Source organism: Papio anubis, chromosome 8 (genome assembly GCF_008728515.1).
Source record: "Papio anubis isolate 15944 chromosome 8, Panubis1.0, whole genome shotgun sequence".
NCBI classification, from domain to species: Eukaryota; Metazoa; Chordata; class Mammalia; order Primates; family Cercopithecidae; genus Papio; species Papio anubis.
Genome location: NC_044983.1, coordinates 31,792,942 through 31,934,898, shown reverse-complemented (window position 1 = coordinate 31,934,898; position 141,957 = coordinate 31,792,942). Strand labels below are relative to the sequence as shown.

The 141,957-nt window shown below is 45.4% G+C and overlaps 5 protein-coding genes, 1 non-coding gene and 1 pseudogene across 10 annotated transcripts; 3 read left to right on the top strand and 4 right to left on the bottom strand.

The window, feature by feature from the left end:
• Positions 1–26,461: 26,461 nt before the first annotated feature.
• Positions 26,462–34,876, top strand: DUSP26 (dual specificity phosphatase 26). 3 transcript variants are annotated; one of them, XM_003902633.3, is made up of 4 exons: positions 26,462–26,902; positions 28,966–29,259; positions 32,454–32,668; positions 33,991–34,876. In XM_003902633.3, exons 2-4 carry the CDS (start codon positions 29,039–29,041, stop codon positions 34,188–34,190), a joined length of 636 nt encoding a protein of 211 aa, XP_003902682.1. In that variant the 5' UTR covers positions 26,462–26,902; positions 28,966–29,038; the 3' UTR covers positions 34,191–34,876. The 3 variants fall into 3 exon arrangements, with proteins under 3 accessions (XP_003902682.1, XP_009211124.1, XP_009211125.1); XM_009212860.3 differs by having other exon boundaries at positions 26,531–26,902; positions 28,963–29,259; XM_009212861.3 differs by having other exon boundaries at positions 26,545–26,902; positions 28,877–29,259.
• Positions 34,877–56,962: 22,086 nt separating this feature from the next.
• Positions 56,963–76,556, top strand: RNF122 (ring finger protein 122). Its single transcript, XM_003902632.4, has 6 exons — positions 56,963–57,404; positions 65,250–65,406; positions 72,601–72,646; positions 72,907–72,948; positions 74,816–74,898; positions 75,454–76,556. The coding sequence occupies exons 1-6, from the start codon at positions 57,380–57,382 to the stop codon at positions 75,566–75,568; spliced, it is 468 nt and encodes a 155-aa protein (XP_003902681.1). The 5' UTR covers positions 56,963–57,379; the 3' UTR covers positions 75,569–76,556.
• A 7,048-nt stretch (positions 76,557–83,604) lies between these two features.
• LOC101020107 (60S ribosomal protein L10-like) lies at positions 83,605–84,546 on the bottom strand. The gene has a single exon (XM_003902635.5). It carries the CDS (start codon positions 84,161–84,163, stop codon positions 83,717–83,719), a length of 447 nt encoding a protein of 148 aa, XP_003902684.1. The 5' UTR covers positions 84,164–84,546; the 3' UTR covers positions 83,605–83,716.
• LOC116268738 lies at positions 84,082–84,202 on the bottom strand (annotated as a pseudogene).
• A 25,121-nt stretch (positions 84,547–109,667) lies between the features above and the next one.
• LOC116268761 lies at positions 109,668–109,771 on the bottom strand. The gene has a single exon (XR_004175927.1). It is a non-coding gene; the product is annotated as a small nucleolar RNA U13 (small nucleolar RNA).
• Positions 109,772–110,240: 469 nt separating this feature from the next.
• TTI2 (TELO2 interacting protein 2) lies at positions 110,241–137,516 on the top strand. 3 transcript variants are annotated; one of them, XM_017961929.3, is made up of 7 exons: positions 110,241–111,174; positions 113,533–113,719; positions 115,821–115,913; positions 118,617–118,804; positions 118,976–119,119; positions 122,082–122,244; positions 136,845–137,516. In XM_017961929.3, exons 1-7 carry the CDS (start codon positions 110,528–110,530, stop codon positions 136,884–136,886), a joined length of 1,464 nt encoding a protein of 487 aa, XP_017817418.2. In that variant the 5' UTR covers positions 110,241–110,527; the 3' UTR covers positions 136,887–137,516. The 3 variants fall into 3 exon arrangements, with proteins under 3 accessions (XP_017817418.2, XP_009211121.2, XP_009211122.2); XM_009212857.4 differs by lacking the exon at positions 136,845–137,516 and adding an exon at positions 123,589–123,915; XM_009212858.4 differs by lacking the exons at positions 115,821–115,913; positions 136,845–137,516 and adding an exon at positions 123,589–123,915.
• MAK16 (MAK16 homolog) lies at positions 123,992–138,046 on the bottom strand. Its single transcript, XM_003902630.5, has 10 exons — positions 137,581–138,046; positions 134,071–134,120; positions 133,869–133,978; positions 133,701–133,765; positions 133,348–133,499; positions 132,248–132,302; positions 127,147–127,221; positions 126,066–126,182; positions 125,510–125,575; positions 123,992–124,438 (listed from the first exon to the last, which is right to left on the bottom strand). The coding sequence occupies exons 1-10, from the start codon at positions 137,593–137,595 to the stop codon at positions 124,241–124,243; spliced, it is 903 nt and encodes a 300-aa protein (XP_003902679.1). The 5' UTR covers positions 137,596–138,046; the 3' UTR covers positions 123,992–124,240.
• Positions 138,047–141,957: the final 3,911 nt, after the last annotated feature.

Sequence of the window (141,957 nt, the reverse complement as noted above, 5' to 3'; positions counted from 1 at the left end):
GTAGATTCATTTGAGTTAACAGAAAACTAAATTATAGACTTCATGTGAAAAATTATAAGATTGTGCTGTCTTTTTGTTTTGCTTTCTTTTTTTATTTTTTTATTTTGCTTTGTTTTATTTTTATTTTCATTGTCTCCTACTTCAGTTGCTTTATTGAATCTTCTTTTGTAGACAAATAAGAATTTTATAATTGTGTGGATTTAAATGTTTTTTTCCAAATTGCTTAAGGGTACTAGAAAATAACTTCTTTCCTTGCAATTTTTAAAATGTCCCTTTCTAATTGGTTACATGATAATACATTCACACAACATAATATGCAACTGCTTAAAATGATTCATATTAAAAAATATTTAGTAAATGGAGCAATAGTCATGAAATACTCTTAAGCAGAAAAAAAGGAAGGTTACAAAATAGTTACATACACTATGATTCTAATTTTCATAAAAATATGTGTGCATCTGTGTATGCACAGGGACAAATGGAAAGCAAAACAGCAAAATATAATTATGTCTATCTCTAAGTGTTGGGATTTGGGATGATTTTTTAAAATTGTCTTATTGTGTTTTTATGCATTTGCTAAATTCAAAACAATGAATATTTAATATTCTAGAGTTTAAAAATTAATATGGTTTCCAAATGTTTTGTCTTATAAATTTATTCTATACCTCCAGTGTCAAACCTTAAAACTGAAAATAAATTCACCAAGTCAGCAGATGTTATCTTTGCCTTGTGGGAATAAGAGTAATATATATTCTTTATTTATTTTGTTCATTGTTTCCATAATAGAAAGGTTAATAATTAGAAACGCTTTTAGAAGGAAACGTTTTCGGATCTCATGGAAGATGCAAAAATAAAAAAGTAAATAGGAGGAAACATTTATTTCCTTCCTCTGTCCCATAAAAGTTCACTTTCAGGAAAGGGCCTGATGTTAGTCATTTGCACCTCCATGTGAATTTGACATCTCTTTCCCAGAGGTATTTACCTTCCTGTTATGCTCTCTAATTAGGAGGAAATCTGAGTTCTATAAAGTTCAGATGTCCTGTGGTTTAGCCCACCTACTTCCTCACCAGACTTTCAGAAATAACAGTTTAGTCCTCAAAGGAGATCCCTTCTTCATGATCCATCCATCCATCCTTCTCCTACCAGGGACTAATAGCTCTGACTCTATGGTTTCCTCTTTTGGTGATCACGTTTTCCTCATATTTGGGCTCTTTAGTGTTGTGTGTGAGATTTCCTGGCTAGTAAACTGCTATACAGAGCCACTTAATACGAAAAACCAGAGCAGCCTCCAGTGGCTGAGAGATGAATTCCTCCTGGGTCTCTTTTTCTTTCCCCCAACCCTTTTTCCTTCCTTCTTTTCTCTCTTTCTCTCTCTCTCTATCTCTCTTTCTCTATCTCTCTCCCCCATCCTTCCCTGCTTTCTTTCTTTCTTCCTGTTTATTCATCCCTCCAACAAGTCCCAGATTTTCTAAGTCAACCCAATTTCAAAGACCTTGTCTCATTATCTTCTTCTATACACTCATGCCTTTGTCAGATAACACATTCAGATTCTTAGTTCAGAAAATGTGGTCACCATAGATGACCTCTTCAAATTATTCCTAATACTTGCCTCACTTCCTTTATGTCAACTTAAATGAAAGGAGACTCAAGACATGATACACACCACACACAAAAAATAAAGGAGTGAATAAAGTTTTCATGAGGACAAGGTTAGTATATGCTTTACACACAGTGGGGTAATCAAAATAGTCATTTGTTGAGTGCTTATTATGAACCAGGTGCTGTGGTAATGCCAAAGGTGTTTGAACCAAAGGAACTCCATCTCGAATGGGACCTGGGTAAAAGTAAGGCTGAGACCTACTGGGCTGTATTCCCAGGATGTTAAGGCATCCTTAGTCACAGGATGAAATAGGAGGTCAGCACGAAATACAGGTCACAAAGACCTTGCTGATAAAACAGTTTGTAGTAAAGAAGCTGGCAAAAACCCACCAAAACCAAGATGATGACAAGAGTGACCTCTGGTCATCCTCACTGCTCATATGCTAATTATAGTACATTAGCATTCTAAAAGTACTATGCTATAGTACTAGCATATAGACTCTATATGGTCTAAAAGAGGGAGAAACCCTCAGTTCCGGGTATAGCCCACACCTTTCCCTGAAAACTCATGAATTATCCACTCCCTGTTAACATACAATCAAGACACAACTGTAAGTGTTCTTAGTCCACCAGCCCAAGCTGCTGCTCTGCCTATAGAGTAGTCATTCTTTTGTTCTTTTACTTTCTTAATAAACTTGCTTTCATTTAGTCTACAGACTTGCCCCGAAATCATTCTTGTGCAAGATCCAGGAACCCTCTCTTGGGGTCTGGATCCGGACCCCTTTCTGGTAACAATAAACGATTTACATATTTTATTTTATTTAATCATCACAAGAAGTCATATCACAGTCTAAATGAACAAACTGAAATTTAGAGACACTCAGGCAGACAGCCAGGATTCACACTCAGGTATCTGACTCCAAAGCACATGCTCATAATAAATATGCTTTACTGCCATTGTGGGGTAATTTTGGAAAAGCCTGGGACAGGCTTACTGAACCCCACCACTCACCTTCAAAATAACCACTTCAATTTGGGTTGTTTGTTTTTTGAGACAGGGTCTCACTCTGTCACCCAGGGTGGAGTGCAGCGGTGCAGTCTCGGCTCACTGCAACCTCCCCCTCCCAAGTTCAAGTGATTCTCCTGCCTCAGCCTCCCAAGTAGCTGGGATTATAGGTGCGTGCCACCACGCCTGCTAATTTTTGTATTTGTAGTACAGACAGGATTTCACCATGTTGGCAAGGCTGGTCTCGAACTCCTGACTTCAGGTGATCTGTCCACCTGGGCTTCCCAAAGTACTGGGATTACAGGCGTGAGCCACCACACCCAGCCATAACCCCTCAATTTGCATAGCACTTTAGGATGTGTGTGCATGCCTGCGTGTGCGTGTGTGTGATCCATGAGTCTCATAACAGCCCCGAGACATCAACAGGGTCTGGTGGAATATTAATTCTCCATTTATAGGACAGGAACTAAGGCCCAGTGAGATTAAGTGATTTGTCACAGGCAGTGAAAAAGGCCTGGAACTGATGTTCAAACACTGTGTTACTTTCTCGACTTCTGCTTTCCTATGCTCTGAGATTCCCTTTCCAGCAACAAAACCTTTCATTCCATTATTAAAAAGAAGTTATAGATGCCAGCTGAACTTTAAGGAAATGATTCACTGTGGATAGCTGAGACTTCTAGATAGCTAAGGACGTGCTTCTCTACCATCCATTTCCACTCTTTCCTTTATCCCCTTTTCTCACCTCTGTCTACCTCTGTTGCTGTGAAACCATTTGGAATTGTCTATTTATATGGCTACCTTCTATGGTGAGCCACGGCGCCCACCTTTATCCACATGGCTATTCTAGCTACTGGAGCTGGGCGTGGTGGCTCGCACCTGTAAACCCAACATTTTGGGAGGCCAAGGCACAAAGATCACTTAAGCCCAGGAGTTCTGGGCCAGCCTGGGAAACAGAGCAAGACCCTGGCTCTCAAAAAAAAACCAATTAGCTGGGCATGGTAGATGGTGGTGCATGCCTGTAGTCCCAGCTACTCAGGAGGCTGGGGCAGGAGGACTGCTTGAGCCCAGGAATTTGAGGCTGCAGTGAGCTACTGTACCACTCTACTCCAACCTGGGTGACAGAGAAAGACCCCGTCTCTAAAAAAAAAAAAAAAAAAAAAAAAAAAAAAAAAAAAAAAAAAAAAAATTAAACAAATAAAATTAAACACATAAATAAAAAAAGAAAAGAAAATATTCTAGCCACCGGGACAAGTTCCCAGCAGAACACACTCCATAAGCAATAGCAACTAAGACTGGGGGCAGGGAGGTGGAAAGCGGGGAACAGTGGGTCTGTGTTTCTCACGGGTACGTGGGAGGCACTGCGGTTTCATTATCTCCTTCAACAGTTCATCCAGCACAACATATTACACAGTTTATTGCCTTCTTAGAAATAAAAGAGCTGAATTTACCCTTTGGGTGACAACACAAAAATATCATAAACAAATAATAGCTAATATTTATTTTGTGCTTACCATATGCCAGATACTGTTCTAATTGCTTTACATATATAAATTAATCAGTATTAACTCATTCATTCGATTAGTTTGCAATGCTGTAAAACAGCAATGCCCCAGGAGATACTGAAGGATTTATAATTATTTCTACCATTTTTTAGTTCTTAGATCTCTCCCTTTTCCTGCAACTTCCATTTCTAATAGATTGCTAAATACCACCTCTCCAGATTTCTGATTTGCTTCCTTTAATCTCCTACATTTTTATTTTTCTTGAGACAGGGTCTTGCTGTCAGCTAGGCTGAAGTGCAATGGCACAATCACGGCTCACTGCAACCTATGCAATCCTCCAACCTCAGCCTACCGAAGAGCTGAAACTACAGGCATGCGCCACGACAGCTAATTTTTTTAAAATTTTTTGTAGAGGCAGGGTCTCCCTAAATTGCCAGGGCTGGTATCGAATTCCTGGCTTCAAGCTACCCTCCTGCCTCTACCTTCCAATGTGCGGGGATTACAGGCATGAGCCATTGCACCTAGCCCTAATCTCCTATAGACTTAAAAGGATAAACCAATAGTGTTGGAATTATATCCAGAAAAAGGTAACTATGTTTGTGTGTGTGTGTGCACGCCTGTGTGTGTTTTGAGATGGAATCTCACTCTGTCGCCCAGGCTGGAGTGCAATGGTGCAATCTCGGCTCACTCAACTTCTGCCTCTCAGGTTCAAGCGATTTTCCTCCCTCAGCCTCCTGAGTATTTTTAGTAGGCCCAGCTAATTTTTGTATTTTTAGTAGAGATGGGATTTCACCATGTTGGCCAGGCTGGTCTCAAACTCCCGACCTCAAGTGATCTACCCACCTTGGCCTCCCAAAGTGCTAAGATTACAGGCGTGAGCCACTGTGCCCAGCCAGAAAAAGGTAACTATGTTCTGATAAGAACATATAAATAAAATACATTAATAATAATATATGTGTGGTACCCAAATAGAAATATACAATATATGCAATATACTCAATGTATCTATTTCATTTATTTTGGGCACCAGAGTCTTTTTTTTTTTTTTTTTTTTAAGATAAGGTCTCCCTCTGTCACCTGGCTGGAGTGCAGTGTCACAATCACAGCTCACTGCAGCCTTGACTTCCCAGGCTCAAGCAATCCTCTCACCTCAGCCTCCTGAGTAGCTGGGACCACAGGCATGCACCACAATGCCCAGCTAATTTTTAATTTTTTTTTTGTAGAGATGGGGGTCTCACTTTGTTGCCCAGGCTGGCCTCGAATTTCTGAGCTCAAGTGATCCTCCTGCCTCTGCCTCCCAAAGTGCTAGGATTACAGGCATAAGTCCCCACACCCAACCTAGAGTCTTTATTTATCTATTTATTCAATCTCGGCTCACTGCAACCTCTACCTCCCGGGATCAAGCGATTCTGCTGCCTTAGCCTCCTGAGTAGCTGGGATTACAGGCACCCGCCACCACGCCCAGCTAATTTTTTATATTTTTAGTAGAGATGGCATTTCACTATGATGGCCAAGCTGGTCTTGAACTCCTGACCTCAGATGATCCACCCACCTCAACCTCCCAAAGTGCTGGGATTACAGGCATGAGCCACCGCACCCAGCAGTCTTTATTTTTAACGTTTTATGATGAAATAATTTCAAATTTGCAGAAAAATTGCAAAACTAGTACAAGGAACTTCCATATACATTTTACCAACCTTTCACTATCTCTAGCTAGAAGTATCCCAATGAGTTCATGAGATACAATTTCTCAAGATCCCTGGTAAAGAATGTGGCCATTATAAAGATCTTTAATCTGCTGTATATTTAATCCCAAACTTTTCCTCTCCCATGAATAATTAAAATTTAGCTAATTTAACTTTCGTGACCTATTTTGAATGTGGAATCACAAATATAGAAAAGCCCTAATGATATCACTGAGACTGCCAACCAGATGTATGATAGAAGTGAAACTATTACAGATTGATGAAAATTAATCATGGCTTGAAGCTGTACCATTTATCTATTAAGTAAAAATATAGGCCAAGCACAGTGACTCACTCCTGTAATCCCAGCACTTTGGGAGGCCAAGGCAGGCAGATCATCTGAGGTCAGGAGTTCAAGACTAGCCTGGCCAACATGGTGAAACTCCATCTCTACTAAAAATATAAAATTAGCCAGGTGTGGTGTTGCACGCCTGTAATCCCAGCCACTCTGGAGGCTAAGCAGGAGAATTGCTTTAACTGGGACAGTGGAAGTTGCAGTGCGCTGAAACCATGCCATTGCACTCCAGCCTGGATGACAAGAGCAAAACTGTGTCTCAAATATGTATGTGTGTATATATATACACACACACATACACACAGAGAGAGAGAGAGCGTGCTAGAAACATTTTGTAACAAACACTGCTTGAAGTCTTTTTTTTATCTATTGTTACACTTTAATAAGGAAGTATATCTGACTTCATCAAAGATAAAGACCACTATCATAAACTTTTTGTTTTTTTTTGAGACGGAGTCTCTCTCTGTTGATAGGCTGGAGTGCAGTGTTGCTGTCACGATCTCAGCTCACTGCAACCTCCACCCCCTGGGTTCAAGTGATTCTCCTGGCTTGGCCTCCCAAGTAGCTAGGACTACAGGTGTGCTCCACCACGCCCAGTTAATTTTTGTATTTTTAGTAGAGATGGGTTGGCCAGGATGGTCTCGATCTGACCTTGTGATCCACCCACCTTAGCCTCCCAAAGTGCTGGGATTACAGGCGTGAGCCATCACACCCGGCCTATCATAAACTTTTTTAAAATTCTTAATCTCTAAATTTCCCTCAAATATTTTCTTCTGTAGCCAAATTACAAATTATTTAAGCTCTTTTTCAGTGATCAGAGATTTTTCTAATCCTTGCAATCTGCATTATGAATAAAGAAGACTGGGGAGGGTAAGCAATAAAACATCACTAAAAGTCTACTACATGCAAAATACAATGCCTAAGCTAATGCCATATTATATAACAGGCTCTAATAAATGGAGATTTGAGACCCAAGCTCAAGGCCAGCCCCTGTGGCTCCAGGACACAAGCCTGCTCCTGTAGACCCAGCCCCCAGGCCCACCTCAGCACAGCCCTGTGGTCTCAGACTCCAGGGTGGCTACTGCAGACCCAGCCTCCTGGTCAGCCCCTGCAAACCCAGGCACCAGGCCAGCACCTGCAAACCTAGGCTCTACACTAGACCCTGCAGACCCAGGCTTTAGGCTGGCCTCCATGGATCCAAGACCTAGGTGTGCCCCCACAGGCTCAGACTCCAGAAACATCCTTATGGTTTTGGACACCAAGCCTATCCCAGTGCCTGGCCAGCCCTTACACACTAAGGCTCAAGACCCACTTTGGTGGCAAGTCAGCTTCTGTGGACTCAGACTTCAGGTCAGCACCCATGGATCCAGGATCCAGGCCTGTCCCTGCAGATCTAGGTTCCAGGCCCAACCTCAGAGAATCAGTTGACACAGCAGACCCAGGCTCCAGGCCCAACCCCACAGACCCAGGCATGATGCCCAGGTGGACCCAGATACCACACCAGCCTGGCTTAGGCCTCCAGCAGTAAGCCTGCCATGATGGCCCACCAAGAAACTCTGGACAGGCTGACTAGCAAAGGGCTTTTCCTAACAAAGTCAGCCTGTAAAGATCAAAATAGGTGGGTGAGCGTGGTGGCTCACGGCTGTAATCCCAGCACTTTGGGAGGCCAAGGCAGGTGGATCACTTGAGGCCAGAAGTTTGAGGCCAGCCTGGCCAAATGGCAAAACCCAATCTCTACTAGAAATACAAAAATTAGTCAGGCATGGTGGCACATGCCTGTAATTCCAGCCACCTGGGAGGCTGAGGCATGAGAATTGCTTGAACCCAGAAGGTGGAGGTTGCAGTGAGCCAAGATCACACCACTATACTCTAGCATGGGCAACAGAGCGAGACTCTGTCTCAAAAAAAAAGATCAGAGTAGGTGCCTGTTTCTTCAAATGTGCAGACACAAACACATGGCCATAGAAACTCAAATAATCAGAGAAACATGACACCACCAAATGTTCAAACTAAAGCACCAGTAACAAGAAATGGAAACCCACAAATGACCTGACAAAGACTTCAGTTTTGACATAACTCAGTTTACAGAAAACACAAGAGTAGAGAAGAAATGCAAATGACACTATGATGAAACAAACAAGACACGTATATGGGACATCCTTTAAGACAACAGGCCTCTTATATCTAATAAGTCAATGTAATGGAAGAGGAACATGGTAGAGAGATTATATTCTGAATTCAAAAGGGCCGGGCACAGTGGCTCATGCCTGTAATCCCTGCACTTTGGGAGACCAAGGCGGGCAGATCACTTGAGGACAGAAGTTTGAGACTGGCCTGGCCAACATGGTGAAACCTCGTCTGTACTAAAAATACAAAAAATTAGCTGGTCATGGTGGCACATGCCTGTAATTCCAGCTACTCAAGAGGCTTCCCTTCCCTTCCCTTCCCTCCCTTCCCCTCCCCTCCCCTCCCGTCCCCTCCCCTCCCCTCCCCTCCCCTTCCATCCCCTCCCCTCCTTCCTTCCTTCCTTCCTTCCTTCCTTCCTTCCTTCCTTCCTTCCTTTCTTTCTTTCTTTCTTTCTTTCTTTCTTTCTTTCTTTCTTTCAGGAGAATCACTTGAACTGGAAGACAGAGGTTGCAGTGAGCTGACATCGTGCCACTGCACTCCAGCCTAGGCGACAGAGAGAGACTCTGTCTCAAAAAGAAAAAAAAAAAAAGGACTGCATATTAAAAAAGATTAAGGAATTATTGTCAGTTTCCTTAGGGGTCATAGTGCCATTGTGGTTATATATGAGAATGTGGTTTTTTTTAGGAGATACATAATAGGGTATTTGGGATGAAAGTATTTTGGGCTGGGTGCTATGACACGTGCCTGTAGTCCCAGCTATTTGGGAGACTGAGGCAAGAGGAGTGCTTAAAACCAGGAGTTTGAGTTTGCAGTGAACTATATGGCTGCACCACTGCACTCCAGCCTGGGGGACAGAGTGAGACCCTGTCTCTAAAAAAAAACAAAAACAAAAAAACAGTTCTAATTAGCAATCATGACATTTAAAAAAGAATTAATGTGGCCAGGCATGGTGGCTTATTTTATAATCCTGGTTACTCAGAAGGTTGAAGCAGGAGTATCACTTGAGCCCAGGAGTTTAAGGCCAGCCTGGGCATCTCACAAGACCCCATCTTAAAAAAAAAAAAGAAAGAAAGAAAGTATTTTGGAATCTGCAAGTTAGTTTCAAAAATAAGTGTATATTTGCGAGCATATGTCTCGTAACAGAAGAAAATTAGAAATAAATCACATGTATTTACATAAATATATGTAAATCACATAAGTATATGTGATTTATATACATATAAACGTGTATATATACAGTCACCAACTTACAATGGTTCAACATAGGATTTTTCAATTTTACAATGGTGTGAAAGCAATACACATTCAGTAGAAACTATATTTTGAGTACCTATGCAACCATTCTGTTTTTCACTTTCTTTTTTTTTTTTTTTTTTTTTTTGAGATGGAGTCTCACTCTGGCGCCCAGGCTGGAGTGCAGTGGAGGCGGGCAGATCACCCATGGTCAGGAGTTTGAAACCATCCTGGCAAACATGGCGAAACCCCATCTCTACTGAAAATGCAAAAATTAGCTTGGCATGGTGGCGCCTGCCTGTAATCCCAGCTACTCAGGAGGTTGAGGCAAGAGAATTGCTTGAACTCAGAAGGCGGAGGTTGCAGTGAGCCGAGATCTCACCACTGTACTCCGGGAAAGAAAGAAAGAAAGAAAGAAAGAAAGAAAGAAAGAGAGAGAGAGAGAAGGAAGGAAGGAAGGAAGGAAGGAAGGAAGGAAGGAAGGAAGGAAGGAGAGGGAGGGAGGGAGGGAGGGAGGGAGGGAGGGAGGAAGGAGAAAGGAAGGGAGAGGAAGTGAAGGGAGAGGAGAGGAGGGGAGGGGAGGGGAGGGGAGGGGAGGGAAGGGAAAAATTCAAATTCCAAAATAGCTTCCTGAAGTGATTTCTTGGCCGGCCAAGAGGAAAAAATGAAAACTTAAAATGATCTTTCTCTTTAAATCACAACTCAAAACTGAAGAGTCTTTATGGTACTATTCCTTATCCTGCATCTTATGTTCTTTAAACTTCCCTCTGCCCCTATCTTTTTCTCTTATCTGTTCCCCTTTTTTTCCTCAGCTGGCCAACAACCCTCAAAACTCAATTGCCTCTTAAAATTAAACTTTTCTTTGAACACAAAAAAAGTTCTTATGGTTGATTTTAAGCTCTTATCTTGCTCTTAGTTGTGAGTCATTGTCAAAATCTTTAGAAAGCCTAGATGGGATAGAGAGAAATTGCAGAGAGGAAAGAAAAAATACTTGATACGGTCTTTCCAACCAGGGGAATTCTATCTTTCTAGTGATAGAGGTATTCATTTTACTGGGACAGTTATTAAAGAGCTTTACAGAGCCCTGACACATTCAGATACTTCACTGTCCATATCACTCCCAATATTCAGGAAAGATAGAAAGAAATAATGAAATTCTAAAACTCAAATTACCAAAATTCTTCAAGACTCTCCAACTTCTGTGGCCTAAGGTATTGCCATTGGCTTTATTGATAATGAGATCAACTGTTTCTGGGGTTTAGCAACTCTTTACCCGTGAGTTAGTAACAGGCTGGCTTGGGAGTCTAGAAAGTTTACCTCTAAATGTAGATATCACCCTGTTCCAAGAAGACATGGTCAACTATTTTAAGGGACTGGTACAATACACCCATTTTTATCATCAATAGGTAGGAGAAGCTGTTCTTCAACATTATCCTAAACAACCCTTGGATGACTTAAAATCTGGAGACCTGGGCTGGGCGTGGCGGCTCACACCTGTAATCCCAGCACTTTGGGAGGCTGAGGCAGGAGGATCACCAAAGGTGAGGAGTTTGAGACCAGCCTGGCCAACATGAAGAAACCTGATCTCTACTAAAAACACAAAAATTAGCCAGGCATGGTGGCGGGCGTCTGTAATCCCAGCTAATCGGGAGACTGAGGCAGAAGAATCGCTTGAACCCAGGAGGGAGGGGGAGGTTGCAGTGAGCCGAGATCGCATCACTGCTTTCCAACCTGGGTGACAGAACAAGACTCCATCTCAAAAAAATAAAATAAAATAAAAAAATCTGGAGACCTGGTTTTTTGGAACAGACTTCAGAGAAAAACAGCCCTTAAACCATGGTGGAAATGACCCTATCAGATGCTGTTAACAACTAGCACAGCAGCAAAACTGTAAGATGCTGATCCTCCATTTCATGTCTGAGCCACCCCCAAGATGACTACATCCTAAATCCAGAAATCTGTGAATTTGTTACTTTTTGTGAAAAGGGGGACTATGAAGATATAATTAAGCTTATATTATAATATTAATATAATATGTATTATATTAATATTATAAATATTAAGATTAATTACCTTGAGATAGATGATTTTGGATTTTCCAGGTGGAACCAATGTATTTACAAGCATCCTTATAAGAAGGAAACAGGAGTTTCACAAATAAAGAAAATGCAATGCGATGAGAGAAGCAGAAAAAGAGAAGTATTTGAAAATACCACATGGCTGGCTTTAAAATGAAGGAATGGATCATGAGCCAAGGAATACAGGTGGCCTCCAGAAGCCAGAACAGGCAAGCAAGCAGATTGCCTCCTAAGACCTCCAGAAGGAATGCATTCCCTGGACTGATTTTAGATTTCTGACCTCTAGAAATGTAGCAAAATAAACATGTATTATTTTAAGCCATAAGCTCATGAGAATTTGTTACAGCAGCAATAGAGAACTAAGAAGGCTGTCTCTCAACTAAAGAAACATAAACTATCCCTGAGTTCTTGGAAGACTGTCTTTATCAGAGACCTTAACCTGAGCATTCTTAGGAACCTGCAGAAACATACAGTCTTTAGGAAGAGATAACATTCAACCAGCAAGACAACTGTGGGGGATGTAGGCATTCCCACCTGAGGTCCATGCACTAAGACCACAGATTGCTACACTTTAATCTACATCTTTTGTTTTCTGTTTTCCTACCTTTCTTCTTTTCTCTGTTGCTGATTTGAGGCTGTTTTCACCTATTTATGCATTAGACCCCTATTTTTTTTTTTTTTTTTTTTTTGAGATAGAGTCTCGCTCTGTGGCCCAGGATGGAGTGCAATGCCATAATCTTGGCTCACTGCAACCTCTGCCTCCCAGGTTCAACTGATGCTCCCACCTGAGCCTCCTGAGTAGCTGGGATTACAGGCACCCGCCATCATGCCTGGCTAATTTTTGTATTTTTGTAGAGACAGAGTTTTACCATGTTGACCAAGCTGGTCTTGAACTGCTGACCTCAGGTGACCTGCCCACATCAGCCTCCCAAAGTACACGAATTACAGGCATAAGCCACCATGCCTGGCCAGACCCCTATTCTTAATATTGTTTTGTTTTGTTTTGTTTTGTTTTGAGACAGACCCGCTCTGTCACGCAGCCTAGAGTGCAGTGGTGTGATCTCAGTTCACCACAACCTCCATCTCTCAGATTCAAGCCAGGAATGCTGAAAAACACCCTACAATTCATAGGAGAGCCCCCTCACTCAGCATCAACTCCAAGTGAAGTTCTGCCATACAATTCTGACACTAATTACCCAGAGTTAATGAAGACATCGCAGGTTAGATTCAAAGTCCTCCATGAGACTGCTCTCACTTCAGACACGAGTTATCAGTATCTGGGGTCCCCAGGCTTCCTACTCTTCTGATTGTCTATAAATGTGGGGGCTTTCCTAACCTCCTCAAATTCAGGAATTCACTAGAATGAGTCACAGAACTCAGGAAAGTGGTATACTTACAATTACTTTCATTGTAAAGGATACACATAGGGCAAGACCTGGGAAGAAGTGACGACCTACCATGCCCTCCCCCCACAGCATAGAGTGCATTCCCCACCTTTGCATCCATGTGTCCACCAATCAGGAAGCTTCTCTGAGCTTCAGTGTCCAGAGTTTTTACTGGAGTTTCATTATGAAGGCATGATAGATTAAATCATTGACCACATGATCGAGCTCAATCTCCAACCCCTCTCTCCTTTACAGAGTTGTGTAACTGAAAGTCCCAATGCTGTGCCTATGTGTTTGGTCTTTCCAGTGACCAGATTGCATCCTGAAGCTTTCTTGGGTTCCACCCTGAGTCACTCCGTTAGCATAACAAAGATACACTTATCATTCTCAAATTTCAAGAATATCTCCTCTCAGAACCAGGGATAAAGGCCAGTCAAAGTTTTTATTACGGAACATCCACAACAAGAAATGACCAGGCCTAAAATGTCAATAATGCCAAGTTTGAGAAACTCTGCTTTAAAACTATCTAATGACCCTGGTACTACAGATTTCTTTGTCTGATGCCAAACTCTTCTTGATGAGCAGTGTCAGAATGTTACAAGCATTAGATAATCTTGTAGGGTTATTTTGGCCAAAAATAGATTATTAAGTGGCCTCCAATTACTATCTTGAATTTGTGGCACAAAGACCTAGTAACCATTTTCTTTAAGCTGGACAGAAACATATTCCCTTGATCAACCAATGCCTGCTTTCAGGAGAGACACTAATGTCACCTAGGATCCATTTTGGCTCAATTTCTTTTCTAGAAAAAGACAGATCATTAGATTATTTAATTCAAGTAGAAGAGAGACTAAGCATTGACTTTAACTTTTTAAATTAATTTATTTATTTTGAGATGGAGTCTTGCTCTGTTGCCCAGGAAGGAGTGCAGTGGCACAATCTCAGTTTACTCCAACCTCCGCCTCCCGGGTTCAAGCGATTCTCCTGACTCAGCCTCCTGAGTAGCCAGGATTACAGGCACACGCCACAATGCCTGGCTAATTTTTGTATTTTTAGCAGAGACGGCGTTTCACCATGTTGGTCAGTCTGTCCTCGAACTCCTGACCTCGTGATCTGCCCACCTTGGCCTCCCAAAGTGCTGGGATTGCAGGCATGAGCCACTGAGTCCGTCCATATTGACTTTATTTTTAAACCTAAATCCTACCCACTTAAGGAGAATTCTGGATTGTTTTCTTTCTTCTCCAAACCTCTTCACTTCTATTTCAGGACTATTGCATCACAATAGTTCTGAAAAGTAAGGTGAATCCTAGAGTGTGACAGGGAAGTTAGACAATGCCATCAAGGCTATGGGAGTACTCACCTGAGAAGTTCATGAAATTGGAGGTCAGGCATGGTGGCTCACACCTGTAAACCCAGCACTTTGGGAGGCCAAGGTTGGTAGATCACCTCCGGTCAGGAGTTCAAGACCAGCCTGGCAAACATGGTGAAACCCCGACTCTACTAAAAATATAAAAATTAACTGGGCATGGTGGCTCATGCCTGTAATCCCAGCTACTCAAAAGGCAGAGGCAGAAGAATCACTTGAACCTGGGAAGTGGAGGTTGCAGTGAGCCGATCCTGGGTGACACAGTGAGACTCTGCCTCAAGAAGAAAAAAAGAGAGAAATTGAACAGGCAGGGGTGCAAAATGAAGATGATTCAGATTTAACATTGACCTCTCATAAGAAATAGTTATTCTTTTAGGGGAAGAATGTTGTACTTACCTGTTGCAGGAAGTCAGGGACCCCCAAACGGAGGGACCGGCTGGAGCCATGGCAGAGGAACATAAATTGTGAAGATTTCATGGACATTTATCACTTCCCTGATAATACTCTTAAAATTTCTTACGCCTGTCTTACTTTAATCTCTTAATCCTGTTATCTTTGTAAGCTGAAGATGTATGTCACCTCAGGACCGCTGTGATAATTGTATCTAACTGTACAAATGGATTGTAAAACATGTGTGTTTGAACAATATGAAATCAGTGCACCTCGAAAAAGAACAGAATAACAGCAATTTTAGGGAACAAGGGAAGACAACCATAATGTCTGACTGCCTTCAGGGTTGGGCAAAAAGAGCCATATTTTTCTTCTTGCAGAGAGCCTATAAATGGATGTGCAAATAGGAGAGATATCACTAAATTATTTTCCTAGCAAGGAATATTAAGACCCTAGGAAAAGAATTGCATTCCTGGGGGAAGGTCTATAAACAGCTGCTCTGGGAGTGTCTGTCTTATGCGGTTGAGAAAAGGACTAAAATACTCCCTGGTCTCCTGCAGTACCCTCAGGCTTATTAGGGTGGGGAAAATACCCCACCCTGGTGAATTTGAGGTCAGACCAGTTCTCTGCTCTCGAACCCTGTTTTCTGTTGTTTAAGATGTTTATCAAGACAATATATGCACAGCTGAACATAGACTCTTATCAGGAATTTTTTATTTTACCCTTTGCCTTGTGATCTTTGTTCTCCTTTTTGCCCTGTGAAGCATGTGATCTTTGTGACCTACTCCCTGTTCATACACCCTCTCCCCTTTTGAAGTCCTTAATAAAAACCTGCCAGTTTTGTGGCTCTGGTGGGCATCACGGACCTACTGATATGTGATGTCACCCTGGCGGCCCAGCTGTAAAATTCCTCTCTTTGTACTCTTTCTCTTTATTTCTCAGACTGGCTGACACTTAGGGAAAATAGAAAGAACCTACGTTGAAATATTGGGGGCAGGTTCCCCCGATACTTACTGCCCTGCAGACCTCTGGAATCTTTCCTGTAATCAATATTTTCAGAAAACTTAGGTAATTTGGTAATAACACCAAATTTGATTTTGTGGGATCCTCAGACTAGGAATGTGATCTGTGGTCTTGATTTACTTTGGGCACACTTGGCTCCTGGATGAGAAGTAGAAGACAAACTCTGAACATGATCCTTTGTTTAGTACATTTGTCTGTGTTGCAATGTTCAGATGGTGATCTCTAGAGTCTTAAATGCTGAGGTGCAATAGCTGTCCCAACTAATAAGTCAACAAATAATCATCCAAAAAAACAGCAGGAAAACTTCATATTAATGAAGGTTGAAACATGTACCTTTGGAATATTGGAGATTGAACCAGTCATTCCCAGAAACTTAATACATAATTGTGATGCCTCAAATCAGCAAGGAACTGGATTGATCACACCCCAAATACTAACTGACTATCCTTCAGCTCAGAATGAAAAATAGTAAAAAGGAGAAAAATAAAAAACAAAACTGTCTACACCTACATAGTTTGCTGTCTGCTTTAACAGGACTTTACCATTCCATTGTCTTCATTTGTGTAACTTTGCTACCCCAAGAGACTTGTCCAAGAAGGTGAAAGTTGCAAATAACTTTCTCGTTCACTGTAAAAACTTATCGAAAGATCCAGCAACTCCAAAAAGCATCAATATACAGTTTACATCCCAAGACTCTTTGAGCTCCTCTTCTCAAAATTCTTACCTTGCTGTTTCTACACATTCTAAACTATTGTATGATGATAATTACTCAATTCTAATGAAGTCCATGCGTTGAAAGACCCACCTCAAACCAAACTTCAAAATATCAATAAATCAGATCTTGCAATTCCTTCTCAGAGTTGCTCTCTGCAAAGTTAGCATTCTCACTTACTGTGATAAACAATAAACTCAGCTTTGTGATATTAAAAGGTTATCCTGATGATATTTGGGAAGCCAGCGTTCTACAAGGACAATGAGAAAATTCTACAGCCAACATAAAGGGAAGGCAGATTACAACAAAGAAATGATAAGAACCCCAGAAGAAAATATTTCTCATCAGCAAAACTAAATGCTGGAAGACAATGAGGTAACATCTTTGATGTGCTGAAAAACATAATTGGGAGCCTAAATTTCCACACCAGCAAAATATCATTCACAAGTCAGAAAAAAATTAAAAATTATAGATATTCAAGCATTTAAGAATTTACTAACAATAGTCCTTTACAGAAAGAACTACTAAATAAGAAAAAATAAACCTACAAGGAATGAACAGTATAAAGATATATATAAAAATGCCAAAGAATTGTTTAAAAATGCGGGTAAATCTAAATAAATACTGAGTGGGAAAAAAGTTAGAATAGCCATCATTTTTTGTGTGTTTTCAAAAACCAGCTGGCTCTCCCAGTTAAAGATAGCATATTAAAAGCAAGCATTTAATTCTGTTTCTTCCTGAAACCTCATAAAAATGACAGTAGATTTTATATAGAGAGATATAAGTATCTATATATACATATATTATCCATATATATGTATCCATATATAAATGTATGTGAACATATATATTCCACGAGAATGAAAAGAACAGAAAAATCTTTTAATAGCAACAAAATTTTGGAGGCTGAAAAGCAAAAAGAAAGTCACTTGGGGAATATTGACAATCAACGTGATTTACACCACAGAAATATCCAAAAGGCTCAGGAATTGGCAACACTGTTACATCTGGAAGCACATATAAGGATAGACTAAAAGCCCAGACATATCTGCAAATCTGTTTAAATTAAACCCCCAGATCTCTAATCACTGCCCAGTCAGGCAACTGGTCCTGCCCTACCCCAACATACGATTGTAGGTTTATTCTCTGAAAAAGTAAAACAAAGGATCTCTTGATTAGGGAGATACTAGGCATTTTTGAGCATAATGTTATTCTAAAGCAGGAAACCCCAAAAGATAAATAAATAAAATCTTAAAAATAAAAACCAGAGAAGGCCCAGGAAACAGGACATTCAGAGGCAAAAAGAATTCCCAGCATGAGAGTAAAAGATTCTAATCTCCAGGGTGACCAAGCTTTATACTAGTGTAGACTGCAACCAGTCCAGATGAGGGTAAGTCACAAGGCTCCAGAAAGGACTTAATGAAAAAAAATGATATTAAGAAAACAACTATATTTACCAACAAAACATTTAAGCAATTGGGAAAGAATATGGGGACTGAATTACTGAGACATTCATTGAAAATTAAGCAAACAAACAAAAAATAATTATTTACTGATGGGAAGACAGAATATTATACAAGAGAAGAAATCATGGCATATGACATGATTCAACTGTGAATAACAATTGTTTTTTGTTTGTTTGTTTGTTCGTTTGTTTTTGAGATGGAGTCTCACTCTGTCACCCAGGCTGGAGTGCAGTGGTTCGATCTCGGCTCACTGCAAGCTCTGCCTCCCGGGTTCACACCATTCTCCGCTACCATGCCCAGCTAATTTTTTTGTATTTTTAGTGGAGACGGAGATGCTTCATCATTGGGGTTCAGAGAATGATACCCCAAAGCATGGTGCTTTGGCATGCTGAGTACCTTTGAATTAAAGGAAATAAGAAGGCCTCAGAAGCTGCCTCAGAACAAAGGACTTCCTAACCCTCTCTTATTGTCCCCCCAACCCACCCTCCAGCTACAGGAGAGAGTCTCGGTGGCAGAACATTTTGGCTTATGCCTGTAATAAGAATAATATCTTAGGCCAAAACAGGAGGATAGCAATTGAGTCTTAGGAGTTTGACCCCCTCCCTAAGAATCTCATCAAATAACCAGGAATGATTAACCAGAAGAGAAGAGACGAGAGAAGAAACAAGAATAAAAGTCATCACCATTCTCAGACAGACTTCTCATCTATTCTTCTAAGGGAGCTTTAAGAGATTACCTAAGAGATTTTACCTGCATAATAAGACAACCTTTGATCACAGTGCAGTTCCATCCCTCACCTTTCCATAACTTACCAGCCCCGTTTAGTTTATTAACCTAATCATTTTTAAACTATTGTCTGCTCTTTGGGCCCATTTTTTCCCCTGAAAATTATTTATTACTCTTCACAATTGCTCACATTTCCCCCACCTCCCTCTCCCCTATGAAGAGGGTATGTAAATTTCAATCAGCTGGGACTGGGTGAGGTGGCTCATGCCTGTAATCCCAGCACTTTGACTTTGGGAGGCTGAGGCAGGCAGATCACCTGAGGTCAGAAGTTTGAGACCAGCCTGGCCAACATGATGAAACCCCATCTCTACCAAAACTGCAAAAATTAGCCAGGTGTGGTGGTACCTGCCTGTAGTCCCAGCTACTCAGGAGGCTAAGGCAGGAGAATCACTTGAAACTGGGAGGCAGAGGTGGCAGTGAGCCAGGATCACACCATTGCACTCCAGCCTGCGCAACAGAGTGAGACTCTATCTCAAAACATAAAAAAAATAAAAATAAAGACTTATGTAGAAGGGAGATAAAGATAGAAATTTGCATCCCAAAACAGGAATTATATATTCTTTTCAAGCATGTATGGAACATTTACTAAAATTGGCCACATAAGAAGCCACTAAAAAAGTCTCAACTAATTTCATGAAACTGACATTTTAAAATTAATTCATGGCCAGGCACAGTGGCTCATGTCTGTAATCCCAGCACTTTGGGAGGCTGAGGCAGGTGGATCACGAGGTCAGGAGATCAAGACTATCCTGGCTAACACAGTGAAACCCTGCCTCTACTAAAAACACAAAAAATTAGCCAGGCATGGTGGTGGGTGCCTATAGTCCCAGCTACTTGGGAGGCTGAGGCAGAACAATGGCATGAACCTGGGTGGCGGAGCTTGCAGTGAGCCAAAATCGCACCACTGCACTCCAGCCTGGGTGACCGAGCGAGACTCCATCTCAAAAAAAAAAAAAAAAAATGTACTGATTGCAGAGAATTTGGGAAATACAGACAATTTAAAGGACAAGATTAAAAACGGTCTGAGGTGGGGTGTGGTGGCTCATGCCTGTAATTCCAGCACTTTGGAACGCCAAGGTGGGCAGATCCCTTGAGCTCAGAAGTTCGAGGCCAGCCTGGGCAACATGGCAAGACCCCCATCTCTACAAAAAAATATGAAATTTAGCTGGGCATGGTGGCATGCGCCTGTAATCCCAGCTGCTTAGGGGGCTGAGGCAGGAAGATCACTTGAGCCTGGGAGGTTGAGGCTGCAGTGAGCCAAGATTATGCCACTGCATTCCAACCTGAGTGACAAAGTAAGACCCTGTCTCAAAAAAGAAAAAAAAAATTATCTGAAATTTAGCCAAGCATGGTGGCTCCCACCTATAATCCCAGCAATTTGGGAGGCCAAGGTGGGAAGGTCACCTAACCCAGGAGTTCAAGACCAGCCTGGGCAACATAGAGAGACCCCATCTATACAAAAAAATAAATAACTGGGTGTGGTGGCACCTCCCTATAATCCCAACTATTTGGGAGGCTGAGGCAAGAGGACTCTTTGAGCCCAGGAGGTTGAGGCTGCAGTGGGCCATGATTGCACCACTGCACTCCAGCCTGGGTGACACAGCAAGTCTCTATCCGAAAACAAACAAAATTATCTGAAATCCTATTCTGGCTAGAGTTTACCTCTTTTAATATTTGACATACTTCTTTTCAGTCTTTCTCAAGATGTGTATTTAGGCTTTTTTTTTTCTATCTCCTTGTTGTTGTTGCTGTTGTTGTAATACTGAGATTTACTGTATATTCGTTTTACACCTGTTTCGCAAATAATAATTCAACTTTATTACCACTAGAGGAGTACTAGTCTCCCTTACAAAGTTATGCTAATGGAAAGAATTTCTGCTCCTTGCAACAGTGTGCGGTCCTTAGAAGAAAACTAATATTTAATATTAACAGTGTTAAAATGGTTTCACCCCCAGGTAAATCGGCAGGAAAAGGGAGCGGAATGCATTGGTGGGAAGGTGAAGGACAGAAGTGGAGTTGAAGCAAAACCAGATTCTCTACACAAAAGACCAGCGTGCCTGTCTCCCCAATTCAGAGCCAGCAAGAGCCCCACTAATACCCGCTTGGTGCCTGAAAGAACTGACACAAAGCACACGCAAGGACGTGGAGGAAAGCAGGAGTTAAACAGGCAACAATAAAAAGCTGAAGAAGGTTTGGGACTGGGAAGATGCTGATTTAGAAAAATAACATGAAAATGGGCACCCTTGAAGAACATTCTGTGCCCCTCCTCCCCTCACCTTATTTAGCCCATCGCCAGATAAAGTCACAGCGGTCGGTCCTCTGCTATCTGAAGCATTAGGTGAAAGTGCTGTTTCACCCACCAGCAGATTTCAGGGTGAGCCAGCCCAGGAGGGATGGACATGGCGGTACCTGGGGTGTGGTTGGGAGGAAGCGCTATCCTCTACTTAGGAGGAAGGATTACAGAGCAGCAGGGAGCTTCTCCAGAGATTGAAGAGGCTGCTGGTCCCAACCTTTATTTTCTTTTTTCTCTTTTTTTTTTTTTTTTTTTGAGAGGAGTCTTGCTCTGTCACCCAGGCTGGAGTGCAGTGGCACAATCTCGGCTCACTGCAAGCTCCGCCTGCTGGGTTCATGCTATTCTCCTGCTTCAGCCTCCCGAGTAGCTGGGACTACAGGCGCCCGCCACCACGCACGGCTAATTTTTTGTATTTTTAGTAGAGACAGGATTTCACTGTGTTAGCCAGGATGGTCTCGATCTCCTGACCTCGCGATCCGCCCGTCTCAGCCTCCCAAAGTGCTGGGATTACAGGCGTGAGCCACCGCGCCCGGCGGGTCCCAACCTTTTGTGCGCACCGCACTTCACAGATCCTGCCACAGGGAGCCACATCCCCGAAGGAACAAAGCCAGGAGAGTCACTTGAGAATGATTCATGCCATTTCTGTTAAATGCCTGGCACACAGCAGGGCTTAATACATTTTAACAACTACCTTTCTATTTTCTTCAAGTCTACTACAGTGGTTTGAGGCACAGGCTTTGGTTTAAAATAGTTCTAGGTTGAAATCCAAGCTCAAATTCCACTCATTAGCTCTCTGACCTCAGAGTGGATTTACCACCAGCGCTTTAAACCTGTTTCCTCAACTGTAAAATTGAATTAATTAAATCTATTTATGGGATTGAATTTGCTAATGTATATAAAGTCCAACCCATAATTAAATGGTAGAAGTTAGAATTGACCTTTAGTGTATGCCATATATTGATGGTCATTCTTGTTTTTTTTTGTTTTTTTTTTTTTCCGCATTCTATTTTTGAACGCCTCCCTGTCTGTATATTTATTTAATCACTTCTTTCAAGACTATTTTGAAATCTATTTTTATCTTTTTTTTTTGAGTCACCCAGGCTGGAGTGCAGTGGCACAATCATGACTCATGGCAGCCTCAAACTCCTGGGCTCCAGTGATCCTCCCACCTTACCCTCCCAAGTAGCTAGGACTACAGGTGTGTGCCACCATGGCCAGCTAATTCTTTATTTTTTGTAGAGACACCATCTCACTATGTTCCCTAGGCTGGTCTCAAACTCCTGGCTTCATGAAATCCTCCCACCTCGGTCCGCCAAAGTGTTGGGATTACAGGCACACGAGCTACAGTACCTGGCCCTATCTTTATCTTTCCATAGCCTTATTTTTCCATCTGTAATCTGTTCACCCCAGCATAGTGTATCCATTCATGCTTCTAGTATGGGCAATATGAATTTAAATAAGTATATAAATAAGTGAGACAAATATAGCTCATAGGTCCTTTGATGGAAGTGTATATGAGCACAAAGAAGGAAATGGACAAATAAGAGTGGATCCAGGCTGGCCACAGTGGCTCATGCCTGTAATCCCAGCACTTTGGGAGGCCAAGGCGGGCAGATCACTTGAGATCAGGAGTTTGAGACCAGCTTGGCCAAGATGGCGAAACCCTGTCTCTATTAAAAATACAAAATTTAGCCAGGCGCGGCGGCACACTCTTGTGTCCCAGCTACTTGGGAGGCTGATGCAGGAGAATTGCTTGAACCCAAGAGGTGGAGGTTGCAGTGTGCTGAGATTGAGCCACTCTTGCTTGAACTGGGGAAGCAGAGGTTGCAGTGACAGAGCGAGACTTGGTCTCCAAAAAAAAAAAAAAAGAGAGTGGATGCAGGCTGGGCGCAGCGGCTTACACCTATAATCCCAGCACTTTGGGAGGCTGAGGCAAGTGGATCACGAGGTCAGGAGCTCGAGACCAACCTGGTCAACATGGTGAAACCCCGCCTCTACTAAAAATCCAAAAAATTAGCTGGGCGTGGTAGTGCATGCCTATAATTCCAGCTGCTTGGGAGCATGAGGCAGGAGAATTGCTTGAACCCAGGAGGCAGAGGTTGCAGTGAGCCGAAACTGTGCCACTGCACTCCAGCCTGGGCAACAGAGCAAGACTCAGTCTCGAAAAAAAAAGAGTGAATCCAAAAAGGCTTTACAGAGGAAATGATTCTCCAGCCTAGTCTTGAAACAATGAAGCTTCAGATAAGATAGCCCTGGGTTTGAACCTATGTCCTGCCACACACTAGATGTGGATGAGTTAACTAATCTGACCAAATGTCAGTCTCTCTCAGGTATTCAATCAGAATGATGACACCAATTTAATACATGGGTGAGATTAAATGAGCTGATTGGCAAGGTATGGTGGCTCTGGCCTATAATTCCAGCACTTTGGGAGGCTGAGGCGGGCAGACCACCTGAGGTCAGGAGCTTGAGACCAGCCTGGCCAACATGGTGAAACCCCATCTCTACAAAAAATACAAAAATTAGCCAGGTGTGGTGGCATACACTTGCTATCCCAGCTACTCAGGAGACTGACACACAAGAATTGCTTGAACTGGGGAGGCAGAGGTTGCAGCGAGCCAAGATCGCACCACTGCACTCCAGCCTAGGAGACAGAGCAAGACTCTGCCTAAAAAAAAAAGAAAAAAAGAAAAAAAAAATGCCAGGCATTGTGGCAGGCACCTGTATAGTCCCAGCTACTTAGGAGGTTGAGGCAAGAGGATCATTTAAAAGACGATTATTTAAGCCCAGGAGGTTGAGGCTGCAGTGAGCTATGATTGTACCACTGCACTCCAGCCTGAGACCCTGCCTCCAAAAAAAAAAGAGAAAGAAAAGAAAAGAAATCAAGTGGGCTATAGATCAACTCATGAAAATGATCCTCATGGATATGTCAGTCCATGGGCAATTTCTTTCTTTTCTTTGTTTTTTTTGTTTGTTTGTTTGTTTTTGTTTTTTGAGACGGAGTCTCACTCTGTTGCCCAGGCTGGAGTGCAGTGGCGCACCTCAGCTCACTGCAAGCTCCATCTCCCGGGTTCATGCCATTCTTCTGCCTCAGCCTCCCGAGTAGCTGGGACTACAGGTGCCTGCCACCAAGCCTGGCTAATTTTTTTTGTATTTTTAGTAGAGACGGAGTTTCACCATTTTAGCCAGGATGATCTCGATCTCCCGACCTCGTGATCCATCTGCCTTGGCCTCCCAAAGTGCTGGGATTACAGGCGTGAGCCACCACACCCAGCCCATGGACAATTTCTATAGTTACCCATAAACAGCTGTGCACATTGTCTGTGGTGTACTTTAAACCATATTTTCCCAGCTTTTTGAAAAAAGTTCAATGCAGGGTTGAAACAGAAGTCTTGTCAAAGATTGAGATCAGCTTTACCTACAACATCCTCTCAACCTACCAATCTTGAAGACTTTTCACTTAAAATGACATTGATTTTCACCTGAGGTTGGGAGTTCGAGACCAGCCTGGCCAAAATGGAGAAACCCTGTCTCTACTAAAAAATACAAAATTAGCCAGTCATGGTGGCGCATGCCTGTAATCCCAACTACTCGAAAGGCTGAGGCAGGAGAATCTCTTGAACCTGGGAGGCGGAGGTTGCGGTGAGCTGACGTCGCGCCATTGCACTCCAGCCTGGGCAAAAAGAGCGAAACTCCGTCTCAAACAAACAAACAAAAAAAATGACATTGATCTTATAAGTGCTCTTTCACAATTCCTTTTGTGAAAATGTTTTAACTAGGTTTTCCTGGATGCACAAATTAAAATCTCAAATTTATCAGGTCAATTCCTTGGGGTTTTTTGTTTGTCTGATTATTTGTTTGTATTTGCTTTTGTTTGTTTGTTTGCTGAGATGGAGTCTTGCTCTGTTGCTCAGGCTAGAGTGTAGTGGCATGATCTCAGCTCATTACAACCTCCACCTCCCAGGTTCAAGCGATTCTCCCACCTCAGCTTCCCAAATAGCTGGGACTACAGGCGCCTGCCACCACGCCCAGCTAATTTTTGTTTTTTAGTGGAGACGGGGTTTCACCATGTTGGCCAGGCTGGTCTTGAACTCCTGACCTCAGGTGATCTGCCAGCCCTGGCCTCTCAAAGTGCTGGGATTACAGGCATGAGCCACCATGCCCTGCCTCTGTTTTAAATTAAAGGATTTCATTTCTTATTTAAACTGCTGTACCACAAAGGACAAGGAAAAGTGAAAAGAATTAAGTTTGTTTCTCTAGAGAAAAAAAAAAAAAAGGCTAGGAGGTACGTTAAACTTGGATGGCAGCCTGTCATGGAACCCGGGGTTTGTCACATTGGCCACTACTTTCTCTAATCCAGAGATTGAAACCTGATCTGCCACCACTGCTGGGAATGGAGTCAGTCCTGGTTTCAGATATAGCTGACACTGTCAGCTTCAGTCTGAGCCAATCTACTTCCTGCCTTTCTTCTAGGAGACAGCCAGAGTTCAAGCCAGCCTAGTTCTCAACAGCATCATCTGCTAACATTTATCATCTCCCCACTTCCCTCTCACACAATGAGGTAGGCACTGGGGAAGGTAGCACAGTCCCTGCCTTCAAAGTGCTTACAATCTTGGTACTTAGAATAAAAATGCAGATCAAGTGAATATGTCACTAGAAGGCAGCACATGAGAAATCAATATGAAGATGGCTGGGCACAGTGGCTCATGCCTGTAATCTCAGCACTTTGGGAGGAGAAGGTGGGCTTATCACTTGAGGTCAGGAGTTCAAGATCAGCCTGGTCAACATGGTGAAATCCTGTCTCCACTAAGAAATAAACAAACAAAACATATGTACAAAAAATTAGCGGGGCATGAAGGCAGGCACCTGTAATCCCAGCTACTTGGGAAGCTGAGGCAGGAGAATGGCTTGAACCTGGGAGGTGGGGTTGCAGTGAGCCAAGATTGCACCACTGCACTCCAGCCTGGGCGACAGAGTGGGACTGCATCTCAAAAAAGAAAGAAATTAATATGAAGATGAATGTTTTGAGAGTCTGGGGAAAGTGACGTTCACTATGAACTGAGCTGGTGGAAATGGCTTCCTGAATGAAGGAAATCCATGGTGCCTTCTCCATTTTGTGGGAGGCACTGGTTTAGAGAGTGGTTAAGGACATAGACTGCAAATCCAGGTTGCCATTGTTTGAACAAGCTCAGCTCTGCCAGTAACAAGCTGTGTGACCTGGGCAGAGTACTTAGCCTCTCTGTGCCTAGGTCGCCTCCTCCCTAAAATTAGGACCACAGTAATCATGCCTCCCTCATAGATTTGTGGGGAGGATAAAATGTCTTAAGCTACATGAAGTACATGGCATATAATGAAGGCTAATGGGGGCTACGGACCGTTGTTCTTTATGACACGGTTTCTTGAGACCGAGGCATGTATAAGCCAGTGCACAGAATCATGTCTATGTAATTAGTTAATTCTGTCTGAGAGGAGTGTGTGTGTTTAAGACACTGCCTGGGATGACTTATAATGTAATCTTTAGGCAAAACGCTTTGTAATTGGTGCAGCTCTGAAAACACACGCATGCATTCCAGGGGGTGCTGCTGGGGCTCGGCGGGGCGGTGTCTGGTCTGTAAGGAGCGCCGGCTCCTAGGGGGTTGCTGGGGAGCCCACGAGGCCGGCGACTCGGGCTACTGAATGTGAGACTGAGTCCCTGTATGTCACCAGTGCACACGCTGATTTGAACCCTGCTTCGACGTGCGTGTCATGGCTTAAAAATAGCTGCTAATCTGTCAACCTGTCTTGGGCAGAAACAGCGGCGGCGGCGGCGACAGCAGCGGGAGCGTCATGGCCGTGGCGCTGTCTGCGCCGGCGATCCGCCTTTCGGACTGAGGCCCAGCGCAACGCTTGCAAAGAGGTAGAGGGGCTACGGTGGGCCTTCGCCTTCCCAGCTGGCTCCCCAGGCCGGAGAGAGGCGCCCAGCTAGGGGAGACGGGAGAGGGAGGGGACCGGGAAGCAGGCACCCGAGCCCAGCGAGCCAGCCGCGCTCTCCCGGGCGACCTCCCTTCGCGCGCGGGGCCGGGCTGCCTGGTTGGCGAGGACTGGGGCGACAGCCATGGACCTGTTACAAAGGCGACCGCAGGCGGAGGGAGGGCGCGGCGGGCCACCTGGAGCCGACGGATGAGATTGGAGAATGCCCAGGGCTGTATCCTGGGACAGAAAGGGGCTTCTGCACCCCCTCCCCGGGAAAAACAGCCCCACGGAGCTCCTTCTTAGACCTGGGCTCCTTCGCGCTTCCCCCATCCCATTCATCATCTGGTAGACAGCAGACTCTCTAAGAGGAAAGGTTGTATTGTAATAAAGTAATGGGGTCTTTAGGCCTGAGTGCAAAGGTAGAAGATGATGATGGTGATGGTGATAGTGATGGTGGTGATGGTGGTAGGGATGATAGTGATGGTGGTGGGGATGATGGTGATGGTGATGGCTGTAGTGCTATATTTCTGTGCTCCTTCTGGACCCAGCCATTGAAAACTGTCTCTCTCCCTAAACACCCTAAGATCCAATCTTCCCTCACCAATCCTGGTCCTAAAACCCCTCTTCTAATGCCCTCTAAGTGCTTGGTTTCTCTTGGCACTGGGGCAAGGGAGAGCTGGGCCCTGGCTAGGGGTGTGAGATGGGGACAGAGCGTGGGCAGGGACAAAGATGGCCTCTCACTGCTGGTCATAGAGTTGAAGTTCCCCTGGCAGGAGGCCGGGAAGGGAGTGGGAGGGGATTCTGCAGGCTCCAGGACCTCCTGCTTTCAAACAGGCAGGACCACAGGTGTGAGAGGATGGGAAGGGAGGGGTCTTGCCATTGTTGCCTGGCTGCCTGAAGGTCCCAGGGCAAGCCTCAAACACTGGTCCTTCCCAGCTCTGCAGCTCAACAGGTCATCTGAGACACACCTGCTAAGCCCCTGGTTATTGACCTCATGTGTTTTGTAGAGTCACTTGACTCCAACAGCCATACACTTGGTAATTCTAAGCCTCTGAGCCCCTGGACCTGGCAGGATCCTTCATTTTTCCCTTTCCTTCCTGCTTTCTAGCCCCCCACCATCCACCTCTGTCCCCCTCCCCTCAAGACACACACAGACAAAACACTTCAACCCTGCGTCAGTTCCGCCACCATCCACCTCTGTCCCCCTCCCCTCAAGACACACACAGACAATTCTCACATTAGAGCTGAGATCTGATCAGTAATTTCTTAATGCTGATCCAAGGAGGGGAGTTTGCCTGTTGTGCACATAGATTGGTGCCTTCTTCCATAAGCTCGTGCATTCGGCAAGTATTTTTTTCCCAAACTTACTCTTCCTCTTTATTGCTATTCTCCACTCACCCCATCCCCCGCCCACCACACCCTTCCCATAGCAGGTTTATCTCTGAGGCAGTGGCAGGTCATGAAGGGGTTAAAGTCTAACTCTCTGGCACAGAGGTGGCAGGCCTGACATGTGTCGTGGCCTCAGCTGCTGTTGTCTCCCTCCTAATTGTCTCTGGATGAGTCTAAAGGTACCCCCAACCCCATCCCAGCTCCCTAGGCTCTCTGCCTATAGCCCCGGGCAGATGAGACCCAGATTCCAGTTGGCAAGATCCCCAGCAGTGGGGACAGCCACCCAAGTGCCAAGTGTGTGTGCGTGTGTGTGTGTGTGTGTGCACGCGTGCTGGCAGTGGGGGTGGGGTGACAGAGCAGAAACCCAGCAGCTGGGCAGCTCCCTCTCCCCGTAAACAAGGACATGTGACTCTCCCACCTCGTTGTGTGGCAGAGCCAAAGAGCTGAGCAAAAGGAGCTGCTGCAGCTTGAAGGAAAACCACCCCTGAAGGCTCCCGCCAGAGCCAGGCTTTACCTTCTCTCCCTCTAGAATCTTCTCCCGAAGGACCAGCCCAGGGAAGGGAAGAAGCTGCTCTGGACTCACTCAAGTGTGTCTCACACCCCTTCCTCTTCCAGCAGCAGCTACCTGGCGACAGAACCCATCATCACCGCAGCCACTCCTGCAGCTGCCACGGTTTCTGCCACCTCTAAGATGTGCCCTGGTAACTGGCTTTGGGCTTCCATGACTTTTATGGCCCGCTTCTCCCGGAGTAGCTCAAGGTCTCCTGTTCGAACTCGAGGGACCCTGGAGGAGATGCCAACCGTTCAACATCCTTTCCTCAATGTCTTTGAGTTGGAGCGGCTCCTCTACACAGGCAAGACAGCCTGTAACCATGCCGACGAGGTCTGGCCAGGCCTCTATCTCGGAGACCAGTATGTATCGGGCAGACTGGGCCCACAGCAAAGCGTGTGTGTGTTTGTGTGTGTAAGAAAGGAGAAGGGTGGCAGACAGGCATGGAGTGTTGTCATTGGTTCCTGGTTGAAGATTGAGGGGATAGGGCACATGGGCCGAGGGTAGAGTCTGCAGGTTTGGGAGAGTTTGGTCAGGATTATTGAAATGCCCAACTCTGGCCACAGTGTCTCTTGCCTGTAATCCCAGCACTTTGAGAGGCTGAAGCAGGAGTATCTAGAGTACAGGAGTTCTAGACCAGCCTCAGCAACAAAGCCAGACTCCATCTCTACTTATTATTTTAAAATAAAATAAATAAAATAAAAATACCCAACTCTGGACAGAAAGACTCTGTTCCAGTAATAATATCATTCATGTATCACATATTTATTATTATGTGCCAGCGCTACATACCAGGCACAATAGATGACTTCTCTGACCTTCCATCTATTGTGCAATGTCTCTGGGAAAAGGCAGTCAGTGGAAGCCAGGAGCAGTAGGTAGGAAGCTGCAGGGGTTTCTCTTGAGACCAAGCAAAGCGGCAGTGCCTACAGAGATTCTGCAATTTGAGGGCTAGGGGGGAAAAACATCAAAGGAAGAGCCATCCTCACTTCTCTCTCTCAAAGTTATACAAGGATTTTGTTTTTGTTTTTGTTTTGCTTCTTTGGTTTGTTTTGGTTTCTTTTTTTTTTTTTTTTTTAGTGTCACTCTGTCGCCCAGGCTGGAGTGCAGTGGCGCGATCTCGGCTCACTGCAACCTCCCCCTCCCGGGTTCAAGCGATTCTCCTGCCTCAGCCTCCAGAGTAGCTGGGACTACAGGCATATGCCATGTTGCCCAGCTAATTATTTGTTTGTATTTTAGTAGAGACAGGCCCAGGCTGGTCTTGAGCTCCTGAGCTCAGGCAATCCACCTATCTCGGTCTTCGAAGTGCTAGGATTACAGGTGTGAGCCACTGTGCCCAGCATTGCTGTTGTTTTTGAGACAGGGTCTCGCTCTGTTGCCCAGAATGTAGTACAGTGGCCCAATCTCAGCTCACGACAAACTCCGCCTCCCGGGTTCATTCTCCTGCCTCTGCCTCCCAAGTAGCTGGGATTATTGGTGCCCACAACCAAACCCAGCTGATTTTTGTATTTTCAGTAGAGACGGGGTTTAGCCATGTTGGCCAGGCTGATTTTGGACTCCTGGCCTCAAGCGATCCACCGGCTTCGGCCTCCCAAAGTGCTGGGATTACAAGCATGAGCCACCGTGCCTGGCCTACAAGGACTTTTTTCACACTCATTATCTCTCTTAATCTTCACAACAGCCCTGTGAGGTAGGTATCACTATCCCTGGGTTACAGATGAGGAGACTGAAGCTCAGAAAAGTTGTGACTGGCCCAAGGTCACACGGATTGTAAGTAGCAGAGCCAGGACTTGGAGGCTCAAGTTCAGTGCGCTTACTGCTTAAGGAGTTTGCCCTGGACAGGACATTCGCCCTGAGATATGACTGTGGTGCCCAGGGGCATCTGCCACCAAGCTGAGGGGTCTGGGCCAGATGAACACCTGAAGGCAACGTCATAAAACAGGGTAAATGTGGCCAGGCATGGTGGCTCACATCTGTAATCCCAGCACTTTGGGATACTGAGGCGGGTGGATCACGAGGTCAGGAGTTCAAGAGCAGTCTGGCCAAAATAGCAAAACCCCGTCTCTACTAAAAATACAAATATTAGCCTGGCGTGGTGGTGGGCGCCTCTAATCCCAGCTACTTGGGAGGCTGAGGCAGAGAATTGCTTGAACCCGGGAGGCAGAGGTGGCAGTGAGCCGAGATTGTGCCACTGCACTCCAGCACTCCAGCCTAGGTGACAGAGCAAGACACTATCTCAAAAAAAAAAAAAAAAAAGGTAAATGTGAGCCTTGGAATATCTGGCAAATACACAAGAGGGTTCTGGGTGTCAACAAGAGTAGAGACACAGGGGAGTTACGTGTGGAATGGATGTCAGAACCAAACTATCTCAGGGTGAGCAGGACCGATGAAATGAGCAGAGCAATCTGCCTGACATTCATTTCCCCTCTGCAGCATCCATGGCTGCACGGCCATCTCCTCTTTCTGCCTGAATACCCCAGGGACAGGAAAACCACTCTCTCCCAAGGTGCTCCACCCTTTCCTCAGCTAGACTCCACCATTAAAATGTACTTCCTTGTATGAAATTGAAATCAGCTGGCCAGGCGCAGTGGCTCATGCCTACAATCCCAGCACTTTGGGAGGCCTGGGTGGGTGGATCATGAGGTCAGGAGTTCGAGACCAGCCTGGCCAACATGGTGAAATCCCATCTCTACTAAAAATACAAAAATTAGCTGGGCATGGTGGTGGGCACCTGTAATCCCAGCTACTCAGTAGGCTGAGGCAGGAGATTTGTTTGAACCTGGGAGGCAGAGGTTGCAGTGAGCCGAGATTGCACCATTGCACTTCAGTCTGGGAGACGTAGCAAGACTCTGTCCCCCCTCTCCCCCTCAAAAAAATGAAATTTGCTTCCCTGGGGCTTTAATTCCTTGATCCTGATTCTCGCCTTGAGAACCCTACAGATCCAAGACAATCCCAATTCCAGAAAACACACTTTCAGTTCTATTATGGCTATTTTTACCCCATCCCCTTAGTCTTCTCTTCTCCAAGCAAAATATCCCCTATACCTTCAACCACGGCTCACAAGACAAGACTCCAAGTCATTGCCCATCTTGATTCCTCCCTTCTGGGTCACTAGTAAGTAAAATAGTGTGCTTAGGCCAATAGTAGGATCCAGGAGGCCAAGCATGATGGCTCACGCCTGTCATCCCAGCACTTTGGAAGGCTGAGGTGGGAGGATGACTTGAGGTTCAACTCCTTGAACTCAAGGAGTTCAAGACCAGCCTGGCCAACATGGTAAAACCCGATCTCTACCAAAGATACAAAAAGTATCTGGATGTAGTGGCATGTGCCTGTAATCCCAGCTACCCGAGAGGCTGAGGCAGGAGAATCGTTTGAACCCAGGAGATGGAGGCGGCAGTGAACACTATAGCCTAGGAAGCAGAATGAGACTCCATCTCAAACAAACAAACAAAAAAGAATCAACAATAGGATTCAGGAAATGAACAGGGTGTACTCAAGGGACTCTTCCCCAACAACCTGTCTTTCCTACTCTTCCTTTAACCTCTACTCAATGCAGGGATATGGCTAGCAACCGCCGGGAGCTTCGCCGCCTGGGCATTACGCACGTCCTCAATGCCTCACACAGCCGGTGGCGAGGCACGCCCGAAGCCTATGAGGGGCTGGGCATCCGCTACCTGGGTGTTGAGGCCCACGACTCGCCAGCCTTTGACATGAGCATCCACTTCCAGACGGCGGCTGACTTCATCCACCGGGCACTGAGCCAGCCAGGAGGTAGGAGGGGAATGCCAGGAGCAGGAAAGAACAGGGTACCTGGAATTTGGGGAAGTCCAAGGGTCTGAGAGTGGAGTGAGATTGTAGTGACATCACAAAACGCTCAGGATCTTGTTAAGAAAGAAAAAAATATCTCAACCATTTTTTTAAAGCAATACAGAAAAAGACAAGAAGGAAATTATCAAAAATGTTAAGAGTGTCAAGTTATACCTGGGTGGCATGATTATATGTGATCGGTGTTTTCTTTTTTGTTTTTTCGAGATGGAGTCTTGCTCTGTCGCCCAGGCTGGAGTGCAGTGACGTGATCTCGGCTCACTGCAACCTCCACCTCCCGGGTTCAAGTGATTCTCCTGCCTCAGCCTCCCGAGTAGCTGAGATTACAGGGGCGTGCCACCACATCCAGCTAATTTTGCATTTTTAATAGAGACGTGGTTTCACCATGTGTGCCAGGCTGGTCTCGAACTCCTGACCTCAGGTGATCCACCCGCCTCGGCCTCCCAAAGTGCTAGAATTACAGGCGTGAGCCACTGCACCCAGCCAGCAGGAGGATTTCTTGAGCCCAGGAATTAGAGGTTGTAGTGAGCTATGATTGTGCCACTACACTCAGCCTGAGAGGCAGAGCAAGACCCTGTCTCTAAATACATACATATATTCAATGGTTGAGAATAACAAGCTAGAATGGTGGGGAGATAGAGGAAGGGGCTGGTAACGACAGTGTTTTCAATTGATTCATTCACGCTACTCTATGCAAAGCTGGCTCTTACATCAGTGGTGGGTCTCCACCTTTGACCCCTTTCAGGTTTATGGACACTGAGCCACTGCATGTCACCTTTCTCTCATTCTGTCCAGGCCTCTCCCCTTTTGCCAGGGATCTGCATTCGTAACATCCACTCATCTGCACCCATTCCTGTCTTCACGCACCTGTACTTACCTGTCTTCCTTTTCCCTGTCCATATTTTTTGAGCTGGAGTTTCGCTTTTGTTGCCTGGGCTGGAGTGCAATGACACGATCTTGGTTCACTGCAGCCTCTGCCTCCTGCGTTCAAGCGATTCTGCTGCCTCAGCCTCCTGAGTAGTTGGGATTACAGGCATGTGCCACCACGCCCAGCTGATTTTTATATTTTTATTAGAGACGGGGTTTCACCATGTTGGCCAGGCCGGTCTCAAACTCCTGACCTCAGGCGATCTGCCCCCTTCGGCCTCCCAACGTGCTGGAATTACCGGCGTGAGCCACTGTGCCCAGCCCCATGTCACCCTTTCCCCAGCCTCCTCCAAGCTGCCACAAGCAGTCTCCAAGCTCTCTCTCTGTGTCTCTCCTCTCAGGGAAGATCCTGGTGCATTGTGCCGTGGGCGTGAGCCGATCTGCCACCCTGGTACTGGCCTACCTCATGCTGTACCACCACCTCACCCTTGTGGAGGCCATCAAGAAAGTCAAAGACCACCGAGGCATCATCCCCAACCGGGGCTTCCTGAGGCAGCTCCTGGCCCTGGACCGCAGGCTGCGGCAGGGTCTAGAAGCATGAGGGGAGGGGGAGAGAGGTCAGGCCAGGCCTGTGGGTGGGTCCCTGGCTCCCAGCTGGAGATAGGAGGCCCAGGTGGCGGGTAGCAGGAGGCCCAGATCACCCATCCTCCCCTGGGGTCAGGAGAGGCCGAGTCCCAGGCCACTGTCACTCTTTGTGGGAGGGGACGGGGAGTGAGGTTGGGCAGTGTGGTGGATGGGCACCCAGGAAGGGTTGACCAGGGAAGGAGGCAGCTAGGCTGTAGATGAAACATGGTCCTGGGATTCAAACACCGCTGGGATCTGGCCAGGGTGCTCCCCGGGATTCACAGTCCCTTCCCCTCTTTGTGCCCAAGTGTTCCCCTCTCTCCCTCACCAAAACAAAAGGGCCATCTCTGCCCTGCACTTGTGCAGAAAGTCAGGGATGCAGCAGGCATGAATGCAATGGTGTAGAGTTGTGTGAAACCCCTAGCATAGAGACAGACAGCAAAGAGATAGTGTCAAAAGCTTGCAGAACCAGAGAGAGAACCCCACAGACTTTCCACTACAAGCACAGGAGGAGGTAGCTAGCGTGTGAGGGTTGGCACTAGGCCCACGGCTGCTGCATGGGGCCAAAAATGTACAGAGGTGCATGGCTGGCAGTCTTGAGATGGTTACTCGCTTACTGGATCCAAGTGTCTCGAGGAAAAATAAAGATCATGAAAAAGAAGAGAGTTTCTTGAAGTCATTAACAGTTTGAAAGAGTTCTAGGCCTCTCTCCTGGGAACCCCAGCCTTGCTGGAGAAAAGGACAGTTCCTGACTCCCTCGTATCCTCCACCAGCCTTCAAACCTCTGCCAGTTCTTCTCATGCCCTTTCTCCCAAGTCCAATTTCATGCTCCTACAGCGATATCTTGGGCTGTTGTTTCCAGCTAGTCCACAAAGGGGCAGCAAAGGACCAGAAATTTCAGGTTTGCAACAAACTCTGTTGCTGTTCAGAGGGCACACCCTGTGCCTTTGGAGTTTAGAAGAGGTCTCTAGGCCGGGCGTAGGGGCTCACGCCTGTAATCCTAACACTTCGGAAGGCCGAGGCGGGTGGATCACCTGAGGTCAGGAGTTCAAGACCACCCTGGCCAACATGGCGAAACCCCATCTCTACTAAAACTACAAAAATTAGCCGGGCATGGTGGCGCACACCTGTAATCCCAGCCAGGAGGCTGAGGAAGGAGAATGGCTTGAACCCCAGAGGTGGAGGTTGCAGTGAGTCGAGGTTGCGCCACTACACTACAGCCTGCGTGATGGGAGTGAGACTCCATCTCAAAAAAAAAAAAAAAAAAATTGGTCTCTATTCACATACCTTGGTGTTAAGAAATATAACACCACCAGGCATGGTGGTTCATGCCTATAATTCTAGCACTTTGGGAAACCGAGGCGGGCCAATTGTTTCAGCCCAAGAGTTTGAGATCAGCCTGGGAAACATGGCAAGACCCTATCTCTATAAAAATTAAAAATTAGCCAGGTGGGGTAGAGCATGCCGGTAGTCCCAGCTACTTACGAGGCTGACTTGGGAGGATGGCTTGAGCCCAGGAGGTTGAGCCTACAGTAGCTGTGATGGCATCATGGCATTCCAGCCTGGGCAACAGACCAAGGCCATGTCTCGAAAAGAAATGAAAAGAAAGAAAAGAAAAGAAAAAGAAAAGAGGCTGGGTGTGGTGGCTCATACGTGTAATCCCAGCACTTTTGGAGGCCGAGGTGGGTGGATCACTTGAGATCAGAAGCTCAAGACCAGCATGGCCAACATGGTGAAACCCTGTCTCTACTAAAAATACAAAAATTAGCTGGGCATGGTGGTGCACACCTGTAATCCCAGCTACTTGGGGGGTTGAGGCAGGAAAATCACTTGAACCCAGGAGGTGGACATTGCAGTGAGCAGAGATCACGCCACGGCACTCCATCCTGGTAGACAAAGCTAGACTCCATCTCAAAAAGAAAGAAGAAAGAGAGAAAGAGAGAGAGAGAGAGGGAGGGAGGGAGGGAGGGAGGGAAGGAGGGAAGAAAGGAAGAAAGGAAAGAAAGAAAGAAAAGAGAAAAGAAAATACAGGGGACAAAAAAAAAATCACTTAATTTAGCTGTATGTCCAGTCCCAAAGTATAGAACTCAGAACCTTAAAGTTGGTAGGTGCCTTCATAGATTATCCATTTTCACTCTCCTCAGTCATGGTCTCGCTCTGTCGCCCAAGTTGGGTTGGGGTGATCTTGGCTCACTGCAACCTCTGCCTCCTAGGCTCAAGCAATTCTCCTGCCTTGGCCTCCTGAGTACCTGGGATTACAGGTGCCAACATGCCTGGCTAATTTTTGTATATTTAGTAGAGAAGGGGTTCCACCATGTTGGCCAGGCTGGTCTCGAACTCTTGACCTTAGGTGATCTGCCCACCTTGGCCTCCCAAAGTGCTGGGATTACAGGTGTGAGCCACTACACCTGGCCACTTATTCAGTATTTTTGACAACAGTCATCAAGCATTTGCTTGAACATCTTTGAGAAGAGGAAACCACTACATAATTTCCACACCATCCCACCAGCTCTAAATCTTAGAAAGCTCTGTCTTGCATGCACATAATGCAATCGTGTTATGGTGCTGCTGAGAGGAGGCCGAAAGATCTGACCAACTAGGATTCCCGGGCTGACTGTAGCACGCGCCAATTAGGGCAGGTGGGCGAGTCACTTTACTTCTTCCCCCTCTGTTTACTGGCAATTGTACAGCAGACTTCCATGGGATTGTTGTGATCATTTAATTAGATAAAGGGGCTGGGTGCACAATGACTCACACCTGTAATCCCAGCACTTTGGGAAGCTGAGGTGGGCAGATCACTAGAAGTGAGGAGTTCAAGACCAGCCTGGACGACATGGTGAAACCCTGTCTCTACCAAAAAAATACAAAAATTAGCTGGGCATGGTGGCAAACACCTGTAATCCCAGCTATTCAAGGGGCTGAGGCAGGAGAATTGCTTGAACCCAGGAGGCGGAGGTTGCAGTGAGCCGAGATGGCACCACTGCACTCTAGCCTGGGTGACAGAGTGAGACTCTGTCTCAAAAAAAAAAAAAAAAAAAAATTAGATAAGAGACATAAAGCCCAAACACATCAGTATTTAATAAGTGTTCTTTCTCTTCTTCCCTGCCTGTGACAGCCCTTCCCATGGTTTGAAGCCCGCTATCAGGGTTCTCCTGTGTCCTCCTACTTTTAGCCTAACAACGACGATTGTTTTCAATCGCTTGCATCTGTCATATTTTAAGTTGTCAACAGTGGCATTCTTTTCCAACTATGGCAACTGAAATTCCATATCTCACAAAATGGATAGGTCTCAATGCTCCAGGCTAGACCTATAAGATGGGAGGACAGCAAGATCTATTTACTGACTGTGATCTCAAAATGTAGTCACTGCTAAGGGACACATTTATCTAAGGGAGAGAGTGAGGCCTTCATTAGAAATGTTGACTCTAGGCCGGGCACGGTGGCTCATGCCTGTAATCCCAGCACTTTGGGAGGCTGAGATGGGTGGATCACTGGAGGTCAGGAGTTCGAGACCATCCTGGCCAACATAGTGAAACCCTGTCTCTACTAAAAATACAAAAATTAGCCAAGTGTGGTGGCACATGCCTGTAATCCTAGCTACTCAGGAGGCTGAGGCAGGAGAATCATTTGAATCAGAGAGGCAGAGGTTGCAGTCAGCTGAGATTGCACCACTGCACTCCAGCCTGGATGACAGAATGAAACTCTGTCTCAAAAAAAAAAAAAAAAGAGAGAGAGAGAAAAGAAGAAAGGAAGAAAAGGAAGGAAGGAAGGAAGGAAAGAAGGAAGGAAGGGAGGGAGGGAGGGAGGGAGGGGGAGGGGGAGGGGAGGGGAAGGGAGGGCAGGGGAGGGGGAGGGAGGGGAGGGAGGAGAATGTTGACTCTAATTAAATGCTTTCATTTGCTGTCAGACCATGGACCAAAGGACTTAAGTATAACTAAAAAGAGCCCTCAAATCACTCAGGCTCTTAGAAGGACTGACTGTAATTATGATCTCACCTCCTTTTTCTTATTGCTTTTTTTATTTTTTTAGAGATAGTCTTGCTCTGTCACCCTGGTTACAGTGTAGTGGTGCCATCATAGCTCACTGCAGCCATGAATTCCTGGGCTCAAGTGATCCTTCCACCAAAGCCTCCCAAAATGCCGGAATTACAGGTGTGAGCCACCATGCCCTGCCAGTTCTCTTCTAGAAAATATATACCTACTAATGTAACCTAACAGCCATAACAATATCTATCCAGTCTGAATGGTTTTAGACTCTTTGCATGTAGAATAATTTCAGAATTTAATTCTAACTTCTAGTAGGGAAGTATTGCTACTAAAGTATATTTGAGGCCTGACACAGTGGCTCACGCCTATAATCCCAGCATTTTAGGAGGTTGAGGCGGGCAGATCACCAGAGGTCAGGGGTTCAAGACCAGCCTGGCAACATGGCAAAACCCCGTCTCTACTGCAAATACAAAAACTAGCCAGCATGGTGGCACAAGTCTGTAATCCCAGCTACTCAGGAAGCTGAGTCACAAGAATTGCTTGGACCCAGAAGGTAGAGGTTCCAGTGAGCAGAGATCATGCCACTGCACTGTAGCCTGGGCAACAGAGCGAGACTCCATGGAAGGAAAGAAGGAAGGAAGGAAGGAAGGAAGGAAGGAAGGAAGGAAGGAAGGAAGGGGAAAGGAAGAAGAAAGGAAGAAGGAAGGAAGGAAGGGAGGAAGGGAGGAAGGAGTATATTTGACCAAAGAACAGCTTCCAGATTATCCTCATAAAAGAGTTTATACATTTGTATTATTTAATAAAGACATATTATGGCTATGCCCAGGCACTCTTCTGTCTTTATTATTATTATTATTATACTGTAAGTTCTAGGGTACATGTGCACAACATGCTGGTTTGTTACATATGTATACATGTGGCATGTTGGTGTGCTGCACCTATTAACTCCTCATTTACATTAGGTATATCTCCTAATGCTATCCCTCCCCCCTCCCCCCACCCCACAACAAGCCTCGGTGTGTGATGTTCCCCATCCTGTGTCCAAATGTTTTCATTGTTCAGTTCCCACCTATGAGTGAGAATATGCGGTGTTTAGTCATTAAAAAGTCAGGGAACAACAGCTGCTGGAAAGGATGTGGAGAAATAGGAACACTTTTACACTGTTGGTGGGACTGTAAACTAGTTCAACCATTGTGGAAAACAGTGTGGCGATTCCTCAAGGATCTAGAACTAGAAATACCATTTGACCCAGCAATCCCATTACTGGGCATACACCCAAAGGATTATAAATCATGCTGCTATAAAGACACATGCACACATATGTTTATTGCAGCACTATTCACAATAGCAAAGACTTGGAACCAACCCAAATGTCCATCAGTGACAGACTGGATTAAGCTAGAAACCATCATTCTGTGCAAACTGTCTTCTGTCTTTGTAGATACCAACTCATTTAATCCTCTGTGAAGGATTGCAATTGCTTAGGAATGGGCAGATTGAGGTTACCTAATTTGCCCAAGGACACACAAACAGTAAATAGAAAAGCCAGGATTTATACTTGCCAAGGAAACACAAGGACACACAAATGGTAAATAGAAAAGCTAAGATTTATACTTGGGTTCTGGCCTCCAGAATCTATCTATATAAAACATCATCCTACTGTGCTTTGCCTTCAACTCCGCCATCTCAAGTTGTATGTGGTGTGTGTGTGTGTGTGTGTGTGTGTGTGTGTATTGGGGGAGGGAGAAGAGGACTTGCTACTGAGACTTCAGACTGGGAAGCCCCACTCTTACTAGCTCCGAGAGTTTACAACTGGAGATATCAAGTGACTGAAGATTTCCCTATCTTTTCTAGAGATTGCCACTCTTCTAGAGGGATCTATATAGTTCAAGGGAGAGAACTGGGAGGCCACAGCCTGGGTGTCACGTAGGTAGAATCAGTCCTATCCTTCATGTGGGGCCAAGAGTGACACCTGTCACAAATGAATCTCACTCCCACCTCCAAAACCAATATTAAAAATCCAGTCAGCCTCCCCGATCCTGCTCTTGGGCAGTTAATCATTTGACCCCAAACAACGGACCAGAGCATTAATAGGAATAAATGTGCTCTTGTATTCAGCCTGTGCTTCCAGCCCATGGAGCCTTAACGCTCCGAAATTGAGATCAAAGTCAATCTTGTCATCCTATCCCTTTTTCCCTTATCACCTCCAGCCACCAACTCTGCAATGTTCACTCAAATCCTTGAGCAGACCCGTGGAGCCTTTGCTTTCTCTGGGGAGGTGGGGGATGTTTGCCCAGTCCTTCACCCCTGTAACTAATCCCAGCTGGGAAATTCCACAGGGATGCAGCTAAGGGAAAACTGATTCTGAGCCCCAGTGTGGCAGATGGAGCTGGAAATACACAGGTGGGCAGCTCAGAATTTTGCTGGCTATAGTGGATTCAGCATTGCTGCACACAAGGGCCCTGCTAGAAACAGATCCCTTAAAGCAAAGGAGGACTGAATAGAATAAGAATGGTCCAGGTTATAAGGAAAGATAAAGCCTGTTTATCATAAGTTTCTGTTCCTATTACTATTTTTTGGGTGGGATCAAGAGGCAAGAGATTCAAAAGTTTATGAGAAAGCCCTATACACACCCAAATTCCTAGAACTTGTGAATATGTCCCCTTACCTGACCACAGGGACTTTGCCTTTGATTAAAATGACAGCTTTAAGATGAGGATATTACCCTGGAGTATCTGAGTGGGCCCAATCACAGGCATCCTTAAAAACAGAGAACCAGCTGGGCGCAGTGGTTCACACCTGTAATCCTATCACTTTGGGAGGCCAAGGCACGAGGATAGCTTGAGGCCAGGAGTCTGAGACCAGCCCAGGCATCTCTACAAACAAACAAATAAAAATTTTAAAAATTAGCCAGGCATGGTTTTAAAAATTAGCTAGGTTAAAACCATGCCTGGCTAATTTTTAAAATTTTTATTTGTTTGTAGAGATGGGTCTTGCCTCCCAAGGCTGAGGTGGGAGGATCACTTGAGCCCAGGAATTCGAGACTGCTGTGATCTATGATCCTGCCACTGCACTCCAGCCTGGGCAACAGACCAAGACCCTGTCTCTATAAAAAATTAAAATTAAAATTAAAAAGTGGTGAACCTCTTCTGTGGTGAGAGGTTTGATATGAGAAGGACTGGACCCCCATTTGCTGGCTTTGATGAAGGAAATGGGCAGTAGATCACACACGTAATCCCAGCACCTAGGCTCCAACGATCTGTCTGCCTTGGCTTCCCAAAATGCTGGGATTACAGATGTGAGCCACCTAGGCTCACCTAGGCCCCATTTGCTGGCTTTGATGAAGAAGAGGGGCAGTAGCTCGCACACATAATCCCAGCACATTGGGAGCCTGAGGCGGGTGGATGGCTTGAGCCCAGGAGTTCAAGACCAGCCTGGGCAACATGGCGAGACCCTGTCTCTATGAAAAAAAGAAAATGTTGTGCAATGGAATACTATTCAGCAATTAAAAATGAATTATTTAATGAAAAAGAAGAGGGGCATAAACAAAGGAATGTGGGTGGCCTTTAGAAACTGGAAAAGGCAAGAAAGTGGATTCTTCCCTCAATCCTCCGGAAAGGAACATAGCTGAGGTCTAAACTCTGGCCTTTTTCCTCTCTTGCCCAAATTCCTTTCTTTTTTTTTTTGAGATGGAGTCTTGCTCTGTCACCCAGGCTATAGTGCAGTGGCACGATGTGGGCTCACTGCAAACTCCAGCTCCCGGATTCAAGTGATTATTGTACCTCAGCCACTTGAGTAGCTGGGACTACAGGCACGGGCCACCATGTACCACCATGCCCAGCTAATTTTTTGTATTTTTAGTAGAGACGGGGTTTCACTATGTTGGCCAGGCTGATCACGAACTCTTGACCTCAAGTGATCCACCTGCCTCAACTTTCCAAAGTGCTGAGATTACAGGCGTGAGCCACCACACCCAGCCCCAAATTCCTTTCTAAGGGGCCGCAGGATGCACCTTCTACAAATGGTAAAATCTCATCAGATGGGTTTTATTTAACCCTATATAACGTGGCTTACTTCCCAACCTGACTCTGGCACAACATTATATGAAAGGCAAAGAAGGAAATAGCCAGGTGCGGAGGCTCACATCTGTAATCCCAGCACTTTGGGAGGCCAAGGCAGGCAGATCGTTTGAGCCTAGGAGTTCGAGACCGGCCTGGGCAGTATAGGAAGACAAAAAATACAAAAATTAGCCAGGCATGATGGTGCATACCTGTAGTCCCAGGTAGTTGGGAGGCTGAGGTGGGAGGATTGCTTGAACCTGGGAGGCAGAGGTTGCAGTGAGCCAAAATTGTGCCACTACACTCCAGCCTGGTCAACTGAGTGAGGTGAGGTCTCAAAAGAATAATTAATAATAATAATAATAATAATAATCTGTATTAACTAGATCTTTCCTCTTCCAGACCCTCCCAGTCCTGAAGAGATTAGCTGGAGTGTAGCATCTTTTAAAGGTCTAAATAGGAAACATTTGCCATTTATTATCTCTAAGGGCAGCCACCTATGAGACTTCATCTACATAATAACTCTCATCTCTGCACACCCTTACCTATACTCAGACACCACTTTCTATTGATTCCAGGTCTTTAGGTAATAACTCTTTCAACCAATTGCCAATCATAAAATCCTTGAATCCATCTGTGACCTGTAAGACCTGCTTCGGGTTGTCCTGCCTTTCCAGACTGAACCAATGTGTACCTCACACATACTAATTGATGTCTTATGTCTGCATAAATCCAAGCTGTAACCCAATGACCTTGCGCACATATTCTCAGGACCTCTTGAGACTGTCCCTTTGACCATGGTCATTCATATTTGGCTCAGAATAAACCTCTTTAAGTATTTTACAGAGTTTGACTCTTCATCAACACAGCTCTACCGACAGGCTTGATTTTAGCCCAATGAGATCTGTGTCAGACTTCTGACCTACCTACCTAAGAGAATAAATTTGTGTCCTTTAAGCCATTAAGTCTGTGGTTATTTACTATAGCAGCAATAGAGAGAATAAATAAGAGAATAAATTTGTGTCCTTTAAGCCATAAAGTTTGTGGTTATTTACTACAGCAGCAATAGGGATCTAATAAGCCCCTTGACTAACTATGAAGACCTTTCTCCACAGAAATCTAGCCACTGATTACAAATGACAAAACTCATCTCTAACATCATTTGAGAAATTGGTCACTGGTGAAGCAAAAGTACACGGAGAAGGATGTATCTCGCAAAGGCTTTAAACCAGGGGTTGCAAACGAAAAGCCCAAGAACAAAGCCTACAGAAGAGGGTGCTTTGTTTTCTGTACACTGCTTCAATACTAGAAAACTTGACATGAAATTTCGGGTTCTGGTTTCTCTTAAAAAGTTGAAAGGGAGGCCAGGTGTTGTGGCTCGTACCTGTACTCCCAGCACTTTGGGAGGCCAAGGCAAGAGGATCACTTGAGGCCAGGAGTTCAAGACCAGCCTGGGAAACAAAGAGAGACTCTTGTCTCTACAAAAAACAAAAATTGGCAGGTGTGGTGGTGTATGCCTGTAGTCCCAGCTACTTGGGAATCTGAGGCAGGAGGATGGCATAAGCCTAGGAGTTGGAGGTTGCAGTGAGCTGTGATCAAGCCTCTGCACTCCAAGCTGGGTGACAAAGCAAGATCCTGTCTCAAAAAAAAAAAAAAGTATTCATCTTAAGAATTCATCTGAGTTCTTCATCTTAAGAACTCAGGCTAGGCCAGGCGAAGTGGCTCACCCTGTAATCCCAGCTCTTTGGGAGGCCAAGGTGGGCAGATCACTTGAGGTCAGCAGTTCAAGCCCAGCCTGGCCAACATGGTGAAACCCCATTTCTACTAAAAATACAAAAATTAGCCAGGCATGGTGGCACACACCTGTAGTCCCAGCTACTTGGGAGGCTGAGGCATGAGAATCACTTGAACCCAGGAGGCAGAGCTTGCAGTGAGCCAAAATCACACCACTTCACTCCAACCTGGACAACGGAGTGAGACTCCATCTCAGAAAAAAAAAAAAACAAAAGAAACTCAGGCTAGTTCACCTTCTCTCATCTTTTTCTCCCAATCCCCACTCCTCTCCCAGCCATTCTGGGAATGTTCTTAGTTTTTGGGCAGTGGTTGCCGGCCTTCAGAATGGCCTAAGATGTTGTTTTCCCTGATACAGCAGACACTTAAGCCCCCAGCCGGATTCCCACCTAGCAACTGGAGCCAGCCTGGGAGAAGGTAGCTAACACAGGCAGGCCACTCAGGAAGGAACTTTGGAAACGAGTGGATAGAGGCCAAGCCCTGTCCTTGGGAACCAGAGAGGGAGATGTGTTTATCAGTTCCCAGGCAGGCTTCTTTCTGAAGGTCTGCCCAGGAAAAGGCCAAATGCCCGCTCCTCCTGGTTAACTTTCTCTGGAGCAGTTTGTGTTCTGGAGAGATACCGAGATGAATTCAGGCCCCTCCTCTCTGGCCCCTGGAGTTTACTCACAAACTGAGTTGGGGCTGGGTAAATTCACATCCTCAGTCTATAACCTTGACGGAGCCTGAGCTCTTGATTCCAGTCCACACCAATGGCAGCCTACAAGAGGACGAGGCCAGAGGGTGAGTAAAAACATTAACCAGGGGAGAGAGGCAGAGTCCGCTCCAACAATCTGCAAGTCCAACACCAGGAGAGGGGTGCAGCGCAGAGGTCGTTGGGGGGACGCATACTGGCAGCCCACAGCATTCCATCTCAGCCCCACCACACTTTGACCCCTGGTCCCGGGAGGAAGGGGACCCTCCCTTGCATTAGGAGAAAGGAGAGGTATGCCCCTTCCTCATGAGGGGTGAAAGGAAGTGACGTGAGGCTGGAAGGCCAGGGCATTTTCCTCAGCCAATGCATGCCAGGTACAAAAAGCTCACAGCAGCCAAGCAAGACAAGGCTGTGATCCAACCCAGTTCAGGCACAAAGGTGAATGACAACCTCAAAAATACCAGAACTGGAAGGAATCCAGGAGAACTCCTAGTTTGGTGATTTTCGGACTCTGCTTGGCAGAGTCCTAGTATTTTAAATAACTTTCAACGGGGCCACTGATGTGGAAGGGGGACAAAGAGAGAAATCCCGCTGTGATTCAAACAAAGCAGCTCTATTTTTATTTTTTTACATTTTAAAAATTATTTTAGAGACACAGTCTCACTTTGTCACTGCGGCTGGAATGGGAGTGCAGTGATATGATCAAAGCTGACTGTAGCCTTGACCTCCCCGGCTCAAGCAACCTTCCTGCCTCAGACTCCCAAGGAGCTGGGACTACACGTGCTCACCGTCAAACCCAGCTAATGCGTTTATATTTGTAGAGATGGGATCTCACCAAGTTGCCCAATCTGGTCTCAAACTCCTGGCTCAAGCCATCCTTCTGCCTCAACCTCCCAAAGTGCTGGGATTACAGGCATGAGCCACCATGCCTGGACATTTTTATTTTTTATATTACAGTTTGTACATTTCACCTCAATTAAATATTTTAATTAATTAATTAATTAATTAATTAAATTAGCTATGTTACTGCACATGAGCCGGGTGCAGTGGCCCATGCCTGTGTCCCAGCTACTCAGGTGGCTGAGGCGGGAGGATTGCTTGAGCCCAAGAGTTCTAGGCTGCAGTGCCCTACGCCAATTAAATGTCTACACTGAATTTGGCATCAATATGGTGACCTCCCGGGAGTTGAGAGCTATCAGGTTGCCTAAAGAGGGATGAACCCACCCAGGTCAGAAACGGAGCACGTCAAAACTCCTGTGCTGATCAGGAGTGAGATCATGCCTGCGAATAGCCACTGCATTCCCGCCTGGACAACATGGTGAGACCCCATCTCTTTTTAAAAAAATGACTGCATTAAAAGACTAAGCTACGGGCCATGTGTAGTGGCTCACACCTGTAATCCCAGCTCTTTGGGAGGCCAAGGTGGGCAGATCACTTGAGGTCAGAAGCTCAAGACCAACCTAGTCAACATGGTGAAACACCGTCCCTACTTAAAATAATAATAATAATAATAATTAGCTGGGCACGGTGGTGGGCACCTATAATTATAATCCCAGCTACTTGGGAGGCTGAGGCAAGAGAATCGCTTGAACCAGGGAGGTGGAGGTTGCAGTGAGCCAAGATCCCACCACTACATTCCAGCCTGTGCAACAGAGGGAGACTCCATCTCAAAAAAAAAAAAGGTTAAGCTGGCCGGGCACGGTGGCTCACTCCTGTAATTCCAGCACTTTGGGAGGTCGAGGCCGGTGGATCGCCTGAGGTCAGAAATTCAAGACCAGCCTGGCCAACATCGTCTCTGCTACAAATACAAAAATTAGTCTGGCATGGTGGTGGGCACCTCTAATCCCAGCTACTAGGGAGACTGAGGCAGGAGAATCAATTGAACCTGGGAGGCAGAGGTTGCAGTGAGCCAAGATGGTGGCATTGCACTCCAGCCTGGGTGACAACAGCAAAACTCCATCGAAAGAAAGAAAGAAGGAAGGAAGGAAGGAAGGGAGGGAGGGAGGGAGGGAGGGAGGGAAGGAAGGAAAAGGTTAAGCTACCAAAAAAAAAAAAATTCGAAAATCACCAATCTTATTCTTCACTTTATAAATGAGAAAACTGAGACACAGAGGTGAATAACTGGAAGTCACAGAGAAAGTAACCAAACCAGGACTCAAGTATGGAGAAATTTCTAGACATCCAACAGATTCCATCCTCCCCTTCTTCCTTTCATTGAAACACCTGCCCCAGGCTTTAACCAGACACATAACTATTGGACTAGAGACCACAGTCCACAGCCTGCTTTGCAGTGACTAAGTTCTCAGCAATGTGAATAAAAATAATGCTCTGTTTCTTATAAGGAAAATGCCGTTTCTTCGCTCTTTCGTATCCTTCCTTTGGGTTGGAACATCAGATATCTAACTGTTGAGCCAGACAAGATCTTATGAACAAGGGACACATCTCAGGACACACCCACATAGAAAAAGAACCCGGATCTCCCGAAGGCTTTGTAAATCAGAACCACCTCCTTGCCCTGCACTTTCTACTTTCTTTGGAATATTTACGAGACAGAAATAAACTGGATTGTTGGAACACTCTGGTATTTTTATGTCTCTTTATTACTCTAGCTATGTCATTTATCAATTGCTTAGTAACAAATTACCCCACAACTCAGTTGCTTGAAACAACAAACATGGGAGTCCCAGGCAGGAGGATCACTTGAGGCCAGAAGTTCAATGCCAGCCTGGGCAACATAACAAGAACCCATCTCTTCAAAAAAAAAAAAAAATTAACAATTAGCTGGGCATAGTGGCTTGCACCTGAAGTCCTAGCTACTCAGGAGGTTGAGGCAGAATGTTCATCAAGCCCAGAAATTTAAGGTTGCGGTGAGCTATGATCACACCAGTACACTCCAGTCTGGGTAACAAAGTGAGACCTTGTCTTAAAAATAAAAATTGGCCAGGCACAGTGGCTCACACCTGTAATCCCAGCACTTTGGGGGGGCCGAGGCAGGCGAATCACCTGAGGTCAGCAGTTCGAGACCAGCCTGGCCAGCATGGTGAAATCCTGTCCCTAATAAAAATACAAAAACTAGCCAAGTGAGGTGGCGGGTGCCTGTAATGCCAGTTACTCGGGAGGCTGAGGTAGGAGAATCGCTTGAGCCTGGGAGGTGGAGGTTGTAGTGAGCCCAGATCATGCCACTGCATTCCAGCCTGGGCAACAGAGCGAGACTCCATATCAAAAATAAATAAATAAATAACACTGAGGCCTGGTGCGGTGCCTCACATCTGTAATTCCAGCACTTTGGGAGGCCGAGACTGGTTGATCATTTGAGGCCAGGAGTTCAAGACCAGCCTGGCCAACATGGTGAAACCCAGTCTTTACTAAAAATACAAAAATTAGCCTGGCGTGGTGATGTATGCCTGTAGTCCTAGCTAGCTGGGAGGCTGAGACATGAGAATCATTTGAACCCAGGAGGCAGAAGTTTCAGTGAGCTGAGATTGAGCCCCTGCACTCCAGCCTGGGCAACAGAGTGAGACTCTGTCTCAAAAATATAAATCATATAATTAATTAAAATTAAAATTAAAAACATTTAAAAACATTTCTTGTCTCATAGTTTCTGTGGGTTAGGAACTCAGGAGCAGCTCAGCGCCTCAGGATCCCTTCTGAGGCCACAGCCAGAGTATTGGCGGGGACCACAGCCATCCAGAACTGCTAGCTCAGGACTAGAATATTCACTCCCACGTTCATCCACACTGGCTGTTGTCAGAGACTTCAGCTCCTCATCACATGGCTTCTCCACAGGTGAGTGTCTTTGTGAGGCAGTTCTTGGCTTCCCCCAGAGCAAATGACCAGAAATAAGGAGTGGCCTAGAAGGAAACTGCAGTGCACTTTTATAACCCAGTCTCCAGTCCCAAGTCAAGCATTGTCACCTCCCGTTCATTCTATTTGCTAGAAGAGTCACCAAGTTCTCTGTAATCCCAGCACCTTGGGAGGCCAAGGTGGGAGGCCAGGAGTTCAACACCAGCTGGGCAACATAGCAAGACCCTATCTCTACCAAAAAAACCAAAACCAAAAACAAAATAAACAGCCAGGCATGGTGGTGCACACCTATAGTCCTAGCTACTCGGGAGCCTGAGGTGGGAGGATTGCTTGAACCCAGAAGTTGGAGGAAGCAGTGAGCTAGAATTGAGCCACTGCACTCCAGCCCGGGCGACAGAGCAAGACACTGTTTCAAGAAAAAAAAAAAAATTAAAAACAAAAATTACAGCCGGGCGCCATGGCTCATGCCTGTAATCTCAGCACTTTGGGAGGCTGAAGCAGGCAGATCACCTGAGGTCGGGAGTCCAAGATCAACCTGACCAAAATAGAGAAACTCCATGTCTACTAAAAACACAAAATTAGCTGGGCCTGGTGGCCAGCTACTTGGGAGGCTGAGGCAGGAGAATCGCTTGAACCCAGGAGGTGGAGGTTGCAGTGAGCCGAGATCGCGCCATTGCACTCCTGCCTGGGCAACAAGAACGAAACTCCATCTCAAAAAAATAAATAAATAAATAAAAAATTAAAATAAATTTCTTTTTTTAAAAAGAGTCACCAAATCCTGCCCAAGCTCAAGGGTGTGAAAACTAGGCTCCACCTTCTAAAGGGAGGACTATCAAAGAATGTGTGGACATATTTTCAAACTACCATAGTGACTCAGCCTGTGTCCTAACTATTATCATTATTTTTAACTCATCAACTTTTTGTGTTTTTTCTTTTTTTGAGACAAGTTTTGGCTCTATCCCCCAGGCTGGAGCACAGTGGTGCCATCTTGACTCACTGCAACCTCTGCCTCCCAGGCTCAAGCGATCCTCTCATCTCAGCCTCCAGGGTAGCTGGGGCTACAGGCGCATACCACCACGCCAGCTAATGTGTGTGTGTGTGTGTGTGTGTGTGTGTGTAGAAGTGGGGCTTTGCTATGTTACCCAGTCTGGTTTCAAACTCGTGAGTTCAGCTGGGTGTAGTGGCTCACACCTGTAATTTCACCACTTTGGAAGGCCAAGATGGGTGGATCACCTGAGGTCAGGAGTTCGAGACCAGCCTGGCCAACATGGTGAAACCCTGTCTCTACTTTAAAAAAAAATACAAAAAATAGCCAGGCATGATGGCGGATGCCTATAATCTCAGCTATTCGGGAGGCTGAGGCAAGAGAATCACTTGAACCTGGCAGGCGGAGGTTGCAGTGAGCTGAGACCATGCCACTGCACTCCAGCCTGGACAACAAGAGCAAGACTCCATCTCAAAAAAAACAAAAACAAAAACAAACAAACTCATGAGCTCAAGCAATCCCCCCGCCTCGGCCTCCCACAGCACTGGGATTATAAGGATGAGCCATGGTGCCCATCCATAACTTTTACAGAATTTTTTTATCCTGCATCCTAATTAATATGCTAAATCTACCAACTCCTATCTCCGTGCATATTCTGAGCCATAATGCCTCATGATGTAGTTCAAGGACAATAATAACTAATATCATTGGGGGCTTTTTTTTTTTTTTTTTTAGACGGAGTTTCGCTGTTGTTGCCTAGGCTAGAGTGCAATGGCGCAATCTCGGCTTACTGCAACTTCTGCCTCCTGGACTCAAGCAATTCTCCTGCCTCAGCCTCCTGAGTAGCTGGGATTACAGGCATACACCACCATGCCTGGCTATTTTTTGTATTTTAGGTAGAGACGGGGTTGTGCCATGTTGATCAGGCTGCCCTCAAACTCCTGACCTCAGGTGACCCACCCACCTCGACTTCTGAAAGTGTTGGGATTACAGGTGTGAGTCACCACGCCCTGCCAACATGCCTTAATTTTATAGGTGAGGAAACAGGTTTAGCAGAGTTCATACCAGGCCAGGCTCCGAAGCCTTACTCTTTTTTTTTTTTTTTTTTTGCACCCTGTTGCCCAGGCTGGAGTGCAGTGGTGCAATCTTACCTAGCTACAACCTCCACCTCCCAAGCTCAAGCAATTGTTGTACCTTAGCCTCCCAAGTAGCTGGGATTACAGGCGCCTGCCACCATGCCCAGCTAATTTTTGTATTTTTAGTAGAGACAGGGTTTTTTCACCACGTTGGCCAGGCTGGTCTCAAATTCCTGGTGAGTGATCCACCCACCTTGGCCTCTCAAAGTGTTGGAATTACAGGTATGAGCCACTGCACCTGGTCCCAAGCCTTACTCTTTATTTTTAGATTTTTAAAAAATTATTATTATACTTTAAGTTCTGGGGTACATGTGCAGAAAGTGCAGGTTTGTTACATAGGTAAACATGTGCCATGGTGGTTTGCTACACCCATCAACCCATCATCTATATTAGGTATTTCTCCTAATACTATCCCTCCTGCAAGCCTTACTTTTAATCACTGCACTAGTGCTGGAGAAAATGTGTGCTTTATGGAGAGAGGCTGAGATTGGTTGGAATTCTGTCACCGACACTTAAGAATTATCTGATTTTGGGCGGGGCATGGTGGCTGACACTTGTAATCCCAGCACTTTGGAAGGCCAAGGTGGGTGGATCACCTGAGGTCATGAGTTCAAGACCAGCCTGGCCAACATGGTGAAACCCCATGTCTACTAAAAACACAAAAATTAGCCAGTCATGGTGGAGGGCACCTGTAGTCCCAGCTACTTGGGAGGCTGAGGCAGGATTATTGCTTGAATCCAGGAGGTCCAGGAGGTGGAGGTTTCAGTGAGCCGAGATCGTGCCACTGCATTCCAGCCTGGCCGACAGAGCGAGACTCTGTCTCAAAAAAAAAAAAAAAAAAAAAAAAAGAATTCTGTTATTTTTCTTTCTTTTATTTGCTCATCTTTGTTAGGCAAGAATTATGTGATTTTTGGTGAGACCTAATCTTCTTGGGCTTTGATTTTACCTTATAGAAAAATCGAAAAAAAGATAATCCCTTAACAGTTATGCTGAGGAATAAATGAAACTATCCGAAGACCTGAGCACAGGGCTTAGCACAGATAGGGGTGGTCAGTAAAAGGTGGTCTTCTCCCCTCCTTCACTTTTTTCGCAAATCTCCACTTTCATTCATACATGAGGTGGTTCAGCTGTGGCCAGACTGTTGGCTTCGTTCCAGAAAGCAAAATGTAGCAGGACTATGCGGAATTCCTGGGAAACCAGGTACGCCTGAACTCCATAGCCTTTGTTTCCTCCCAGCCTCTGCTGACACTTAGGAAAAGCATCAGAGCATTCCCTAAAGAAATGCTTTAATTAAGAAAAGCCCCTGGCACCATCCCAGAACTGCCCCAGCTTCTAGAGAGAGAAAGTGTTTTCCTCCTTAGTCACACCAATGCCTTTTTCTCTGATTGCATTTTCCACGTGGTTTTCGAGCCGACAGGAAGGGTGGGAAATTGCTGCTTTGTTTTCCTGGAGAACCACAGACTAGGACCTGGGGACATTGCTGGGTAGATTATGAACACCTTCGGCCAAGAGTTGCATCAATCCCCTAAAAAAATCCATGTACTAGGCCGGGCGCGGTGGCTCAAGCCTGTAATCCCAGCACTTTGGGAGGCCGAGACGGGTGGATCACGAGGTCAGGAGATCGAGACCATCCTGGCTAACACGGTGAAACCCCGTCTCTACTAAAAAATACAAAAAACTAGCCGGGCGAAGTGGCGGGCGCCTGTGGTCCCAGCTACTCGGGAGGCTGAGGCAGGAGAGTGGCGTAAACCCGGGAGGCGGAGCTTGCAGTGAGCTGAGATCCGGCCACTGCACTCCAGCCTGGGCGACAGAGCCAGACTCAGTCTCAAAAAAAAAAAAAAAAAAAAATCCCATTACTGAGACTTCTAGGGTATCTGGACAGAGGAAACCTAGATCTTCTAAGAATAAAAATTGCAGGCAGGGAGACAGAGCAAGATCCTGTCTCAAAAGAAAAAAAAAAGAAAAAAGAAGAAGAAGGAGAAGGAGAAGGAGAAGGAGAAGAAGAAAAAGCGAAGGGCTTCATTTGCCCAATATACAATGCATGACTCTCAACACCTTCAAAGAATTACATGCTCCTCCCATTAAAACGCTTCTTTTACAAAATTTAAAAGTTTGGGAAAATATTGTGACAATTTGTCTAATTCTGAGGTATGACATGTTTACGTGGGGTTATATATCTTTTTTTTGGTGGGGGTTTGGGGGGAATGGGTCTCACCCTGTCACCCAGGCTGGAGTGCAGTGGCACAATCTCAGCTCACTGCAACCTCTGCCTCTCAGGCTCAAGCCATCCTCCTGCCACAGCTTCCTGAATAGCTGGGACTACAAGTGCACTCCACCACGTCCAGCTAATTTTTGTACCTTTTGTAGAGATGGGGTTTTGCCATGTTACCCAGGCTGGTCTTGAACTCCTGAGCTCAAGCAATCTGCCCACCTTGGCCTCACAAAGTGCTGGGATTACAGGTGTGAGCCATGGCCTCCAGTCATTTATCATTTTTTATAACCAACCATGGTTAGCATTCTCTGTGCTACATTATCGGGCCGCACTTGGAGGCCCATGAAAGAAGGTATTTTACTAAAGATGAAAGGAGGTGATTCAGGCCTCTTCCCCCATGCACCTCCACAGAATTGACTGCCTCTCTCCAGAGGGTTTCTCTACTGTTCACAAGGCCTTAAAACGAGGGGGTCTCACGGAGTGTCTAAGAGGAAGCTGGAGTCAGGCAGTGGGAATAAAAAGAATCCCTTGACTCCTGAGAAGCCTTTCTAGGCCAGGCATGGTGGCTCCTGCCTGTAATCCCAGCACTTTGGGAGGCCAAGGCCGAGGGATTGCCAGAGTTCAGGAGTTTGAGACCAGCCTGGGCAACATGGCAAAACCCCAGAGAATTAGCCAGGCCTGGTAGTATGTGCCTGTAGTCCCAGCTAGTCAGGAGGCTGAGGTGGGAGGATCGCTTAAGCCTGGGAGGTGGAAGTTGCAGTGAGTAGAGATGTCACCACTGCACCACTGGGTGACAGAGCAAGACCCTGTATAAGAAATTAATTAATTAAAAAAAAGTTTTTCCGGAGGTTTAGTATTTTTTCTCTTTCCACAGAAGATTTTAAAACATATTTCTTTCTTTTCTTTTCTTTTCGTCTTGCTCTGTTGCTCAGGCTGGTGTCTAGTGGCACAATCATAGCTCACTGCAGCCTTGAACAACTTAGCCTCTGGAGTAGCTGGGACTACAGGCATGTGTCACCATGCCCAGCTGATTTTTATTTTTTGTAGAGATGGGGTCTTGCTATGTTGTCCAGGCTGGTCTCCAACTCCTGGCTCAAGCTCCTTCACCTCAACCTCTCAAAGTGCTGAGATTACAGATGTGAGCTACCACACCCATCCTAGAAACATATTTCTACTTCATATTTATCAAGTGGTCTTCCTGACTCAGGTGGAGCTGAGTCACCTGGTGGTGAGGGTGGAGGAGTGAGAGATCTAAATTTAGTTGACATTATGTGAGAAATCAGCTTATCTTCCATAGAACCCTTCAGTCCAGGAAAATGCTGGGACTGAACCAATCATTTCAAAGATGCCCAGAACCAAAGCCCTTCTACCAACATATAACTCCCAATGTCAACCATCAGTTGAGATGCTGTGGCCACACAGGCCAGGAGGGACGAGGTGAGGAGAGTGTGAAGGGATACACCAGTTTTTCCAAATTGGAGTCCTTAAGTGCCTCGGGAGATCTTATTGAATTCTTAAAATATCATGCTTAAAATATAAATTGTTGCACCTGTAATCCTAGCTACTCAGGAGGCTGAGGCAGGAGAATCACTTGAACCCGGGAGGCAGAGGTTGCAGTGAGCTGAGATCAAGCCACTGCACTCCAGCCTGGGCAACACAGAGCAAGACTCCATTTCAAAAAAAGAATTTCCATCGTTCCTACCTTTAAGGGTGTTTTCCTACCAAGAACCTCTGGTCCAAAGGGGAATGGGATGGGAGGTGTTCCTCACTTCCTGTCAATTTCCCCTTCAGAGGCTCTCCTTCTTTCACAGTCTGGTGCTGGAGGCACTTAGCAGGAGAGCCTCAATAAAATTAGGATCACCCATCACACCTCTCCCCTGAGCCAATGAATAGAAAGAACTATTGGATAAGTTACCATTATGCACACTTTTTTAAAAAAACTTTATTTTTCAGCATAGTTTTAGGTTCACGGCAAAATTGAGAAGAAGGTAGAGTTCTGATACAACCCCAGCCCTACACATGTATAGCGTACCCCATTAATCCCAGCACTTGGGAGACCAAAGCAGGCAGATAGCCTGAGCTCATGAGTTTGCCACCAGCCTGGGCAATGTGGTGAAACCCAGTCTCTACAAAAAATAAATAAAAAAATAAAAAAATAAAAAAATAAAAAAATAAAAAAAATTAGCCGGGCATAGTGGTGAGTGCCTGTAGTGCCAGCTACTCGGGAGGCTGAGGTGGGAGGATGGCTTGAACTCAGGAGGTGGAGGCTGTAGTGAGCCAAGATCACACAACTGCATTCCAACCTGGGCAACAGAACCAGACCTTGTCTCTAAATAAATAAAAACAACAGAACAGAAAGAATATACACAGACTATGTTCAAGGAAGAGTAACAACAAGGCTGATGAATAGTGTGTGCTGAAGGGGAGTATTTGAGTATGAGGAAGACTGAAACAAATAAGGCTAGACTGAAACACTTTATTTAAAAATTTTTTTTTTTTGAAACAGAGTAGTCTCATTCTGTCGCCCAGGCTGGAGTGCAGTGGCACCGTCACAGCTCACTGCAGCTGCATCCTCAACTTCTTGAACTCCAATGATTCTCCCACCTCAGCCACCAGAGTAGCTGGGACCGCAGGTGCGCACCACCAGTCCCAGCTAATTTTTGTGTTTTTTATACATGTGGCTTCACCATGTTGCCCAGAATGGTCTCAAACTCTTGAGCTCAAGCAAACCGTCTACCTCAGCCTCCCAAAGTTTTGAGATTATAGGAGTGAGTCTAGACTGAAACACTTTGAATATCACACTCTAGTTTACAGAATTTTATTCTGTAAACACTGGAGACCAACAAATGTTATTAAGCAAAGAAACGTTCAGATTTACATTTTAGAAAGATAACTGTGACCGGAAGGGATGAACTTGAGAGTGAAATCAGAGCACTGTTTCTTTCAATAGACGCATGAGAATCTGAGGGGTGGGGAAGACAAGGCACATTAAAATGAAAATTTCTGAGTCCACCCTTTATTGAATCAGAATATCTGGGCTCAAGGCCTGAGAATCCGCACGTTACATCTCAAAGGTAGGAGTGATTCTTGTAGGCTCTAAAGTCTGAGCTATAGACTAGAATCAGAATGGCCAGTTAGGAAGCTTTTGTAATTATCTAATTAAGAAATGAAATGTCCTGGGCGCCACGGCTCATGCCTATAATCCCAGCAATCTGGGAGGCTCAGGCGGCAGAATCACTTGAGACCAGCCTGAGCAGCACAGTGAGACCACTCATCTATACAAAACAATGAAAAAGTGGCTGGGCTTGGTAGCAGGCACCTGCGGTCCCAGGTTCTTTTGGGAGGCTAAGGTGGCAGGACGGCTTGGGCCCAGAAGTTGGAGGCTGCAGTGAGCTATGATTGCGCCACTGCCCTCCAGCTGAGTGACAGAGCAAGACTGTAACTCAAAAAAGAAAAAGAGGGCCGGGCGCGGTGGTTCAGGCCTCTAATCCCAGCACTTTGGGAGGCTGAAGCAGGAGGATCACTTGAGGCCAGGAGTTCCAGAACAGCCTGTCCAACATGGCGAAACCCCGTCCGTCGCTACTAAAAATACAAAAATTATCTGGGCATGGTGGTGAGCGCCTGTAATCCCAGCTACTCCGGAGGCTGAGGCAGGAGAATCACCTGAACCCGAGAGTCGGAGGTTGCAGTGAGCTGAGATCGTGCAGCTGCACTCCAGCCTGGGCGATAGAGGGAGACTCTGCCTCCAAATACCTAAGTAAATAAATAACAGATCTGTAGGCGGAAAACAACGTGTCAGTAATTGTTCCTTTGCTTTGGTGTCCCTGGGCAGAAGGCGGGCCCCCACCCCGGGGCATCGCACGTCGCAGCTCCCTTCTGTGCAGACGGAAGTTTCCCCAGGCCTGGCAAGACGAAGTGGGAGGGACCCACCGTGCGAAGATCCTCCCGGCTTCCAGGGAAGGGAGGGCGGGCCTGCAAATAATAGCCGGGGGCAGGAGAAAGGCTCCGATTGGTCGGAGGGCGGGTGACGAACAAGGGGCGGAGTTTTCCTGGGGGGCTGGTGGGAGCAGTAAAAGGGAGGGGGTGTGCACCGCCGGGTGTCAGTTTCGGAACCCCAGCCAGCTCACCTCCGCGCTACTGAACCCGAGCTGTACCTCCGGCAAAGGTTTTCCCTCCTCCCCCGGCCGAGGGCTTCTGCCGCCCGGGCACCCCCGCCCCGCGGTGCCCCACATTCCCCCAGCCAGGGGCCCTTGGCGCGTGCGCTCCGTGCGACTCTGCTCCGCGGGACTTTGTTTGTTTCCTCCTCGTCCCTCTTTGTTGGGCTGAACACCGGCCTTGCCAAAGCCCCCCACTCCGGAGGGAGTTCGACTTCTCCAGCAGGGCGGCTGCAGCGCGCTGCCCCGACCCCGCCTGCGGCCCCTCACGCCACTAGTGCTCCCACCCCGCCTTCCTGGCACCCCGCCTGCGTCCGTTCGCCCTAGGAAGCCAACCGCGACTTCATTGATGCACCCATTCCAGTGGTGTAACGGTGAGTCCCCAGGGCGAGGGCCGAGCCTACGTGGGGCTGGTGGGAGCCGCGGCGCGAGGCGCAAGGTCGGACAGCAGCGCGCTGGTCCTCCCTCGGGGACCAAGTTTCTCCTGAAATGGGACGGTCGAGAAGGCGTCCTGGCGCCCCACTCTGTTCTGCACAGCGCGGAATTTGAAACTATCCAGGTTTCACTCCAGGGCCTGGAAGGGGCCTCCGGACGGGCGGCGGGCCAGGGGCGTGGGAGCCGAGGGGTTCCCGGCCTTTGTGTGGCGGCCCCGCTCTTCTACCCCCATCCCCTGCCTTTGTGCGCTCAAACTCTGTTCTTTGTTGTGGTTGTTGCAGGAGAATTAAATCCGCGCTCGGGCTGGGATCTCCTAGAGGGAGCTCAAGTTCCCGGCCTGAAACTTTGCAGGCTATTGTAAATATGTATACCGTGCAGCGTGCGGGACGGGGCGCGGGGGTGGCTTCCTCTGGCTTTGTTGGTTTCCCATGGGCTGCTGGGGTGGCTTAGTGCCTGTGGAAGACTGGATTAAAGAGTCGCTTTCGGCCGGGCGCGGTGGCTCACGCCCGTAATCCCAGCACTTTGGGAGGCCGAGGCGGGCGGATCACCTGAGGTCGGGAGTTCGAGACCAGCCTAACCAACACGTAGAAACTCCGTCGCTACTAAAAATACAAAATTAGCTGGGCGTGATAGCGCATGCCTGTAATCCCAGCTGCTTGGGAGGCTGAGGCAGGAGAATCGCTTGAACCCCGGAGGTGGAGGTTGCAGTGAGCCAGGATCGTGCCATTACACTCCAGCCTGGGCAACAAGAATGAAACTACATTAAAAAAAAAAAAAAAAAAGCCGTTTTCCTGAGTTGATAAACCCTTGCAGAGAGCTCCGCTCCCGGCTGTCCCTGGGATGCCAGGCTGGCCTGGCGGGAGCCGTGCTTTCTGGCCCCAAAGCCGGATTGGGGTGTCTGCTCCTGAGCCCAAGTGAAGGCCGCACCTCCAGACCCGACAACCCCTCGCCCCATTTCTCCCCAGGCCTGGGTGATGCTTCTAAGTTAGTTCATTTCACCTGAGGCTTTTTGGAGGTTCAGGTGATACTGGGTTAGGCTGGAGTCTGATTCCTCAGCCAGCTACCCAAATGTAGGTGTTTCCGAGCGGGACACTTCAAAACCTTGGATACTAATCGCCCCCCACCCCACCCCCTCCAGCCCCCCTGGGGTCCCACTCTTGACCGCGTTGTTCCGATGCTTGGAGAGTTTCTGGGAGAGAGAGATGGGAAGCAGCTGGTCTTATCTCTCAGTATGGCAAGCAAGCTAGTTACAAGGGAAAAAAAAAAATCATTCTTGAGAGTACTTCTGCCAGATCTTGGATTAATTATGTCAAGAGGCTTTGTTTTAAGGCACGGTTTGGGTAGCATGTATACCCCACGTCCCCCTACCCCGCCTTCCTTCTTTTGCTGATCAGATCTCATTTCCTGAAAATGAACCAAGCCGTATGTGATAGGCGGTTTTGTGGGAGAGGGGGCAGAGGATGGGGGTTGAGGAAGGCCCGTGCATCCTAGCATCTGGGAAAGATTCCCGTTGGCTGGGAAAGAGAAGCAGTTCCCAGATCCCCTGGTCTTTCTTGGCCAGCCCTTGTCTGACGTCATTCCTGCTCCCAGCCTGCCAGATGAGATGAGACATTCTGATGTCAACGCTTTCATAGGTTGGCGGAGACAATGGAACAGAGACTTAGGGAGAAATGAGGCAGCTGTTAGTAACACTGCCCTTTCTGGGCAGCCCCCTTTCATATCAGGTTTTAGACTTGCTGCTCTTTTTTTTTTATTATTATTATTTTCTTGAGATGGAGTTTCACTCTTGTTGTCCAGGCTGGAGTGCAATGGTTCGATCTCTGTTCACCACAACCTCCACCTCCCAGGTTCAAGTGATTCTCCTGCCTCAGCTTCCCGAGTAGCTGGGATTACAGGCGTGTATCACCACGGCCGGCTAATTTTGTATTTTTAGTAGAGATGGGGTTTCTCCATGTTGGTCAGGCTGGTCTTGAACTTTTGACCTCAGGTGATCTACCCGCCTCAGCCTCCCAAAGTGCTGGAGTTACAGGTATGAGCCACCGTGCCCAGCCCATTTTAATGTTTTTTTGAGAGAGGGTCTCACTCTGACAACCATGCTGGAGTGCAGTGGCATGATCATGGCTCACTGCAGCCTCCCACTCCCAGGCTCAGGGGATCTTCCTGCCTTAGCCTTCCAGCATAGCTGTGACCATAGGTGTGTGCCACCACACCTGGCTACTGGCTAATTTTTAATTAATTAATTTACTTTTACTGATAGGGTTTCACTACATTGCCTATGCTGGTCTTTAACTCCTGGGCTCAAGCAATCCTCCCACCAGACTCTCAAAATGCCGGAATTACATGCAGGAGCCACCTCGTCTGGCCCTCTTTGCACTTCTTAGAAAAGTGACTGAGAGATCCTGTCCTTTGACTCCAGTGAAGAAGCAACCCCTCCCCCACGCCTTCAAAAACTACCTGGAGTCCCTCTTTTCTGGGGCTGGTATTCTCTGTCCTTATATAGTTTTAAAGAAAAACTTTACTGCAATGTCAGCTTTTGACCAAATATTTTGCCGTTTCTTTAATAGTAACACAAGCAAGTGAACCATCTCCTCTTGACTACGCTCTTCCCACCAACCTCTTTAACATGTAAAATACCAAGCTCACTGATTCAATCAGTGGGGAGATAAAGGGGAAGCCTTTATCAGACGGGATAAGATGGTGGGGATAAACTGATCAGAAGACTTATGGGGGGCCATCGTGCTTGTGGAGTGCACAGATATCCTCTGTAATAGCTCTGACCAGGTTTTGCAAGTTCCCAGGACTGGAAACCAAAGGAGGTTTCAGCTCATAAATGGTGCCTGGAAGAACTAAGGCAGATAGGGAGTTAGACCCTCTTGTAACATCAAATACTGCTGAGGAAGGAGGTGAGAAGACAGCTGGGAGTACCAGGTCTCGTTGGAAGGGAAGTCCTAAGGCCCTTTTCCAGCATAGACTGAAGTTTGTCACTCTAGCCAGTCTGCCATGATGTCCTCATGGAAAATTGTTCTTCTTTGACCCACAGAAAGTAAATATTTGGGTGGGAGTGGTGGTGAAAACCACTTTCTCTCTAACCCCTGCTGGAGCCTAGACACAAGGGACTTCCTGTTGGGCACAGCAAAGTTTAGTAGCTAATTATTTCTTTCATTTCAACTTAATCAAAAAGTCTTTCAGAATAAGAACTTTTACTTTCTGTTTTCCCACAATGTGTAGGTCAGTGCATAAAGCAAGCCCTCAATCATACTCGCTGGTTGACTGGTGATCCATTAGCGGAGGGCAGTTTCTGGGCAGTTTTCCCAAACATCAGTCCTGCTGCTTTGAAGTGGGAGGTTTTGCCAAGGGGACCAGGTTATTTTAAGCAAATGGGGAATTATTTATCTGTTAACTAGTTATTGAGAACAAGCCAAACTCTAGGCTAGTCCGGACACTGGAGAATATACAAAAGTCCAAGTTGGAGTCAGCAAACCTAGGAGGTTCAGGCTTTTTAAAATTTTTCTTGAGATGGAGTCTCGCTCTGTCGCCCAGCGTGGGGTGCAGTGGTACAATCTCAGCTCACTGCAGCATCTGCCTCCCAGGTTCAACTGATTCTCCTGCCTCAGCCTCTCAAGTAGCTGGGACTACAGGCGTGCACCACCATGCCCAGGTTTTTTTGTTTTTTTTGTTTTTTTTGTTTTTTTGAGATGGGAGTCTCTGTTGCCCAGACTAGAGTACAGTGGCACGATCTTGGCTTACTGCAACCTTCGCTTCCCAGGTTGAAGCAGTTCTCCTGCCTCAGCCTCCCGAGTAGTTGCGATTACGGATGCCAGACACCACACCCAGCTAATTTTTGTATTTTAGTAGAGATAGGGTTTCACAATATTAGCCAGGTTGGTCTCGAACTCCCGACCTCAGGTGACCTGCCCACCTCGGCCTCCCAAAATGCTGGGATTACAGGCGTGAGCCACCACGCCTGGCCTGAGCCTCACTTTGTGTCTTTTTTTCCTATGTGGTAAGATCATCTAATCATTCTTCTGTCCTTTTTTTTTCTTTTTTTTTTTTGAGACAAGGTCTTACTCTATGGCCCATGCCAAGTGCAATGGTGTAATCGTGGCTCACTGCAGCCTCGACCTTTCAGACTCGAGTGATTCTCCCATCTCAGCCTCCCGAGTAGCTGGGATTGCAGGCACTTACCACCACACTCAGCTAATTTATCATTATTATTATTTGTAGAGGTGGGGTCTTACTGTGTTGCCTAGGTTAGTCTTGAACTTCTGGCCTCACGCGGTCCTCCTGCCTCAGCCTCCCAAAGTGCTGGAGTTATAGGTGTGAGCCACCACACCCAGTCTCTGCTTTCTTATAATAGTACTTATCATATAATCAATGATTAGTGCACATTTGAGTTACAGTAACTGAATGATGTAAGACAGTTACTGAGTAAGCAGGGGCCAGAACAAATGATGGAGGTCATGAGTGCTGTAGAGTTCAAGGAAGAGAGGTTATTGGACTATCACAGGCTTGATGGGCCTCAGAGAGAGCGTTTCAGGCAGGGAAAGCTGTGTGAACAAAGGGAAGCAGGTAAGGACAAGGTGGGACAAAAAATAGTGAAAAAGACTGACCCACGTGGGATAGTATTTGAGAACTTTTAAGTAGGAAGTTGTGAAGGGACAGGGTGAATGTTTTAGGAGGACTTGAAGCCAGTCATGAGTTTGGAAAATACAAGATCAAAACAAAACAAGAAGGGCACAGTGGCTCATGCACTGTAATCCCAGCACTTTCTTGGGAGGCCAGACGAGTGGATCACTTGAGGTCAGGTATTCAAGACTAGCCTGTCCAACATGGTGAAACCCAGTCTCTACTAAAAATACAAAAACTAGCCAGGTGTGGTGGTGTACACCTGTAGTCCTAGCTACTCAGGAGGCTGAGGTAGAAGGATTGCTTGAATCCAGGAGGCGGAGGTTACAGTGAGCCAAGATAGTGCCACTGCACTCTAGCCTGGGTGATACAGTGCAAGACTCTTTCCAAAGAAAAAATGAAGAAGAAAAAAAAGAGCAACTAGGAGGATGTGTCAGGCGTGTGGGGTAAATGAGAGAAGGAACTAGAAACAGGGATGACATCAACTGGGAAACAGTAGGAGGTGATGAGTGTTTGCAATAGGGCTGTGGCAGTAGAATTGGACACAGTCTGAAAGAGGTTTGAATGGAGGCTCGTTGTATACTCATCAGTAAGGGATGAAGAGGACTGATGTCCAAGTTGGCTTCCAGTCTTTCAAGCCAGCGTTCTGCTGAGTTGTGGTAGCACTGGTCGTTAGCGTATAGAATTCTGTGGCATGTGAACGCATCTGGCTCCAAGATGTCAGGAAAGTGCCTGAAACCCAAGGCCTGGGTACAGAGAACCCTTTGGAGCTGGGCTTTCCTAGCTATTTGACTGTGGGCAGGTTACTAAATGATTGAGTCTTTTTCCCATTGGTGGGGGAAGTAACCTTTACTGTGGCAGTACAAAGATTAAATTGATAGCATGAGAATATGCTTAGGGTGTAGCAATGGACAGCAAATTCCAGCTCTCTCATTCATCAAGGACTCCTCTCTTTCCCTTTCCCTTCTGCCATCCTCAGCCATTTTACTTTACTTTTTTTTTTTTTTTTTTAGATGGAGTCTTTCCCTGTCTCCCAGGCTGAAGTATAGTGGCACGATGTCGGCTCGCTTGCATCCTCTGCCTCCTAGGTTCAAGTGATTCTCCTGCCTCAGCCTCCGGATTAGCTGGGATTACAGATGTGTGCAACCATGCCCAGCTAATTTTTTAATAGAGATGGGGTTTCACCATGTTGGCCAGGCTGATCTCAAACTCCTGACCTCAAGCCATCCATCCACCTCGGGCTCCCAAAGTACTGGGATTACAGGCATAAGCCACCAGCCACCACGCCTGGTCAAGTCATTTGACTTTCTACTGGGCTGCTCTCTTTCCAGCTATAGCTTGGCTATCACAATTCTAGGTGTCTCTGAGAGACATGATCCCCCCGGCCCCCCGCTATGACTATAGGTTCATGCCTATAGTCCCAGCACTTTGTGGGGCTGAGGCAGGAGAATCTCGTTGAGGCCAGGACTTGGAGGCTACAGTGAGGCATGTTTACACCTCTGCGCTCCAGCCTGCAGGGACAGAGTGAGACCTCGTCTCCAAAAACAAACGAAGTTCCTTTTCCAGCAGATCTCTTTGTTTCTTTGCTCAGAACCTGGTCACATACCCACCTGAACATCAAATACTGGCAAGGGGGAAAGGGAGAAGTGACTATCATGATGGGTAGGCCAGTCAGTATTTATCCCTGAGTCCTGTGAGAAGGGACGCATCTAGTGGCTGGCCAGTGCTTTTCAAACTGAATGTGCAGGGGAATCACCTGAGGAGCTTGTTAAAACGTAGGTCCTGGCTGAGTTCCGTGGCACATGCCTGTAATCCCAGCACCTTGGGAGTCCAAGTTGGGTGGATCGCCTGAGGTCAAGAGTTCAAGACCAGCCTGGGCAACATGGTGAAACCCCATCTCTACTAAAAATTCAAAAATTAGCCAGGCATGGTGGCATGCGCCTATAATCCCAGCTACTCGGGAGGCTGAGGCAGGACAATCTGGGATTCTTGAACCTGGGAGGCAGGGGTTGCAGTGAGCCGAGATCGCACCACTGCCCTCCAGCCTGGGCAGCAGAGCGAGACTCTGTTTCAAAAAAAAAAGCATAGGTCCTGATTCATGTAGGCTGGGATGGACCCGAGAGTGTACGTTTCTAAAAAGCTCCCAGAGGATGCTGTTGCCATTGGGACCGCACATTGAGGCTTTGAGTAGAAAGAGGGAAGGTGACCACAGTAAGGGAAGTTGCAACCTCCTCCCCACCCCCATCGCCACTTTCTGGAATGCTGGCCCAGGACTTGGAGTGAACAATTTCTATTCTAGTCCTGGCACAGCTTGTCTTCTGGAGCAGGTGGCTTAATAATGACAAATGACCTTTGCAATTGTCCTTTGCAATTTACAAAGCATATTTCTTACACACTCATTTTTAGTCCTCTCTCTATTTTGCTTGTTTTTATATAACAAAGTGAAGCTTAGAGGTAACTTCTTGAAGGTCATATGGCTAGCTAGGGAGCGAAGAGTTAGAACCCAAATAGTAATTTCTCAGCTAAGGTTATATGGGTTCTGACCTGATAGAATTAAGTTCTCCAGTTTCTGCTCATTGCCTAAATTCTTTTTTTTTTTTTTTTTTTTTTTAAATAGAGATTGGGTCTCACGCTGTCACCCAGGCTGGTGTGCAGTGGTGTAATCACCAATCATTGCAGCCTTGTACTCCTGGGCTCAAGTGATCCTCCCACCTCAGCTTCCTGAGTAGCTGGGACTACATGGTAGTACATGCGCTACCATGCCCAGCTAATTTTTCTATTATTTTTTGTAGAGATGGGGTCTTGTGTGTTGCCCAGGCTGGTCTTGAAGTCTTGGCCTCGAGAGATCACCTGCCTCAGCCTCTCCAAAGTACTGGGATTACAGGCGTGAGCCATTGCACCCAGCTTGCCTGAATTTATTATTTCTTAGATGGGGATATTGTTTTAAGTATTTTGGATAGTATTCAATTTTGTAGATCAGATTTACTCAAGATTACATAGCTAGTAAGTGTTAGAACTAGGATATAAAACTGGAGCCACTGAATCTGAGGCTTAGGTGCGCAGAGCCTGCCAATTATTTCTATCCTGCTGACACAGTGCCATCAGCCCAGCAGTAAATTTCCAACCCTAATGATTTTTTTTTTCCTCTCCCTTTGCAGGGTGTTTCTGTGGCCTGGGACTGGTTAGCACCAACAAGTCCTGCTCCATGCCACCCATCAGTTTCCAAGACCTTCCGCTCAACATCTATATGGTTATCTTCGGCACGGGCATTTTTGTCTTCATGCTCAGCCTTATCTTCTGCTGCTATTTTATCAGGTACGTGGATCCCTGGCTGAGCGGGGTGGGAGTCCAGCAGGAGGGAGGACACCAGGGCTGTGGGGTAAGCTGAGTGAGGATCCCACAGCAGAGTCACCAGTCTTATACTGGAGGCACCGCTTTGAGGACATGGCTGAGCCTGCTTTTCTCTAGGCCCCTGAGGGTCTGATGTTTCTATTTACATCAGCCTATCAAGTTGTTCCTGAGCATATAAGGTCACCACGGGTTGCGCTGCATCCCACCACCTCGCCAGTTATTCTAAGGTTGCCTAGAATTTCTGTGTGACTGAGTCATAAAGTTAGCAGTCCTTTCCTTGTCTGTCTGTCTCTATTCCTACTCATGCCCTTTGGGTGGTCGGGAAAGGTGGGCATCAGTTATGCCAGCATCATGTTCCTTTGCCCTCCTGGGACCTGTTGTTAGCCCTCCAGATACTAATATTAGGAAGCAAGCCAGTGTCTAGAGAGCTACTTGGTTTTTGTTTTGTTTTGTTTTTTTGAGATGCTCAGGCTGGAGTGCAGTAGTGCGATCTCAGCTTACTGCAACCTCCACCTCCCGGGTTCGAGCAATTCTCCTGCCTCAGCCTCCCGAGTAGCTGGGATTACAGGCGCATGCCATCATGTCTGGCTAATTTTTGTATTTTTAGTAGAGATGGGGTTTCACCATGTTGACCAGGCTGGTCTCGAACTCCTGACCTCAAGTGATCCACCCACCTCGGCCTCCCAAAGTGCTGAGATGACAGGCGTGAGCCACCACACCCGGCCAGAGCTACTTGCTTATTCTGCCTTATAAGCTCTTATTTTTGAGAGTGGAAAAAAATAAAACAAAAAAAAACCTAAAGAACTATCATTTATTCTTAATTGCTTAGGGATCCAGAGGAAGACCTGGAGTTTAGCAGGGCTCTTCACCCTCCAGGAACGCTTTCTCTGTCTCCTGCTGAAGGACTTGGGAACTGGTGGCTGGTTTTTGTTTTGTTTTGTTTTGTTTTGTTTTTGAGATGGTGTCTCACTTCATCACCCAGGCTGGAGTGCAGTGGCACAGTCTTGGCTCACTGCAACCCCTACCTCCTGGGTTAAAGCGATTCTCCTGCCTCAGCCTCCCTAAGAGCTGGAATTACGGGTGCATGCCTAGCTAATTTTTATTTTTAGTAGAGACGGGGTTTTGCCATGTTGGCCAGGCTTGTCTCGAACTCCTGACCTCAAGTCCAAGTCATCCACCCGCCTTGGCCTCCCAAAGTGCTGGGATTACAGGCATGAACCCTTGTGCTTAGCCTCTGGTGGCTGTTTTCTATAAAAAATTTTGAGCATGACTGGTATTTAGAATGGGAATCAAAGTAGTAGTGTTTCTGACTGGGGTTTACTGTTGGCATTGACAATTCCTCATTGTGTGGGACTCTTCTGTGCCTTGGAGAATATTGAACATCCCTGGCCAGTAGGGCATGGTAGTAGTCTTTAGGGCCATTGTGGCCATCAGCTGTCTCCCCCGCCACCCACACATTACCAGATGCTTGGGTAGACATCAGCTGGGGTCTGGGCTGGTGACGGGTCAAATAATTTAAGAAGATTAAATTAAGATTAAGGAAAAGGCTTTGCTGGCTTTATTCCTAAAATGCCCGTCTGGGTTTGAGTGCTTTGCTGGAAGGCAGCTACAAGAGAGGCAGGTACTAGTCCATCTTCCCCAAGGCTGGAAGAGCTCCCTCTAAGAAGGGGAAGTGCTGTCGGCACATCTCCCCACCACTCCCAGGTGCTACCTTGGACCTGTTCTTTCTCAGAACTTTTCACATAGGTCCCTGAAACTGGAATTTTCCATGTAAAAATCTATGCAGAGGAGATACTGGTTTATCTTCCCTCTTGTACAATTGGGTCTGAAGATTACATCTAACCATTAAGTGGAGGTAAGGGTAGATTTCTGGTATCTCTTCTCTCTTCATGTCTCCTCCCCTTTCCTGAAGGCTGTTTTTTTCCTCAAATTCTTCCCGACCACCAGCCTCCCAACTCCTGCACCCCCATGTTAAGCAATTCACACGTAAATCCTGGAGACAGAGGATGAAGATATACCAAATACCAAAGATTTCTTTATGATGAGGCTGACAGGAGTTTGTAAAACTAACTCTGTTTGTTCCCTTTCCTCCCTGCTCTCCTTGCCCACCACACACACACACACAGAGGCATACATATGCCAAGCAGCAAAGGGCTTCAAGAGACCATCTGAGCCAGGCACCATGCCCTTGCCTGTAATTGTAGCACTTTGGGAGGTCAAGGCAGGAGAGTCGCTTGAGTCCAGGAGTTTGAAACCAGCCTGGGGAACAAAACTCCATCTCTACAAAAATGACCTAGAGAAAACTACTCTGGGCTAGGAAGTGGGTGACCAGGGTTCATTTCCTAAATCAACCAATAATAGGTGTGACCTTAGGTTTTCTCTTTTTTTTTTTTTTTTGAGACAAGGTCTTGCTCTGTCGCTCAGGCTGGAGCACAGTTGTGAGATCTCGGCCCACTGCAACCTCCACCTCCCGGGCCCAAGCCATCCTCCCAACTCAGTCTCCCAAGTACAGGCGTGAGCCACCATGCCCGACTAATGTTTTGATTTTTTGTAGATCATTTTTTGATTTTTTTTTGTAGCGATGAGGTTTCACCACGTCACCCAACGTGATCTCAAACTCCTGAGTTCAAGCCATCTGCCTGCCTCAGCCTCCCAAAGTGCTGGGATTACAGGCGTGAGCCACAGTGCCTGGCCGTTAGCCACTCTGTACCAAGGACTTTCCATAGGCCAGGCATTGTGGTCACCATTTTATAAACCATTTAGCTCACTTAATCCTCAGTTTGGGTATTAGCCCACTTTATAAATGAGGAACTTCATGCCCAGACAGTTTAGGATCTGCCCAAGGTGATACATAGAGGAAGACACAGAGGTGGACAAGTCTGGTAGCGGTGAGCTAGGGTCTTGCCAAGTCCTTCCAAGTGTTTGCCTTTTGAGTCGTATTCCTTGAAGTAGAGGAGTTGCTGTAGGCTCCACGGCCACCCTCTTGCAGGTCAGGGTCAGTTCTCGCAGAAGGACAGGCTGGAGAGCTGTGGATTGCTGATTTCTTTTTCTTTGGCTATAGTCAAAGAACAGAACAGGGCCGGGCATGCTGGCTCACGCCTGTAATCCCAGCATTTTGGGAGGCTGAGGCAGGTGGATCACCTGAGGTCAGGAGTTTGAGGCTGGCCTGACCAACATGGTGAAACCCCGTCTGTACTAAAAATACAAAAATTAGCTGGCTGCGGTGGCAGGCGCCTATAATCCCAGCTACTTGGGAGGCTGAGGCAGGAGAATCGCTTGAACCCAGGAAGTGGAGGTTGCAGTGAGCTAAGATCATGCCATTGCACTCCAGCCTGGGCAACAAGAGTGAAACTCCATCTAAAAAAAAAAAAACCACACACACAAAAAACAGAACAGTAACCACATGATGCTAAAAGCTGCCCCCACTGTGGTGCTACTCAGCACCACCTGTTCCTTCAGTAATCTGCTCCTGCGTCACCCTGCCCTGTTCTGTAGCCTGCCTGAAGCCTGCTGACCCTGAAGTTTCACAGTCCCAGAGGCTCACTGGTACGTGGTAGCCTGTGAATGTCTATATATAGAAAGACACACAGGCGCAGAAACCACCACTTCCTCTCCCTGCTTCTCGGTTTCCTCCTCAGCCAAAATAGGCCCCACTGCTCCTGACCTGGTGAGCTCAGCAGCCAAGGCCAGCCCCTCGCTCATTCTTACCCCTCTCTCAGAGCTGACCTCTGCCCTACACAGGAATGGAGGGGCCGGGGAAGTACAAATAGGCAGGAAGGGAAACATTATTTTCAGGACCTGGATGCATTGTTTGTTCTAAAAGGGAAAAGAGGAAAGGGAGAGCCACTGGCAGCGGCTAGAAATGGTCTCATTGAAATCGGGGTATTTTTAGTTGCTGTGCTTACCCAACAGCTGAGAAGGCCACCTGTCCAGACTGGTTGGTACTAGGCCCCCAGCTGGGATTGCCCAGGGTTTTTGCTTTTTACTCTATTTTCCTTGCAAGCTTTTCGGCCACATTTCATCATGATCTCATTCTTTCTGAGCTGAAATCTACATGCAGGATGAGGGGGCAGCTCTGAAGCTTCCCTGTTCTGAGTTTTGGAGGATCCCTGGGCAAAACCACTAAAGGATTCAGCCAGACAAGAGGCATGAGGGGTGGAGAAGTGGTATTCTAGGTGCCTGGGGTACAGAAAACAGAAAAAGACAGCGTCTACTACATAAGTATAGCCACGTTGCAGGTGAGACATTAGTGCCTCAAAGATGCATAGCAGTCCCTCATTCCCCAGACAGTTAAAAACACAGGCTTTTCACCACTTCCTTATTTACTCTGCACGTACCTCATAACAGAGCAACAGTGTCTTTCTCCCTCAAGGCAGCTCTGAGCTCCCTGTCCATGGGAACACTTCCTTTCCACCTCAGCTGAACCCAGTGTCAGTCAAACAACAGTAGCCACCTAAGCGTTGGGTATGTCCTGCCCTGCTCATTTGGAAATTGGGACAGAGACACATGTGTATGTACAAAGACCTTTTCTGGACCAAGAAGCTGTCTGCAAAGTGAAGGATGGGACAGTGGGAGCCTTGCTTAGGCCTTTAGCCCAGCCCTGCATTAAGCAGAAAGGATATTGTTGGGAGAAGGGGGAGGGGAGGGGATGGTGGATGTGCTGCCCTAGCGCCCAGGCCTGTGGCATGAGTCCACTTGGACTGGAACTCTCAAGAGGCTCCAGGAACATGAACCTCGCCAGGTCACCTGACTTCCCATCAGGAACAACGGAGGAGGCTGGCAGCCTGATCTTATCTGCCCTGCACTGTGTTGCGGGCCTGGCTTTACCCCCATCTTCTGCCTTTTCCATCACCCAGGCAGCAGCTTCAGCTTCTCACCACACCCCCTTCCACTGGGGCTCTTTGTGATTGGAGCCTCCCTTTTTTTGACTTGGGTCAGCCATCCATCTATCCACTCATTTGTTTATTTATTTAAAAAATTTTTTCTGACAGCATCTCACTCAGTTGTCCAGCCTGGAGTTCAGTGGGGACAATCCTAGCTCATTGTAACCTCTGAACTCTTGGGCTCAAGTGACCCTTCTGCCTCAGCCCCCCACAAGTAGCCAGGACTACAGACATGCGCCACCATACCCGGCTAATTTTCTTTTGTTTATTTATTTTTGAAGAGACAAGTTCTCTGTGTATCACCCAGGCTGGTCTCAAGCTCCTGGCCTCAAGCAATCTGGCATTATTCTTTATTTCTGTTTTCAGCCATTTAAGAATAAAAACCACTCTTAGCCTGTGGACCCTGCAAAAACAAGTAGTGAGCTAGATTTGGTCCTCAGACTGAAGTTTCCTGCTTCTCCTGGCTTGCTGGGTTTCTATGTTTCCTTCCACATAACCCAGGACTGTGTTAAGAAGTGATCACCAGGAAAAGCCCCATAAGGTTCCCCCATAGCACACATACAGGAGGCTTTTTTTTTTTTTTTTGAGACAGGGTCTTGCTCGTCACCCAGGCTGGAGTGCAGTGGTGCGATCTCTGCTAACTGCAGCCTTCGCCTCCTGGGTTCAAGAGATTCTCATGCCTCAGCCCCCAACTAACTGGGATTACAGGTGCATGCCACCATGCCGTGTGAATTGCCCTGTGAATTTTTGTATATTTTGTAGAGATGGGGTTTTGCCATGTTGCCCAGGCTGGTCTCAAACTCCTGAGCTCAAGCAATCCGCCCACCTCAGCCTCCCAAAATGCTGGGATTACAGGCATGAGCCATCCCACCCAACCCACATACAGGAGGCATTCTAAAGCCACCCGCAGAGTTCAGCATGGAAGATCCTCCACCCCTTCCTTGAAAATAATATGGCACCAAAGCCAGTGTATAATTATGGTCTCGGCCATTTACACAGCAAGCCATTCAGAGTTGTAAACTTAATAAAAGGTAGGGTGTGTCCCAGGACCAGATCAGATTCTCAGGACTATGATGTATTCCACCTGATTGGGGAACAGACCACATTATATGGTAAAGAGCTTGGACTCTGTCATCACACCAACTTTGATTCACATCCAGACTCCTCTACCAATTAGCTCTGTGATGTTTGGGCAAATAAATTCACTTCTTTGAGCTTCATTTTTCTTTTTCTTTTTTTATTTTTTTTGAGACAGAGTTTTACTCTTGTTGCCCAGGCTGGAATGCAGTGACGCAGTCTTGGCTCACTGCAACCTCCGTCTCCCGGGTTCAAGCTATTCTCCTGCCTCAGCCTCCCGAGTAGCTGGGATTACAGGCATGCACCACCACGCCCGGCTCATTTTGTATTTTTAGTAGAGACGGGGTTTCACCATGTTGGCCAGACTGGTCTTGAACTCCTGACCTCAAGTGATCCACCTGCCTTGGCCTCCCAAAGTGCTGTGATTACAGGCATGAGCCACCGCACCCAGCCAGGCTTTATTTTTCTTACCTATAAAAGCGAAGGTATCTCACTCTTAGAGTGTGAAATCATTAAGAACATATATGAATATGTTAAGTGTCCCAGCGACACATAGCAAGTGCTTCATAACCATTATATTATGCTATTGCCATTAGAAATGGCATGCCATGTTTTGGCCATTGAGAGTCAGCCCGTATGCAGGCCACCAGCTTAAAATGAAAAGCAGAAAACAAAGGAGGCATCGTCTGTGTTGTCTGGCACAGTGAAGGGAAGAGTGTGCTTTGGTTCCAGAATACTTAGGTTCTCCGTGTGGAAAATTCCCCAGGGTCAACAGAGACTTATTTATCCTGCTATCCTGGCTTAACAGAAATAACCCTTTTATGCTTATCTGTCTAACTGCTGCACACTCAGTAAACACAGTGTTGATTTCTATACAGTTTGGGTGACTGAAGGAATTTGCCGACCAGAAAAAGGCAGGGTGAGTGAATGAGCTATTTGGGGGTGCTGTGCTGGAGGGTCCCCCAATCTGTGTATGAGACCTGGTGGTGAATTTTGAGGCTGTTAAACCCGAGTAAGAGTCTTAGTCCTTCATCAACCCGTGTTGGCCCGCATAGGTCCAAAGTATGCCCTGTGGTGTGTATGGGACAAGCACCCCTCCCTGCCCTCGGAAGAATGCCCAAGCAGCCAGCCAGCCTCTCCTGCTTTGAATCGTTCTGTTTAACATGCTTTCTCCAATTTTTTTTTCTCTTTCCCCCAGCAAACTCCGGAACCAGGCACAGAGTGAGCGATACGGATATAAGGAGGTAAAGTGCTGTGTATTCCCCTAGAAGCTTCCTTCTCTGCCTGACCTGATAGGAAGAGGCAAAGAGGGCAGGCTCAGGCTCTCCTGGGCAGGAATCCCCCTGGCCTCACCTCTGGGCCTCCCTGAGGCTAACCCCCTTCAGTGTCTGAAGTCTGGCTTGCCCCAGGCAGTCCAGGGGACTCCCTTCATTGGTTGATACTACCCAGCTGGCCCCAGTGGTTGGTTTATTCTTCGGACATCATGCCTCCTCTTTCTTTTCAGGTGGTGCTTAGAGGTGATGCCAAGAAGTTACAATTGTATGGGGTAAGTGTGCCAGGAGAGTATGCAGGAGGGCCCCCGCAGGTGAGGCAGACCACACCTCGCTCCAGCTCTCAGCCTGAACGCTTTTCAGAAAACTGCTTAGTGCATGCTTTCATATCTCCTTTGGCCAAATAATAGACACATCTCAGCAAGTAATTAACATGTGGAATTGATTACATCTGGAACAGCCTCAGGCAGAAGGCATGAAGGGGTCACAGAAGGATTTAGATAAGTAGTGCCTCACGGCCCCAGAAATCCCACAGTGCATAATTTTTACCAGGAGGATGGTCACACCCTTTCATGCCATAGACAGAATTCAGCTAACTTTCCCTATGTTCAGCCTCTATGTCCTGGTTGTTACCATAGAAAATGAGGTCCTTTTACCTTTGTGTATACCCCATCTTAACAGACTAGATCTGACTAGTGTGTTGATTCCCATGGCTCTCCCATTTCTCTCCCACCAGACTCCCACCCATACACCAATTCTTTGAGTCCCCTCAACTCTGACTTGAGGAATTAGTTATATCCTATTGCTTTCCTACCTATGCCTCTAAGGTCACCTAATCCATTTCCCAAGGCTCCTGATCATGACCACAGACACTCCTGCTCCGAGCATGTTTGTGGTTGTCTGGGAGCGGGGAGGATCACAGTTCCACTAAACATGAGACCGCCTAGACATGGCCTCATTTTGTCTGGTACACCTCAGCAAGTGCAGATGTTTCCCAAGCCCTTCTCTTGGAGAATAATTCAACTGAGATCAAGGGAGTTAATATGTAGGGATGTGGGAAGTCTGGATTTAAGGACTGTCACTGGGCTGGGCGCGGTGGCTCATGCCTGTAATCCCAGTACTTTGGGAGGCCGAAGTGGGTGACTCACCTGAGGTCAGGAGTTCGAGACCAGCCTGACCAACATGGTGAAATCCCATCTATATTAAAAATACAGAATTGGCTGGGTGTGGTGGCGCATGCCTGTAACCCCAGCTGCTTGGGAGACTGAGGCAGGAGAATTGCTTGAACCTGGGAGGTGGAGTTTGTGGTGAGCCGAGATTGCACCATTGCACTCCAGCCTGGGCAAGAAGAGTGAAACTCCATCTCAAAAAAAAAAAAAAGAACATAACCGATCACATATACTATGCCCCCTTACCTCTGGTTGGTATTAAGTGCCACCTCACCAAATGTGTTCGGCAAGAAAGGATTGAAAACCATTCTTTTTTTTTTTTTTTTGAGATGGAGTCTCGCTCTATCACCCAGGCTGGAGTGCAGTGGTGCGATCTCGGCTCACTGCAAGCTCCGTCTCCCAGGTTCATGCCATTCTCCTGCCTCAGCCTCCCGAGTAGCTGGGACTATAGGCTCCTGCCACCATGCCCGGCTAATTTTTTGTATTTTTAGTAGAGACAGGGTTTCACCATGTTAACCAGTATGGTCTCGATCTCCTGACCTCATGATCCACCCGCCTCGGCCTCTCGAAGTGCTGGGATTACAGGCGCGAGCCACCACGCCCGGCCGAAAACCATTCCTCTAGGACAGTACTTTCCAGTGCAGTGGAAACTTCTGTGATAATAAGAATGTTCTTTATTCGCACCATTCAATGTGGAAACCATTAGCACCATGTGGCTGTTGAGCACTTGAAATGTGGTGAGTGTAACTGAGGGATTGAATTTATAATTTCATCTAATTTTGGTTAATTTAAATTTAAACAGCCCCATGTGGTTAATGACTACCATGCTATCAATACAGTTTTGTAAAGGATGGCTAAAAAGTTTCCCTGCCTCGTAGAACAGACTGGGCTAGAGCTTAATTTTCTTGTCTGGGGATGAATGAATGAGATGCTTCCCCAGTTTCCTCACACGCCTGCTCCTTTCTCTCTGCAGCAGACCTGCGCAGTCTGTCTGGAAGACTTCAAAGGGAAGGATGAGTTAGGCGTGCTCCCATGCCAACACGCCTTTCACCGGAAGTAAGTGGGAATGTGTCTAGGGTGCCTGTCAAAGGAGAACTAATCAGGGATCATCTTCTGGAAGCTTCCAGTCTCTGCCACTTTCTATTTACCCCTTGCCAGTGATGTCCCTGGTCCTGCGTGAACACAGAGCAAAGCCCAGGTGGATTAGGTTGGGACAGGGATAGGTATATTCTTCTTCTTTTTTTTTTTTTTTTTTTTGAGATGGAGTTTTGCTCTTGTTGCCTAGGCTGGAGTGCAATGGTGCGATCTCAGCTCACTGCAACCTCTGCCTCCCAGGATCAAGCAATTCTCCTGCCTCAGCCTCCCAAGTAGCTGGGATTACAGGTGCCCACCACCATGCCTGGCTGATTTTTGTATTTTTAGTATAGATGGGGTTTCACCATGTTGGCCAGGCTGGTCTCGAACTCCTGACCTCAGGTGATACACCTGCCTCGGCCTCCCAAAGTGCTAGGATTACAGGTGTGAGCCACCACGGGATATTCTTGTTTCGAGAGACAACTGGAGCAGTGTGGTCTATCTTGTTAGAGATTACCGTTCTTCATTTGTTCCCAGGTGTCTGGTGAAATGGCTGGAAGTTCGCTGTGTCTGCCCCATGTGTAACAAGCCCATTGCTGGGCCCTCAGAGGCCACGCAGAACATTGGGATTCTATTGGATGAACTGGTGTGAGTGCTGCCACTACACCGAGACCTGGAGAAGACCTCTTGCCTCATGGATGCCTGGTCCCTCTGCACAGCTCCAACCAACAGGACTGTAGGGTGATGATGATCACTTTCCCGGTGATGGGAAGGGTGGTCTAGGGCTGGGTTTCCACCCTCAGTTCGAGACCAGTGCCAGACGTGCCCCCACTTCCTGCCTCCTGAAGCCTTCTTCCCTGCTACTCCATGCTGGTGGCCTCTCCCATCAAGACCACTGTCTCCCGGTACTGGACTGTCTACCTGCCTTGTCCCTGTAATGGGGGGAGGCATTCACCCCGATCAAGAACATGGAGAACATCCTCTTTCAAGGCTCCCCTTAGGAGGATGAGCTGCCCTGATCCAGAAGGGATGAGATGGGCTCTGCCCTCTCTACAACCTTCCCTCCCCTTCCCACTCCTTCCAGAGGAAGGTTAGAAGGGAAGGAAGGAAAGATCAGGGAACCAAGCACCTCCACAGGAGGCGAGGGAGGCTCTGTATGAAACAAGAGCAGGGACCTAAAGGAAAATGTCAATGTTTACATGGGACCTATGGAAACAAAGGCTGGCCGGCGCCGGCTGACTCCAGGGTAAGAGAGGGCCCGTCCCCTGCCAGGACCCACGGTGCTATCCATTCAATCTCTTCCTCAGTTAATCTCGGAGCTTCCTATTCTCTGTTGAGGTTTGCGGTCCCCTCTAGAGGAGGGCTAGTTCTATGCTTAAATGGATTCCCAGGGGCCTTTTTTTTTTTTTTTTGGATCAAAAGGGGTGTGGGGATGGGGGTGTCTATGGTTAAGCAACAGATACTTCCTTCCCTTTGTAAATAGTATTTTTATACTTCATCCTCACCGCTCAGGCTTTAGATACGAAATCCCCAGAATGGAAGGGGGTGGGGATTTTCTGTTCCTCCCTGGAGTGGGTGAGGGTGGAAGAAAGTTACATATTTAAAGAAAAATAAATTTAATAACAAGTTTCTCTAACCTACTTTTGCTTGTGGTTGTGGCTGCCTGGCCCTTTTCTGCCAATAGAGGGAAAAAAGTTCTCGAATTGCCTCTTCTCACTTCTCCATACCCAAATCAAACACATACACACACACACACACACACACACACACGTTCCTGATCCTTTTTAAATTTCTTTATCTTTTTGAGGCAAGGTCTCACTCTGTCATCGAGGCTGGAGCGTAGTGGCATAATCACAGATCACTGCAACCTCCCCAGCTCAAGTGATTCTCCCACCTAACTTCCCAAATAGCTGGGACCACAGGCGTGTGCCACATACCTAGCTAATTCTCTAAAATTTTTTGTAGAGACTAGGTCTCCCTATGTTGCCCAGGCTGGTCTTTAACTCCTTGCCTCAAGCAATCCTCCCACCTCAGCCACCCACAGTACTAGGATTACAGGTGTGAGCCACTGCACTCAGCCTAAAAGTTCCTAATCCTTAAGAACAAAAATCGATCTTCGATTACTAGCTGAACAATGTATGTTAGGATTAACACTAAGGTACATTAAGACCTTGCTAGGCCGGGCGCGGTGGCTCAAGCCTGTAATCCCAGCACTTTGGGAGGCCGAGATGGGTGGATCACGAGGTCAGGAGATCGAGACCATCCTGGCTAACACGGTGAAACCCCATCTCTACTAAAAAAAAATACAAAAAACTAGCCGGGCGAGGTGGCGGGCGCCTGTAGTCCCAGCTACTCGGGAGGCTGAGGCAGGAGAATGGCGTGAACCCGGGAGGCGGAGCTTGCAATGAGCCGAGATCCGGCCACTGCACTCCAGCCTGGGCGACAGAGCGAGACTCCATCTCAAAAAAAAAAGACCTTGCTAAACCAGGCTCTGTCTCATTTCTAGCATATTTTTAAAGGAAGTCGATATTTTCAATCACAGCATTCCATCAACTAAGACTTGGAACTAAGAATTCTACTTGTAATTCAAGCAATTGTCAGTGCCCTTAACACAACTAGTCACAACTAAAAAGGTCTAGATTGCTACCATACAGGCTTTGAGCTCTCTTTTTTGTTTGTTTTGTGGTGACAGTCTCTGGAGTGCAGTGGTGCAATCCCGGCTCACTGCAGCCTCCACCTCCTGGCTTCAAGTGATTCTCCTGCCTTAGCCTCGTGAGTAGCTGGGACTACAGGCATGTGCCACTACACCCAGCTAATTTTTTGTGTATTTAGTAGAGACAGGGTTTAACCATGTTGGCCAGGCTGGTCTTGAACTTCTGGCATCAAGTGATCCACCTGCCTCGGCCTGTCAAAGTGCTGGGATTACAGGTGTGAGCCACCGTGCCCAGCCTTTAATTTTTTTTTTTTTTTTTTGAGACAAGGTTTCACTCTGTCACCCAGGCTGGAGTGCAGTGGCACAATCATGGTTCACTGTGGCCTTAAACTCCTGGGCTCAAGCAATCCTCCCACCTCAGCCTCCAAGCAGCTGGGACCACAGGCACACATACCATGCCCAGTTGGGTTTTGTATTTTTTGTAAAGATGGGGTCTCACTGTGTTGCCCAGGCTGGCCTCAAACTCCTGGGCTCAAGTGATCCGCCCACCTCAGCCTCCCAAAGTGTTAGGATTACAGGGGTGAGCCACTGTGCCCAGGCCTCATATTTTTTCTTAGCTACTTGCTGACAATTGCTGCCACCTCTGCCACCTCTAGCAGTGTTGCATGGTGATGCTTTATGGTCCTGTGTGCCCTCAGACCTTGCATCCATTTCCTCCAGCTTTGTTCTGCCCATGGCCCAAGGAAGCACTGAGTCAGTAGGGAGCATGCAAAGTGCATTAAGAGTGTTGGGAATGGCCTGTAATACCAGCACTTTGGGAGGCCGAGGCAGGCAGATCACTTGAGATCAGTTTGAGATCAACCTAACCAACATGGCAAAACCATGTCTCTACTAAAAATATGGAAATTAGCCGGGCGTGGTGGCACGCGCCTGTAACCCCAGCTACTTGGGAGGCTGAGGCATGAGAATCGCTTGAACCCAAGAGGTGGAGGTTGCACTGAGTCAAGATTGCACCACCACACTCCAGCCTCGGCCACAGTGAGACTCTCAAAAATAAAGTAAAAATGTTGGGAATGATTTTCATAACCCTAATAAGCATGGAACAGCTGGGCCTATGTTGCCCCTGAGTGTTGAACACAGAAAGAGCATTTGCTGAGTGAGTATACTGTTCTGGTGAGTCATAGGTAAGCAGGAGATGCCCATGCACCCAGATGTAGCAGGCCCCACGGTAGTTGCGAAGCCTTCTCACCCCTGTGGTTGTGCCATGGAGGCTGTCAGCACAGTGTGTGCTCATGCTGGGCAGCCCCAAGGTGCAGCTGGGGCACCTGGCAGTCCTGGTGCAGTTGTTGATACCTGTCTTAATGGAGTTCTTTGCCCAAGGGTACACCTGTTCTTACCACCTGTTTTTCCCTCAGAGAGTGGTAACCCCTGCTCTTCCCTGAAGCCACCAGCCCCAGCTTGCTGCTGCCAACCCTATGGAGCCTGATCCTTTCTTTGTTGGGGATACCACATCATCTCCCAGCACCCCTCAGCTTGCTTTAATGTGGGAAATAAAATGCGTTTCCTAAGCAAAACACAGAGCCTTCCCTCCAGCTCCTGCTGCAGCCTCGTGGTAGATGCACTGCTGGGATCAGATGGAGAAAGCATGATCAGTAGGCTGGCTTCAACTTTCCTGCCTCAACCATCTCCCCTTCCTGTTAAGGAAAATGTATCAGTGTTGAATTCATCAGATTAGCATAATTCTGATTGAATTTTCTTTTTCTTTTTTTTTTTTGAGAACGTCTTACTGTGTCACGCAGGCTGGAGTGTAGTGGTGCAATCTTGGCTCACAGCAACCCGCGCCTCCCAGGTTCAAGTGATTCTCCTGCCTCAAATGAACCTCCTGAGTAGCTAGGATTACAGGCACGTGCCACCATGCCCGGCTAATTTTTGTATTTTTAGTAGACACGGGGTTTCACCATGTTGGCCAGGCAGGTCTCTAACTCCTGAACCTCAGGTGATCTGCCCACCTCAGCCTCCCAAAGTGCTGAGATTACAGTCATAAGCCACCATGCCCAGCCAATTCTGATTAAAATATTGGCACTAAATTGTCTGTGTTCACAAATTTGAAAAGTCAATGTCCTGAAGTCAAGAGGACAGGGGAAAAAATGTCCTTGCATTATTTCTAGTGCTTCCATACAGTTAGGTAAAATGTGACGGAGCACTGAGAAGGGAAAACTGGATATTGTTTAGCTGATCAGATATGACTTGGCAGCAGCTGAAAACAAATAATCATAAATCAACTCGTACTCATTAGTGTGGTCTTGTGACTCAGTTCAATGTTTCTGAAGAACCTACTACCTGGGCCAGGTGCTGAGATAGGATAGCTCCTGCCTCATAAAGCAGTGTAAGCAGTGTATTTTAGGTGAGCAGGCTTGTATGGCAGAGACCCTTAGCACCACGTCTGTGAAAACTGCGAGAGTACCTGCCGGGATATGACACCTAAGTCTCGAGAGCAGTGTGGGCAAACTCACACAGGATTAACAGTCTGCTGGGTAGAGCTATACAACAGAGTGCAAACTGTAGAGAATAAAGTTGAGGTGGGCAAAGGCTGGAGAAGAGAAGTCTCGGGTGGGGCCAGACACCTGGGACTTGATAGAGTGAGAATCCTGAAGTTTCTTTAGGTTGGGCTTTTTAAAAATTTGGGCACCACTGGCCAGGTGCAGTGGCCCACGCCTGTAATCGCAGCACTTTAGGAGGCCAGGGTGAGTGGATCATGAGGTCAGGGCCTGGCCAACATGGCAAAATCCTGTCTCTACTAAAAATACAAAAAATTAGCTGGGTGGTGGCAGGCACCTATAATCCCAGCTACTCAGGAGGCTGAGGCAGGAGAATCGCTTGAATCTGGGAGGCAGAGGTTGCAGTGATTCAAATTTGCACTGTTGCACTCTAGCCTGGGAGACAGAGCAAGGCTCTGTCTCAAAAAGAAAAAAAAAATTGGGCACCATTTGGGAGCTAAGGCCATTATTTTCCTCTCTGTTCATGAGATGACCATGGGCAGCTACAGGGTATTTAACTCTATTCACATTACTGAAGGATAACTTGTACTCTGAATGTGTTTCAATGGGTAAAAAACGGTCAAGCATGGTGGCTCACGCCTGTAATCCCAGCACTTTAGGAGGCCGAGGCAGGTAGATCACTTGAGGTCAGAAGTTGGAGACCAGTCAGCCAACATGGTGAAACCCTATCTCTACTAAAAATAAAAAATTAGCCAGACATGGTGGCGGGTGCATGTAATCCCAGCTACCGGGGAGGCTGAGGCAGGAGAATTGCTTGAGCCTGGGAAGCAGAGGTTCCAGTGAGCCAAGATTGCACCAGTGCATGCAGTCTCAAAAAAAAAAAAAAAAAAAAGTAAAAATCTGGGTGATAATCATAGGTACCAGAATTCCAACTTCGTGACCTTATCTGTGGCAAACAAACACCAATCAGTCAAAGATAATAAGCATTTACGCACCAAGTTGTTTCACAAAATGCATTTCCCGCCTCCCCCTCCCACCGCCATATATATCCCTCTGACTTTCGGATTAGGAAAGAATGTTGAGAAAAGCAACACTCACCTGTAACTACACAGATAATAAGCATCAGAGTCGAGGCACAAACCCAGATTGTATAGATCTAAGTTCAATATTGGCTTTGCTGCCTCATGTAGCTTCAGAAGCAGATTGCTCTCTGCAAAGATAAGAAAGCGGCAGGTGCTATTAATGCCTGGACTGATGCAATCTGGGAAAACAAAAACCCCAGAAAATTGTCAAGTGATTTGTGTGCTTGTCATTATCTAGGGCCATGGGGTGTGGGTGTTTCTTTTTATACTATTTGTATGTGCTTTGGGGGTACATATGATATCTGTTACATGTACAGAATGTGTAATGATCAAACCAGGGTATTTAGGGTATCCATCACCTCAAGCATTTACCACTTCGATGTATGGAAACATTTCAAGTCCTTTCTTCTAGCTGTTTTGAAATATACAGTACATTGTTCCTAATGTGAATCATCCTACTCTCCTGTGGAATATTAGGACTTATTCCTTCTGTCTAACTACATGTTTGTCTCCATTAATCAACCTCTCTTTACACTCCCCACACATACCCTTCCCAGCCTCTGGTATCTATCATTCTACTCTACTTCCATGAGATGTTCTTTGTTGTTGTTGTTGTTGTTGTTGTTGTTGTTGTTTTAACTCCACAGTGGATTACTTCTTTTAAAGAAATCTTTGTATGTTTGATTGTTTTTCTTTTTTTCTTTTTTTTTTTGAGATGGAGTCTCGTTCTTGTTGCCCAGCTGGAGTGCAGTGGCGCGGTCTTGGCTCACTGCAACTTCTGTGTCCCAGATTCAAGTGTTTCTCCTGCCCGAGCCTCCCAAGTAGCTGGGATTACAGGCACCCACAGCCACACCCCGCTAATAAAGAATCTGTGTTGAAGCAGTATTTATTAAATGAGTAATTGGAGCATGGATGAGAATATGAAAAATCCTGAGTGATAGACTGAGACAATGGGTCTCTTCAAGGACTGTGCCCTCCCATTCCTCCGTATTCCCTCCCATCAGCTTTTGTTTTTGTTTAAAGACAGGGTCTGGCTCTGTCACCCAGGCTCCAGTGCAGTGGCACGATCTCGGCTCACTGCAACCTCTGCCTCTCAGGTTCAAGCAGTTCTCCTGCCTCAGCCTCCCAAGTAGCTGAAATTACAGGCACTCACTACCATGCCCAGCTAATTTTTGTGTGTTTTCAGTAGAGATGGGGTTTCACCATGTTGGCCAAGCTGGTCTCCAACTCCTGACCTCAAGTGATCCACCTGCTTCGGCCTCCCAAAGTGTTGGGATTACAGGCGTGAGCCACCGTGCCCGGCTTCTCCCATCAGTTCTTATGTCTGTCACCCATCCCTCAACAGGGCTTTTCCCCATTCTCACCTGGGGTTCTTATATTTCCCCAGTTTTGCATGTTCTCCCCACTGAGGTAGGACCCAACCTCTGCCTTCCATTCTACCACCCTCTTGTATCTTTGTGGGTGTCAGTAATATCCTGCATGCCCTTCACTCACTCAGAGGGAGTCTTCTGTTGAAGCCATATGCACAGGTTCAGAGGGACAGATGTGATCAAATTAGAGACAAGGACAGACTGACCAGTAATGCAGGCATGTGTAGCCAGTACCATTCATGGAAAAAAAAAAAAAAATCAAGCTGTTTATGACACCCCAGTCAGCACTGGATTCCTACTTACCTTATTTTTAAAATCATGCCCATTTAATTATTTCTCTAATAAACTAGTCAAGCAGGGAAGCAAGGAGGACATGACCAATGTCACTTTTGTGCATGAGCACGGCTTCCTATTTTGTTCCCATGTGAAAGTCTCAGTAAGAAACCAGGGCAGGCCAGGCATGGTGGCTCACGCCTGTAATGCCAGCACTTTGGGAGGCCGAGGCAGGTGGATCACAAGGACAGGAGTCCGAGACCATCCTGGCCAACACGGTGAAACCCCGTCTTGGCAGGAGAATCAAATAGCCACTGCACTCCAGCCTGGGCAACAGGGCGAGACTCCATCTCAAAAAAAAAAAGAAAAAAAAAGAAAAGAAACGAGGGCATGTGCTCTGTAGAGGAGGGAGAACCTTCAAGAAGAGCGCCAGGAGGACTAGAAGATGTTTGTGATGGCTACTGAGCACTCTTCCCCATCTTTGGCACCTCTCTGGTGCTAAACATCTGCACATCTCTCTTTTTCTTTTTCTTTTCTTTTTTTTTTTTTAACAAGGACAGGAAGTAGCATTTATTGGTGGGTATTAAGAGGGGGCAGAGGCCAGGTGCAGTGGCTCACACCTGTAATCTGAACGCTTTGGGAGGCCGACGCGGGTGGATCACGAGATCGGGAGTTGAAGACCAGCCTGGCCAACATGGTGAAACCCCGTCTCTCCTAACAATACAAAAAATTAGCCGGGCATGGTGGCAGGCGCCTGTAATCCCAGCTACTTGGGAGGCGGAGGCAGGAGAATCGCTTGAACCCAGGAGCTGGAGGTTGCAGTGAGCTGAGACCATGCCATTGCATTCCAGCCTGGACAACAGAGCAAGACTCCATCTCAAAAAAAAAAAGTTTGGGGGAGGGGGGGCAGCGCAGTGGAAGCCCTCACCAGTGTAAGACCTGCCACTCATCCAGAGGGCCATGATTGGGGATGTACTTGACCCTGCAGCCATCTGGGATGAGCTGCTTCTCAGCCACCATGTCTTCACATTCATCCACATTGAACTTGGTAAAGCCCCACTTCTTGGAGATGTGGATCTTCTGGCGGCCAGGGAACTTGAACTTGGCCCTGTAGAGTGCTTCAATCATATGCTCCTTGTTCTGCAGCTTGGTGCAGATGGACATGATAACTTGGCCAATGTGAACCCTGGCCACAGTGCCCTGGGGCTTTCCAAAGGCACCTTGAATGCCTGTTTGGAGCCTACATTGGGGGTAGTGCAAGGTCAGAGACATGAACATACATTTGAAAGGCCTGTCTCCAAGGACCCGTAGAGCAACCCATATAAGAAACAGGCCATGTACACCACCAAGAAAGCTGCTGTTTGCAGCCATTGCACACTGGGATTAGAACTGCTTTCTTATCAATCGCATCTCCTCTCCCATTCATTTTTTCTCCCTCTTCCTTTCTTTCCTCTTTTTTCCCCTTTCATCCCAGTCTAGCCTCTATCATGGCTGAGAACGCCAAGTCATTGCAAAACCCTCCTCATGGGCCACGATGGTCATGAATAGTTCAAAGGATACACAGATTACTAAGAGTACACCCAAATGGTGGTTTAAGCCCCCACAGCAACCAGCTCTGAGTTTCTGAATGTTTTCTTATATATGTCTATTATTTCTCAAGAAGATGCTGATACCCTCAGAGAGAGGAATAGAATCCATGGCGACTTTGGTGCAATGTGAGGGCGGCCATCAAATAGCAACCCAAATGAAGAAAAAACTAGATTTGCTTAAGTGTAGGAGAAATTGATTTGGTAGCATAGTGGATTGTTCAAGCTGGTCATAAGGCAGAAAAAAATCAAAACGAATCAAAAATGCAATAGCACAATTATAACATGCCGGGAAGAAGTCCTCTCTGCCTTCAATATTGTCCACATTTCTATTGGATTCCTTTACTCTCATTTTACATCTGCAGAAAAACAGAGAGGCTGTAAAAAGTGCCATGAGGGGCCAGAGACAGTGGCTTACACCTGTAATCCCAGCACTGTGGGAGGCTGAGACAGGAGGATCACTTGAGCCCAGGAGTTTGAGACCAGTCTGGGCACCATAGTGAGATCCCAGCATATATATATATAACATATATTTATATAAAATAACTATATATAATATATAAATACATTTATATACTATATAAATATATATATATATATAAATAACTGCCATGAGGAAGAAATTGAAAGAATATTTTTAAATCTGGAAGGACAAAGACCAAGAGACAAGCAAGTTGGTGGTCATCAGTATTATGTTATAAGCATGAATCTCCATTGCAAACTCAAAGATTCTAGAAATTACAGTTTTCCTCCCATTAAATTGCTGAGCTACCAAGCTTCTGAGATCATGGGAAATCCATACCCTGTCTGCAATGCTTCTTTCTTTCCAGAAATATTCATGTACCTCAGAGTCACACAGATCAACACTCCCCAGCCATCCTGTACACACCATTTAACCACTAAGCTGCTGGTCTCCTGGGCACCTTTTCTGGCCCCTGCCCCATCTGTCGCCCTTTGTGCCTAATATGGAATGCAGGAAGCTTACTGAAGTGTCAAAGGCCCAGACACTGGGTGACAGCACAAGACCTTGTCACTCAAAAAAAAAAATGCATTTCAAAGCAAGCTTCAGATACCAGTAAGCTTCTTCTATTAACTTGTGCTGCTAACTTCTCTTTTTGTGAGTTAACTGAGGATGACTAGAAATCCGCCTTGAATGGCCGGGCGCGGTGGCTCAAGCCTGTAATCCCAGCACTTTGGGAGGCCGAGACGGGCGGATCACAAGGTCAGGAGATCGAGACCATCCTGGCTAACACGGCGAAACCCCGTCTCTACTAAAAACACAAAAAATTAGCCGAGCGAGGTGGCGGCGCCTGTGGTCCCAGCTACTCGGGAGGCTGAGGCAGGAGAATAGCGGGAACCCGGGAGGTGGAGCTTGCAGTGAGCTGAGATCTGGCCACTGCACTCCAGCCTGGGCGACAGAGCGAGACTCCATCTCAAAAAAAAAAAAAAAAAAAAAGAAATCCGCCTTGAATATGAAGATGAGCAGATAACTTGCTGACAGATTTTTGAAGAGTAGCTGTGACTTCAGGATGGTTTCAGGAATAACTCAGGTATATGGCTGGGTGTAGTGGCTCCCAACTGTAATCCCAGCATTTTGGGAGGCCAAGGTGAGAGGATCACTTGAGCCCAGGAGTTAAAGACCAGCTTGGGCAACATAGTGAGACCCCCATGCCTGCAAAAAATTTAAACAAAGGTGAGCTGGATGTGGTGGCGTGGGCCCGTGGACCCAGCTACTCAGGAGGCTGAGATGGGAGAACTGATTGAGCTCAGGAGGTCGAGCCTACAGTGAGCTATGATCGCACCACTGCACTCCAGCCTGGGCAAAAGAGTGAGACCCTTTCTCAAAAAAAAAAAAAAAAAAGGAGTAACTGAGTTATGAAATAATTTCATATTTATTTATTTATTATTTGGCATGGGGGGATGGAGTTTCGCTCTTGTCATCCAGGCTGGAGTACAATGGCTCAATCTCAGCTCACTGCAACCTCCGCCTTCTAGGTTCAAGCAATTCTCCTCCCAGAGCCTCCAGAGTAGCTGGGATTACAGGCACCTGCCACCGCGCCCAGCTAATTTTTGTATTTTTAGTAGAGACAGGGTTTCATAATGTTGGCCAGGCTGGTCTCGAACTGCCTCAGGTGATCCACCCATCTTGGCCTCCCAAAGTGCTGGGATTATAGCCGTGAGCCACCGCACACAGCCCATTTCATATTTAAAATGTGGTTGCAGTGGCAAAGAGTTGACTGCCTCACTTAGCTTTTCTTTTTTCTTTTTTTTCTTTTTTTTCCTTTGAGACACGGTCTGATATGGTTTGGCTGCTCCCCCACCCAAAATCTCATCTTAATTTGTAATCCCTATAATCCCCATAATCCCCGTGTGTCAAGGGCAGGACCAAGTGGAGGTAATTGGATCACGGGGGTGGTTCCCCCATGCTGTTCTCATGATAGTGAGTCTCACGAGATCTGACGGTTGTTTAAGCGTCTGGCATTTCCCATGCTTGCACTCACTCTGTCGGTCCTGCCATCCTGTGAAGAAGGTGCCTGCTTCTCCTTTGCCTCCTGCCATGATTGTAAGTTTCCTGGGGCCTCCCCAGCAATGCAGAACTGTGTCAATTAAACCTCTTTCCTTTATAAATAACTCAGTCTCAGGTATTTCTTCATAGCAGCATGAGAACAGAGTAACACAGGGTCTCAGTCTGTCACCTAGACTCTGTAGTGCAGTGGCACAGTCATGGCTCACTGCAGCCTCAACCTTCTGGGCTCAGGTGATTCTCGCACCTCAGCCTCCCAAGTAGCTGGGACTACAGGTTTGTACCACCACAACTAGCAAATTTTTTTTTTTTTTTAATAGAGACAGGGTCTTGCCATGTTGCCCAGGCTGGGCTCAAGCAATTCACTTTCCTCGGCCTCCCAAAGTGCTGGGATTACTGGCGTGAGCCACCACGCCTGGCCCTCATTTAACTTTTAAACTTGATAAATTGTATGTTGTATGTCAAGGCAAAATGAAAGACAGAGAGAGGCGGCAGAGGCAAGCATCAGGAGGGTAGAACACCCTCCCCTTATCACACATATTAACATTTCTTGCACAATTACCCAGTGAATTTCTCGTTTTGGACTTTTTCCACACCCTAAATTTAGTGAGCTAGAATTATCTTTATTTCTCGTTTTTTTTTTTTTTTCCTAAGTCACTGTGTTTTAGGATAGAATTATCTTTGAAGCACCACTTTAAGCAACCTTTTTGAAAGGAAGAATGCTGACAAGGAGATCTGTGTTTCCTTGTGGTTAGAATGCAATATCCTTAACTTCATCATTCTGCCAAGAAGCCGAGTCTCTATATGCTGACAATAGAGCAAAGACAGTAATCCAACACATTCATTACAGGTTTGTAAGATTTAAAAATTTATACATTCAGATTGGAAAACATGAGAAACAGACTTGCTGCCAGACCCTTAATTCCAGGCATCTCTGCATTCTGTGTTCTGGAAGCTGTGCACATTGAATTGAATAATGGCCTGAAACATGCCAGGGGTTTTCATTATCTAAAGAAGTCCATGTCGAGCCTTTTTATGACTAAAACACTCTCTAAAATGATACTTAAGGAGTTTTTTACCTAATTTACAGACTTTAAAACACAAAGATATCTACATAAAATGCTTTTCTTTAAGTGAGACGTGCCTACAGAATAAAACAATTAGAAGTAATTTCTTTGGTTTTCTTCTTATTATTATTTTTTAGTGGAGATGGGGGCCTCAATTTTTTGCCTAGGCTGGTGTCAAACTCCTGATCTCAAGTGATGCTCCTGCCTAGGACTCCCAGATTGCTGGGATTACAGGCATAAGCCTTTGTTCCTGGCCTAGAAGTAATTTATTTAAAGTCTTGTTTACAAAGAGAAATGCATGAGGCACGTACAGAGGAAGAAAGAGCACTTCCAAGTGAATAGTTTTCGTTCCTAGTATTTGAGAAACAAAAGGTTCACTGGCAAGAGTCAGTGATGAAATGTGGTTGTGTTTTGGGAAAACATGGGATATTTCCCTTCCATGCCTCATTATGAGATTAATTTGTAGTGTGGAATAAACAAAGCTAGCCCTGGAATTCAAAGAATGGGTTTTAAACCCAGCTCTGCCTCTAATTAGCTGGGAGACCTCAGTCTGTTCCTTTATCTCTCTAAGCCTCATTTTTCTCCTCTATAAAATGGAGATATAGTAACTGCCTCAGAGTGTGATTAAGAAGAGTACATAAAAGAGTATATATGAAAGACTCGAAGTCATGCTAATTATAAGCTATTTTTGTTTCTAAAGTCACAAGGGGCAGGGTGCAGTGGTTCACACCTGTAATCTCAGCACCTTGGGAGGCTGAGGCAGGTGGATCACGAGGTCAGGAGATCAAGATCATCCTGGCCAATATGGTGAAACCTCGTCTCTACTGAAAATACAAAAACTAGCCAGGCGTGGTGGCATGCGCCTGCAGTCCCAGCTACTCAGGAGGCTGAGGCAGGAGAATGACCTGAATCCGGGCAGCAGAGGTTGCAGTGAGCCAAGATTGCGCCACTGCACTCCAGCCTGGGTGATAAAGCGAGACTCCATCTCAAAAAAAATGAATCAATAAAATAAAATAAAGTCATAGGAAGCCATGCAACTAAACAAGGGGACTAAATGAAAAGTCTGTAAGAAATAAGGAAGTTTGTGTGTATTCCTCACCTGCCAGTATCCCAACTAATACAGCTGTCCCTTATTGAGCCTGTACTAATGCACAAGCACTGCATTCCAGGTTTGCTTTCTCTCACTGGGCAGAGCTGATGCCCACTGAATATACAATTTGTAGAGAAGTCTGATGTGGATGATTGTACTTAGAGTCAAACTTCTCAAATTTATTAAAAGACCAACACATATTGAGTGCCTACATGCCAATCATTATGCCAATGAGCAAGACCAAAATGGCTCCTACTCCCAAGATGTTTACAGTCTAATAGGGGAGATGAAGCCTAAACAAGCATATTCATATTACAGGGACCAACCATTGTGAGGTATCCAGTGACTACCTTCGTAAAACCAGAGGAGAGGGATGGACAAGGAAGGTCTTCCTGAGCAAGAGATGTTTAAGCTCAGATCACAAGAATGACAAGAGGTAGGGAAAGGCCAGACAGAAGAGTGTATGTAAGAAATTGAGGACCGGGGCTGGTGGCTCATGCCTGTAATCCCAGCACTTTGGGAGGACCGGTGGTCAGATCACCTGAGGTCAGGACTTCAAGACCAGCCTGGCCAACATGGCAAAACCCCGTCTCTACTAAAAATACAAAAAAATTAGCTGGGCGTGGTGGCGGGCGCCTGTAGTCCCAGCAACTCGGGAGGCTGAGGCAGGAGAATCGCTTGAACCTGGGAGGTGGAGGTTGCAGTCAGCTGAGATGGCACCACTGCACTCCATTCTGGGTAACAAGAGCGAAACTTCCTCTCACAAAAAAAGAAAAGAAAAGAAATTGCGACAAAATAGAGCTTGGGCTGTTGGCGAACACATCCCATGTAATTAAGCTTAGTGAGAGATGGGGAAGGGAGGTACAAAGTGAGGTCAAAGAGACACAGGAGCAGATCAGGGAGGGCCTAGTAGCCATGTTAGGGAATTCTAACTTATAATGGGACTGAAGCAGAAAAGTGACATTATCTGGGTTAAGTTTTTATTGGAAATGGAATTGTGTACAAGAATGGAAAAGAGGCCGGGCACGGTGGCTCATGCCTGTGATCCTAGCACTTTGGAAGGCCGAGGCAGAAGGATTGCTTGAGGTCAGAAGTTCAAGAGTAGCCTGGGCAACATGGCAAAACCCCATCTCTATTAAAATATATATATATATATATAAAATACAAAAAATTAGCCAGGCATTGGGCTGTGTGCCTAGAGTCCTAGCTACCCAGGAGGCTAAGGTAGGAGGATCGCGTGAGCCTGGGAGGTCAAGGCTGCAGTGAGCCATGATTGCGCCACTGCACTCTAGCTTGGACAACAGAGTTGTTATCAGTGGAAGGTATTTGAGTCACATGGCACCAAAATATATTAGACAAGGCTAATTTGTAGGGGTCTGCAGCAACCTCAGATCTTGCTTCCTCAGAAGAAGGAATTCAACTGAGGGACCTAAGGCAGAAGGAGAAACCAAGGCAAGTTTTAGAGCAGGAGTGAATGTTTATTGAAAAGCTTTAGAGCAGGAATAAAAGGAAGGAAAGAACATATACTTGGACGAGGAGCAAGTGTGTGACTTGAAAAACAAGTGTGAGGTTTGACCTTTTGACTTGGGGTTTTATACGTTGGCATGCTTCTGGGCTCTTGTTACTTCTTCCCTGATTCTTCCCTTGGGGAGGGCTGTCTCCAGGCACATTCCTGAACCTACTTGCCTAACCCCTGAGGCCTTCTCGAGAAGCCAATGATCACATTTCAGGTGTTTTCTATTTGTTAGGATCCTGCCTTTCCCTGGCACCGGCTGTGACCAATTATTATTTTAGAACGACACTTAACTGCCTGACCATCACCTGATGGTTGCCTGACATTCCTGATATTTGTGTGTGTTGGGCGGAGCCCTCTCCTGCCCTGCTCATGCGTGACCAGCTAACTACTGTAACAAAGTGAGACTTTGTTTCAGAAAAAAAAAAAAAAAAAAAAAAAAAAGAATGCACCGAGCAGGGCGGCGGGCGCGGTATCTCATGCTTGTAATCCCAGCACTTTGGAAGGTCCGGGTAGGCCGATCACCTCAGGTCGGGAGTTCGAAACCAGCCTGGCCAACATGGTGAAACCCCATGTCTACTAAAAATAAAAAAAATTAGCCAGGTGTGTGGTGCGCACCTGTAATCCCAGCTACTCGGGAGGCTGAGGCACGAGAAGTGCTTAAACCTAGGAGGCGGAGGTTGCAGTGAGTCAAGAGTGTACCACTTCACTCCACTGAATTTGGCAATGAGGAGGCTACTGGGGGCCTGAGAAAAAGCAGTTTTGCTGGATTCGTGGGGTGAAGGAAAAATTGAGTGTGTTGAAAAATGAATAAGCTGGATACACTGGCTCATGCCTGTAATCCCAGCACTTTAGGAGGCTGAGGAAGGAGGATCACTTGAGACCAGGAATTCAAGATCAGCCTGGGCAACACAGCAAGACCCCATCTCTACAAAGAAAAATAATAATAAATGAGAAGAGACAAGCCATTCCTAGAAGATTGAAAAGAAACAAAAATGCATATAAACATATATCAAGTTCCTCACATAGCCATTGTATAAGTCAGAATTTTCCAGATAGGTAGATAAGAGGGGATTTATTAGGGGAACTGGTTCACATGACTATGGATGCTGAGAAGCCCCATGATATACTATCTGCAAGCTGGAGAACCAGGGAAGCCAGTGGCCTAATGCAGTCTGAGTCCAAAGGCCTGAGAACCTGTGGGCCCCTGGTGTAAGTCCCAGAGTCCGAAGGTCTGAGAACCTAGAGTTCATATGTTCAAAGGCAGAAGAAAATGGGTGTCCCAGCTCCAGAAGACAGAGTGAATTAGACTTTCCTCTGTCTTGTTAGTCTATCCAGGCCCTCAACAAATTAGATGATGCCCGCTCACATCAGGCAGCTCTTCCTTACTCAATCACTGAGTCAAATGCCAATCTCTTCCAGAAACACCCTCACAGACATAACCAGAAATAATGCTGTACCAGCTATCTGGGTATTCCTTAACCCAGTTGAGTCGAAACCTAAAATGAATATCACAGCCATATAGAAAAGAAGCCTATTTCAAGTGACTTGAAACATAGCATTTGATTGAAATTATTATTATTATTTAAGACAGGGTCTCACTCTGTCACTCAGACTGGAGTGCAGTGGCCCAATCATGGCTCAAGCAGCCTCAACCTCCTGGGCTCAAGTGATCCTCCTGCCTCAACCTCTCAAGTAGTTGGGACTATAGGTATGTGCCATCTCACCTGGCTAATTTTACTTTTTGTAGAGATGGTGAGGGTGGTCTAGCTATGTTGCTTAGGCTTGTCTAAAACACCTGGCCTCAAGCAATCTTCCTGCCTTCACCTTCCAAAGTGCCGTGATTACAGGAGTGAGCCACCATGCCCAGGTGATTGCAGTTATTTACTCGGCATACCCTAAAGACAAAAGCAAATAGCAAAGAAGTCTTAAATTATATTCAATAATCTTATGGGTTTCCTTCTCTCTCTCTCTCTCTCTCTCTCTCTCTTTCTTTTCTTTCTTTCTTTGAGACGGAGTCTCTTTCTGTCACCCAGGCTGGAGTGCAGTGGTGCGATCTTGGCTCACTGCAACCTCTGCCTCCTGTGTTCAACTGATTCTCCTGCCTCAGCCTCCCAAGTAGCTGGGACTACAGGCACACGCCATCATACCTGCCTAATTTTTGTATTTTTACTAAGGTGGGGTTTCACCAATGTTTGCCAGGCTGGTCTCTAACTCCTGACCTCAGGTAATCTGCCCACCTCAGTCTCCCAAAATGCTGGGATTACAGACGTGAGCCACCACGCCCAGGTAATCTTATGTTTAGTAATAACAACATTGCTATTTTAATACCTTTATGTGTATATTTTAGAATAAAGCAAGTAAGTAATTACATTAATGTTATTACGAATCAAGATTTTTGGCCGGGGGCAGTGGCTCATGCCTGTAATCGCAGCACTCTGGGAGGCCAAGGTGGGCGGATCACAAGGTCAAGAGATCGACATCGGCCGTATGCGGTGGCTCACGCTTGTAATTCCAGCACTTTGGGAGGTCGAGGCGGGCGGATCACGAGGTCAGGAGATCGAGACCATCCTGGCGAACATGGTGAAACCCCATCTCTACTAAAAATACAAAAAAATTAGCCGGGCGTGGTGGCGGGTGCCTGTAGTCCCAGCTACTCGGGAGACTGAGGCAGGAGAATGGGGTGAACTCGGGAGGCGGAGCTTGCAGTGAGCCGAGATCGCGCCACTGTACTCCAGCCTGGGCGACAGAGCGAGACTCTGTCTCAAAAAAAAAAAAGATCGAGATCATCCTGGCCAATGTGGTGAAAGCCCGTCTCTACTAAAAATACAAGAAAAAAAAAAAAAATTAGCTGGGCGTGGTGACACGCACCTGTAATCCCAGCTACTTGGGAGGCTGAGGCAGGAGAATAGCTTGAACTTGGGAGGCAGAGGTTTCAGTGAGCCGAGATTGTGCCATTGCACTCCAGCCTGGGCAGTAAAAGAGAGGAGAGATACAAGTCTCATTTTAAAGAAGTATAAGCCTGAAATTTTAAATCTGAATTGGATATATTAATACAGATTTATGATTTTTTTCTGCTTTTAAAGAGTATATATTTCCTAGATGTGTCATCCACTGAGACCTAGAAAACTAAAATCAATACGAATTCAAGAGCAATGGCATCTCACTCTTCAAATTGTAGCCCTTAAATAACCTTTCTCCTTACAAGGAATTGGGGCTCCTTGGACACAGTGGTTGCTTCAATCTTGCCATTCTAAAATGGAAGGAAGCAATCCACGACTACTGGATCATGTTAATAGGGCACAGAAGCCAAAATGAAAAGACCCCCATTGGCAAAAGATGGGACGATTTGAGTAAAACAAGAATAATTACAATGGGATATAACTCATTACTTGTATAAAATTCCTTAAGATCATATAAAACTAGTAAGAACAGGCTGGGTGTAATGGCTCATGCCTCCCAAATCTCAGCACTTTGGGAGGCTGAAGTGGGAGGATAGCTTGAGTCCAGGAGTTAGTTGACCAATCTGGGCAACATATTAAGACCCTGTCTCCACAAAAATAAAAATAAATAAAATAAAATAAAAACTAACAAGAACAACCACCAAATATCAGGTATTCATTGACGGTCGCTAAGGCACTAAATTCATTATTCTAAAACCTGGTTAATGAAAGGAAAATATCAAGCATTTATCCTGCTTTTGCTGTGCAAGTTGTATTCAGGGTGATCAGATAACTGGTTGCTGGGGGAAAGTTCTATTTAAAGCAGAGTTCCAGGTAAAGATGCAAAAGGAAATAACGGAATTAGGAAATTGCCATTTTGTAACTCTAATAAAGTAATAAAATTAAGCAGTGATTATTCATGGCTCCTGTAGCAACCAGGGGAAAGATTGATGGAGACTTTTGTAACAGATCAATCTGTCTTATCATTAGTAAAAGTGGGACAATCAGACATCACATGCCTCCTGCGATACAGTAAGAAGTACACAGCCCCACCCCAAAGGCTGATCCTAAATTTCATTTTATCTCTAGATCCAACCACCCCTTTCCAGGAAATGGGTTAGATAGAGGAATAAATTAACAATAACATCAAGAGCGCCTGTAATCGCAGCTCTTTGGGAGGCCAAGGCAGGTGGATCACTTGTGGCCAGGCTAGCCAACATAGTGAAACTCTGTCTCTACTAAAAATACAAAAAAGTAGTCAGGAGTGGTGGTGCCTGCCTATAGTCCCAGCTACTCAGGAGGCTGAAGTGTGAGAATTGTTTGAACCCGGGAGGTGAAGATTGCAGTAGCTGGTATTGTGCTACTGTACTCCAGCCTTGGCGACAGAGCGAAACTCCACCTCAAAAAATAAATAAATGGCCGAGTGCGGTGGCTCACGCCTGTAATGCCAGCACTTTGGGAGGCCAAGGTGGGAGAATCACCTGAGGTCAGGAGTTCGAGACTAGCCTGGTCAATATGGTGAAACCCCATCTCTACTAAAAATACAAAAAATAGCCAGGCATGGTGGTGTTTGCCTGTCATCCCAGCTACTCGGGAGGCTGAGGCAGGAGAATCCCTTGAACCCAGGAGATGGAGGTTGCAGTGAGCCAAGATTGTGCCATTGCACTACAGCCTGGGCAACAAGAGCGAAACTCTGTCTCAAAAAAAGTTTATAAATAAATAAATAAATAATAACATCAAGAGGAAGCAATCTGCCAATCTAGAGTTTCAGACATTTTACAGGACACGTGGCTTTACTTCTTCAACAAATAAATGGCATTTCTTAAAACAGAGGGGGACTTTATAAAGTTTTTAAAACTTAAGAAACATTCCAGGGCCGGGCGCAGTAGCTCATGTCTGTAATCTCAACACTTTGGGAGGCCGAGGCAGGAGGATCCCTTGAGCCTGGGAGTTCAAGACCAGTCTGGGTAATGTAATGAGACTCCGTCTCTGTTTTTAAAACAATTTTAAAAAGAAATATTCCAGGATAACTCTAATTTCCAAAAAATAAAAAATAAAAAAAGAAAGAAAACTAAAACTTAAGAAACATGCTCAAGTAATAAAAATTTTTTAAAGTTGAGTGGATAATTGGTGACAACAGGTGTGGATTTGTTGTCTTTTTTTGTTTTTTAGAGGGTCTTACTCTGTCACCCAGGCTGGAGTGCAGTGGCATGATCATGGCTCACTGCAGCCTTTAACTCTTGGTGTCAAGTGATCCTCCCACCCTAGCCTACCAATTAGCTGGGACTACAGGTGTGCAGCACCATGCACAGCGAATATTTTTTACTTTGTAGAGATGGGGGTCTCCCTGATTACCAGATTGGTCTTGAACTCTTGGGCTCAAACAATCCTTCTCCTTTGGCCTCCCAGAGCACTGCGATTATAGGCATGAGCCACTGAGCCCAGCCTGTTTTTGTTTTAAGACATTTTGCTGAGCAGAGAAATAGCAATTGCTGGAGAGAAATATGGCACATAGAACATTTCAACAATGAAATTGAACATTTTGGAGCACTAAAGTAAAAAACAGTGGTCTTATCATTTGGGTAAGATGTTCTTAGATAATGTACTACCTACCCTAAATACTTGTAAAAATATTCTTTTTTTTTTTTTTTTTTTTTTTGAGACGGAGTCTCATTCTATTGCTCAGGCTGGAGTGCAATGGCACGATCTCAGCTCACTGTAAACTTCGCCTCCCAGGTTCAAGCAATTCTCCTGCTTCAGCCTCCTGAGTAGCTGGGATTACAGGCACGCACCACCATGCCCGGCTAATTTTTGTATTTTTAGTAGAGATGGGGTTTCACCAATGTTGACCTCGAACTCCTGACCTCATGATCCACGCGTCTCAGCCTCCCAAAGTGCTGGGGTTACAAGCGTGAGCCACCGCACCCAGCTAAATACTTGTAAAAATATTAAACTGAAAGAATATAGTGGTTGTCTCATTCTTGGCAGGCATTCAAGGATGATAAATATTGTAATATTATTTTTTCATTTGGCCTATAATCAGAAAAGTAGCTCTGCTACAAGCAGTAGTTATCTTACAGTGTGTTTCTTTATTTTTGTATTTTTTGAGACTGAGTCTCGCTCTGTCGCCCTGGCTGGAGTTCAATGGCACAATCTCGGCTCACTGCAACCTCCGCCTCCCGGGTTCAAGTGATTCTCCTGCCTCAGCCTCCCAAGTAGCTGGGATTACAGGTGTGTGCCACCATGCCTGGCTAATTTTTATATTTTTAATAGAGACAGGGTTTCACCATGTTGGTCAGGCTGGTCTCGAACTCCTGACCTTGTGATCGGTCTCCCTTGGCCTCTCAAAGTGCTGGGATTACAGGTGTGAGGCACTGCGGCCAGCCCTTATAGTGTGTTTCAAACTCCTATTATTAACCATGTTTAGACCACATGAACCTTGAAAGCTGTGGTTGGTATATTTGTCACGCTTCAATTTCATCAGTTTGTTACTCTTAGAATGAAGGGGAGTAAATACTTCCTTTTTTACTTTCTCTCACTTTTGTTTATCCTTATGAAGAAATCTTCATCTAAAATTGTTGATCGTATGGTCTTTGGAAAGCTAAGAGGTATTGCTTACCATTTAGTCATCAATTCCCAGGAATTTATTTCAGCCTTCCATTTCTGTTGGCCAGGCTGGTCTCGAACTCCTGACCTCAAGTGATCCACCCACCTCGGCCTCCCAAAATGCTGGAATTACAGGCGTGAGCCATCACACCTGGCTCACAAATCTTACATTCACCATTTAACAATACCTTATGGAAACCTCTCCTTGACATCTGGCTTAGCTCCATGTCATTCTTAAAAAAACAAACAAACACAACAACAAAGGAAAACAGCTGGAGAATTCCCCAGTGTGGATGTGCCACTGATAAGCAAGCTTCCACTGTTTTGACGTTTCTGCATTATGAATAGGGATGTGATGAACCTACTTCTTTATCTTTATGGTCTTGAATCCATATCCTTACATATGGTTATTTGCATTTGCTAATTACAGGAGAGTTGCCATTGAATTTATTCTTTTTAAGAGATGTTGCTTCCCAAAACCTTGAGAAAGAAAGTCAAGACAAGGAAGGCAAACTTGGACAGAAATGCCTACTCCATGAATTTTTTTTTTTTTTTTAGACAGAGCCTCACTCTATCGCCCAGGCTGGAGTATAGTGGTGTGATCTCGGTTCACAGCAACCTTCGCCTCCCAGGTTCAAGCAATTCTCCTGCCTCAGCCTCCCAAGTAGCTGGGACTACAGGCACCCGCCATCATGCCTGGCTAATTTCACCATGTTGGCCAAGGTGGTCTCAAACTTCTGACCTCAAGCAATCTGCCTGTCTCGGTCTCCCAAAGTGCTGGGATTATAGGTGTGAGCCACCCCGCCCAGCCCCTACTCCATGAGTTTAAATTGTGAGGATTGAATGAGGACATAGGTACAGTGTAAAGACCAACCTGGGTGATAATATCTGTTGTTCTCCTAAAGACTGTGGGCTCCTCTAGGCCACCAGCTGGGCCTCTGATGAGTGCCATTTATGTGGTACACAGTGAGAGTGATGTTCCAGAATTGTGTAACTGAAAGGTGACTGACTCCAAAGCTGTGAAATGCACAGGCTTTGGAGTCAACAGACTGAAGTGTAAGTTGCAGCTCTACCACTTTCTGCTGTGAGATCTTGGGCGAGTTACTCAACTTCTCAGAACTTCAGTTTCCTCCTCTGCAAGATGGAGATAATGATACCAGTCTGAGAGGGTTGCCTTGAGGAGGACGTGCATGTAAGGCCCTCAGCAGAACGCCTGGTGCTTGTTAAATGTGATGGGTTCTTTATCGGATGTCTTCCTTACAGTTCTTTCCAGCTGTGCATCATTGTTTCCCCCATCAGATGAAAACCTATTGAATGCAGGAACTGTATCTAATTCATCTTTGCATCTTTACATATCCAGTCCTTAACACGGTTTTTCCTCCTACCAACTACCTCCACGTCTTTTGCTCTGTTAAATAAGCATTGATTGAAATAAGAGCAATAACAACAATATTTTTGTGTTTGTTTTGTTTTGCGACAGCAACCTGCTCTGTCACCCAGGCTGGAGTACAGTGGTGTGATTACAGCTCATTGCAGCCTTGACCTCCTGGGCTCAAACGATCCTCCCACCACAGCCTCCCAAGTAGCTGGGACCACAGGCATGTGCCACTAATGCCCGGCTAATTTTTTTATTCTTAGTAGGGACGAGGTCTCACTATGTTGCCCAGGCTGGTCTCAAACTCCTGAGCTCAAGTGATCCTCCCACCTCAGCTTCCTAAAGTGCTGGGCTTAAAGGCATGAGCCACTGTGCCTAGCTAATAACAACAATTTTTATTATGGGCAATTTCAGAGTTACACTAAAGAAGCGAGATTAACATAGAGGACATCTGTGATCCATCACCCAGCTTTTACAGTTGTCAAGATGTTGATAATCTTTTTCATCTAACTTTTGACCACTCCTTCACCACCATCCCCTGTCATGGAGAATTTTATTTTTCAAGTTTTTAAACTTTTTATTTGCCTATTTTAAAAACTGAGCCAGGCACGGTGGCTCACGCCTGTAATCCCAGCACCTTGAGAGGCCGAGGCAGGAGGATCACCTGAGGTCAGGGGTTCAAGACTAGCCTGGCCAACATGGTGAAACCCCATCTCTACAAAAAAATACAAAAAAATTAGCTGGGCATGGTGGCAGGCGCCTGTAATCCCAGCTACTTGGGAGGCCGAGGCAGGAGAATTGCTTGAACCTGGGAAATGGGGTTGCAGTGAGCTGAGATCGCACCATTGCACTCCAATCTGGGCAACAAGAGCGAAATTCCATCTCAAAACAAACAAACAAACAAAAAAATGCATTCCCATAATTAAAATTATTTGAACAATAACAACAACAACAAAAAAGCACTCTGATTAAACTGCATTTTACAACCCGCAGGATGCCTTGGGCCAGCTTGGTTTTATTCTAGATTTCACTGTCATCCTACCACACTTCTTCCTTCACCAACATGCAAGTTCTTTTCTTTCCCACCAGCTAGACAGGCAGATAAGAGAGGCAGGCACAGCCATCAGCAGCAGCAGTTATTTGATGTGAAAGGGGCAGCACAGTCATTTAAACTTGATTTAACCTCTTTGCATCCTTCAAAGTTAAACAGCTAAAAGAAGCAAAATAGAAAGCAATGCTTTGTGGAATGAACAGTGCATATTGGTGGCGCACACCTCATTACGAAGCCTGCTTACTTCTCCTGTTCGATCTGTTCCTTGGAAGGCAGTGGATTTTTCTCTTGCATCTCTGTCTTCTTCAGTTTCGGCTTATTTAATTTCTCGATCTCATCCACACTGGACTTGCCAGATATGGTCACAGAGGAAGCTGGGCCATGCCCACGAGCGACTGGAATCTGGTCTGCTCAGTGTCTACTGCCCAGTGTTGGGAATTTTAAAGCAAATCCCAGACATTGCATCATTTCAACAATTAATACTTGTGTGTGTTTCTAATAATACTTCACAAAGTGTGGCCTGGATTCCTGGGACTTACCAAGACCCTGTCAGGCAGCCTGCTAGGTCAAAACTATTTTTATAACAATATTAATATATTGTTTATCTTTTTGTTCTCATTATCTCGTGTACAGTAGAATTTTCCAACATAGATTGAATGTAGCCACAAATCTGAAAATCCAGCTGTCTCCCATTAAACCAGATGTGAAAGAGTTGCAAATTTTTACAAATCTGTTGACAAAAGTGTAAAACAATGTCACTTGTCATGATGCTGTTTGAAAAATATACTTATTTTCATAAAAGTAAGTCCTTAACATGTAATATCTTTATTATTACTATGTTTTTTAAATTTAATTTTTTTTTTTTCTTGAGATGGAATCTCGCTGTGTCATCCAGGCTAGAGTGCAATAGCACAATCTCGGCTCACTGCAACCTTTGCATTCTAGGTTCAAGCAATTCTTTTTTTTTTTTTTTTTTTTTAGAGTGTGGCTTTGTTTCCCAGGCTGGAGTGCAGTGGCCGGATCTCAGCTCACTGCAAGCTCCGCCTCCTGGGTTCATGCCATTCTCCTGCCTCAGCCTCCTGAGTAGCTGGGACTACAGGCGCCCACCACCTCGCCCGGCTAGTTTTTTTTGTATTTTTTAGTACAGACGGGGTTTCACCGTGTTAGCCAGGATGGTCTCGATCTCCTGACCTCGTGATCCACCCGTCTCGGCCTCCCAAAGTGCTGGGATTACAGGCTTGAGCCACCGTGCCTGGCCAGCAATTCTTTTGTCTCAGCCTCCCAAGTAGCTGGGACTACAGGTGCTTGCCACCACGCCCAGCTAAATTTTAGTAGACATGAGGTTTCACTATGTTGGCCACGCTGGTCTTGAACTCCTGATGTCAGGTGATCCACCCACCTCGGCCTCTCCAAGTGCTGGGATTACAGGTGTGAGCCAACGCACCCAGGCCATTTTTAAAAATCAAATGAGTATTTAAAAAATTTTTCAGTTTTAATTTCTAGGGTAGAAAATAATCCATTTATCTGAATATTTATCCATCACACATAAAGAAAAGCTCTTTGGGGTCCTTAATACTTCTAAAATATTTTTGAGATTTAATTCATAAACCACTAGATTCATAATTTTATTTATTTTTAATTGTTTTAGAGTTGGGGTCTCACTTTGTCTCCCAGGCTGGAGTGCAATGGTGCAATCATGGCTCACCGCAGCCTCAAACTTCTGGGTTCAAGCAATCCTCCTGCCTCAGCCTCCTGAGTTGCTGGGATTACAGGCACGTACTACCATGACCAGCAGCTTACTATTTTAAAATGTACACCTCAGGAACAAAAAACAAGAAAAATTTAAAAAATAAATAAAATGTACACCTCATGGCCAGGCACGCTGGCTCACACCTATAATCCCAGCACTTTGGGAGGCCAAGGTGGGCGGATCACTTGAGGCCATGAGTTTGAAACCAGCCTGGCCAATATGGCAAAACCTTGTCTCTACTAAAAAACGCAATAATTAGCCGGGTGTGGTGGCACACGCCTTTAATCCCAGCTGCTCTGGAGGCTGAAGTAGGTGACAGAGTGAGGCTCTGTCTCAAAAAAACAAAAAAATAAAGTGTACACTTCAATAGGTTTTGGTATATTTGCAAGGTTGGGCAGCCACTGCCACTAGCTAATTCCAAAACCTTTTTATCACCCCAAAAGAAAACTCTATACCCATTTTAGTCACTTTTTTTTTTAGACACAGTCTCGCTCTGTTGCCCAGGCTGGAATGCTGTGGCATGATCTCAGCTCATTGCAACCTCTGCCTCCCGGGTTCAAGTGATTCTCCTGCCTTAGCCTCCCGAGTAGGTGGGACTACAGTCAGCCTCCCGAGTAGGTGGGATTACAGGCGCCCGCCACCATGCTCAGCTAATTTTTGTATTTTTAGTAGAGACGGGGTTTTACTATATTGGCCAGCCTGGTCTCAAACTCCTGAACTTGTGATCTGCCCACTTCGGCCACCCAAAGTGCTGGGATTACAGGCATGAGCCACCGCGCCGGGCCTATTAGTCACTTCTAAATGTCCCCTCCCATTATCTCCTGGCAACCACTAATGTACTTTCTGACTCTGCAGATTTGCCTCTTCTGGGCATTTCAGATAAATGGAATCATACAATATGTAGCCTTTTGTTTCTGTTTCTGGCTTCTTTCACTTAGCATAATGTCTCTAAGGTTCATCCGTGTTGTAATATGTATCAGAACTTCATTCCTTTTTATAGCTAAAAAACATTCCATTGTATGTATATACCACATTTTGTTTACCCAGTCATCAGCTGACTTTTGGGTTGTTTCCACTGGATATTACAAATAATGCAGCTATGAACATTTGTAGCCAAGTTTTTGTATGAATACATGTTTTTAGTTCTCTTGGCAATATATCTAGGAATAGAATTGCTGGGTCCTATGGCTAACTCTATGTTTAACTTTCTAAGAAACTGTCACACTGTTTTCCATAGCAGCCGCACCATTTTACATTTTAATCAGCAATGTATGAGCATTCCAATTTCTCTTCCAATTTCTCTACATCCTTGCCAAAATTTATTTTCAGTGTTTTTCATTCTAGCCATCCTAATGAGTATGACTCAATAATTTTTAAGAGTGTAAAGGATCCTGAGACTAAAACCTTTCAGAACTGCTTTTCTGACTAATAGCTTTCACAAAAACATAAATGTGCTAACATTATCAATCTAAAATACTCCACAAAATTGTGTAATACCAGGATAATCACGTTTGCCCGGGACAAATCCAGTGTACACCTTTGTACCAGCACAACTGTTAATAGCGTCTTCTTGAACTCTCAACATATTCTGCTTAGATGACAAATTGTATGAACACCGTAATAACTAATCTATATTCACGTTTCTCTGATTGTCTTAAATATGTCTTTTTATAATTTGGGTGGGTTTATTTTTTTATTTTTTTGTGGAGACAGGGTCTCACTTGTTACCCAGGCTGGTCTAGAACTCCTGGGCTCAAGCATGAGACACTGCACCTGGCCTACATTTATTTATTGAAAATAAGATCTGGGCCGGATGTGGTGGCTCGCTCCTATAATCCTAGCACTTTGGAAGGCTGAGGCGTGTGGATCACCTGAGGTCAGGAGTTTGAGACCAGCCTGGCCAACATGACAAAAACCCATCTCTACTAAAAATACAAAAATTAGCCAGGCACAGTGGCACACACCTGTAATCCCAGCTACTTGGGAGGCTGAGGCAGGAGAACTGCTTGAACCCAGGAGGTGGAGGTTGCAGTGAGCTGAGATCACGTCACAGCATTCCAGTCTAGGCAACAGAGCAAGACTCCGTTTCCCAAAAAAAAAGAAAGAGGCCAGGCACGGTGGCTCACACCCTCACACCTGTAATCCCAGCACTTTGGGAGGCCAAGGTGGGCAGATCACCTGAGGTCGGGATTTGGAGACCAGCCTGACCAACATGGAGAAACTCCATATCTACTAAAAATGCAAAATTAGCCAGGTGTGGTGGCGCATGCCTGTAATCCCAGCTACTAGGGAGGCTGAGGCAAGAGAATCGCTTGAACCCGGGAGGTGGAGGTTGCGGTGAGCTGAGATCACGCCATTGCACTCCAGCCTGGGTAACAAGAACGAAAGTCTATTTCAAAAAAAAAAAAAGAAAGAAAATAAGATCTGGTGGGGCACAGTGGCTCACGCCTGTAATCTCAGCACTTTGGGAGGTCCAGCTGGCAAGAAAGCTAGCCCTTGCCTCTAAAAAAAAAAACAAGAAGAGAAGAGGAAGGGAAGGGGAAGGGGAAGGGGAAGGGGAGAGAGGAAGGAAGGAAGGAAGGAAGGAAGGAAGGAAGGAAGGAAGGAAGGAAAAATATGCAACATTGTTGGTTGAGAATATCTTAAAACTTTCAATCTTTATCAGTTCTCATCCTTGGCTTGGCTGATTATATTATCTTGGTGTCTTTAAAACAATTATTTATTTATTTATCTTTCCTTGAATAAATTAAATTTCTTGGTGTCTTTTGCTTCTTTACCCTCCATGTTTCTTGTCATTTGGTAGTAGACCTAAAAATTTGATTAGATTTAGGGTCCATTTTTAGGCAAGAATATTTCGTAGGTGGTGTGTACTTCCTACCTTATTGCATTAAGAGGTGCCTGGTATCTGGCTGCCTTGCTTTTAGTGATGTTCAATAAATCAGTAGTTCAGTTATAAAGTTCCCCATCAACTTTCACCTCGTAATTGTAATCACACTGGATGACAGTTGCCTTGTCTCAGTGTTTCATTAGGAGGTGTGAATAGTGACTTTCTAATTCTACCATTTTGTTGCATGTATTATCCTTACAAATGATTTGAGTACCCTGAAACAGAAGAATAAATGCTTGATTTTTTTCCTCTTATATACCAATTTTCAAAATAAACATTTGTTTTCTTAAGTGATCCAAAGGTGAATGATTAGTGATTTTTTTTTAGTATCACTATGAACTCATGGATTTGTATATATTTGTTTTAATTCATTACAGTCATTACTCCTTTACAAGACCAATGCTGTAATCCCTGAGCTGTAGGGCCTTCGGTGTGTTGTTTGTTTTTTTTTCACATCACCTCAGCAGCAATTTTTTTTTTTTTTTTTTTTTTTGAGACGGAGTCTCGCTCTCGCCCAGGCTGGAGTGCAGTGGCGCAATCTCGGCTCACTGCAAGCACCGCTTCCCAGGTTCATGCCATTCTCCTGCCTCAGCCTCCCGAGCAGCTGGGACTACAGGCACCCGCCACCACGCCCGGCTAATTTTTTGTATTTTTTAGTAGAGACGGGGTTTCACCATGTTAGCCAGGATGGTCTTGATCTCCTGACCTCGTGATCTGCCCGCCTCAGCCTTCCAAAGTGCTGGGATTACAGGCGTGAGCCACCATGCCCGGCCACCTCAGCAGCATTTGATAACTACCTTGCTTTCAGGCATAACAAAACGCCACAGGCCCACCTTGTGCAATTTCTGCCCTAGTTCTGAAATCAAAATCAATTATTTCCTAAAGCCTCACTGGTTCCTTTCAGTGGGAAATGGCATTTAAACTCTGAATTTGGACACCCAGGGTGCTCACAGCCATTAGACTGTCATTCTTGGCCTTTCAGTGAACACAACCAGGAGATATATATATATATACAGACACACATACACGTGTATATATGTATATATTTATATGTATATATTTTGTAGAATGAGGAAAATTACTTATAAATTCATATCAACATTGCCAATTCTAATTTCAGATTACAGATTTTTTTACTCAAATATGTGACTCAATCAGATTACAGAATTTATAGCTAACTTCATTGATTTGATACTAGTATCTCTTTTATCTTTAACTGAAAATCTGGGTTTCTAACAATATTGAGTTACTTGTTATTTTATACACATATATAAGTTATACAAAATACATGTAATAACACCTAAACAGGCCAGGCATAGTGGGTCATGCCTGTAATCCCAGCACTTTGAGAGGCCGAGGCAGGTGGATCGCTTGAGGTCAGGAGTTCAAGACTAGCCTGGTTAACATGGTGAAACCTCATCTCTACTAAAAAATACAAAATTAGCCGGGCATGGTGGCACACACCTGTAATCCCAGCTACTTGGGAGGCTGGGGCAGGAGAATCGCTTGAGCCCAGGAGGCAGAGGTTGCAGTGAGCCGAGATCATGCCACTGCACTCCAGCTTGGGCAAAAGAGGGAGATTCTGTCTCAAAAAACAAACAAACCAAAAGAAACAACCTAAACAATAATATTAGTATTATTACAATACCATTATTATTATTTTTTTTTATTTTTTATTTTTTTTGAGACGGAGTCTCGCTCTGTCGCCCAGGCTGGAGTGCAGTGGCCGGATCTTAGCTCACTGCAAGCTCCGCCTCCCGGGTTCCCACCATTCTCCTGCCTCAGCCTCCCGAGCAGCTGGGACTACAGGCGCCCGCCACCTCACCCGGCTAGTTTTTTCTATTTTTTAGTAGAGATGGGGTTTCACCGTGTTAGCCAGGATGGTCTCGATCTCCTGACCTCGTGATCCGCCCGTCTCGGCCTCCCAAAGTGCTGGGATTACAGGCTTGAGCCACCGCGCCCGGCCTACAATACCATTATTAAATGCAGTTAATTTTTTTCTGTTTTTAGGCTTTGTCACACTAAGGATATAGAGTCAAATTAACAAGTTTTACAGTCTGTAATTTCTATGTGGTTATGCCAGTGACTCCATGTACACTTTGACTGTTTCTTTTCTTTTAGGAAATGCTTTGTTATTTTCTTTTAAAACATAGTTATGTAGGCTCTTGAGCCGCTTACTTTGGCCCACTCCTGCCCTGTGGAGTGTACTTTCATTTTCAATAAATCTCTGCTTTTGTTGCTTCAAATATATATATATATATGTGGCTGGGCACCATGGCTCAACACCTGTAATTCCAGCACTCTGGGAGGCTGAGGTGGGCGGATCACGTGAGGTCATGAGCTGCAGATCAGCCTGGCCAACATGGTAAAAACCCCATCTCTACTAAAAATACAAAAATTAGCCAGGTGTGGTGGTGGGCGCCTGTAATCCCAGCTACTTGGGAGGCTGAGGCATGAGAATCACTTGAAACCCCGGGTGGCAGAGGCTGCAGTGAGCCGAGATCGCACCACTGCACTCCAGCCTAAGTGACAGAGTGAGGTTCTCTCTCTCAAAAAAAAAAAAGTAAAACATTTACATGAATCCAAAGTTGAAGCTATTAAACACAGTGTGTACAGAGAAATCTAGCTTCCATTCCTATTTCCTTCACCCTGTTATTTTCTTACATGTCACCATTTTTCTTAGTTTATAATTTATACTTTATTGCTTCTTTAACATGTAAGCAAATGCACACATCATTATTTCTATTTCCCCATCTTTCTTACAAAAAAGGCAACATTTCAACACGTGTGAAAAGGGGGAAAAATAAAAATAAAGGCAACATATACATGGCCTCTGTCCTGCTTTTTTCACTTAACAATACATCCTAGATTTCCAAAGCAGTCCACAGAGATGGTTCTCTTTCCTCTGTACAGTGGCATAAAACTGCATTGTATGGATGTACGTAGCTTATTCAGCCAGCCCTCTGTGGATGGACGTGTGAGTTCAACATTTATTCCATGACCAAATTGTGCCAGGCACTGGGAATAAAGACGTGGTCTCTGGCTTCAGGAAACTCGGAAGTGCAGATGGGGAGATCTCCACAATACAAGTGCTTTCTTTATAAGAAGTAATAGCTTGGGTCCACTTAGCACAAGGGGCACATGGATCAGGGAAGAGACGCTTGCACACAGGAGGGATACAATAACTGTCTATTGATTGGCATCTTGCTTCCACTTGGGCCTACAAACAGGAGAGTCCCCTCGGGAGGAAATGGTTACCCATGGTTGAAATTGCTTAGAAAATCATGAGTGCCACCAATTGGTCAGAGAAGGGAAAGCTGAATGAAAGAGGCCGAGAGGGAGAGTCCCAACCACAAAATTACCCTGGAAAGAGGAAATGTAACAACACAGGAGCTGTGGTTTAACATGAGCCAACACCTGTGTAGAACTTTCTGCTGACCAGATATTGTTCTAAGCAGTTTACATATAACCCCTTTCTCACAACACTCCTAAGTGGTACGAATTATTACTACCTGTATTTTTCCGATAAATAAATTAAGGTGGCTGGGCGAGGTGGCTCATGCCTGTAATTGCAGCACTTTGGGAAGCTAACGCGGGTGGATAACTTGAGGTCAGGGGTTCGAGACCAGCCTGGCCAACATGGTGAAACTCCGTGTCTATTAAAAATAGAAAATTAGCTGGGCGTGCTGGTGGGTGCCTGTAATCCCAGTTACACGTGAGGCTGAGGTGGGAGGATCGCTTGAACCCAGGAGTTTGAGGCTGCAGTGAAATATGATGACGCTACTGCACTCCTGCCTGGGCGACAGAGCAAGACTCTGTCTCTAAAAAAATTTTTTTAATTAAATAAAAAATAAAAAGAAATTAAAGCACAGAGAGTTTACCAAACTTTTGCCCTAGGTCACACAGCAAAATGGAAAGAAGGGCAGGCGAGCAGACAGCAAGACACCGCAGATGGGACAATTGCAAGTAGTACACCAAGAAGCTGGTGCCCTCCCCAAGGTGGGAGGAAAGTACTGTATGTCCCTCTGCCCCATGACCACCTCCTGGCGAGAACAAAGGACACCCGACACATCACCCCTCCCTCGCCCCTGCGCGCACACACGCCCCTCAGCCTATCCCAGGTCAGAAAACCCCGAAAGGCTTTCTCTGGACTCCTGGACCCCTGGATGCGCGGCTGACGCCTTAAAGGAGTCCCTCTCCCAGCAGTGGCCGACACATCTCTCTCGCGCGCGCCACCCCTCCCAGGGTCCGAAGCTCCCGCCTGTGCAGTGGCACAAATGAACTTTGCCTCCTCGGGCTCCTGCGAAACCGTGGAAGCTATGAGAGTCACAAGTTCCTAAATGTGACCAGCCCCTCGGGAACTGAAGGCCAATCGGGCTCAATTCCACCCTCCAGGAAGGCGCAGGAAGAGGGAACAAGATATGCCCACGCGGCGTGGGGGACTTAACACAGGGCAGTAGCACAGGAGCGACCCTTCTCGCGCCTTCTCAAAACCCAACCAAACACGGCTGGTTTCCACATCCACCGAGGCCAGAGCCCGCAGCCTCTGGCTCCCCTGGCCAGTTCCGGGCGCCGCCTGCGGCCCATGTCCAAGACTGCGCTCTGTTGTCCCCGCACACCCGGCGCCGACATCGGCGGGGCGGGACCAAGCCGGATCCTCCAACGCGACGACCCGCCTCCCTCGGGGCTACCCCAAATGCCACTTGGGGCCTTCTACCTTGACGCTAGAATTTGAATTTTCAAACGCTTGTGCATATAGGCTTTAGAACGCTAGCTCCAGAAACCAGCTAAAGTATTGCATTGAACAGAAAACCAAATACTGCATGTTCCCACTCGTAAGTGGGAGCTAAACACTGGGAACACGTGGACATAAAAGTGGCAACAACACTGAGGTCTACTAGAGGGGGCACTAAAAACGGGCCAAGCTGCACTCCAAATCCCAGCATCACACAATATATCCAGGTAACAAACCTGCGCAGGTATCCCCAAAACCTAAAAAATTGTAAGCCATTAAAACATACTGCACAGGCCAGGCGTGGTGGCTCACGCCTGTAATCCCAGCACTTTGGGAGGCCGAGGCGGGCGGATCACGGGCCGAGAGATCGAGACCATCCTGGCCAACATGAGGGAAACGCCCCGTCTCTACTAAAAATACAAAAATTAGCTGAGCATGGTGGCGCGCGCCTATAGTCCCAGCTACTCGGGAGGCTGAGGTAGGAGAATCTCTTGAACCCGGGAGGCGGAAGTTACAGTGAGCCGAGCTGGCGCCACTGCACTTCAGCCTAACGACAGAGCGAGGTTTCGACTCACAATAAAACAAACACACCTCACAGTTGTACAACGAAAGAGCACCCGTGCATGTATCTTACAGACAGAAAACAATGCTACCCACCAGCGGTAACTACAAGACCATTAAACCAAAACACCTATTATCGCAACTAGTAAGAATGTAAACTACAGTGTTAAATTGATCCCTGAAGTTCAGGTCAGACGGGGAATGTGCCGACGTCGTAACAAGGTTGTAGGGTGGCACATCTCACACAAACGTGTGAACACCCAATCATCACGCTCATGAACTACAAAAGGATCATTTTAGAGTGGCCATTAAGGAGCTCCAAGTATGTGCCACTAATTTTACAGATAGGGTGACTACCGTAATGCGACATCTCGAGTCTTCATATATAAAACCCTGGATGTTTTCAAAGCCACACGGAGATTCTGTGATTATTCTTCTGTTTCTACCTTAGCAAAGGAAAGCAGAAGCACAATTAGCGAGCGGATTATTATATATGCAAATTTATTCTCCATGGTTCCACCGCTCGGTCTTGTTCTCGAGCATGGATCTTTATTGCTTTACGACCATACGTCGTGAAATAAGAAGGTGTTGCGGCAGTACTGCAGTACTGGCGGAAGCTAGCCTTGTGCTTTGCGGCAGCAATATGAGCTAGGTCCGGATCCTGCTATACACCGACCGGCGCGAGCGGTTGCAAGTACCTGGCGGTGGTTGCGTTGGTGACATGGCTCAGAAGTTTATTTCTTTAAAGTTTTAAGGTATTTTTTTTCTTTTTAGTCTTCAGAAAGCAACAGTAGTTTTTTTTGACGTCACCGTTACAAGTATAAGACTCTTTTACTCCCCGAGAGTCCCCTTTTCCTTCCTTGTGTCTCTTCCTTTCTCTTTATTCTTATCCCGGTCAGACTCGCCCCTCCTCCAAGACATCTCTCCGTTTTATTTTATTTGACTTTAGTTCTCGTTGAGTGATCGCTCCTTCCCTCTTCAGCGGATCCCTCCCCGCCTCCATCCTCGTCCTGTGGGAGAGACCAGCCTTCTGGTGTTGCAGTCAGGAATGGAGCTTGACAGCGCCCTGGAAGCCCCGTCGCGGGAAGAGTCTTCTTTGTCCGGGGAGTTGTCTCCCTCCGCCCTTGGACAGGCCTTCTCCAAGATTTTACACAGTCTTACCCGCCCGGAGGCACGACGAGGCAACGTAAAAGATGTAGCTCTTAAAGACCTCGGTGATCTAATAGAAACCACCGAATGTGATAGGTTATTTGAGGGGAGTGGTGCACGGCTCTGCGGAATGCCGGAAACACTGGGGCAGGTGGCAAAAGCCGTGGAGAAGTATGCAGCCCCCCGCAAAGAGGAGGAAGGTGGAGGTGATGGGCACTCTGAAGTGGCCGAGAAAGCAGCCAAAGTTGGGTTAATGTTTCTTAAGCTGTTGGGGAAGGTTGAGACTGCTAAGAATTCCCTGGTCGGCCCTGCATGGCAGACGGGCCTGCATCACTTGGCAGGACCGGTTTATATTTTTGCCATCACACACAGCTTGGAGCAACCGTGGACCACTCCGAGATCTCGGGAGGTTGCTAGGGAGGTGCTCACCTTACTGCTTCAAGTTACTGAATGCAGTTCTGTGGCAGTATTCTTACGCGGAGAAAATGAAGATGAGAAAGGGAGTCTTTCGGTGATATTAGGGCTTCTCAAACCCGACTTGAATAAGTGAGTACTCCTGCCCTTTGCCACCGACTTGAGCCTCACAGTTTTTTATTTTTATTTTTTATTATTTATTTATTTTTGAGACAGAGTTTCACTCTTGTTGCCCAGGGTGGAGTGCAATGTTGCGATCTCGGCTCACTGCAACCTCCGCCTCCTGGGTTCAAGCGATTCTTCTGTCTCAGCCTCCGGAGTAGCTGGGATTACAGGTGCCCGCCACCACGCCCGGCTAATTTTTTGTATTTTTGGTAGAGACGGGGTTTCACCATGTTGGGCAGGCTGGTCTCGAACTCTTGACATCAAGTGATCCACGCGCCTCCGGCTCCCAAAATGCTGGGGTTTCAGGCGTGAGCCACTGCACCTGCCCTACCTTAATTTTTTAGAGCATTAGACCTCAAAGGAAGCTGAGTTTCTTCATCAGTAAAATAAGGGTGCTGTAACCACAGAACTCTTAAGGCCCAGAAACGTTGCGATTTGATATAAATGACATAACCGGATAGTGGCAAATTGGAGGTCATAACTGAGGTGTTCAGGTTCAGTTGTCCAGTGCTCTTTCCAGCGCTTAGGACGACTGCTTAGGAAAATTGGAAATTCTGTGCCACTTTCTTGGAGTTAATAATTACAAAATGTGGCCGGACGAGGTGGCTCACTCGTGTAATCCCAGCACTTTGGGAAGCTGAGGCGGGTGGATCACTTCAGGTCAGGAGTTCGAGACCAGCCTGGCCAACATGGTGAAACCCCATCTCTACTAAAAGTACAAAAATCAGCGGGGCATGGTGGTGGACGCCTGTGATCCAAACTACTCGGGAGGCTGAGGCAGGAGAATCGTTTGAACCCGGGAGGCAGAGATTGCAGTGAGCTGAGATCGGGCCACTGCACTCCAATCTGGGCAAGAGAGCAAGACTACATCTCAAAAAAAAAAAAAAAAAAAAAAAAATTGCAAATTACTGGAATTTGGTTGGGGGATTTGGAGAGGATTTAAACTTACGGTTTGAATTTAGACTTGGGGATCTTGAATGTCATTACCAGTTGTTAGATAAGGATGACTATCAGCTAAGGAAGCCATGTTTAGGATAAAGAGTGAATACCGGCCGGGCGCAGTGGCTCATGCCTGTAATCCCAGCACTTTGGGAGGCTGAGGCGGGCGGATCGCGAGGTCAGGAGATCGAGACCATCCTGGCTAACATGGTGAAACCCCGTCTCTACTAAAAAAATACAAAAAATTAGCCGAGCATGGTGGCAGGCGCCTGTAATCCCAGCTACTCGGGAGGCTGAGGCAGGAGAATGGCGTGATCCCGGGAGGCGGGGCTTGCAGTAAGCCCAGATCGCGCCACTGCACTCCAGCCTGGGCGGCAGAGCGAGACTCTTGTTTAAAAAAAAAAAAAAAAAAGTGAAAAGCACCTTTAGATTGCTATTAAAGTTCTTTCAATGAGTTTCCACTTGCTACTTTGTTAGCACTGGAGTGATGAGAGAAGAAGTATCTGTAACTGTCATTTTACCAGGAACATGGAGTTAAAAGGCTTGATTTTGAGTTTTGTGCTTCTATTTGTTGCTCTGAGTAGGACTAGATTAGACAGTTTTCTGAATCCATTTGTTTCTAATATAAAGATAATATACTTGGCCAGGTGTGGTGGCTGACACCTGTAATCCCAATACTTTGGGAGGCCAAGGCTGGCAGATCACTTGAGGCCAGGAATTCGGGACCAGCCTGGGCAACATGGTGAAACCCCGTCTCTACTACAAATATAAAAATTATCCGGGTATAATGGTGCAAGTGTGTAATCCCACCTACTCAGGAGGCTGAGGCAGGAGAATCACTTGAGGCTGGGAGGTGGAGGTTGCAGTGAACCTAGATGGTGCCACTGCACTCCAGTGTAGGCAATAGAGCGAGACTCTATTTCAGAATAAGTAAATATAATATACCTATTACACTGTAATTATTTTGAGGATTAGTTAAATCATGTGTACACTCACTTTATTAGCTATTAACAGGTGTTCAAGTATTGATTCATTTGTTTCCTTAGTGTAATAATACTAACACATTGCCTTTACTCCTCCCTCCCTTCTCAACATACCTTCACCATCCATCACCATAAGTCCTTTATGTAGCTCTGGTTATAATTGGCTCCTTCTCATTGGATAGGCTTTAGACCCAAAGACCTGGGTGATTAAGTATTTGATGTAAGTTGTGGAAATTATTTTAATCCAAATCTTAAAATATATGATGTAGAATTAAGAGTTATCTTATGTGCGATGTATTTTTTTTTTTGCAAAGACATGAAAATACTCTGTTGAGCTTGAAGTAGTTTATTTTTTTGCTACTTATCACCATGTCACTTAATGTAATTTTATGTATCCATTTAGGGAATCCTGGAAGAATAACCCTGCCATCAAACATGTTTTCTCATGGACTCTGCAACAGGTCACTCGGCCCTGGCTGAGCCAGCATCTGGAAAGGGTACTTCCTGCATCATTGCTCATTTCAGATGATTATCAGACTGAGAACAAAATCCTGGGTGTACACTGTCTCCATCACATTGTGCTTAATGTGGTAAGCAACCTCTACCTTGTCATCCATGTTGATGGGACAGACTGAGTCATTCCTGGCTGTTCTTCATTTCTGGTAATGCTAAGTCATTCAGCTTTACCTATTTGTATTTTTTCTTATATTTTTCTCTATCAACCTGGTAGAAGTTGTATCCTATAGGTAATGTAATAACTAAAATGATAATTATAGAAGAAACAGGAAGGCATGGGTCATTATCAAACCGAATAACCAGATCTTGAGAACTGGTGAACAGCTGACTTTTTTTTGAGACAGAGTCTCACTCTGTCACATAGGCTTGAGTGCAGTGGCGCGATCTCGACTCACTGCAACCTCCATCTTTTAGGTTTAAGCAGTTCTCCGCCTCAGCCTCCTGAGTAGCTGGGATTACAGGCGCGTGCCACCATGCCCAACTAATTTTTGTATTTTTAGTAGAGACGGGGTTTCACCATCTTGGCCAGGCTGGTCTTCAACTCCTGACCTCGTGATCCACCCGCCTCAGCCTCCCAAAGTGCTGGGATTACAGGCGTGAGCCACTGCACCGGCCTACTTCCTTTCTTTCCTTTTTTTTTTTTTTTTTGAGACATTATCGTTCTGTCACCCAGGCTGGAGTGCGATCTTGGCTCACTGCAGCGTCCGCCTCCCGGGTTCAAGTAATTCTCTTGCCTCAGCCTCCCTAGTAGCTGGGACTCCTCCCTAGTAGCTGGGGCTTCCTAGTAGTGGCCACCAAACCCAGCTAATTTTTGTATTTTTAGTGGAGACAGGGTTTCACCATATTGGCCAGGTGGGTCCCAAACTCCTGACCTCAGGTGATCTGCCTGTCTTGGCCTCCCAAAGTGCTGGGATTACAGAGATGAGCCATCATGCCCAGCCTACAGTTGACTTTCAAGTAGGAAAACAAAACAAAATCAGAATCTGAAAGGGACTATACCCAAATGTGGAAGCTATTACTCAAGGAAAAATTTTTTAAAAGAAACTTTGTAGTATGGAGCTTTTAAAATATACATGGAAGTGGAGAGAGTGGTGTAATTAATCTCCATGTACCTGTAGGAGAGAGCCAGAGATCACCTCCAACCCTGCCCCCCTGCCTTTTTTTTTAAGTTTGAGGCAGAGTCTTGCTCTGTTGCCCAGGCTGGAGTGCAGTGGTGTGATCTCAGCTCACTGCAGCCTCCGCCTCCGCCTCCCGGGTTCAAACGATTCTTGCACATCAGCCTCTGGAGTAGCTGGGATTATAGGCACATGCCACCATGCCCAACTAAAAATTTGTTTTTTTTTTGTAGAGGTAGGGTCTCGCCATGTTGGCCAAGCTGGTCTTGAACTCCTGGACTCAAGCGATCCACCAACCTCAGCCTCCTAAAGTGCTGGAGTTGATTACAGGCATGAGCCACCATGCCCAGCCTCAGCCCCCTTTTTATCTCGTAGTGGGCTCTTTTCCTGGATCGAAAACCGAATTTGACAACAGGCAGATTAACAAGAGGAAGCCATACACATTTTATTAGTTTTACGTGTACATGGGGATCTTCACAAGAGAGAGAAGTCTGAAGAAGTGACCAAAGCAATATGCTTTTATACTTTTTAGATAAAGAATTGATAAATTTTTCATCTTTTTTTTAAACTACCCCTAGCCAGATTTTCTTTGTCCTGTCAGAAAAAAATGACAGGACAAAGAAAATCTGGCTAGGAGCAGTAAATTTTCTGTCTCTCTCTCTCTCTCTCTCTCTCTCTCTCTCTCTCATATGGTTGGGGGTGGTGAGGGGATGGATAGGTGGAAGGTAAAGGTTACTTTGTTCGGTTTATGTAGGTCCATTGCAGTCTTCAGTTCCAAGTCTCTGTAAGGGCTGTTTTCTTACCCTGGTATGGAAAGCATACCCCACCCAGAGGAATCTTCTATCACTTGCTACTTGCAGAAAGACACAAGTCAGCTCGCCCTTTCTGAATCTACAGTTTCTCCAATATTTTCAACTCAAAACCATCATGATACCAATGTGGCATATTTTGGGATGGCATGTTCTTCATGCTTCATACCCATAATCCAATTTCAAAGATGGTCAACATTTGCCAATCTTGGGAAACTATTCTTTTAATTTGATAATTTGTCTGGTTTCAGCCAGCTGCTGATTTACTCCAATATAACAGAGCCCAGGTCCTGTACCATGCCGTTTTCAACCACCTGTACACACCAGAGCACCACCTCATTCAGGTAATAGTATGATTTCTTCATAACTGTGTCTGGATTCTCTGAATTTGAGTAGAAGGTTGCATTGTGTGAGTAGTAATAATTGAGAAACATTTTCCTGCCTTGGAAAGTGAGGATGATAACTAAAAGCTGTTACCAAGTTAAAAATATCTCAGCACCAAGCAGGCCTCCACATTCCTGAGTCTCCACAGATAAGCCAGTGGTTTTTCTTCTTCTGAGTCAATTGCATATTAGTTTGGGCCGGGCGTGGTGACTCACGCCTGTAATCCCAGCACTTTGGGAGACTAAGGGAGGCAGATCATCTGAGATCAGGAGTTCGAGACCAGCCTGGACAACATGCCAAAATCCCATCTCTACTAAAAATACAAAAAAATCAGTTGGGCATGATGTTGTGTACTTGTAGTCCCTACTACTTGGGAGGCTGAGGCACAAGAATTGTTTGAACCCGGGTGGCAGAGGTTGCAGTGAGCTGAGGTCACGTCACTGCGCTCCAGCCTGGGTGACAGAGCGAGACTCCCATCTCAAATTAAAAAAAAAAAAACAAAAAAAACAGGCGGTGGCTCACGTCTGTAATCCCAGCACTTTGGGAGGCTGAGGCGGGCGGATCACGAGGTCCGGAGATCGAGACCATCCTGGCTAATACGGTGAAACCTTGCCTCTACTAAAAATACAAAAAATTAGCTAGGCGTGGTGGCACGCGCCTGTAGCCCAGCTACTCGGGAGGCTGAGGCAGGAGAATCACTTGAACCCAGGAGGCAGAGGTTGCAGTGAGCCAAGATCGCGCCACTGCACTCCAGCCTGGCAACAAAGCGAGACTATGTCTTTAAAAAAAAAAAAAAAAAAAAGCAAAATTAGCCAGGTGTGGTGGCGCATGCCTCTAATCCCAGCTACTCAGGAGGCTGAGGCAGGAGAATTGCTTGAACCCAGGAGGCGGAGGTTGCAGTGAGCCAAGACCGTCCCATTGCACTCCAGCCTGGGCAACGAGCAAAACTACATCTCAAAAATAAAAAAAGGTGCAGTGAGTATCAAGCAATAGGTAACTAACCAGGTTTGGGGTGACTTTAGGAGGCTTTGGGAAGGAGGTGATATTTACCTTTATGAAGGATGAATAAGTAAGTTTCTTAGGAGGGAGAAAGAAACTCCAAAGACAGAAGAAACAAGTTATACAAAATTAGAGGTGGAAGCAACCTTGTTTCTTTTTTATGCCTTACTTCCCTCCTTTCCGCCTCCCCACCCTGCTGCCTTTATTTTTATTTTATTTTATTTTATTTTTTTTGAGGTGGAGTCTCACTGTGTCAGCCAGGCCAGAGTGCAGTGGCGGGATCTTTGTGCATTGCAACCTCCGCCTCCCAGGTTCAAGTGATCCTTCTGCCTCAGCCTCCCTAGCAACTGGGATTACAGGCACGTGCCACCATGCCCAGCTAATTTTTGTATTACCTGAGACGGGGTTTCTCCATGTTGCCCAGGCTAGTCTCAAACCTCCTGACCTCAAGTGATCCGCCCACCTTGGCCTCCCAAGATGCTAGGATTACAGGCATGGGCCACTGCGCCCAGCCTCTTTTGATTTTTAAACAGTATTTTAAATACTGGGTATTGAGAATCCAGATTGTTAACAGCCAGAACTGCTAGGGTTCTTAAGGTGGTAGAGAAAAGAAATTTTAAAAAACCAAAACACCAAGAGAAAAACCAGAGGTCCCAGGAAAGTTAAAAGGAAGTATCTAAACCAAGCTTGTCCAACCCACGGCCTACATGCGTCCCAAGATGGCTTTGCATGCAGCCCGATACAAATTTGTAAACTTTCTTAAAATGTTGTAAGATTTTTTTTTGCATTTTTTTTTTTAAAGCTCATCAGCTATCATTAGTGTTAGTGTATTTTATGTGTGGCCTAAGATAATTCTTCTTCCAGTGTGGCCCGGGGAAGCCAAAAGACTGAATACCCCTGGCCTAGACACTACAACTTCAGCAGGTAGGGTGGCCAAATTTGACCCAAATTTGGAACATCTTAGATTCTGCTTAAGAGCAGTTTTATTAAAAGTATGTGTAAATACTGGCCGAATGCAATGGCTCTCACCTGTACTCCAAGCACTTTGGGAGGCCAAGGCAGGTGGATCACTTGAGGCCAGGAGTTTGAGACCGGCCTGGACAACATGGCGAACCCCTGTCTCTACTGAAAAATAGAAAAGTTAGCCAGGCGTGGTGGTGCACACCTGTAGTGCCAACTAGTTAGGTGGCTGAGGCACAACAATTGCTTGAGCCTGAGAAGCAGAGGTTGCAGTGAGCTGAGATTGCACCACTGTCCTCCAGCCTGGGTGACAGAGTGAGACTCTGTCTCACAAAAAAGTGTAAATATCATGTATCACTAAGTCACTTAGACTTAGTGACATAGTAACAATAGACTTAGATTCCTAAAATCTGGATTAAAGTCCCAGCTCTGCCATTTTTCCCATTTTATAAATTATAAATTTTATAAATTTATAAAAAGAATGGTCCTGAGGAGAATGTATTGATTTGAGACTGTGAGATGGAGATTAAGAATGGAAAAAAGTTTGAAAATGTAATATGCACTTCATATATGATTACTAGTATCTTAGAATTCTCTGGTATGGACCCTAAGGATGGTAGATTAATGGAGTTCTAGAGAGGTCCATTAGTATTATAAATGCAAATGGATGACCTATGCAGCGTCCTTCCATTCCTTCCTCCTAGGCTGTGCTCCTGTGTCTGCTGGATTTGTTCCCCATCCTGGAGAAAACCCTGCACTGGAAAGGAGATGGAGCTCGACCTACCACCCATTGCGACGAGGTCCTGCAGCTGATCCTGACCCACATGGAGCCAGAGCACCGCCTTCTCTTACGCAGGACCTATGCAAGAAACCTGCCGGCTTTTGTGAAGAGGTGAGTCCTTGGGTTTTTATTAGTATTTTATAGAGACAGGATCTTGCTATGTTGCTTGAGCTGGTCTCGAGCTCCTGGCCTCAAGCAGTCCTCCCACCTCAGCCTCCCAAAGTGCTGGGATTACAGGCATGAGCCACTGCACTGGCGTCATATTTTCTCTTTCATCTTTAGGTTGGGGATCCTAACTGTTCGGCACTTGAAGCGGCTGGAGAGAGTCATCATTGGTTATCTGGAGGTTTATGATGGACCTGAGGAGGAAGCTAGATTGAAGATATTGGAAACCCTAAAACTTGTCATGCAACATACTTGGCCCAGGTAATAGCAGCCTTAAGGTGCAAAATTCAGCTGATTTTCTCTTGAGAACTTGCTTGGATGTATTTAATACATTCAGTACCAAGTATTAAATGTATACTATGTATTTGAATACCTCCCATTTTCACACACGTATAGGATTTTAAATTGAGAAAATGGCATTAGAAAGATAAAATATACTATAGTTACTTGAGGTGCTCATATTTGACTCTTTTACCAGGTATCAGTTCCAGATTCTGACACTATTAAATCACTTCTCTTTGAAACTGTAGTATATCTTTGTTTTTTTTTTTGTTTTTTTTTTTTTGAGACAGCAATGTTTCCCAGGTTGGAGTCCAGTGGCTCGATCTCCGTGCACTGCAACCTCAACCTCTGCCTCCCGGGTTCAAGCGATTCTCCTGCCTCAGCCTCCCAAGTAGCTGAGATTACAGGCACCCACCGCCAGGCCTGGCTAATTTTTTGTATTTTCAGTAGAGACGGGGTATCACTACGTTGGCCAGGCTGGTCTTGAACTCTTGACCTCGTAATCCACCTGCCTTGGCCTCCCAAAGTGCTAGGATTACCTGAGTGAGCCACCGTGCCCAGCCTGTTTGTTTTTTTTTTTTTTTTTGAGATGGAGTCTCGCTCTGTCACCCAGGCTGGAGTGCAGTGGCACAATCTCAGCTACTGCAACCTCTGCCTCCTGGATTCGTGATTCTCCTGCCTCAGCCTCCCGAGTAGCTGGGATTACAGACACCTGTCACCATGCCTGGCTAATTTTTTTTTGTATTTTTAGTAGAGATGATGTTTCACCATGTTGGCCAGGCTGGTCTCGAACTCCTGACCTTGTGATCCACCTGCCTCGGCCTCCTAAAAGTGCTGGGATTACAGGTGTGGGCCACTGTGCCTGGCTATATATCTTAAGAATGGTTTAGATTGGTGTTTTGCAGAATCCCCATCTAGGTACTCTTTGATGCCCCACAGGAAAAAAAAAAAAATTCTGTGGTCAAATAGATTGGGAAACCATAGAGGGTGCACATCTCTCTAGGTTTAAAATGCATATTAGAAGATTAAAGGTCATTTAGAAGTGTTGCAATAAAGACATTTGCTTAACTTTGTTAATCCTAATGTTCTTTAAATCTAATTGAGAGCAGAGTACTTCATAGCACATCATTTAACATCTGCAGAGCAGTGATCAGAATACCAATCTAGAGGCCGGGTGTGGTGGCTAACACCTGTAATCCCAGCACTTTAGGAGGGCAAGGCTGGTGGATCACCTGAGGTCAGGAGTTCAAGACCAGCCTGGCCAACATGGTGAAATGCCTTCTCTACTAAAAATACAAAAATTAGCCGGGCATGGTGACACGCAACTGTAGTCCCAGCTACTCAGAAGACTGAAGCAGTAGAATCACTTGGACCCAGGAGGCGGAGGTTGCAGTGAGCTGCGATGGAGCCACTGTACTCCAGACTGGGTGACGGAGCGATGCTCTGTCTCAAAAAAAAAAAAAAAAAAAAAATATATATATATATAGTAAAAGAATACTAATGTAGGATATACTTGTTTGGAAATCATTCCAACTCTGGGTTGAGGTAGGTGTCAAGAACTGGAACCCAAACTGTTGAGTCAGCAGAAGCATCTCTTGGATAGCTGAAAGTTGAATTGAGCCAGAGAATCCAGTGCCCCAACAACATATAGTATCTATTCTGGACCATATTCTCTCACTTCCTTATAAATGTGCAAGGAATCCAGAGTAACATTCCCCCATGACAACCTTTGCCTTAGTCATATTGGTAACTAGGTTGCATTTGTTTACTATCTTTGTCCCTACTGAATTATAAACTCCAGGATAACGGAAAACCACATCTATTATGTTCTCTCAAAGTATGCTCAGTACCTGGTATTAGGTATACAAATATTTGAAGAATGAATGAACTGGAAGATAATGAATCAATGGATGAATAAAGTTGAATCAGATTGTCAGGTCTTTAAAGAGCAGAGACTAAGATTCCAAGAAGGGAGAGTGAATTAAATGCAGGGAGGTAGAAAAGGAATATGGGTATGAGGGGGTAGAGCATGGGAAATGGAAAATAGAGCCATTTATAAGTTGAATAACAGATGGAGGGCTGAGAGGCACCCAAACCATAGGAAAATGAGGAGTATCTAGATAAAGAGATGAACACTTTTTTCTCCCAGTCATGCATCTGTCCATAAATATGATTTATTGTACATTTTACATTGTAAGTTAAATTATTTTCTACCTTTCATTAAGGTTTTTTTAGGGTTTTTTTTTTATTGTGGTAAAAATACATACACATTTTACATTTTAAAGTGTACAGTTCAGTGGCATTAAGTACAGTCACAATATTGTGCAATCACTAGCATCGTCCATTTCCAGAACTTTACCAAGGCAATAGTATAAAGGTTTATAGCTTAGAAAGGTTAATAGTTACAAGTATGTAGGCTGGATTTCACTGATGAGCTAGGATCTGAAATTAAATGACAGAAAATTCAACTTGACATTAAGTCCCAGAAGCCAAGCTCATTTCCCCTACTCTGTCTTCAACTTGCAGGCCTAAGATGACATTAAAGTTAAAGGATTGAGAGCTCTCTCCAAGCATAGTTCAGTTAATAGAGTTGAAAAATAAAAGTATAGGCCCTTGATTAGGGGAGATCCTGGTTTCCCCTTCTCAGCCCATGAAGGAGCTGTTGCTTACAGTAGAACCAAGCTTCTGGAAGGAGAGAGCAGTGTGTGTGTGAGCTGTGTGTGTGTGTGTGTGTGTGTGTGTGCAGTATGCTAACAGGAGACTTGAGGGTAAGAAATCTAGAGGCTGTCTTTGGTTCTGTTTTTAGGTTTTTTTCATTTAACTTTGACCCAAGTTCCTTAATTTATGAAATGAGGGTTTTCCACTTGACAGTCTTTGAAGTCTCTTCCAATTTTAATATCTAGGTTTACAGTAAGAACATAGCTTTTCTTTTTGGTTCCAGAGTTTCCTGCAGACTTGTGGTCTTACTGAAGGCTCTCTTGAAACTGATCTGTGATGTAGCAAGGGATCCAAACCTTACACCTGAGTCTGTTAAGAGTGCCCTGCTACAGGAGGCTACAGACTGCCTGATTCTCCTGGACCACTGCTCTCAAGGACGGGTAAAGGTAAGGCAGACTGAAACTTAGTTTCAGTTGGGCCTCATTATCTTTATGTAATTCCTATGACTGATTGTAATTTACCATGTATGTGCCTGACCAAGTCTGGAAATGAAGGGTTTTAGGTCTCCATATGAGCCCTCTAGCCTCAAAAGAGCTTGATCTTTTTTCTTATTCATCTTTTAAAGCTATTCAGAACCATTTAGAACTAAAAGCAGGAGGATCAGCACACGTCACCAGGGCTAAGGACAAGACAGAATGGGCAAAAGCATTGTGATCAAAAGTTTGTAAAATTTAACTTCTGTTCTAGTCTTCTGAATTTAAAAAAAAAAAAAAAAAAAGTAAAAATAATGGGCTATAAGCTCCCAGGAATAATATAAATAGAGCATTTCAGATGTTTCCAGTTTTTTAGGGACAACCACCGTTTAGGTAGATGTTTTTCCCTATTCTTTTTTTTTTTTTTTGAGACGGAGTCTTGCTCTGTCCCCCAGGCTGGAGTGCAGTGGCACGATCTTGGCTCACTGCAAGCTCCGCCTCCCGGGTTCACGCCATTCTCCTGCCTCAGCCTCCTGAGTAGCTGGGACTACATGTGCCCGCCACTGCGCCCGGCTAATTTTTTGTATTTTTAGTAGACACGGGGTTTCACCGTGGTCTCCATCTCCTGTCCTTGCAATCCGCCCGCCTCAGCCTCCCAAAGTGCTGGGATTACAGGCGTGAGCCACCACACCCGGCCCCTAATCTTAATTTATCTACATGGAAATTCTTCCTTTGGTTTCATATTCCACAAAAGTTAACTTCTCAAAGCCACAGCATATAATAGCTGTGTACTTCTATGTATCTAATAAACGATTGCCTCATTTCTACCCCTTTTAGAAATCTTTAGTTGAAAGACTGAAGGTAGCATGAAAATAAATTCATGCCATAACTCACTGGACAATCTACCCAGCAGGAAAAAAAAAAAAATTCATATCCTAAAAATATGTAGAGATGGTATGAATTGTTATTTTACCAGTTTATTCAAACTATTTCATCTTTACTCTTTAATCTTGGGCATTTTCAAGCCCTAGATTCAACTTAATTTGCCTTGGCTGGAATTCTGCTGTTTCATGAGCCAGCAGGAGATTTCCAAGCACATTAATAAAGTTTTTAAAGTAACACCTTCAATACATAAGAGCTACATAAATTTAAAAATAGTAATAAAAAAAAACTAATACCTATGCTGTTTTGTGACCTGTCCCCAAGTGTCATCCATTCTTTTCTCCTTTGAATATGATACCAAGGAAGAAGAATCAAGCAAAAGAGGCAAAGTGATTAAAAAAAAAAAATCAAAGCCTGTTTGGTTTCATGTTTCAGGGTCTCCTGGCCAAAATTCCCCAAAGCTGTGAAGACAGAAAGGTGGTGAACTGTATCAGAAAAGTGCAGCAGGTTTCTGAAGGCGCTCCCTACGATGGAACTTAAGACTTGCATTACTTTCCCAAGAGGAAAGGATTTTCTTCCCATCCCAATTTGTATGAATGGAGTTATTTAAGAAAAAAAAAATACTTTTACACGAAACTTTGGAAGTGAGAGCTGCTTTTTCCTTCTTTCTTTCCTTTTACCTCCATAGGAGTAGGGAAAGTAGAACAAGAAAAAAATTGAACTCCTTCCATTTCTAAATAAAGTTTGGGAGAAAAAAGGACACCAAGGAATGTAGCATTTAAAATTTAGAAATATTTACATCCGTCATCTCATCCCAGATCCAAGAACTCATCTGTTAAGTTTCTCGGGCACAAGCTGTTACTTCAACACATATGCTATAAAAATACTCTTGTTCACAACTTAGCTTTCTTCACTCACTCCAGATTTCTTGCCCCACTGACGTGGCATAAATAATAAAAACACAAATATTGTGTTCTACACAACACAAAAGAGCAAAAACTGGAGGTGTGTATGTGTTTTGTTTTTTTTTTTAAAAAAAGAAACAGTTCTGCATGTTCAGTCCTGGGTATAAATGTTGAAAGGGAAATCACGTGGTTTTGGCCTTGGCCATGGACTCTGTCTCCTGCTCATATTCTATTTCCACATAGGCTCGTTTTCTCCGCAGTGGTCCTCTCAAGGGCGTTTTGCCTTTGTGTTTTGCACTAAGGGCCTTTTCTTCCTCCTCCTCACTGGAGGATTTACCATCCTGATCTTCATCACTGCTGGCATCCAGTTTATCCATATCCTAATATGGAGAGAAAAGATAAAGGAGGAGGGAAAACACTAGATTTCTCCCAACTCCCTTCATTGTCCCCTCTATTTAGAATAGACTAGGGAATTGATTTGTCTATGTCTATGTTCAGTAATTGTCCCGTTTCTTTCTTTTTTTTTTTTTAAGATAGGGTCTTGCTCTGTTGCCCAAGCAGGAGTGCAGTGGCATAGTTATGGCTCACTGCAGCCTCAAACTGCTGTAGTCAGGCAATCCTCCCACCTCAGCTTCCTGAGTAGCTGGTACTACAGGGAACCGCCACCACATCCAGCTGAATTTTTTTTTTTTTTTTTTTGAGACAGAGTCTTGCTCTGTTGCCTAGGCTGGAGTGTAGTGATGCAATCTCAGCTCACTGCAACCTTCACCTTCTAAGTTCAAGCAATTCTTCTGCCTCAGCCTCCCAATTAGCTGGGATTACAGGCATGCGCCACCATGCCTAGCTAATTTTTGTATTTTTAGTAGACACTGGGTTTTGCCATGTTGGCCAGGCTGGTCTTGAACTCCTGACCTCACATGATTTGCCCGCCTCGAGGTGATCAGCCCACCTCGGCCTCCCAAAGTGCTAGGATTACAGGCATGAGCCACCGCACCTGGCCAATGATTTTTAAAAATGTTTAGGCCAGGCACAGTGGCTCATGCCTATAATCTTAGCACTTTAGGAGACTGAGGCAGGCAGCTTACCTGAGGTCTGGAGTTATAGACCAGCCTGACCAGCATGGTGAAACCCCGTCTCTATTAAAAATACAAAAAATTAGCCAGGTGGAATGGCACATGCCTGTAATTCCAGCTACTTGGGAGGTTGAGGGAGGAGAATTGCTTGAACCCGGGAGGCTGAGGTTGCAGTGAGCCCAGATCGCTCCATGGCATCCTTAGAGATGAGGTCTCACTATGTTGCTCAGGCTGGTCTTTAACTCCTGAGCTCAAGCAGTTCTCCCACTGTGGCCTCCCAAAGTACTAGGATTATAGGAGTGAACCACTGTGCCTGGCCACCTCCCTGTTTTTTTTTGCTGCAGGCCAAAGGACAATCTTTTTACCCATAAAGCTCACCTCAAAATCACTTATGTCACTCTCATCTACCTCATCATCTTCGACAAATTCTCTTTTCCCCACATCCTATAAATGAAACGTAACTGTTAGGTTCAGAATATATAATGAAGATTCAGATAAGACATCTAAGTAAGTACAAAATAACATAATCAGAACCACAGTCTATTCACTAGGCAACCAAAATGTAGTTCTTCCTAAGTTTAATGCTTCCGAATTTTAAAAATTTTAGGGCTACCAGATCATTCTTATTCTTGATTTACATTATTAGCAATAAAACATCCTCATTATGGTTAAAAACTAGATACAGACAGGAAAGGCTTTATAATTTGTCACCTTGCAGGAACAATATTACAAGACCAATAAATTAAGACTAAAACTGTTAATGCTTTGTTGGTTAGCCTGAAGAACAGAGCAACCAGTGCTAAACCAAAATTAATCACGTGAAAGAAAAAAGAAGACATATCATTTTTGGTTGGTGGACTAAAGATGATATTCTGTTTGTCAGTTATATACAAATAGTATCTAGTAGGTTTGGCAAAACAAAAACAAGACTTACTTCCTCCTCATCATCTTCATCATCTTTTTCCTCAGCATCTGAAGAGTCACTCTCTGCCTCCTGTTGTTCCAGGGCCTTGTCGAAGGCATGAATGGGGAAGTTGTAGATGTCGCCATACTGAAGAACATAAACACAGATTGGCTTTAACTACATTTGGATATTACACTTGAAGTTCCACTGTCTGTGGAGAATATTATTTTTTCCTCAGTGATTAAATCAGAATACTTAATTCGATGAGTAATATTTTTAAGTGTAAAGCCAGCAGTGTCTTAAAAAAGCATGTTCTTTTGAACATTTAAATCATATGTAGTTAGTATCAAATAGGTAACTTCTATGGAGTTACATTTTAAAATCATTTAAAATGTAATCGTCTATCAAACCCATGCATTGGGACAAATGTAATTTGCTGACAAGGGGAAATAATAAGGACAAAGCATACTTTAGTCATGTTGTCTGTATAAACAACACTAATTTTTAAAAAGAGAATAAAAACTTATTTCAAAGAGCCTTAAAAGACTAGGGTAATATGTAAGAGAAGCAAAACCCCATGGCTTTTATACAGAAATCTGGACTCGTCGTCTTGGCGAATGGAGTTGAGAATAATGGCAAAAAGGGAAAGGTCTCTTATAGTGAATGGAGTATCAAGGGTAACCAAAGCATTTTATGTGCTTGCATTAATTAAAACAAGGAAGCCAGGCCGATACGGATTTATTTTATTCCAGGGATAAAATTCGAGTGGAGATCTTCATATCAGGTTAAAAAACATTTCCCAGCCAGGTGCGGTGGCTCAGGAGTTCAAGACCAGCCTGGCCAAGATGGTGAAACCCTGTCTCTATTAAAAATACAAAAATTAGCTGGGCGTGGTGGCAATGCCTGTAATCCCAGCTACTCGGGAGGCTGAGGCAGGAGAACTGAACTCCGGAGGCAGAGGTTTGAAGTGAGCCGAGATTGTGCCACTGCACTCTAACCTGGGCGACAAAGCAAGACTCCATCTCAAAAAAACAAACCAAAAAACCCAATGTGTCTTAGCAACATATTACCACTTAAAATTTCAGTACCCCAAAGCTAATGGCTTTCTCACCGTATCCTGTTTCAGTCTCTCCAGTAATTCCTTCTCAATGGCATTGTCCAGCTGAGCAGCTATTAATGCCTTTTCCTATAAGGGGGAAAGAGCAAATCCATTTAATTCATCAGTGCTCATTATTCATCTTATAAAAATGGAAGAAACTACGAAGTTGTTTATAAGAAAGACAATGTAATCATTTCCCCTCCTTGCTATTACTGGCTTTTGCCTCTCCAACCAGATAAATTTCTTTTTCTTTCTCTTGTAAACTTTCTTCAGGACATTTCCATTTTGAAATTCCTATGGTTTTGTAAACAACGTTCTAAATTAAATTCTAACAAAGCCTTTGACAGATACAAAACATGTAGGTCTATATACATTTAAGTGTCTCAGAAATAATCTAGCAACTCTGGAGCCAGACTTTGTAAAAGCTGAGAAAAGAAAACAGAAATCTTCATTCATTTACATTTTCTAAAATCATGTTAGATTCCATGTGACAGAATAGGTAAAAATCTCTTCCTCCAGTTTTCTCTCATTGGAGATGATACATGACATCAACCTGTACTACCGCACAGTAGCCTAGGATGGTGCATTAATTTGACAGTAAAAGTCACAGAGGGTTTTAAAGTGTTATACCTATAAGTTATGTTAGAATGATTACCTAAAACTGTGTAGGGGCACATGGATCAGTTAAAAGGCTACAGCGATGTTCCGTGTTGTTCTCTAGAGTGGGGTGCTTACACTTCAAGGGTATCCGATGAAGTGTAGGAAGAAAATATTCAAAACTTCCACGTTATCTTTTTCCTTAAAAAAATTAAACATCATTACTACTTTTCTTGTACACTGACATCTGTGCCTTGACTCTGTCTGTAAAGTAAATAGTTGTGTGTCAGATACAGTGAGCCAGATATCTCAAGGGAGGAATACTGCACATAGGGCTTGTAAGTGGTGGTCTCAGTCCTTTATTTAGATGACTGTTTAACTGTTTATGTTTGCTTAGTTAAGTGGATTCATAGATTACACTGAATATTCTGCCAAAGATAGAGAGTAGTTATAAAAGTATGCTGGTTATCTAATGGGTTAGTGCTTTTAAAAGTTGTAGAACCAGGCTGGCAAGGTGACCCACGCCTGTAATCCTAGCACTTTGAGAGGCCAAGGTGGACAGATCACCTGAGGTCAAGAGATCAAGACCAGCCTGGCCAATGTGGTGAAACCCCGTCTCTACTAAAAACACAAAAAATTGGCCGGGCAGAGTGGCATATGCCTGTAATCCCAGTTACTCAGGAGGCTGAGGCACAAGAATTGCTTGAACCCAGGAGGTTTAGGTTGCGGTGAGCCAAGATAGCGCCACTGCACTCCAGCATGGGTGACAGAGTGAGAGTTGTAGAACCTAAAAATGATCCATGCATTTTTCACGAAAAGAAAAATATTCCAAATTTGCCAATCTTTTTATGTAACCCAGTAGAAGTTTTTAAAAATAAATACACTTAATCTGTTTCTTCCAGACAAAGGCAGCATTTTAATAGTTTGAGGAAGACAATTGTTTTTTGAAAAAAAACTTGTTGTTCTGTGAACATTGTGAAAAGTGATTGTATCTATATATGGCACTGCTGAAAACATGTCTCCTATAAAAACTGCAATCACACACTTTAGAAATGTGGAAACAGAATACTGTAATCCATTTAAAACTCTTCCAAATCTACATTTTTCAGAGGGTTTCTATTTTCACTCAATTGGTGAAAATAGAAAAAATTAATTTTTTCCGAAAGGCTTAAAGAACACCTGTTTGACAATTGGAGATGAAAACTCACTAACTGGACTTGAAAAAAAGCCGCTCCATAACTGATGGAGCATAATGAAGAATTAAAGTACTTAAGACCACCTATTGACAATGCACTTCTCTACAATTCCTCAGTTATGACAGCCCTTCAAGACAACATACTCAGCTAAGAACCAGGCTTTTGTTTCACTACGTCACAATTAGTTACAATACACATCATGTTATTAGTGGAAGTGTATATGTATAATAACATTTATAGCCTATAATCCCAGCACTTTGGGAGGCTGAGGTGGGTGAATCACCTGAGGTTGGGAGTTTGAGACCAGCCTGGCCAACACAGTGAAACCCCGTCTCTACAAAAAATACAAAAATTAGCCGGGCCTGGTGGTGCATGCCTGGAATCCCAGCTACTTGGGAGGCTGAGGCACAAGAATCGCTTGAATCTGGGAGGCGGAGGTTGCAGTGAGCTGAAATTGCACCACAGTATTCCAGCCTGACAGAGAGAGCGAACCTTTGTCTCAAAATAAAATATTTATAAATAACACTGGGGAGTACATGTTCAAAAATTTTATTGAGGTGAGCACAAGTTTGCAGACCAATGATACAGATTTTAGAAACATAACTCTGTGATTAATGGGGACAGAAGAATCAAAAGAAAAGCTATCCCTACCAAAATACCAATGACAAATGTAAATATTAAAAAAAAGAAAGATACCAATGACATTCTTCACAGAAATAGAAAAAACAATCCTAAAATTTTTATGAAACCACAAAAGATCTAGGGTAGCTAAAGCTATCCCAAACAAAACAACAGAAAAACAAACAAACAAAAAACAAAAAAAAGAAAACCAAGAGGAATCACATTACCAAACTTCAAATTATACTATGGACTATAGCAACCAAATCACTATAGTAATGGCATAAGAACAGACACAGAGACCAGTGGAACAGAGTTGAGAACCCAGAAACAAATTCACACACGTCCAGTGAACTCATTTTCAACAAAGGTGCCAAGAACATACACAGGGGAATAGACAGTCTCTTCAATAAATGGTGCTGGAAAAACCTAACATCCATATGCAGATAAAGGAAACTAGACCCCTATCTTGTGGTATACATAAAAATCAAACCAAAATGGACTAAAAAAATCTAAGACCTCCAACTATAAAACTACAAGAAAACACTGAGAAAACTCCAGGTCATTGGTCTGGGCAAAATTTCTTAATATCCCACAAGCACAGGTAACCAAAGCAAAAATGGACAAATGGGATCACATCAAGTTAAAAAGCTTCTGCACAGCAAAGGAAACAACAAAGTGAAGAGACAACCCACTGACTGGGCAAACTATCCACCTGACAAAGGATTAATAACCAGAATATAGGCCAGGAGTGTAATCCCAGCACTTTGGGAGGCTAAGGCAGGTGGATTACCTGAGGTCAGGAGTTTGAGACCAGCCTGGCCAACATGGCGAAACCCCATCTCTACTAAAAATACAAAACAAACAGCCAGGCATGGTGCTGGGCGCCTGGCATCCCAGCTACTTGGGAGGCTGAGGCACAATAATTGCTTGAACCCCGGAGGCAGAGGTTGCAGTGAGCTAAGATTGCCCCATAGCACTCCAGCCTGGGTGACAGAGCGAGACTCCATCTCAAAAACAAACCAAAACAAAACAAAAAAACCCAGAATATATAAGGAGCTAAAACAACTCTATAGGAAAAAATTCTAATTATTGGATTAAAAAGTGGACAAAAGGGTCAGACACGGTGGCTCACAGCTGTAATCCCAGCACTTTGGGAGGCTGAAGTGAGTGGACTGGTTGAGCCCAGGAGTTCAAGGCCAGCATGGGCAACATAGTGAAGCCCCATCTCTACAAAAGATACAAAAATTAGCCAGGCATGGTGGCATGCACCTGTAGTCCCAGCTATGTGGGAGGCTGAGGCATAAGAATCACTTTAGCCCAGGAGACAGAGGTTGCAGTGAGCCAACATCCCACCACTGCACTCCAACCTGGGCAACGGAGTAAGACCCGGTCTCAAAAAAAAAAAAAAAAAAAAGGCAGGGGGCAGGGATTGGGGAAGCAAAAGATCTGAATAGATGTTTTTCAAAAGACATACAAATGGCAAACAGGCATATGAAAAGGTGTTCAACATCACTGATCATCAGAGAAATGCAAATCAAAACGAGATATCTCACCCCAGTTAAAATGGCTTTTATCCTTCAAAAGACAGGCAATAACAAATGCTAGAAAGGATGTGGAGAAAGGGAACCCTTGTACACTGTTGGTGGGAATGTAAATTAGTACAACCACTATGGAGAACAGTTTGGAGCTTCCTCAAAAAACTAAAACTAGAGCTACCATACTATCTAGCAGTCCCACTTCTTGGTACAGACCCAAAAGGAAATTAGTATATCAAAGAGATACCCACACTCCATGTGTGTTACAGGTCTGTTCACGATAGCCAAAATTTGGAAGCAACCTAAGTGTCCATCAACAGATTAATGGATAAAGAAAATGTGGTACTTATACACAATAGAGTACTATCCAGCCATTAAAAAGAATTAGATTCTGTCATTTGTAACAATATGGATGGAACCGGAGGTCATAATGTTAAGTGAAATAAGCCAGGCACAGAAAGACAATCATTGCACATTCTCACTTATTTGTGGGATCAAAAAATCAAAACAATTGAAATCATGGATATACACAGTAGAAGGATGGTTACCAGAGGCTGGGAAAGGTAATGGGAGTGGGGATGATTAATGGGTACCCCCCGCTAAAAAAATAGCAAGAATGAGTAAGACCTAGTATTTGGTAGCAGCACAACAGGGTGACTATAGTCAATAATAATTTAATTGTACATTTTAAAATAACTGTAAGTATAATTGAATTGTTTGTAACACAACGGATAAATGCTTGAGGGGATGGATGCCCAATTTTCCATGATGTTATTACTCACTGCATGGCTGTACTGTATTTCACTGCAGAAATTCCATTTGATTAGAATGCTCAAAATCCACTAAAGGTGTTATGTAGTATGTAAAATAGGCAACATCAAAATTCTGAATTCTGAAATATTTGACCACAAGAATTTCAGACAAAGGAGTTGTGGATTCTTTCTGTTCTCCATTACATATATCCCCAAAGCACACATACTTTAACCTGTGCTGAAAATCATAATCTTAAAATATGAAAAATCAACGTCTTAGGCAACTACTAGCTATCTATTAGTGAACCATTATCCAGGGCCTGAACAGTTTACACACATGATGGTGACTGAATCTATAAGAGCCCCTCAGAAAGAAAATGTAGAAGGTATGAATAGCACAACAATAAGTTACCTCTCTTCTTTTCTCCCTACGCTCCACCTTCTTACTCAAAGGAACAAGTTTCCTCCTAAGGGAAAGAAAATATATCAGAAAATCCACTGTCATGTGCTGTGTTCCTTTTAAAGAAGAGAAGAAAAAAGGATTGGAATTGGTGCTGTAGGTCTCAGCTCAATACAGCAAAATACACTAAATGCTTCTAGAAATGTAATGCTATAAAAAGTCACATATTTTTACATATATTTTAATCTGGCCATTTTTGTTTAGGCATTCTGGGATTCTCAGGGCATTCACCATGCTAAAATTAAGACTTCAGTGAACTAAGAAAAAAGAATTTTCTGTCGAAGTCTGACATCATCTTTAGCATTCTCTGTAGATCACAATCAAAAAGCATTAGGGCCTAACAGTCCTAGAGGAGGTATTCTGTTAATTCTGGGGATTTCATATCACTTTTAAAAATTAGTTTTCAGTGAATCCAGAGTAAAGTTCTTACAGTCCTGTATATTCACATGTCTTAGATGATTTTCAAATGTCTAAAGTTAAGATTCCCTCAGGGGTCATACAGGAAATTTTCTGAAGGCTGGGCATGGTAGCTCATGCCTGTAATCCCAGCACTCTGGGAGGCTGAGGCAGGCGGATCACTCGAGGTCAGGAATTCTAGAGCAGCCTGGCCAACATGGTGAAACCCTGTCTCTACTAAAAATACAAAAAAAATTAGCCAGGCATGGTGGTCCATGCCTGTAATCCCAGCTACTCAGGAGGCTGAGGTGGGAGGATTGCTTCAACAGGGGAGGTGGAGGTTGCAGTGAGCTGAGATCAAGTCACCGCAAATTCCAGCCTGGGCAACAGAGTGAGACTCTGTCTCAAAAAAAAAAAAAAAAAGAAAAAATTTTCTGGAAGATTTTCAGACAAGGAGGGTGATAATCAAGTTGCATTCTACTGTTTTAAAAGTCCTGCCATATCAAAGGGCACACCTTTAGTCTAAAGTTTCTTAGTACATCATAACAGACTCCACAAAGTTGAACAGAAAGCCCTGAAGTTTCACAATTTCTCAACTTCAAAACAAGCTCCACGAAAAGATACATTTAAAAATAGTGAAGGATCCAAATACTTACTGTCGCTTTAGTGTAAGTTTTCTAATTCGAATTAGGTATTGGGTGATCTTGGTGAATCTCTGCTTACATTTGTGTCGAATGAAACGGGGCCAGTAAATCAGATTTTCATCTATTTGCTCCAGTGCTTTCTCATAGTTTTTACTAAGCCGGACCTACCAAACAGAAAAAGGAACTTTGAAGGGCAAGTGTAAATGATTCATTAGGTTTTCACTGTCAGTGACACCTATGGCCTAATGAGGATGGCCCCAAAAGTTTAATCTAGATATGGTCATGGAATTGGGCATCATGGTGGTCAAGCCTGTGGCACTGAGGCTCTTGATCAGTGGTCACTGTAGCTTTGTTGTAAGGCTTACCCGTTCCCAAAGACGCCGAGGAAAAGCTGCTCGTTCTATAACCTTCATATACAAGTAGCACTGTCCTGAGGATAAAGTAAAATAGCTTTCGTGTTATTTACAGGAACTAAAGAACATCCCTATAAAAGCTGTGGGCAGTTCTTCTAGAAGTTAAAACTGGGGAGTTACCTTTCTCTTCTTTAATAGTGGCATACTGACTATTTGCTAGGGGACAGGATGACCGATTACACAGTCCAGTCAGGCTATATTCATTTCGGCAGAAGCTCTGAGTCTTGGTTCTAGAATGGGAGAAAAGAAACAAAGATTATAAAATGGGTTACCAAAAAGGCAACTGAAGGAATCTTTGATCAAGTTGTAAATCCAGACTCACCTTATTTTGAAGGAACAAAATTGCTTGTTTCCTAGTGTATCCCAGATAACCTGCAAGACAAAGTAAAAGCCCATTTCAAATCCTCTGCCCCAAGAGATACTATATTAATTCAAGAAGGCAACGCCCAAGGACAGGAATGAGAGGAAGAAATGTTTTGTAAAATAGCCTGACTTGTTTACTTTTTAAAATACAAACAGCAAGGCCGGGCACAGTGGCTCACGCCTGTAATCCCAGCACTTTGGGAGGCTGAGGCGGGCGGATCACCTGAGGTCAGGAGTTTGAGACCAGCCTGATTAACATGGAGAAACCCTGTCTCTACTAAAAATACAAAATTAGCTGGGCATGGTGGCATATGCCTATAATCCCAGCTACTTGGGAGGCTGCGGCAGGAGAATCGCTTGAACCCATGAGGCGGAGGTTGCAGTAAGCCAAGATTGTGCCATTGCACTCCAGCCTGGGCAACAAGAGTGAAACTCCATCTGAAAAACAAACAAACAAACAAACAAACAAAAACTCGGCTGGGCGTGGTGGCTCACACCTGTAATCCCTGCATTTTGGGAGGCCAAGGCAGGCAGATCACAAGGTCAGGAGATCGACACCATCCTGGTTAACATGGTGAAACTCCATCTCCACTAAAAATACAAAAAATTAGCCGGGCATAGTGGCGGGCGCCTGTGGTCCCAGCTTCTTGGGAGGCTGAGGCAGGAAGGAAAATGGTGTGAACCTAGGAGGCAGAGCTTGCAGTGAGCAGAGATTGTACCACTGCACTCCAGCCTGGGCGACAGCAAGACTCCATTTCACAAGGAAAAAAAACCAAAAAAACAAAAAACAAAAAAAACCCCCAGCAGATTCTAATAGAAAAGCTAAATACAAATCAGCAATAATAATAACTCCATTACCCAGAGATAAAATTTCATTACTATTTTGTAAATATTTTTCCAGTTTTTTTTGGACATACTCTGTGGGATCACATTATATATACTTCATAACTTTCCTTTTTTCCTTATGTTCATTATCCATTATTAAAGGCTTCACGGGCCAGGCGCGGTGGCTCACACCTGTAATCCCAGCACTTTGGGTGCCAAGGCAGGCAGATCACTTAAGGTCGGGAGTTTGAGGCCGGCCTGGCCAACAAACCCCATCTTTATTAATACAAAAATTGGTCGGGTGTGGTGGCAGGTGCCTGTAATCCCAGCTACTTGGGAGGCTGAAGCAGGAGAATCACTTGAACCCAGGAGGCAGAGGTTGCAGTGAGCTGGGATCACGCCACTGCACTCCAGCCTGGGCGACAGAGTGAGAATCCATCTTAAAAAAAAAAAAAAGGCTTCAAGGTATTAGATTTTTAGATATACATACCATAATTTTATCTCATTGAGGGCAAAGAAAACTATCTACTGCTATCCTCCTATAACTAATGTGCTCTTTATTCATTGAGCGTTATATACTTAATTTTTGTAAGGCACTGATCTCTCCAAGTCCTGACACACAGTAGCCACTTAAGTATTTACTGAATGAAAGAAAAGTTTTGTCTATCTAGTTAGGGGGAAAGATATGTAAACAAAGTATCACAAAATAGCAGGTCTAAAGACCACATAGCATGCATAAGAGTATGACAGCCTTTGAGTGCACTGCCTTGAGGAACTGGGGGAAAAAAGCTTTACCACTATTAAAGGAAAAATACGAAGAGGGCAAAAAAATAAAACACACTTTGAGAATCTTATAGGTGTGTCTGCTGGGCGATGATAGGAAACAGGTAAGAAGAATAAGGGAGCTCTTTTAGGCTTGTGGCTTTAAGTGTCATCTCTGATACTTAAATAAATGGATGACTCCCAAATTGTTATTTCCTGGTCAGACTTGTTTCCTGAGCACCAGATTTGTATATGACATCTCCACTTCAGTATCTAAAAGGCAACATAAATATTAACATATCCACATGAAGTTCTCAATTCCACATCCCTCATAAGAACAGTCTTCCCTAGAGTTCCCCCACTTCAATAAATAAAATCACCATTGAACTATGTATTTTTATCCCAAATCCTTTGATTTCTTCCTTTTCTTCTTCACTTAATCCATCACCAAAGTCTTGTCAGTTATACTGACGTAACAAGTCTCAAATTCATCAATTTCTTTTCATCTCCACCATTAAATTACTACCTTAGGCGAAGCTACTTTAGTTTTTAAAAAAATTTTACTTTAGAGACAGGGTCTCTCTGTCACCCAGCTGGAGTGCAGTGGCGCCATCATAGCTCACTGCAGCCTCGGACTCTTGGGCTCAAGTAGTCCTTCTGCCTCAGCCTTCGAAATAACTGGGACCTCGGGGGAGCACCACCACGCCCGGCTAATTTTTTATTTTTTGTAGAGATGGAGTCTCACTTTGTTGCCTAGGCTGGAATCGAACTCTAGGCCTCAAGCGATCCTCCAGCCCCAGCCTCCCAAAGTGTTGGAATTACAGGCATGAGACACTGCATCTGGCTTGAAGCAATCTTTCTCATACCCTAGTCTCCCTGCTCTCATTTTTTCTCTCCAAAAGTCCTTCACGCAGCAACCAGACAACTTTTCACAAACATAGATCATTAAAAGGCCTAAAAACCCTTCCTACAACACTCTACATGACCTCTCCCTGGCAAGCATATCTAATTTCATTACCTCTCTCACATGTCACTTTGATGACCCTTATAGTCATTCTCTCATATCTTCAACTCTCTGTACTTTACTGTTCCTACTGTCTGCTTTTTCCTCAGCTCCTTAGTGACTGGCTTATTCTTATCTTTCAGATCTCAACTCAAACATCTTCCGTTCAGAGAAACCTTCCCTGAGTACCCCTATCTGAAGAGTCCTTCATCATCCCTGGTCTTTCTTTCATAGTACGATTATACAGTATAATTGTTAATTTATTTATTCACTTGTTTACTGTGTCTCCCCAACCAGTGTTCCAGGAGAGGTGGGGCATTTTTTCTGGTTAACCAAATCCTCAATAATTGCCACAATGCCTGGCACACTGTAAGCACTTAAGTATTTCTCCAACAAAAAACTCAATGAATGAATCTAGGATACTTCCGAAATTATGACTTAGGCAGAAGTAGAGCAAATGCAAAGAAAAGCCTAACACAGGAAACGCAGGTGGAAGGGTAGCGCGCGCATGGATGAGAAGGACGCTTAAACTTGGAGTCAACTTCGCCAAATCCCCTGCAGCCCCCGACCCCAAGTCCGGAGCTGACAGCTGACAGCATGGCGCGACGTCCCACATTGGTAGGCACGAAAGACGGGACACATCGACCCTATGGGATGAGGTGACGGAGTCCTGTGCTCACAACCCGGCCGGGGCAGCGGGCAGGAGACCCCTGCCAGACACGCGTGAGAACCCATGTTGGAAAATCGGGGTTCCGGAAGCCTCGCATCCAGAGCGGCACGAGGCAACAGGCCCGTTGCGTCGGCGTTTTCTAAGTGTCTGAAAATGGGCAAAATTCCCTGCGCAAACCCGGAGTGACAGAACAACGGTAAGAGACTCACATCATCCGACTGCATGGTGTCCGCGGCTCAGCGTGCAACTTCCGGCCGGATCGCGGGCGCAGACATGCTTCTTCCGGGAAACCACTTCCGGAACGCCCAGCCTCACCTATCTCGAGAAACGCCGAGACTCTCGGTGTTGCGAAAAGTCCCCTGGCAGTCTCGCCGCCGCGCGCGCCACCGCGTCTCCACCACGCTGGCGTCTGCGCGCGCCCGCAACGCTGGGGCTTGTTCGCTGGCGCCGCCTGGAGCTGGGAACTCGGTTGCGCCCCAGTGCTATCTGCGGGAGGCAGGACGCGCGCTGGCGGCCGAATCCTGGAGCGCGGGGACCGCAGGGGTCGCCCGTGCTTCCTTAGGGCCCTGTTTGCGACCGTTCATGAGGATGGGACCTCTCCCTGCCGGGCCTCCCCTCTGCTGGGAGAAGGCTGGGGAAAGGTGCGGGCGGCGCGGCGGGGCTGGGTCCCCGCTCTTCCGAGTCCCCCGGCCTCAGCTCGCAGCCAGGCCCCGGCCCTGCCCCGCAGATGCTGCCTTGGCCACTACACACGCCCATGTTGGGTGCGGCACCGGGTGCTGACTTCAGAAACTTAGAACTTGAATTCTCCCTGTTTTGAGAAACCACTGACCAGATGGAAAGAACCTTCCAATAATAAACACCTGTGTCTTCTCATTGCCTATTTGAGACAACAAAATGCCGTGGCAACATCAGGGTTACTCCATATGGTCTAAAAAATGGAGGCATAAGTAATCCACTCCGTGTTTAGCATATAATCAATAAATAGGCTGGGCTTAGTGGCTCTCGCCTGTAGTCAGCATTTTGGGAAGCTGAGGCAGGTGGATCACCCGAGGTCAGGAGTTCAAGACCAGCCTGGCCAACATGGTGAAACCCCATCTCTATTAAAAGTACAAAAATTAACCAGCATGGTGGCGGGCGCCTGTAGTCCCAGCTACTTAGGAGGCTGAGGCAGGAGATTCACTTGAACCTGGGAGGAAGAGGTTACAGTGAGCTGAGATCAAGCCGCTGCACTTAAGCCTGGGCAACAGAGCAAGAATCAGTCTCAAAAAATACATGAACAAATAACCATAAAAATGGGCAACTGGCAGCCCTCGGTGCCGCTCTGCCTATGGAGTAGCCACTCTTTCATTCCTTTACTTTCTTTTTTTTTTTTGAGACGGAGTCTCGCTCTGCCACCCAGGCTGGAGTGCAGTGACCGGATCTCAGCTCACTGCAAGCTCCGCCTCCTGGGTTCACGCCATTCTCCTGCCTCAGCCTCCCGAGTAGCTGGGACTACAGGCGCCCGCCACCTCGCCCGGCTAGTTTTTTGTATTTTTTAGTAGAGACGGGGTTTCACCGTCTTAGCCAGGATGGTCTCAATCTCCTGACCTCGTGATCCGCCCGTCTCGGCCTCCCAAAGTGCTGGGATTACAGGCTTGAGCCACCGCGCCCGGCCTCATTCCTTTACTTTCTTAATAAACTTGCTTTCACTTCATGGACTCACCTCACCTCAAAGTCTTTTTTCCTTCCCCTTCCCCTACCCCTGCCCCTGCCCCTGCCCATGCCCCTTCCCTTTCCTTCCCTTCCCTTTCCCAGTCTCGCGCTGTCGCCCAGGCTGGAGTGCAGTGGGGTGATCTTGGCTCAGAGCAAGCTCCGCCTCCCAGGTTCACGCCATTCTCCTGCCTCAGCCTCCTCGAGTAGCTGGGACTATAGGCGCCCGCCACCACGCCCGGCTAATTTTTTGTTGTTGTTGTTGGTTTGTTTTTTTTTTTTTAAGTAGAGACGGGGTTTCACCGTGTTAGCCAGGATGGTCTCGATCTCCTCACCTCGTGATCCGCCTGCCTGGGCCTCCCAAAGTGCTGGGATTACAGGCGTGAGCCACCGCATCCAGCCTCAAATTCTTTCTTGCTTAAGATCCAAGAACCCTCTCTTGGGTCTGGATGGGGTCCCCTTTCCAGTAACAAGACCATTTTAATAACGAAAGTGTAAGAAGGACACAGTCTGCTAAAACAGAATCTTAAATAATGTAATCATGGCAGTGACTTTCCATAGACTTTGCCTTATGCTATCGGTTAGATCAAATCACAGGTGCTCACTGGAGGGGAGGAAAAGATACAAAACATGAACACCAGGGAGTGGACTCATTGGGGTCACCCCAGGGATACCCTGGATTTGACTGCAACTGAAATACATGAGAAATTTGATATAAAGTTTAAAAGCATTTATCATGATGTTACGTAGTATTTAGTGAGGCAGAGCTTGCAGTGAGCTGAGATCCTGCCGTTGCACTCCAGCCTGGATGACAGAGCGAGACTCTGTCTCAAACAAACAAACAAAAAAGTAATTTGCAGTTCAAAAGAAGAACGAAAGAAAATTTAGCCGGGCGCGGTGGTTCACGCCTGTAATCCCAGCACTTTGGGAGACTGAGGTGGGTGGATCACCAGGTCAGGAGTTCAAAACCACCCTGGCCAAGATGGTGAAACCCTGGCTCTACTAAAAATACAAAAATTAGCCGGGTGTGGTGGCGGGTGCCTGTTATCCCAACTACTTGGGAGGCTGAGGCAGAGAATTGCCTGAACCCAGGAGGCGGAGGTTGCAGTGAGCTGAGATCACACCACTGCACTCCACCCTGGGCGACACAGTGAGACTCGGTCTCAGAAAAAAAAGAAAGAAAGAAAAAAAAGAAAATTTAATGCTATTTCAGCATTCTCTATACATACCCGTATTCTCCTCTGTTACCATAGTGCACTATGCATTCCTCACTAGTGTTCTATTATTTTGTTGGTTTATTATCTCTTAGGCCTTGAGCTTGTCTGTTTTTTTGTTTTTTGTTTTTTTTTGAGACAGAGTCTCACTCTGTTGCCCAGGCTGGAGTGCAGTGGTGCTATCTCAGCTAATTGCAACCCCCACCTGCTGGGTTCCAGCGATTCTCTTGCCTCAGCTTCCTGAGCAGCTGGGATTACAGGTGCGTTCCACTATGCCCAGCTAATATTTGCATTTTCAGTAGAGATGGGGTTTCACCATGTTGACCAGGCTGGTCTCGAACTCTTGACCTCAGGTGATCTGTCCGCCTTGGCCTTCCAAAGTGCTTCAATTACAGGTGTGAGAGCCCAAGCCGGGCCAACCTTGAGCTTTTCAAGATTAGGGATGATGTCTTTTCATTTCTTTATCCACAATCTCCTGTACAGTTCCTGGTACATAGTAAATTCGCAATAAATTAGTTGTTAGGTCTCTATTTACTTATTTATTTAGAGACAGGGTCTCCGTTGTCTTACCTTCCAGGCCTCTGCCACCTTCAGTCACTCCCACTAGCAACTTTCCCAGAGCTGACCCTGGGCAGAATCAGGTTTCCTATGAAGTGTACACATACACACACACACACACACGCGCGAAACCCTGAAGTGTGGAAGGTAGCTTATTGGAGGATTAAACCTAATAAAGTTGCTCATCTGTAAAGCCTGTGTGTTTGCTTGTATACAATCAGAAGAATAAACCATTCAAGGAGAAGAAAAATAGGTAGTTTTTCGTTGTTGTTTTAGCAGAACCACAGAGCTCACCAAGAGGAAGAGATGTGAGGCTAATGAATTTAGACCCTCTCTCTATAAATCTTGCCAGGCACTGTGGCTCACGTCTGTAATGCCAGCACTTTGGGAGGCCGAGGCAGGTGGATCACCTGAGGTCAGAAGTTCGAGACCAGCCTGGCCAACATGGCAAAACCCCGTCTCTAGTTAAAAAAAAAAAACAAAAAAAACCCAAAAACCTGGGTCTGGTGATGGGCGCCTGTAATCCCAGCTACTTGGGAGGCTAAGGCAGGAGAATTGCCTGAACTCAGGAGGCGGAGCTTGCAGTGAGCCCAGATCGTGCCACTGCCCTCCAGCCTGGGTGACAGAGCGAGACTCTATCTCATAAAACAACAACAACAACAACAACAACAACAACAACAAAAACCCTGTCTCTGTAAATGTAATGACTAGCTGGAAGAAATGGGAGTCATTATCAGAGGTCTAGCATCTCTTTATTTTGTTTTTTCTTTCTTTTTTTTCTTTATTAACTTTCAGGGTTCTTTTGGTCTAGCATCTCTTTATTAAAGTGCTTTTTAGGTTGCTAGAATAATAATCGAGCAGCTAGAACTGCAAAGGAGGAAAGGAAAGAAAATTGTTGGAGCTGAATGATCTTGATTTCAACACAATGATCGTAAGTCCTATGGAGAGGAGTAGGAGGAAGATAAGTTGGTTAATGAGTACAAAAATACACTTAGATAGAAGGATAAAGTCTGGCATTCGATAACACAGTAGGGAAATTATAGTTAACAATAACTTATTGCATATTTCAAAATAGCTAGAAGAGAAGAATTAGAATGTTTCCAACACAAAAGATAAATGTTTGAA

What these genes read in the sequence shown, in the direction of transcription:
- DUSP26 (XM_003902633.3), top strand. Translation starts at nt 29,039, where the DNA reads ATGTGCCCTGGTAACTGGCTTTGGGCTTCCATGACTTTTATGGCCCGC. An exon ending in GGCCTCTATCTCGGAGACCA is followed by an intron (nt 29,260 to 32,453) that starts GTATGTATCGGG and finishes TACTCAATGCAG; the next exon opens with GGATATGGCTAGCAACCGCC. An exon ending in GGCACTGAGCCAGCCAGGAG is followed by an intron (nt 32,669 to 33,990) that starts GTAGGAGGGGAA and finishes CTCTCCTCTCAG; the next exon opens with GGAAGATCCTGGTGCATTGT.
- RNF122 (XM_003902632.4), top strand. Translation starts at nt 57,380, where the DNA reads ATGCACCCATTCCAGTGGTGTAACG. An exon ending in TTCTGCTGCTATTTTATCAG is followed by an intron (nt 65,407 to 72,600) that starts GTACGTGGATCC and finishes TCTTTCCCCCAG; the next exon opens with CAAACTCCGGAACCAGGCAC. An exon ending in AGAAGTTACAATTGTATGGG is followed by an intron (nt 72,949 to 74,815) that starts GTAAGTGTGCCA and finishes TTCTCTCTGCAG; the next exon opens with CAGACCTGCGCAGTCTGTCT.
- LOC101020107 (XM_003902635.5), bottom strand. Translation starts at nt 84,163, where the DNA reads ATGGCTGCAAACAGCAGCTTTCTTGGTGGTGTACATGGCCTGTTTCTT.
- TTI2 (XM_009212857.4), top strand. Translation starts at nt 110,528, where the DNA reads ATGGAGCTTGACAGCGCCCTGGAAGCCCCGTCGCGGGAAGAGTCTTCT. An exon ending in CTCAAACCCGACTTGAATAA is followed by an intron (nt 111,175 to 113,532) that starts GTGAGTACTCCT and finishes GTATCCATTTAG; the next exon opens with GGAATCCTGGAAGAATAACC. An exon ending in CTGCCGGCTTTTGTGAAGAG is followed by an intron (nt 118,805 to 118,975) that starts GTGAGTCCTTGG and finishes TTTCATCTTTAG; the next exon opens with GTTGGGGATCCTAACTGTTC.
- MAK16 (XM_003902630.5), bottom strand. An exon ending in AGAGACTGAAACAGGATACG is followed by an intron (nt 126,183 to 127,146) that starts GTGAGAAAGCCA and finishes TATGTTCTTCAG; the next exon opens with TATGGCGACATCTACAACTT. An exon ending in ATGAAGATGATGAGGAGGAA is followed by an intron (nt 125,576 to 126,065) that starts GTAAGTCTTGTT and finishes TTTCATTTATAG; the next exon opens with GATGTGGGGAAAAGAGAATT.